Genomic DNA, 102,715 nt, shown 5'->3' on the forward strand with positions numbered 1-102,715 from the left:
ATAGTGGGGAATCCAAGGAGACGCCAAAATTAGTCAATGATCCTACGTGCTGTGACGTAACTGCCAAAACCTCTAAACAAGCTGCTGTGGGGAGAAAAGTAGAAGTCACGAAACCTACTGCCCAAAGCCGAAAGGTAGAGTCCATCTCTGCCCCGAAGCCGAACCCAACCCAGAAGGGCGTGAACAAGGCTAAGGAGTGTACTGCTAAAGCAAATGACTTCCGTAGAGGAGAACTCCTGTAGAAGGGATCTGCCTCTTAGACAGACTCAAACCCGAAAATTGAGGGTAAAGTGGAGGAAAACAAGTAAAAAAGTATCAGTCGGCTTGAATATACCCTCGGACCTAAATAAAAGAAGTAACACACAATATTTCTGACGTCTATATAATACGATGTATACCGTTTGGACCAAATCGGTTTCTCCGTTCGAGGGTTATCTTACGTACTACCCAGATTAGGCTTTTTTGGAGCTTTTGGGCCATTATATCAAGAAGTAAGGACTTTCCCATGAAAAAACATGTACCGTCGTAAAAAAATTTTGGACAGATTGGGCTGATCACTTCGAGAGTTAACGTGCGCTCCAGCCACTACACATGGTGCCATAGGGGTATTTTAAACCTTTCGGACTATTTTCTCCGGAAGTATGGACTTTCCCCTGAAAAAAACGTATACTGTCGTAATGGAGGCAGCGAATACAAGTTGTTACAACAAATATCAAAAGGATTGGAGAGGAGGTTTTAAAGTGCACTCTTAACGAATTTTGTGTGGGACGTACACGAAGAAGTGGACCTATATACTCCATATTCGAACCTGATATATGCCCCGTAGAGATATTACGATACGAAAAGTATGGACCAAATCGGTTACAACCTTCAAGAATTATCGTGTGCACAATTTTTGCGAACATTTTTGAACTTTTGTGGGGGAGGTCCCTGAAGTAGAGGACCGATATGGCTTATATTCGAACTGAAACTAAGTTTGGACGAAATATGATGAAGGCCAAATTTTGGATTAAATCGGGTTGTCATGTCAGTTCGAGAGTTATCGTGTCTCCATCAACTACATATGGTTTCATAGGGGTTTTTTACATCATTCGAACTTAAACTAAGTTTGGACAAAATATTACTAAAGCCCAATTTTGGACCAAATTGGTTCATCCGTTCGAGTGTTATCGTGCGCACCAGCCAGACAAACAGACGGACGGACATGGCTAAATCGAATCCAAATTGTCTGAAACACATTTCGTCCAAACATACTTGGGGTCTAAAACCATTATTTTGGTGAGGCATATTTTGTCCGTATGAAGGTGTATATATCCTTGTTAGCATAAATACTGAGGGTATAATCAGGTTTGGGAATCTCCACAAGCTGCAAAGAAGTGAAGAAACTAACCTCTTCTAAGAAGATGTACAAAGTTCCACAGCAAAAAACTGTGAAACGGGTTCGTTCGATGATGACGATGGTTTCTCAGGTAGTGAACTCATCGACCTGATATGCTGCAGCTCATGGGTGTGTGTAACGTTGTTCTGAGATGCGACCATTTTCAATGGGTAGTAAGACACCAACAGCAGAGTTGAGACAATATGTGATATTTTCTTACTTATTATTTACGAATATGTAACAAGGGTAGTGATCATAGATGGTCTGTCGGAAATTATTACGTCAGATTATTATGTCAGAATACATTTCAGACGTATATTACATACATACATCAGAAACGTCGTAAACCTAGCCAAAAAACAAGGTTTTTGACAGAATAAACAATCAAATTGCATTACCTTAAAATCGGTTTTTTTCATACTAATATAACTCTTTATATTAGTATGAGATGTTATTTTATTAAAAAAAACAAACATAAAAAGATTTCATTCCAAAAATATATGTACATGTTTTATATATTTTTATACATTATATGTTTGTTTTTTATTTCAGCCGATAATACCCCGTTATCAAATCTATGGATTTAAGTTGTAATTTCCATACAATATATGTATGTCAAATTAATCGAGATAATTCACTTAATCCTCGTATAAGTGTATAGTCTAAACCAAGTTTAATTCTTTGAAACATACGTAAGGTAGTGCTAGTGTTCGAAATGTATTGCAGATGGCGTGCTATGTGCTTAATCCTATATATTCATCAATTATATTGGTTATTTAAACAATTTAAATATTTTTTATAGTACTCATTGGTAGGCGTTATAAGAAAAAAATTGTAACCAAGGTATATTTATTATAAGGTATATGCATGAATTACAACAACTAACAAATTTACAAAACCAACATTGTTGTTATTGAAAATTAGTTGTCAAAGAACATATTGAATAATAGGGTCGTTCCAAATTTTTTTCAGGAAAAACATAAATGCATTTTGAAAATCCTCTAGAATAGAACAAATTTGAAGCAAAATGTAAATATAAAGCATTCATAACTCTCGTAGGTCATTTTTATTACACGTTTAGAATCAAAAGCAGTATTTTATGGTGGCAGATTTCGAAGTTTCAAATTTCATGAGTAGACCCTATTACATTTTGAAAACTAAATTTACAAAAAAGTAAGAATACAGCTGATTGTCACTTCTACCTTATATGAATATGCCTTGATTGTAACCATTTGATAAAAAAAATTCAAAAATCTGATTAATTTTTAATTGATTTTTTGCCGATAAAAGTAATGATAAAAAAAATTTTGTTTCATTAGAAATTATTTTGATAAAGCAATTCTCATATTAACTAAGAATTTTGTTGAATTTTATTTTTTTCAAGCGATAAAATGTTTTTCATATTAACAAACTGGTTTATCGATTTTTTAATTTTTCTTTGATAAAAAAATTGTCGCATATACAATAAGGTTTGTTAAATATCAAAGTAAATTTCGATAAAAATATGTTCATATTTACAATTATTTTGTTGATTTGTTTGTTAAATACAAACCCAAAAGCCACAAAAAGATAGATACATACACACATTTATAAATGGTGGTGGTTGCCTTTTTTATTGAAATGTATGGAATGCCAAATGCAAAACAACAACAGACGCTAGGTACATACACAATTATAAATTATACAAGAAATAAATGAAAGAAAAACGTAATGAAAAAAATTATAACAAAAGTAATAATTTAGCGTCACACTTGAATTTAAATGGAAGAAAACAAATAAAACACTTTTAAATATAAAATACAGGAATCTCGTTGAACGCTTCTCGTTAGTTGTGAAATAAAACAAATTCTCCTGTTAAATTAGAAACCATCAGCGGCAAATCGGCATCTGGAATAAAATGTAATAAATAGGTGCATCATATTTTAAATATTTAAAATAGTATTACCGTGCAATTGCTTCTTCGTCCAATAAAATATTTCGATTCTCCCTTTTCCGATTTTTGCATTACATTACAAAATTTGGTTCCTCATAAAATGTATAAGCACCATTATTTGCACATAAACACTGATTTATTTCCACACTTTTCGATCTGATCATGTGACAAACGTTGAAAACCAGGGGTGCCAACTTGGTGGTTTTCCCGCTACTTGTAGTGATTTTTGACGTACAAAAACCACTGTTCAAGCAGGAATGTCAACAGTTTTAAGGTAAAAATCGCTACAGACCTATGGTGCGTATGTGGCTGTAACGATTTTTACCTCGGGACAGTTGACATCCCTGTTGAAAACCATTATAACAACAAATATTGGTTAAAAAATGTATACAAATTTCAATGAATTATTTGTTTCAACTCGTTTATCGGTCGCTTTTTGGTAACATTTTCATGTTTGATAAATATTTTCCCAATATATTTGAAATATTTTATCGACATACAACAAAAAAATGGTGATGAAGCTTTTAATCAAAATTTTCGGGGTGTCTTTTTTTTCTGTGTACTACTTACGCTGAATAGCTAGTTATTCTACGACAACTAGAACTTGAAAAATCAACTAAAAACATATGTACATACATATGTATGCTCTATTTCATGAATATTTGAGGTAGAATTTGTTTTCAATTTCAACACACCTCATATTTTTATTTTATTTTGTTTCGCTCTCTGATGGATTTGACCATGCGAACTTCTGATTTGTAGCCGAACACACTAGGCCATGTACGAACATTAATGGTTGTTTAAACACTTACATGTGCACCACCAACTGTTCTTTGTTTTTAACAAAGAGGACCCGACCGACGGTTACCACCCAATCTACTCGCAATGCTATAGACTGGTGAATTTAATATGGTGATGTCATAGGAGGGGGTCTATTGTCACCCAATTCGATAGTCATGTGAAAGGCAATTGTCTCTTCATTGCATTACCATGGTAGAACAAATATAAGGTAAAGTAAATACTACAACAAATACAACTCAACAACAACCACATAGAAATTTGTATTTGTTTGTAACGCTAGTGTAAAAAATATATGTAAACAAAATAAGGAAATGTCTATAAATTATTTGAATTTAAAAAACTAATAATTTTTCACATTTGATTGAATAGTTTGGAAAACATGAATGAAAATTCTTTACATTTTCAATTTGGATGTTTCCATATCATTCCTCTAAATGCATAATTTCTCGCAGAAAGTAGAATTCTTGCAAAAATGTTTGAGGTCGCTGGATATTCATTGAAAAAGGAGAAGCTGATTCAATATTTTGTTTTTGAAATCGGAGAAGCACATGTTTATTAGGGCTTTATTTTTTTTCAAATTTAACAAAATACCTCACTTATTAACAGACGCTGTACCGCCTCTATAAGGGGTAGTTTACACTATATGTAAATGTCATATGACGTGAAATTTTCCATCATTATATAGTCGCTAATATGTGCAATATTGGGGATTTTCCTTACGCCATTTACCTTGCGTCCACACCAGCAAAAATGTAATAAAATTACTTCTCCACATTGCCTGCGTGGGTAGATATGGAATGTTTTTATTTCGTGTTATATGACATTTACATATAGTGTAAACTACCCCTAAGCGGTGTTTTATTGGGTATATGATGTTTTCGACGTTTTCAAATTTTTTTAACGGCGAACATAAGCTACAAGGCTGTAAACGAAAAACTGGTGGGCCAACATATCGAACAGGTGATCATCGAAGACCGTGATACCCCCAATACGGAAAGATATTGCAAGAGATCGGGGAAAGTGGAAATCTATCCCTAGCTCGGCTTATGGGACAAATCGTCTGTGCGCAAGCAGATCAACCTGATCCGATAAACGTGCACTAAAATGATTAATAAAAGCAATTATTATTTTTTATAAATTTATTCTTATTTATCAAATAAACGATTATTATTATTTTTTTATACAAAATACAAATACAATATTCAAATTGGGCTAAATTTGATTTCGATAACATTCCACAAATATTTTGTTCTTCTCAAAATACTGGGGTAATAATAGAAGGCTGATCATAATATGTTTTCTTTTTTTATTTTGGAATGGGAAGGGGGAAAGGGTCGGTCATAATCACTTGTTTCCAATCACACATACATTCAACATAAATACATAACTAAGATTATACGAATAAAGTTTGATTTGTTTTCTTAAATTAATAACATTATTTAGAGAGACAGAAAGGGAATATGGGGATTTTGGGGAGGAACGAACATGGGGACGTTGTGTGGGTGGTAAGAAGCTATTCATTACATAGTTTATATAATTTAGAATATATTTTTCACAATATTACACATCTCAATATGTTCGGATAATCGACGAATGAATGAATGATTAATCCATAGATAAACTTTACAAACAAAAAAATAAAATAAAACAACTGGCTACCATGCGCTCTTTTCATTGAGATGGGAAATCATTTTCTCAGGGGATCCAAACTTTCCAAAGTGAAATCATCTACCGAGATTTTGCTTAGTTTCTGGGGGAAAATACTTTGATGGTGGGTTCCGGTGTTGGATGTATCAAAGGGATCCGAACCAAATAGATCGGCAAGATTGTTGTTGTTCATGTTGCCATTGGTCAGTAAATTGTTAATGGCATTTGGTGATGTGCTGTTGTTGGTAACCGAGGTACTGCGACGGGAAGCCGAGACTTTGGGTGGTGGAGCCACTACAAAGAAATAATGAAAGAAGGGATTTAGAATAAAATCATAATTTTTAAAACTTTCTTATGTATTTAAATTGGTACTTACACAATGGTGGTGTAATGGTCAATTCACTGAACGTGTTATTGCTAATAATGCTGGTATTGTTGTTGTTGTTGAATTTATTATCATTATTGTTGTAGAACAATTGTTGACCAAACGAATTGGAGGGTTCAAAACCAAACAAATCATTGCTAATGTTTTTACCACTACCAGTGCTATTACCATCTGTTGACTCCTCAGCTCTTGGATCAAAATCACTATCCGAATCGGAATTCAATAAAAGCTCTTCCATTTTTTGCACATTATTATTCATCGACTTGGTATTGGCATTGTTGTTGTTACGTGGCGGTACAGCGGGTAAGAATAGCGATGATTTTAATGAATTCGATGAATTGGAGTTGGTATCGATCAGTAGAGTCTTATCATCATGCTGTGACAGACCATTTGAACCATTAGTCAAATTCTGATTGGATTGTGTCGAGGCATCACCATTTGTGGTCACCGTCTGTTGTGGTACTTCCAATATATCTTTGATATTTTGTTTAAACAAATAAGCATCCAATTCTGATTTTGGTAGCTTTTGCGATAAATCTCTCAGCCGATATTTCAGAATATTAACAGTTTTCTCTAAGTCAGCAATTTGTTGTTGTGCCTTGCCCAGTTCTGTTTTCTCCGTGGTGCTAACATATTTTCTGGAAGAGAGAGAAAGAAATAAATTAGTTCAGAATGGCTTCCTTTGGAAGAATTTTATCCCTATAGATGATTAAACAGAGTTCTTCTTATAAAAGACCAACAGTCTTCTTATAGAAGACCAGCCATCTTCCAATAGAAGATCTAAAGTCTTCCCATAAAATATTAAATTGCCTTTCAAAGGTCTTAGCAAAGAAGGTCCAAAGGTTCTTCATATAGAAGACTAAAAGGTATTTTAATAGAAGACCCAAAGGACTTCGCATTGAAGACCCAAAGGTCTTCGCATAGAAAACCCAAAGGTCTTTGTATAGAAGACCCAAAGGTCTTTGTATAGAAGACCCGAAGGTCTTCGTATAGAAAAGGTCTTCGTATAGAGGACCATAAGGTCTTTCTACAGAAGACCAATAGGTCTTCCATTAGAAGACAAAAAGGACTTCCCATAAAAGACTAAAAGGTCTTAGTATATAAGACCGAAAGGTGGGTTTATAGGGGTAAACAAGGACTTCGTCTAGAAGACAAAAAGGATTTCGTAAAGAAGACCCAAATGTCTCCCTATAGAAGATGCAAAGGTGTTTCCATAGAAGACCAAAACGTCTTCTTATAGAACTTCGTGTAGAACACCAAAAAGTCTTCGTAAAGAAGACCCAAAGGTCAAGTCCCAAAGGTCTTCGTATAGAAGACTAAAAGGTCTTCGAATAAAGGACCCAAAGGTGTTTGAAAGAAGACCCAAAGACCTTCGTATAGAAGGTCTTCCAATTGAAGGCCAAATAGTCTTCCTATAGAACACCAAAAGGTCTTCGTATAGAAGACCCAAAGGTCTTCGTTTAGAAGACCACAAGGTCTTCGTATAGAAGACCCAAAGGTCTTCGTTTAGAAGACCACAAGGTCTTCGTATAGAAGACCCAAAGGTCTTCGTATAGAAGACCCACAGGTCTTCGTATAGAAGACCCAAAGGTCTTCGTATAGAAGACCCACAGGTCTTCGTATAGTAAAGCATATGTTGATTCCTCAGCTCTTAGATCAAAATCACTTTCCGAATCGGAATTCAATAAAAGCTCTTCCATTTCTGGTCTTGGTAAAGAAGACACAAAGTCCTTGTAAAGATGACTCAAAGGGTATTCCAATAGATGACAAAATGATCTTCCTACAGAAGACCAAATGGTCTTCCATGAAAATCCAATAGGGACCAAAAGACATTCCAATAGAGGACCAAAAGGTCTTCCTATAGAATACCAAATTTCCCTTTTATAGAAGACCCGTTTCTTCTCAAGTCGAAGACCAAATTGTTCTGCTATTGATGACCATATGATCTTGCAATAGAAGATCAATAGGTCTTCCTATAAAATACCAAAAAGTCTTCCCATAGAAAACAAAATGGTCTTCCTATAGAAGACCAAATGGTCTTCCCATAGAATACCAAAAGGCCTTCCAATAGATTGCACTCCTTTAGAAGACCACATGGTCCTCTTAAAGATTGCACTCCTTTAGAAGACAAACTGGTCTTCCTATAGAAGACCATCTGGTCTTCCTATAGAAGACCATCTGGTCTTCCTATAGAAGACCAACTGGTCTTCCTATAGAAGACCAACTGGTCTTCCTATAGAAGACCAACTGGTCTTCCTTTAGAAGACCAACTGGTCTTCGTATAGAAGACCAACTGGTCTTCCTATAGAAGACCAACTGGTCTTCCTATAGAAGACCAACTGGTCTTCCTATAGAACACCAACTGGTCTTCCTATAGAAGACCAACTGGTCTTCCTATAGAAGACCAACTGGTCTTCCTATAGAAGACCAACTGGTCTTCCTATAGAAGACCATCTGGTCTTCCTATAGAAGACCAACTGGTCTTCCTATAGAAGATCAACTGGTCTTCCTATAGAAGACCAACTGGTCTTCCTATAGAAGACCAACTGGTCCTCCTATAGAAGACCAACTGGTCTTCCTATAGAATACCAACTGGTCTTCCTCAATAAGACCAACTGGTCTTCCTCAATAAGACCAACTGGTCTTCCTCAATAAGACCAACTGGTCTTCCTCAATAAGACCAACTCGTCTTCCCATAGAAGACCAACTGGCCTTCCTATAGCAGATCAATAGGTCTTTTTAAAGAAGACCAACTGGCCTTCCTATAGAAGACCAACTGGTCTTCCTATAGAAGACCAACTGGTCTTCCTATAGAAGACCAACTGGTCTTCCTATAGAAGACCAACTGGTCTTCCTATAGAAGACCAACTGGTCTTCCTATAGAAGACCAACTGGTCTTCCTATACAAGACCAACTGGTCTTCCTATAGAAGACCAACTGGTCTTCCCATAGAAGACCAACTGGTCTTCCTATAGAATACCAACTGGTCTTCCTATAGAAGACCAACTGGTCTTCCTAGAGAAGACCAACTGGTCTTCCTATAGAAGACCAACTGGTCTTCCTATAGAAGACCAACTGGTCTTCCTATAGAAGACCAACTGGTCTTCCTATAGAAGACCAACTGGTCTTCCTATAGAAGACCATCTGGTCTTCCTATAGAAGACCAACTGGTCTTCCTATAGAAGATCAACTGGTCTTCCTATAGAAGACCAACTGGTCTTCCTATAGAAGACCAACTGGTCCTCCTATAGAAGACCAACTGGTCTTCCTATAGAATACCAACTGGTCTTCCTATAGAAGACCAACTGGTCTTCCTATAGAAGACCAACTGGTCTTCCTCAATAAGACCAACTGGTCTTCCTCAATAAGACCAACTGGTCTTCCTCAATAAGACCAACTGGTCTTCCTCAATAAGACCAACTCGTCTTCCCATAGAAGACCAACTGGCCTTCCTATAGCAGATCAATAGGTCTTTTTAAAGAAGACCAACTGGCCTTCCTATAGAAGACCAATAGGTCTTTCTAAAGAAGACCAACTGGTCTTTCTAAAAAAGTCCATAATGTAGACCTAAATCTCCGTATAGAGGACCGAGAGGATGTCAACTTTTTTTCTATTGAAGGCTTAGAAAGACTTAAACCTCTTATTGGAAGTTTTCAAAAAGTCTTCCCATTGCATTTGAAATCAAAAAAAAAAATTGTATATCTCACCTAAACGCCAATTCGAATGCCTGGCCAATGGTCAATGTGATATCCGATGCCAATTTATTCGATATGAAAACAAAGCATTCATGTGTATCCTCCTGTGTGGTGGACGACGATTGTGTTGAACCATCTGGACTACTGCCACGACCATTTGAATTGTTATCACCTCCGGCAGTGGGTTTTACCGTTTTCGCAATAAAACTAAAGAATTTCTTAACACCCTTCTCATCGGCACAATACGAAATGTTGTGCAATGGGAATTGATGTAAAATCTTTTGGGTTCGTGGCTCCTGGACAGCAACACCATCGACGCTAATTGTGATTTCGACTTTTTTGAATTTCTCTTGAGTACCCGTTTCGGCTTTTTTCATTTGTTGGGCAAATTGTAGCTTGCGTATGGTATCCTTAACGACTTCAATACCCTTTGGTTGGTCAACCGGGACATTGCCAAAGAACTAATGGAGGGAGGAGAAAGAGGATAGAAGGTGATTACTGTGAATGTGGTATATTAAGATTCTTATGGAGCTTACTTTGACTAGATAGACTACATGACCATTGATAAGGGCCTCGGGGGTATGCAACCAGTTGCGTTTTCCTCCCTTTGCATCTTCTTTGTTAGCACCATTTTTAGTTTCTGTTACCTCAGCATCCTTATCTTTGTCTTTGCTTGTGTTGTTGTTCTGTTTATTCCAAAACTTTAGTTGAGATATTTTCGCCGTTTTCTCCATCCTGCAGTCTAAACGAGCTATGTTTTAAGAAATTGGAGGGGGGTTATATCTGAAAAAAAAAAATAAAAAATAAATCATTTTGAAATTATTAAAGAAGTGAAGAAGATAAATTAATAAAATAGTTTGTATTGTAGAAACAATTATTTTGGTTTCTAGGAAATTGTTAGGGAGGTACATACATATATAATAAACGAGGGTATAATAACAATGAAGCTGAATGTTGCCGCTGCTACAACAACTTTGTATATTCCGATTTGTGGGATGTTGAAGGTTTCAGCAACATTTCAAATAGATTTGAGTTTTCAAAAAATATGTTGTTATGAGGAAAGTTAAGTTGTTTAGTGATGTCGTGATCTGCTATATGTACCTCCTACTGTACAAGACATGTGGTAGTCATTTTAAAAATAGAGTTCCCCCTCAGCATTTCTGTGAAAGCTAAAAGCAATTTGTTGTATATTTTTTCTAAAATATTTTATTTATAAGCAAATGTTTTCTTTGATAAGATTTTATTTCCTCTTCGTTTGAAGTAAAAGTAAATATTTGTTAATAACTTTGAAAGTTGTAAATGATGTGTTGCTTTCATTCTCACTTGTCCACATACCCTCAGTGAATATTGTTCTATATTTAAAATGGATTTCAAAATACTCCTCATTGCAATTAAAAAAAACGTGAAAGCCTATGCTGGTCAGACAGTGGATCAGTCATACGGGCAGTTAAGGGGGAAATATTTATGGAATTTGAAATATTTTTCCACTTCGTGATGGTATGTCAAAACGCCTTTTGTGTGAAACGTCTGCTCACCAGCCAATGTAATAGAAATGAATACTGGTTGTACACCCCCTTCAAATCTCCCCCAAATTTTAAATAGCTTATCCACTTCATAGAATAGGTACATCTCGGCTAGTTTGGTGTGCATGTGCATATGAATTTCATTTGATTTTTTTTCTATTTTATTAACTATTAAAATAAGTAAACAAAGCAAAAAGCAAAAAACAATTTGTTCACGACACAATAAAATTAAGGTAATGGAATTTACAACACGAAATCATCATCATCAGGGCCAGTATAGTTACTCAACAGCATCAGCTGGTTTCGATATTAACTAATTAATTACATTATAAAAAAAATACCTTTCCACAGACACAAAAAGTTGTTTCTTTCTCTTTTTGTTCAGAATTTAAATATATTTACAGTCACTTAAAATTATTGTTATTATACCCTATACCACAATGTGGAAAAGGGTATAATAAGTTTGTTTTCCCAAAAATTCATGTAACGCCGCGAAATATTCGTCGTAGACCCCTCATGTGGTATACCAAACTTCATATCTCGACGAGATAAAGCGATTTAGCTATGTGTGTCCGTCCGTCCGTCCGTCCGTCCATTAAAAATTGTAATCAAGCTACAGGCCGCAATTATGGACCGATTGTCACGAAATTTAGTATGAAGGTCGGGGTTGTACCAGAATAGAACTGATTAGTTTTTGGCGATGATCGTGAAATATTAAAGGGATGAAATGGACCAAAAACAAAATTTTTGGTCGATTTTGTAGCCGCTCTGTAGGTCGCAATAATAGTTCGATCGCCGCGAAATTTTACACAAAAGTTAAGTTTATGATGGAGAAGGCGTGTGAAAAGCAACATGAATATCGGATAATATTTAGCGGGTTAAATGGACCAAAACTTTTGTGTGAAAATTGGTAAAATTTGTAATGTACAGGTTATATTTATCCATGGAGGAAAGATATTGCAAATCTATAGTGGTATAGGATATCACATGGTCGGCCCTGTCCGACTATAGCCTGCTCTTACTTGTTTTTCTTCTTCTTTTGTTTAAATTAATCACAATAAGCAGGGTGTGTTGTTGTTGCTGTTTTTGCTTAGAATCCCGCCAGTCACTTTGATGCGATTAGACAAATGAATATACATTTTTTTGAAAAGGAGGAAAAAATGTCGACTTTGTCTACAATTAATTAAAGATTCTAAAGAAGCCTCAGGTAGTTGTTATAAAAATAACAGCAAAATGCAATAAAAGCGAACTACCCCAGGGTAGTTAGTTGTCCACAACAACAACAAATGGATAATGGGCAATATTTTATGTAAATTTTTAATTGACATCGTAGGTTTCCAACATTTGTCATTAGAGAGTGAGGGAGATTGACAAGTGAGGATAAACATTGATAAAGAGATACAAGTAAAAAAGGCAAAAGTTTGCGTTTTATGAATTTCCCAAGATTTGTAGATATTATAGTCCACAAGTTATACTATCCGTCGATCGAACCTTAATTTTGTCGATGACATCATCTAATATAATTTGAATTATGCATATTGATGCCTTACCTTCTCACCCACAATCTCGTGTCTTAAATAATAAAAATTTTCAGGAGAAAAAAAAATAATTTTTTGATATATCGGTGGTTGCGTAAAAGTTTAAATTAAATTTTTAGAATATTGAGTACATCTAATCTCTTAACCCATTTCGTACTTGGTGTTCATTTTTCGAATAGTAAAATCAACTTTTTTTTTTCAAAAAAAATATTTATGGATGAAAAAGGTTAAATTTTAAACAAGTTTTGGAATATGTATTAAGTCTGATCTGCCAGCAAATACAAACAAATTCTTCTCTTGAAAACAGGTACTGTTGAGGTACTGTTCTACGGATGCTATATAAAACGTGGACCTGTACCGACAAATTTCTGGAGGCAAGTTTAGTAGCACCAAAGAGGACTAAATATGTATTAAATACAGTCATTTCTGTAGGATAATATATAATATAATTGTTCCACCAACAATGTGTGTGAAAATAAATTGGAATTTAAATTGGAAAATTTAATTTTAGCAAAGGCGCACACCAATAACAGGGTGATTATGAGATGACATTTTAAATTTAAATTGGACAAATTTAATCACAAATTCCAATATAAGGTGATATTTTAAATTGAAATTGGACAAATTTAATCACAAATTCCAATATAAGGTGGAATATTAAATTAAAATTGGACAAATTTAATTACAAATTTTAATACGCAAATTTGCTGATGTGCATACTGCTGGAACCACTGTTCAAAAACGGTGATGGGTGCGCGGAATAATTTTTTTTGTAATCAACATCGAAAATGCCTACAGGCCATGAATGTCGGATTTTTCTATATCTGTTCAGAGGCTGGTAAACAATTATTTGATATATCCCCAAGAGAAAATTTGATGAAGTTTATATATTGTTTGGCCCACTATTCAAAAACGGTGCCTCGTGCGTCGATGAAATAATTTTTGTCGGAGTCAGCATCGAAAATACCCCTAGGCCATGTATTTTGGGAAGATCAAAGCTTATTAAAATCTTGGAAAAAAAATAATTTGTATATACACCCAACTTGCAGACATGCATATTTTGTTAGGCCCACTATTCCGAAACGGTGGATCGTGCGTCCACGGGATAATTTTTATTGGAATCAGCATCGAAAATACCTCTAGGCCATGTATTTTGGGATGATCAAAGCTTATTAAAATCTTGGAAAAAAAATAATTTGTATATACACCCAACTTGCAGACATGCATATTTTGTTAGGCCTACTGTTCTGAAACGGTGACTCGTGCGTCCACGGGATAATTTATATTGGAATCAGCATCGAAAATACCTCTAGGCCATGTATTTTGGGAAGATCAAAGCTTATTAAAATCTTGGAAAAAAATTATTTGTATATACACCCAACTTGCAGACATGCATATACATGTATATACAATTTTTTTCCAAGATTTTAATAAGCTTTAATCTTTCCAAAATATATGGCCTATAGGTATTTTTGATGCTGATTCCAATAAAAATTATCCCGTGGACGCACGAGTCACCGTTTCAGAACAGTGGGCCCAACAGGAAATGCACTTCGGGAGGTTCATTGGGTGTACATACAAATAAATTTTTTCCAAGATTTTAATAAGCTTTGATCTTCCCAAAATATATGGCCTAGAGGTATTTTCGATGCTGATTCCAATAAAAATTATCCCGTGGACGCACGAGCCACCGTTTCAGAACAGTGGGCCTAACAAAATATGCATGTCTGCAAGTTGGGTGTATAAACAAATAATTTTTTTTCCAAGATTTTAATAAGCTTTGATCTTCCCAAAATACATGGCCTAGAGGTATTTTCGATGCTGATTCCAATAAAAATTATCCCGTGGACGCACGAGCCACCGTTTCAGAACAGTGGGCCTAACAAAATATGCATGTCTGCAAGTTGGGTGTATAAACAAATATTTTTTTTTCCAAGATTTTAATAAGCTTTGATCTTCCCAAAATACATGGCCTTGAGGTATTTTCGATGCTGATTCCAATAAAAATTATCCCGTGGACGCACGATCCACCGTTTCGGAATAGTGGGCCTAACAAAATATGCATGTCTGCAAGTTGGGTGTATATACAAATAATTTTTTTTCCAAGATTTTAATAAGCTTTGATCTTCCCAAAGTACATGGCCTAGAGGTATTTTCGATGCTGATTCCAATAAAAATTATCCCGTGGACGCACGAGTCACCGTTTCAGAACAGTAGGCCTAACAAAATATGCATGTCTGCAAGTTGGGTGTATATACAAATTATTTTTTTTCCAAGATTTTAATAAGCTTTGATCTTCCCAAAATACATGGCCTAGAGGTATTTTCGATGCTGATTCCAATAAAAATTATCCCGTGGACGCACGATCCACCGTTTCGGAATAGTGGGCCTAACAAAATATGCATGTCTGCAAGTTGGGTGTATATACAAATAATTTTTTTTCCAAGATTTTAATAAGCTTTGATCTTCCCAAAGTACATGGCCTAGAGGTATTTTCGATGCTGATTCCAATAAAAATTATCCCGTGGACGCACGAGCCACCGTTTCAGAACAGTAGGCCTAACAAAATATGCATGTCTGCAAGTTGGGTGTATATACAAATTATTTTTTTTCCAAGATTTTAATAAGCTTTGATCTTCCCAAAATACATGGCCTAGAGGTATTTTTGATGCTGATTCCAATAAAAATTATCCCGTGGACGCACGAGTCACCGTTTCAGAACAGTGGGCCTAACAAAATATGCATGTCTGCAAGTTGGGTGTATATACAAATTATTTTTTTCCAAGATTTTAATAAGCTTTGATCTTCCCAAAATACATGGCCTAGAGGTATTTTTGATGCTGATTCCAATAAAAATTATCCCGTGGACGCACGAGCCACCGTTTCAGAACAGTGGGCCTAACAAAATATGCATGTCTGCAAGTTGGGTGTATAAACAAATAATTTTTTTTCCAAGATTTTAATAAGCTTTGATCTTCCCAAAATACATGGCCTAGAGGTATTTTCGATGCTGATTCCAATAAAAATTATCCCGTGGACGCACGAGCCACCGTTTCAGAACAGTGGGCCTAACAAAATATGCATGTCTGCAAGTTGGGTGTATAAACAAATAATTTTTTTTCCAAGATTTTAATAAGCTTTGATCTTCCCAAAATACATGGCCTAGAGGTATTTTCGATGCTGATTCCAATAAAAATTATCCCGTGGACGCACGAGCCACCGTTTCAGAACAGTAGGCCTAACAAAATATGCATGTCTGCAAGTTGGGTGTATATACAAATTATTTTTTTTCCAAGATTTTAATAAGCTTTGATCATCCCAAAATACATGGCCTAGAGGTATTTTCGATGCTGATTCCAATAAAAATTATCCCGTGGACGCACGATCCACCGTTTCGGAATAGTGGGCCTAACAAAATATGCATGTCTGCAAGTTGGGTGTATATACAAATTATTTTTTTTCCAAGATTTTAATAAGCTTTGATCTTCCCAAAGTACATGGCCTAGAGGTATTTTCGATGCTGATTCCAATAAAAATTATCCCGTGGACGCACGAGTCACCGTTTCAGAACAGTGGGCCCAACAGGAAATGCATTTCGGGAGGTTCATTGGGTGTACATACAAATAAATTTTTTCCAAGATTTTAATAAGCTTTGATCTTCCCAAAATATATGGCCTAGAGGTATTTTCGATGCTGATTCCAATAAAAATTATCCCATGGACGCACGAGCCACCGTTTCGGAATAGTGGGCCTAACAAAATATGCATTTCTGCAAGTTGGGTGTATATACAAATAATTTTTTTTCCAAGATTTTAATAAGCTTTGATCTTCCCAAAATACATGGCCTAGAGGTATTTTCGATGCTGATTCCAATAAAAATTATCCCGCGGACGCACGAGCCACCGTTTCAGAACAGTGGGCCCAACAGGAAATGCACTTCGAGAGGTTCATTGGGTGTACATACAAATAAATTTTTTTCCAAGATTTTAATAAGCATTGATCTTCCCAAAATACATGGCCTAGGGGTATTTTCGATGCTGATTCCGACAAAAATTATTTCATCGACGCACGAGGCACCGTTTTTGAATAGTGGGCCAAACAATATATAAACTTCATCAAATTTTCTCTTGGGGATATATCAAATAATTGTTTACCAGCCTCTGCACAGATATAGAAAAATCCGACATTCATGGCCTGTAGGCATTTTCAATGTTGATTACAAAAAAAATTATTCCGCCGGCGCACCCATCACCGTTTTTGAACAGTGGTTTCAGCAGTATGCACATCAGCAAATTTGCGTATTAAAATTTGTAATTAAATTTGTCCAATTTTAATTTAATATTTCACCTTATATTGGAATTTGTGATTAAATTTGTCCAATTTCAATTTAAAATGTCACCTTATATTGGAATTTGTGATTAAATTTGTCCAATTTAAATTTAAAATTTCATCTCATAATCACCCTGTTATTGGTGTGCGCCTTTGCTAAAATTAAATTTTCCAATTTAAATTCCAATTTATTTTCACACACATCCACCAACATCCCAGGCGGGACAAGGGAGACTTCTCTCATATCAATGAGTCCACCCCGATTCATATTAGCTCAATGATATGGGACCTACAATTTGTCGCCGAGTCCGAACGGCATGTCTTAAGACTCCACTTGTAGAGAAGTTTTACATAGCTGAAATACTCAGGAAATGTCGCCAATATTACTGAGGGGTATTTTGCCACCGTTTAAAAGTGTTTTGATGTTGCCTGGCCGGGGAATCGAACCCACGACCTTATGTGTGCAAGGCGGGTGTAGAATAATGCATCTAAATCCCCGAAAAGTCGAGCGGTACCGTTCAATAGGGGGTAATCGAAAACGTGGACCAGTACTGACACATTTCGGTGAAAGGTTTTTTAGGCCCAAAGCAGACTCAATACCTTCAACCATTTTTTTTCTTACAAAAATGATAAAATAAATTAATAAAAATAAAAAATAAATCAATTTTTTTTACTTCTATACATATAGGATAAGCGCCAGTGTTCGCAATTTCGAATACCATTTTCCGGGAAAACGAAAAATCGGAATTTTTTGAGTAGATTTTTGACATTAGTGGGTCCTAATTAACCTAAAAAATTTGTTTTTTCTCAAAAAAAAAAAAAAAAAATAAATAAATAAATAAATAAAATAAATAAGTAAATAAATAAATAAAAAAATTGTCTCTGGACGATGTGGGTTAGTATTTGCATTTAATCTTTTACCCAAACCCCAATAAAATCGATTGTAGACGCCATTAATACTGCTGGGACTTATAGTAGGAGTTTATAAAATCCCACAGTTTCCTAACCTAAATTGTCCAAAAAAGGAGAACTCCCTCATCAAGCGTTAAAAATTTCTTTATACTTCTTCCATATTAGCACTCGCAGCCACACGGATTGGATGAAAACTTTACAGCTTTCGTTTTCAACGGTGGCAAAACCCGCCGTTGGACCCTTGTGATAAAAATGGGACCAACATCATTAGGATCCCCGCGATAAAAGGCGTCCATATCATTTGATTTTTAAAAAATTAAACCACTAGTTATGGGTATATAGGCGGTTATACTAAAACATGGACCAATAACAACAATATTTTGTGAGAACATTTCATTTCCACAGAGTACTCTAAAAGCTTACTTTCAAAGCCATAAAAACACGTAAACAGGTTTCAACCTGTCTTAAGCCCAAATGTTTGAACTTTTGTGGGATAGATGGCGGAGGAGTGGACAGGCGGAGACCATCCTCGAAGGAAAAAGAACTATTTCGATGCTCAAAGTTCGGACCAAATAGCTCTTCCCTTTTTACACCCTCAGCATGTTTGGACGAAATATGTTTCAGACAATTTGGAGTTGATTTAGCCATGTCCGTCCGTCTGTCTGTTTGTCTGGCTGGCTAGTGCGCACGATAAGCCTCGAACGGATCAACCGATTCGGTCCAAAATTTGGCTTTCGTAATATTTTGTCCAAACATAGTTTAAGTTCGAAGATAAGCCATATCGGTTCACTCCTTCCGGTACCTCCCCCACAAAAGTTCGAAAATGCTCGGAAAATTTGTGCGCACGATAACTCTTGAAGGGAGTAACCGATTTGGTCCATACTTTGCACATGGTGAAACTTCTACCAGGCTTAGATGAGGTTTCAATATGGACTCAATCGGTCCACTCCTTCAGTTACCTCCCACACAAAATTTCGTATAAGTTCACTTTCAGACCTGCTCTCGGATCACTTTGATTTTTGTTGAAGTAACTTGCATTCGCTGCCTCAATTACGACGGTAATAGTTTTTACAGGGGCAAGTCCATACTTCTTGATAAAACAGTCCGAAAGGTGTAAAAAATTCCTATGGCACCATATGTAGTGACTGGAGAGCACTATAACTCTCGAACTGATAAACCGATTTGGTCCAAAATTTGGCCTTCGTCATATTTTGTCCAAACATAGTTTCAGTTCGAATTGTCCCAACTTAGGATCATTTAATATTTTATCCAAATTTAGTTTAATTTCTAAAATCGCACATATCGGCCCTCTCCTCTCTCAACATTTGTGCCTAAGTGCAGTTTAGGATATGTTCGAAGATCCTTCGGAAATGTATTTCGATGCTGTTCGTTGTGGTCCTGTTTAAAGCGATATTATGTTTTTCGTGGACAAGTCCATGCTTCCTGGTATACTGGTCCAAAAGATATCCGAAGACCCACTGAAATGACTAGTGGGCGCGATATCTATCGAAATGATATGACTCCCAAATTAAGATTCACTTCCATAGTGGACTATGTTAGGCAATTTCAAATGTCACGCATGCTGAGGGTATATCTCTGTCGGCAAAGCCGACTGATACTTTTTTACTTGTTCAGATATAATTCGAATCATTTTAATTGTAATTCGAGAGTTTCATTTGTAATTTGAAACATTTCAATTGTAATTCGAGAATTCCAATTGTAATTCATTGCAATTCATTTGAAATTGAAAAATTTAAAATTCGAATTATGCCATTTTAAATTCTAAGCAAAAGAAAATTATGAAAAATATTGTATTGTTTTTATATTTGATTTTATAAATCCGATTCAGACAATTTGGAGTCGATTTGGCCATGTCCGTCTCGTTAGCTGGAGCGCACAATAACTCTCGAACGGATTAACCGATTAGCTCCAAAATTTGGCATTCGTAATATTTTTCCCAAAGTTAGTTTAAATTCGAAGATGGGTCATATCGGTCCATTTCCACAAATGTTCAAATTTTTCAGCAAAAATTATGAGCACGATTACTCTCGAAGGGACTAACCGATTTGGTCCATACTTTCCACATCGTAATATTTCTACCGGACATAGATCAAGTTCGAATATGGACTATTGCGGTACACTCCTTCGGGTACCTCCCACACAAAATTTCGGAAAAGTGCAGTTTAAGACCTTTTCTCGAATTGTGTTGATTTTTATTGTAACAACTAGTTTTCACTGCCCCCATTACGACAGTACAAGTTTTTTCAGGGGCGAGTCCATACTTCCTGAGAAAGTGGCCCGAAAGCTGTAAAAATCCGCTATTGCACCATGTGGAGTGGATGGATAACTCTCGAACATATAAACCGATTCGGTCCAGAATTTGGCAGTCTTAATATTTGGCGCAAACTTAAATCAAGTTCTAAGATGCGCCATATTGGTCCTCTACTTTGGATACCTCCCCCACAAAAATTTGATATCTCATAAACAGAGTAACTGAGTTGGTCCAAAATTTGGATCTCGACATATTTTGTCTAAACTTAATTTATGTTCAAAAGTGAACCCTATCGATCCACTCCACAAAAATGTTCAACATTTTTGTTTATGTGCGGTTAAGGGTCTGTTCGAGAATCCTTTGGAATTTTTACCAAAGGTACTCCTAATGGTCCTGTTTACAGCGATATTATGTTTGTCGTGGGCAAGTCCATGTTTGCTGATATAATGGTCCAAATGCTCTAAATTATACGGTGACGTCTGAAATGACTGGTGGGCGCGATATCTATCGACAGGAATTACTCCCCAAAATAAAAATCACTTCCGGAATGGACTATGTCGGTGCAATTCGTTAGGTATGTACCGCCACCGCAAAACTTTTGAGCTTCAAGTTCATACACCAAAAAATCTGAAAATTCCCTAAATACATAAACTTTTTGGGAATGATGTTATTATTCAAACAGACCGAGGGTATATCTCTGCCGTCAAAGCCGACTGATACTTTTTTACTTGTTAAGAATGTTTTTATTCTCAAACAACTCTGTAAAATATATTAAAAATTTTGCAAAACCTTCAAAATAATATAAACTGGGCCTACATAGATATTTTTTACAGAATCATTAATAACTCAATCAGAATTCAAATGCCTTAAAACCGTATTAATCTATGGAAATAATTATGGCTACACTGTAGTTTTCATTTTAATTACTCTTAAAAATACCGATATTTGGTACAGTATTTTTCAGTTAGCTGCAATAGTTTTAGCTGCGTTTTGGCGTTAGCTGCCCAATTTCATTTTTCTTGCGTAGAACAAATTTGCTATTTTTTTCAAATTTGTTTAAGACAACTGCATTTTTGGCTTACGTGCACAAAAAGTCTGCAATTTTTCAATGTGCAGGTAAGCGAAAACTACTATACCATTATATTATTATACCACCATTTTAATGCCTGTTCGAGAAACACTTTGGAATATAAACCGTGAGTAGTAATAATTGGGACTAGCGTTCAATTGTACGACGTAGTTCACTATTTAGTTCAATGGACTACGGTCGCTTGTATAAAAAGAACTGCTTATGAATTTTTGAACTATGGCTTTTCGAGGAACATTTGGAAATGTAACTGAAGATAATCCTTAATGTAGTTCTGTTTCACTGACAAATCCAAGGCTCTAAAAGAATCTACGGTAGATAACTTCTGAAAGGAATTACTTAGATCAATTTTCGGCGTGTTTTTTCAGGCACATTCACCACAAGAGTTCAATTATTTTGAGCTTAACTCATATTTAAGACTACTTCTAGGATCGATTTTAAATGTTAAGTGCGGACCACTTCTCGGATCGTATTGAAATTTGAATAGGTTCTTGAGATCGTGACAGCAACAGCTTAGTTTTTTTACGAGATGTGAGCCCTGAAATTTTCCCTTCATTCAACTCCCTCACAAATGTACAGTTAAGTCCATACATTTACTGCAGGGTATTTTTGGGTTCTATTACAACATTACAATTTTATTCTCCATATTTCCCTCGACAATGATCCGAAAGCGGTGTTCTTGCAAGTGATAAGCATTATTATTTTATTCGTGTAAACTGTGTTGTTGGAATCAGTCAGTGGGATAATTAGACCAACATTTTTATGATACCTACTACTACTCCTACAAATTAACAATGGAAACCCCTGAAAATGCAATATCTTTATTTATTAGGATTTTTAATGGAATTTTGTTCTATATTTTTTTGTAAAGTCATACACTGAAGGTATTTAGCTGTCGGCAAAACCGACTGATTTATTTTTGCTTGTTATATTTTTTTTTTAATTTAACACTTACCACGTAGTGGTGTAGGGTATAAAAGTTAAAATATAAATCATTCTAAATATTTTTTATATGCAAATTAACTTGTAATTCGTGATTGACATACTAACCGAAATTCGGCTTTAATAAAAATAATTCAATTAGCCAAGATATTAAGCCAATAAAAACGAATTAGGAGTTCAGTGTACCCAAAAGATTTATATTCACATTTTGTATGTAAAATTAAAATCAAAGTGAAATGTTTTAAATAAGTCCACATATATATTAGGCAATTTTCCTTGCTGCAATTGTCAGTTTGTTGAACACCCTCTTTCACCAACAGATTGACAATTGCCGCAAGGAATATTGCCTAATGTAGATATGGACTTATACCCCGTTTCCACTTATCCGGATTTAATAAACCCACTGGAAGGCTAAGGTTAACCCGGTAAAAAGTTCTAATCTAAATGCCGTTTTAGCTTATAAAAATACAGGGTGGTTCAGGAAAAACATAATTATAAAATCGACAACTATGTTAAGGTAGAAATACAATGAAATACGCAGCTTTTTTCACGCTCAGTTTCGTGTAAAGGATTAAAGGCCAAGTACTGCCTAATTCAAATGCTACCTAATTCATATGAATTAGGTAATACTTGGCCTTTAATCTTTTACATGAAACTGAGCGTGAAAAAGCGGCATATTTCGTTGTGTTTCTACCTTTAAAGCCGATCAGTTTAGACAAAATATGACACAGTAACCTTTCTCTTCAGTAGTTAAGGTAGAAACAGAATCAGCTCGTTGCTTGCTTTTCAAATTATATGGGGAACACAGGCGGAATTGCGAAAAGTCTCTGGCATTCCTTTATAATTTGACAGTTGGGAGGCAAGCCAAGCAAGCAACGAGCTGGTTCTGTTTCTACCTTAACTACAGAAGGGAAAGGTTACTGCTAACTATAACATAGTTATAGGTATTTTACACGATATGTTTTTTACATATGGGTTGTCACTTTTTATATACAAAATGTGTATGCAAAGTGACAGCACATACTATGTAAAATAGCATATCGTGTAAAGTGCCCATTAGTATCTTATGGCATGGCATAGCCAAAGCAATCGTTGTATCTCGATAAGTTTAACTATATTGATGTCGTAGATCTTTCAAAGAACTTTTAAATTTTTCTCAAACACGCCAAGTCTGACTTATCTGGGATAGCACGGGTAGTATCAGCGTTTTGTAACGTGTTATTTTTGTTGGACAAGAAGTAACTTTGTTTTTAAACTGCTTACTTAAGCCAAAATAGCATCTGTAGGCCAATACGATTCTTTTTATACCCTCCACCTTAGTATGGAGGGTATATTAAGTTTGTTTTTCCGTTTGTAATGCATTGAAATAATCATGTGCGACCCTATAAAGTATGTATATATATTTTTGATAAGGGTAAAATTCTGAGTCGACCTATGAAAGTCCGTCCGACTGTGGTAATCACTCTAGCATCCACAAAAATGGAGATAGGACTCTGAAATTTTGGTAAGATGCGTCTATTGTTCAGGTCAAGTTCGGTGATGGACTATATCGGTCGACATTTTGGTATAGCCCCCATATAACGGTATCCCACGATTACCGGTATTTTGACGTTTTTAGCTACATTTTCAAACCGAATTAGCTATAATTTGACATTTAGGGTTCCCAAGTGCCAGGAAACTTATATAACAAAACTTGTGGACATAGGTCCAGGTTTTGGAATAGACCCCATATAACGGTACCCTCCTATTTCAGGTATTTTGACGTTTTTAGTCACATTTTTAGACCAAATTGGCTATAATTTGAAATTTGGGGTTCCTAGTGACCACAAAACTTATATTCCAAAAATTATGGACATATGTATGTTTTGGTATACCCCCTCATATAACGGTACCTCCCGATTTTCGGTATTTTGAGGATTTTAGCTAAAATGTTTAACCTAACCAGCTGTAATTTGACATTTAAAGTTCTCAGTGATCACGAAAGTTCTCCACCAAAAATGGCAACATAGGTCTATGGTTTGGTATATACCCCATATAACAGAACCTCCCGATTTTCGATATTTTGAGGATTTTAGCTACAATTTTTAACCGAACTAGCTGTAACTTGACATTTGAGATTCTCAGTGGTCACGAAAGTTCTCCACCAAATCTCGTCAACATATGTCCATGGTAGGAATATCCCCATATAACGGTACATCCCGATTTTCCGTGAGGATTTTAGCTAAAATTTTAAACCGAAGTAGCAGTAATTTGACTTTTAAAGTTCTCAATGATCACGAAAGCTCTCCATCAAAAACCGTCAACATAGGACCATGTTATAGTATAGCCCCCATATAACGGTACTTACCGATTTTTGCTATTTTGACGATTTTAGCTAAAATTTTAAACCGAAGTAGCTGTAATTGACATTTGAGGGTCTCAGTGGTCACGAAACTTCCTCACTAAAAATCGCGAATATAGGGCCATGTTTTGGTATATCCCCCATGTAGCCGTACCTCCCGAGGGATTTTGAGGGTTTTAACAACACTGTTTGACGGAACTACCCGGTTCCCTACAGTTACAGAACTGTTTCATAAAAAATAGTCAAGATAGTTTCACACTGTGAAAAAATTTTGCGCCTTAAATTGCGGACAGGAAACTCATTATTCAATTTTAATTCAGAATATTTTATGGTTGAGGGTATAAAAAGTTCGTCCCTTAACGACTTTTTACTTGTTCTTATTTCTTTCACAACTGACGTTGTTAGTTGTGTTTATGGCGGTGCCGATGTAGACAAAGACTTTAACTACCTCAAAATTATAGGAACCAACTTCCACAGTTGTGGACTCACTGCGCGTCGACAGCAGATTCTCCTTCGACCTTCTTAAAGGTATCAGTAACTTTTTTTACTGATGGACCTATGATGTCTATATCGTCAGCATAAGCAAGTAACATGTGGCTATTTTAAAATCTGCATCTCGTATAACTTTTTCCATCAGGATGTTGAAGAGATTACACGAAAGGCTTTCTCCTTGTCTGCAATTTCTTTTGGTACTGAGCTGTTCGGAAAGGTTCTTTCCTATTTTTTATTGAGAACCGGGTATCGGTTAAAGTCATCTTACAAAGCCGAATGAACTTTGCGGGGATAACAAATTCAAACATGGCATAGAATACCTTTGAACATAAGGTGCTGTCGACAAAAAAAATGGTAAGTGTCGATCTGTAGTGCGATTGTCTAACTCATTTTTTGAGTTACCGACAAAAATCGGTAAAATTAAAATACTTGTAATTTCTGTAATTAACGATATTATTCGGTAAGTTAACGACCAATAAAAAGTAGTCGCAAAGTTCTACCGATAGCAACAGTGTTGTCAACTTTTATTTTAACTTTTCATTCATAATTTTGCGTTTTTATGTTACCGATTTTTGTCGGTAACTCAAAAAATGGGTTAGAGAATCGCACTACAGGTTTTGCCGCAGGGTAAATATCTGGGCAATGGTCTAAAGCCGCATTGGTATGACCGAATTATTTCGTTGACCATAGGCTTTTGTCGTTCGCACAATAACCCTGATACTATCCTGTAAGCAATGGTGAGAAAACGTATGTCCCTTTAGTTAGAGCATACAGTTTTATCTCCTTTCGTGTGGACGGGACACAGGATGCTCTGCTTCCAATTGGATGGTACTAACTAGCTGATGCGTACACCTTATCAGCCTCCGGTTTTGAACAGTTCGGCTGGTAAGCCATCGGCTCCAGTTGCCTTACTATTCTTCGGCCGGTTTGTTGCTGTCATTACCTCAACTTGGCCGGGCAGTATACATTCAATACCATTTTCTGGGATTGGATCATTGGTATCTTTGTCGTCTTCGCTTCTGTCGGATACCAACAGCTTGGTAAAATGCTCTTTCCATATCCCGAGCACACTATCTGTATCAGTTACCAAACTACCTTGCTGGTCTCTACAGGAGGATGTGTTTATACCAAAGCCATCAGTTTGATGTTTCATTCTTTGGTAGAATTTTCGAACCTCATTCTGGCTCCTGTATATTTCGATTTTTTCACAATACCGCTTTTCCATTTCTTTCGTTTTCTTGCGAATAAGACATTTTTCCTCTCTCATGGTCCTTAAAATCGTTGCGGTGGTCGTTAACTTTAGATGGGTTCAAGTGAATTTTTGGGATATACTTATCCGCACTTTATCTGATGGTGAAGTAATGTATCATCATTGCTGCCAATTTTTTTTTTTACTAAAAATTAGCAATAAATAGTCATAAAAACTGAAATCCAAATTCAGATTCTTATCCAACGATTACACATAACCACAGGTAGACTTGGTATTTGCTCATTTAATGTGGTTGGTTTTTTATTATTGACGTAATAATGTTAATAGGTGACCATGTATGTAATTATTTTAATGAAATCGAAAAAAAACGCGACTTTTTAATAAGCGACTCAATGCGGAGTGAAAAAACCTGCAATCAAATTAATACGGACCAAATACGAACAAGAGATTACAGGTAATGGCGAAGAAGAAGCGAGTGAAAAGCAAGGCAAAATAAAATGCAAACAAATGTTTAGTTTAAACAAAAACAAAAGACAACAACAACAATAAGCTTGGTAAATATTAGCATTTAATATTTTTTATTGCAAAATAAAGCGAAAGTAACGAAAAATAAGCCAAATAAAGACACAGGGACAGGCAGACAGACAGAAATAAAAACATAATCAAGGCAATGCGATCGTAGCCACGCAAAGGTACTAACGCCACCACCGCCACAAACGCTGGCGGCGGCTTAACTCTGAAAATAACAAACCAAAACAATGGCATAGCATTGTTGTAAACACGTTAATTTTTTCTTATAAAACAAAAACAACAACAACAGCAATTACTAACCTAAACAAATAAAAAACCCAAAACCTAAATTTGTTTGAAAATAACGAAACAAAAACCAAAGAAAACCAAATAACCACCCCAGCAAACCAATCGTACCGACATCGTAACGACATCGGAACAAAATTCGGACGATACGTCCGATATCTAATCCGAAATCGTAACGATATCTTAACGAAAGTTGTATGAAGTGGTTGACATAATTTCGGAACGAAATGTCGTAGCGACATCGGATCGATTTCGGTCCGATTTCGTAACGAAATTTGAAGAAAATCCTTGGGAAATTCGGAAAGAAAATTTCTTTCCGACATTCGTTCCGAAATCGGTATAAAATCTGAACTATTTCCTCTCCGAAAAATCGTTTAGAAATCGGAACTAAATTTGAACGACTTTGCTTCCGAAATTGTTCAGACGTGTTGGACATCACAAATTTGGTTTGCTGGGACGCCACGCAAAAAATACTCTCACACACAATCTTTGGGCAAGCTGGGGCAGCATTTGATAGTTTACGGCCCACCGCCCGCCACTGTTCCGTCATGAAATGTGCAATAATGAGTGCAAATATGGTACAACTATGTTATGATCACTCACTCACACACATACGCGAGCGTAAATTACACATGGCATAACATGACGAAACACCCTGTATATGGAGATGTGAAATAAACCCAACATCGCTGCTGTCTTTACGTAGCTTACAGGTCTCTAAGTCTGACTAAATGCAAAAGAAGCAAAAAATCTTCCACCACACACCGTTTTTGTCTCTATGATCAATCACACCGTTTTTTTTTTTAATTTTACATCTACGGAAGTTATTGTCGGTTGGTCAGTTTGTCATAGCCGGTTGTGCCCCGTCTGTCCATCGGTGTTTGTGCAGTCTGCATATCCACTTTATTTTAAATAACAGAAGAAAAAAACGCAGCGTAGTTTTTAAATTATTTTGTTTTGATTCAAATTAATCGCAATCGAGGTCGGTATGGTGGGAATAAGAAGTTGGGAGCTTATTTTAGAAGTTTTGAAGAAGTCAAGAAGGAACTCAAAATTTAGGGAAGATTTTTTGACAATAACCTAGGATCCCGCTGCAGATGTTTAATTTTCCAGATATTCCAAGGACGTTACAAAAAAATCGAGTCTAAAACCGGACAAAACAACGAATTGAACTTAAACCAAATTTACACTGACACCTAAAACACGAGATATTTGGAAAATACTTCATACATATATGTGACAGATATTTAGTAATGGAATTGAGAACTTCAATGGCGCTTTTTATGATTCTTCATTTCATAATTTACAAAGCAAATTCAAGGATACGATCGAGAACGCCAAGCTCAAGTGAAGTATCCACCGTCATCAAGCACCAACTACCAAACAATCCCAAGGTTGCATATTCTTTCGTACCGGATTCACCCGAAACCATGGTGTTTCGGCCAGCGGCTGCCAACCAAACGTCAAACCTATGCTTCTACGTGGGTTTCTATGCTGCTACAACAACCAACTATCAAATTGAATCAATTCAACGATGACCGGTTTTTGCACCGGATTAACTCGGAGGAATCTTCGACCATGGGCCGTCACCTCAACAATTATCTGCTTATTTTCGTATATATATTTCTATCATTGAAGCGGCAATATATCCCGTAATGCTTGCACCGAGCTCTTTCGGTCCACGCCGGGATGGAGAAGAACCCCAGGCCATTTCCATTTCCTTACTGGCTGTAGCCGCCTCCAAGACTACTGTTATAGGAGTTATGTTGCTGTTTCATAACATCTCCAACTTCGTCGTCGGATTACAAGACACCCCCGCAGTTTCACTATCACGCCTTTCAGCGCCCCGGAAATGCTTCGTTTCAGTATTTCAATACAACGGGCTCCGTAACAACGTCAGCGAATCAAGGAAACAAAGCTCACCGTCATCTATATACTTGCCACATTGGGATGGTAACAAGTTTTGCGGAGGGATCGTATAAGGAGCGAAGGAGAAGGACTTGCCTTCCATATGCACCAATCTTTCCAGTACAGACCTACATATCTTGCGTGACTACTGCAGCGTTGCTCATAATATTTCCATCAATACTAAACCATGTGTGTATGCATGGGTGAAAAAAACAACAACCACATGATGTTCATCGTTTGTTTATGTACACGTACACTGTACGTGAGAGAGAGAGAGAAGCAAATGAGAAAAACAACTGTGTGGGGACCCTCACTATACTGTCTTTGCAAAGAAGCGCGTCCCTGCTCTAGTGACATAGTATATCAAGTGTGGGACTGTCGGGGACTGTCGAGGTAGAGTTGCATAATGTCTACATTAGGGTGGTTTTAAAAATCGATGTCGGATTTTTTAGGCGGCAACCCCCCTAAAGTGTTTAGTTTTGTTAGATTTTAAGATTGCCAAAGTTTGAGCACATTCGGAATATGTTAACACATGCCACTGGGGCCTCAAAGTTTCCATGGCCCCAAATATATAGCTATTATTAAAATCCTATCCGATTTTCACAATTTTTATAGGATTAGTTTTCTAATCACATAGTTTTCTAGCCAACATATTTATCCCTCGGCTCGCAACCCCTTCCTAACAACATCTCAGTTAATAGAACACCTGAGTTCATAAACTCTGACCGCCGTACTTTCCTGATCCATTAAACAGCCGATTGAAAAGGGTTCAGAGAATCTACCAATAACCGCTTCAGAGGGTTGCCCATTCCCTAAGATAATTTTCTGAGATATCATTACTGTTGCAGCAGCTTGAAATTATGCCAAAGTTTTCCACCGAACCGACGGGAACCCTAAAGACCCCAGAGTTAGGGAACTTTTTCTTGAAGTCAACAAGCAGGTAGGCGATCATAAGCGGAAAAAGTGGCCAGACCTCCTAAAGCAATGCAACTTTGGTACAGGATTAAGTAAATTGTGGACAACGGTTAAATCACTTTCCAATTTAAAAAAGAAGAAGAATGGTGACATTGACATATGCGAAGATCATTTTATAGAGCATACCGAGAGTGATAGGGCGAAGAGGAGTCCCTCTTATCCGAGAAGGTACCATCACAATTAACAGTGGTAATGCTTGAGTAACTGGATGAACCCGGAGTTGAGTATTTGACAAGCGTCCTCAATTTGTAGTTGGCCACCATATGGTTGTGTACCAGAAGCCTTGAAAGTTGGGAGGATGGTCCCGCTACTAATGTCAGACAAGGAGGTCAACTGAGGCGAATAGTACAATCCTAGAAGCACTATTCCTTCCCATGGCTAGAAGCAGTTTCCCAAAATCTACACAGATTCCGAAAAATCGAGGACTGAAGCAGAATAGGCCATGCAAGCGAACAGTAATATTGCCTGTTGACCAATAGGAGGGCTGAGATGCCGTCAACCCGCTATTTGAGGACATAAAAAAGACTTCCCTCCAGGCGTGTTTGAAATTTTGGATAATCAACTATATATGTATGTGAATACCAGTCGTTTGTAGAATTCAGAAATAAGAAGTCGAAACGCGTTGAGTCAAATTGGGAGTTTCGGGGTAACATCTACAGTGCTGTTTAACCTCAACCTTTCTGAAATTTGGACCGCGCGACTGAGGATCCGCCTGAACATATTGGTGGATGGCGTCCTGATTCCGACCACTAATTGCACCAAGATATTGAGTGCAACGTAAGTGAAGCTTTTCTTACCACTGCTATTAGAGTACGTGAAGGCTGCACATTGCACACAGTCCTTGACACAGTATTGGAAAACCTAGATTCACCCACCCAAACTGGCGTTAATTGGAGAATGTTCGGCAAACTAGGTGATATGGAATATGCAGGCGACGCCGCTTTATTGACAACAACATATTTGTATATGCAGGATAAGTTAAATATACTATCGGAGGGGTCTCTAAAAATCGGGCTTAAGATAAACTGTGGAAAAACAAAGACAATGAGGTTCAATGCAAACAATAATACCAATATATGAGAATAATATATGACAAGTACATTCAAAATATAGACCGCTTCGAATAGTATTTTATCAATATCGAGAGGAACAGCTGAATACGTTGAAAGTCGCATACGAAAAGGGCAAGGTACTTTTGCGTCTCTTGTAAATATCTGGTCTTCGGAAACGATAGATCTAAAAGCAAAAGTAGACACATTTCAATGCCTGTGTAAAATCAACACTTATACGGCTCCAAAACTTGGCTCGTCACCAGCAGCAGCATCACCGACAAATTGCAGGCTTTCATAAACAGATTCCTCCGTAGAATTTTTAAAAAAATTAGTGACCGCAAACCATACACAGTGCGGTGCTCTTGAACCAACTTTAAATGAATAAAGCTGACAACTGGGAAGTTTTTGCGGATTTTGAAACTACAATGTTCATAGATGAAAAAATCATCAATCTTTCTCCAGAAATTTACAAAAATTACATATTTTCCAAAATTGGGAAAAAATTGTCGTCTTTACGAGCAAGCCACGCCCATACCTTCCGATATTTTGACAGAATTTTTTGGTTTCCTTACCGCAAGGTCGTTTCAATCTATTCATTACGGGAATGTTGTCTGAAAATTGCTCAGATATTACGTTAATAGTTATTTCCCTAAACAGGTGATCAAGAGATATTGGTACGAGTTCATTAGTTGTGGAAGTTACGACACTTTCTATTCTAACCAAAAATGTAGAAAACTCATCATAACTGTATTTCGTATTTTCTCGTGGGTTTAATGCTCTTGAGTAGGCCTATAACCACAATAATACCACGCCAGTATCATTTGCTGAATATTGTCCTGATGGCGAAAACGCGTGTATTAGTTCGATTCGGTGGAAAAGTTTCCGCGCCGACTGCGAATTACTAAAGCCCTCAGTCCCACGACGGCCGGTTCTATGTACCGGATTGACCCGAGGAACCATCTTCTCGGCCAGGGGCCGTCACCTCAGCAACTACTTGTTCGTGTTCGTCTTTATTTTTATTTTGGGAGCGGCATGTCCCGGAATGCCTGCTACGGATTCTTTTGGCCCGTGCCGGGATTAAGAGTAACCCCGGGCCATGGTTCTGCACCGTTTGTTAACGTCTCATCCACCATAGGTCGGTGTCAATGAGATGCAACGGGTGCCAAGGATGGGTGCATTTCAGAAACTGTTCAGGCCTCACCTACCTGAGGGAGTATTACGACAGGGTTTATGTTGCCTCGTGCTGCGCCAATATAAACGCCAGTGAGTCTTCATCATCAACATCAACGGATTATGAAACTCCCCCGCAATCTCCCAGACAGCAGTATCAGCAGCAGCCGTTAACACCGCGTATTGCTGGCCCAGTTCCTGAGGATGTAACATTCTTGCAGTTTAATGGTCTTCGAACCAAGATCAATGAGATCCGTCCGTCATTTCCCTTGAGTCGGACCATCTCCCAATCCTCATCTCCATAAACAGACCACCAGACTTCATAACCTCTGAACGCCGCACTTTCATTAATCATGGAAAAGCGGATTGGCAAGGTTTCAGAGAGTTCACTAATCAACGCTTCAGAGAACTGCCCAGTCCCTCTGATGTTCGGGTAGCAGAGAGGAAGTTCCGAGACATCATCACTGCTGCAGCCGCTCGCTTTATCCCTGCTGGTCGAATACCTGAAATAACACCAAATTTCCCAGCTGAGGCGACGGGATTAGCTAATGTGATGAGCTTCGCCGTACGAACCCTAACGACCCCAGAGTCAGGGAACTGACAATGGAAGTCAATAGATTAGTCAGTGAACACAAGCGGAAAAAGTGGCTTGAACATCTGAAGTGCTGCAACATTGGAGCCGGCTGTAATAAATTGTGGACAACGGTTAAGGCGCTATCGAACCCTGGTAGGTAGAAGTGTTTTGCGTCGTGTGCGATCTCTTCCAGCCGAAGAAGAACCGTCACAATTTACGATGGATGATGTTGCAGATGTTATCCGAGGCGCAAAGTCATCCAAAGCGCTTGGACCTGACGGAATTTCTATGGTGATGCTAAAACAGCTGGATGGCCCAGGAGTCGAGTATTTAAGTAAGGTCCTCAACTTATCGCTAGCCACCCTAATAGTTCCCGATGCCTGGAAGATGGGCAGGGTGGTCCCGCTGCTGAAACCTGGCAAAGATGCCAGTAAAGGTGAGTTGTATAGGCCGATTTCACTTCTATCACCAGTAGCAAAGATACTCGAGGCATTACTCCTCCCCAGCATCAGAACGTGTTATCCAGTTGCAGATCATCAACACGGGTTCCGGAAGCAGCACAGTACCACAACAGCACTCCACGCCATTTCCACATATATTGGATGAGGGCTCAACCAGGACAAACCATGTCACAGAACAGTGATGGTAGCATTGGATCTGACCAAAGCGTTTGATACGGTCAGCCACGCTAGGCTGTTCGAGGATATCGAGAATACTACCCTCCGGCCTTGTCTGAAACGCTGGGTCATCAACTATTTGTGTGGTCGCCAGTCATACGTGGAATTCAGAGACAGGAAGTCCAAACCCCGTAGAGTGAAGCAGGGAGTTCCCAGGGAGGGGTGATATCTCCGGAACTATTTAACCTCTACCTCTCTGCGATTCCACGCCCTCCCGACGGCATTGAGTTAATTACGTACGCGGATGATTGTACACTCATGGCGTCAGGTCCCAATATCGGAAACGTTTGTGAAAGGCTAAATGCCTATCTCATTGATCTTGTAGAGTTTTTCCACGCGAGGAATATGAAAATATCCACCACTAAGTCAACAGCCACACAGTTCACCACATGGACGGCGCAAATGAAGCTCCCACTGAATGTGCAGGTCGACGGTGCAACATTCCGACCACAAACTACCCCAAAGTCCTAGGGGTCACATTCGATAGCATGTATAAGTCGTCCCAGCATACTACAGTTATCTGCGATAAGCTGAGAAACAGGAACAAGGTCCTCAAGTCTCTAGCCGGCAGCACTTGGGGTGCGGATAAAGAAACCTTGTTAACCACATACAACGCGGTCTGTGGTAAGCTATGCGGCGCCAGCGTGGTTTGCTAACGTAAGTGATACGCAATGGGATAAACTACAAATCTGTCAGAATGCTGCCCTGAGAACAGCTACAGGGTGTCACCTCAAGTCTGCAGTGGACCATTTACATGAGGAGACAAAGATCCGTCCTGTGAGTCGTCACAACAGGACGTTGACGATGCAGTACTTGCTTGGATGCTATAGGCAAGACCACCCAAATCACCATCTGGTGGATATGCCTGAACCCCCCAGGCGAGTTAGGGAGGATTATAGAGATCTAGAGAGAGAGATGTCCAAAGATATAAAAGAGAACCTCTAGATCATAGCCGACCAAGAAGAGCGAGCGCTTAAATTGTTTATGTGTGGGTAAAATTACACTGACAGAACAGGGTGATGATTTTCATATTGAGTGTGAAATGAAAAATATATTGTTGGCGCGTTCGCTTTGTATGACTTAAATTAAAAATAATATAAATAACTTCATAATTTGAAAAGTATTTTTCTTCATATGTTAATTTTTTTGAGAGAAAAAACAAATTGTATATAAAAATGATTTTTTAAGACTTTCTAAGCATACATACATTTTTTATTGTTGCATTGCAGACGAGGCATTCTGCGTCATTAAAAATATTAATACAAAACAAAAATCATTTTCAAATTCTTCCCTCCACATATTTGCTGTACAACTGCAAAATCTTTTCTGTGTACCCAAAAATAAACAAATAAAGCGGCATCAACCTGCTTGCATGAAATTCAGTACAAGACTGAAGTAAAAAAATCAAAACATTTGCTCTCTTACTTTGCGTTCGGGTCGCGTGTGTGTGATTTGCCGAAAAACTTCGTAACCAAATCAAGTCCCACGAACGGCCATGCTCTAGATCAACGTGCATACCAGGCAGGTTTAAGAGACATTCATACTGATGCGGTTGCAGAGGCTCTGGCGGCCTACAGTGTGAATATAGCCCTCGAAGATCATCCACCACCCGTGGCAGCGGAAGAACAGCAGCTGCCAAGACAAACGAGAGTCGTGTTGGCGCAACTTAGATCTGGTTGGTGCAGCCGCCTTAATTCTTACTGGGCCAGGATTGATGGCACGCGGAATATCTGCCCAGCATGTGGCACCGGTCCGCATACTACGCAGCACCTGTTTAACTGCCAGCCAACCCGACTGACTTAACTCCACGCTCACTTTGGACTAATCTATTCAGGTGGCGTCCTTTCTGAGCTTGGAGCTGGAGGCAGAGCCGAATCAATGAAATAAAGATTTACATGTACTTGTAGAAGCTGCTACAACAACAGCAACAACAACTAAAGCCCTTTTGATATTTTTTCTATTTAAACATTTAAATTTGCTTTGTTTGAATAAATATTTGTAGAAAACAAATACGATTTTCAAAGGCAAAGTCAATAAAAACAGTCTGTAACTTTCGCGAATTTATTACAAATGACCACATATTCTCTCTTGTCCGATAGGTACAATAAATATAAACATAAAATTCGCGAGTTTATAAAGAGAAACAAAAAATTACAATATTGTCAAAGGTGCATTAAATGATTTGAAATATCGCGATTCGGTAACAAAGTGGTATAGAATGGTTTGATATTGATTTTAAATTAGATTAAAGTTATTAATAAGTTATTACGAAAAGCGTATAAGTCATTATAACAAATAAAATTAAATATTGCATTACTGAACTTCAATGCATTTGGTGCGGAAACTTTTTGTCGCGATAGAGAAAAAATCACACCATATTTCATAGTAGGTTTTCATGCTTTACACGGCTACGCGGTGGTAATTTTGATATTTGCAAAAATTGCAAAAATGTTATAACCCTACTCTTGAGTTGCATGAGGCGGTATAAAATGACATGTGAGGCCGTATTTAAACCATTGATAATCGAAAAAAGAAGCAAAATTAGACTTTTGTCAATTTTATGCTTGAGTATCAATTGTTGTCAAATTATTATACCCACCCTTTTTTGACATTTCTATATGCTTCTCCCCTCTTTTTTCATTTCCAATAGACGGAATATACAAATTACAATTATTGTTTAGTATTATACACATTTTCCCTATAATTTAATTTAATAATATTTAAAGTAGTTAATATTCACAAAGCGTAGCTGCAGCCACGACAATTGAATGAAAAAAAAAGGAGGAGGCGTTCATTTGTGGGCACAACTGCAGAGACTCGACACTTAACGCAATCAAAAAATGCACGTTTTTTATTCACGTTATTTCGTTATAGTGGCCATTTTTGTATGTTAAATATTTTCATTATAAAAATTCGTAGTTTTTTAATAAAGACTGATCAATTAGCAGGATGTTCTGGAAATTTATTAAATTCACTAATCACGATTATTAGAAACAGTAACGTGCAAAACTAGTAGTAAAATCGGCTATATTTTAGAAGTGAGAACAACGCGAACATGGAATCGTGATTATGATAAGTCTCTTATATCAATAACAAATTAAAAATCTGCAAGTCTTTTTATCCCTTGGATGTACGACTGCCATAGAGCATTCCCATTGTGATATCTCTTAAATCGTATAAAAAGGCATTGCGGTATTGTTTTGAAAATCATAAAATATTGCCACTATTTGAGTAAATGAGCGATATGATGAAAATATTATCCAACGATATAGCTAGGCAAGTACTTAATTTTACCCCAACAAGGCTACAGAAATCCTAGCATGGATTGAGAAGAACCTCTGGCCATGGATCTTTTCCGTTTGCCAGATCCACATCCACCATATGTAAACTTCGGTAAGTGTACGGAATGGGTGCACTTCCCAAGTCTTGCCTTCCTTATACACCCGTATATCCAATACAACCTCGTTTGAGCTTGACTCTAATGACCCAGCATGGAATGTATGCGGGTAGCTGTGAAGTATGGGACTGTCGAGGCAGATTTGCTAGATTTGCCTTCCGTTATATGCCCGACATAAGTTCGCTTTTGGAGGGCAATAACCATCTCGTACTAGCGGACTTCAGTGCTCACCATTCCGTCCTAAGCTTTGGCATTTCGTCCTAGGCTATAATCAGACTTGACGAATTACCGTAAACAGATCACCTTACTTCATAACCTCTAACCGCCGTAATGTTCTGAACCATGGAAAAGCTAATTGGTAGATAATTTAACAATCACCGCTTCAGAGAGCTGCCCGTTCCCTCAGCTGTAGCCGATCGCTACATACCAGCTCGAAGAATAGTCGAAATCAGACCAAATTTCCCATCAGAAGCGACGGACCTGGCAAATGAGGGTGATAAGCTTCGTCGTACGAACACTGAAGACCCAAAAGTAGGAGAACTTACTCTTGAATTCAACAGGCTAGTAGGCGAATAATAGCGTATTAAGTACAATACAAGACTAAGTAAATTGTAGGCAATGGTTAAATCACTCTGGAATCCTGGAAAGAAGGATGATAGAACGGCTGTTACTTTCAACGGCGTGACAGTGACAGTTCCGAAGGGGTGCGGGTGTTATTTTAACCGGCAGTTTATAGAGCACCCCGGGAGTGACAGGGCTAAGAGGAGGGTGCTACACCGTATAAGAACCCTCTCAGACGAGGAGAGACCACCACGATTTACGAAGAAGCATCAATAAATCAATTTACGACGATGACATCATCCGAAAAGCGTAATGATCAGAAGCGTTGGGCCCACACGGAATCTCAGTGGTAACGCTTAAGCAACCGCAGGAGCCCGGAGTTGAGTATTTGACAAGTGTCCTGAATCTATTGTTAGCCAGCCATATTTTACCAGAAGCTTGGAAAGTTGGGAGGATGATCCCGCTACTGAAGCCAGTCAAGGGTGCGGGCAGAGATGAATCGCACAGGCCGATCTCCCCTCCCTCTTGTTGCCAGTAGCAAAGATTCTCGAGGCACTAATCTTCGCTATGATGCGAAGCTGTTTCCCATTTGCCCAATATCAGCATGGGTTGTGGAAAATGTGCGGGACCACAACAGCATTACGCGCCATATTCACTCATATGTATAAGCCGAGGACTGAATCAGAGCAGGCCATGCGGCCGAACAGTTATGGTGCCTCTTGACCTATCGAAAGCTTTCGCTATCGTCAACCATGCCAAGCCAAGTTCGACGATATAGATAGAACTTCCCTCCAGCCGTGTTTGATATCTCCGAAACTGTTTAACCTCTAACTGTCTGAAATTCCACACCCTCCAGACGACATAAATATCGTAATGTATGCGGACGATCATGGTGTCCGGTCACATCGTCGATGACACATGTGATAGGTTAAATGCCAACATAGCTGAGTTAGTGCAGTTCTACCATCTGAGGAATATGAAAATATCCGCTGCTTATTCCACTGTCACAATGTTCACACCTGGACGGCTGAAGTGAGGCTCCCCCTAAACATAATGGTCGATGGTGCTCTGATTCCGACCACTAACTACCCCAAGATATTGGGAGTAACGTTCGACAGCATGTTTAAGTCGTCCGCGCAAGACCCAGCTATTTACGACAAGAACAATTTTATCAAGGAGCTGGTCGGTAGCACTTACTAGGCAGGCTTCTCCAAGCGGAGTATATGTGTAAAACTAATGGTGTTGGTTTTGTGTCTGCAGCTAATTGCGTAAGCAGCAGTCGGGGCTCTATATCAGGCAGGATTGAATAGCATTCATACTGATGCAGTTACGCAGGCAGTACAAACAAAGAGTACAGTGTGAATGCCGGCTGTATTCGGCTACTATCCCCCATTCATCGAAGCAGAAGAACGCCAGCTGGTAAGGTAAATACGAATGGTTCAGAGCCAGCCGATGCAGCCGCCTCAATTCATATTGGGCCCGAATTGATGGCACGATACCCAACTCATGACCTGCATGTGGATTGGCGTCGCACGACACCGCTGCATTTGTTTAGCAGTCCAGCTAACCACACTCACCTGTCGTCTGATTCTTTAGGGACGCAGTCAGTCCAGGTTGCAGAATTTTTTAATCTGGATACAGAGGGGTGCACTCATTGATATGAGAGAAGTCTCCCTTGTCCCTTATGGGATGTTTGTGGAACAATTATATTATACAGAGGGGCCAGGACCAGATAACTGATAATATACTATACTAACATAACGTGTAGTATACATCGAGTTGGAATGATCAAATTGATACTCAATTAATTTATAAATGATCCTTAAGGCCATGCACGCATAATCCTCCGGCCTTATCACTCGTGGTACTGGGGTGAGGTCTTGCCAAAAGTTCATTTAATGGTGTCACTACTGGTTAAGATTTCAAATGCGTGCTACTTGTTTTAAGAAACAGAAGTCAAAGGGGAAAAATATAGAAGGAAACCGAAAGAAGATATTACCCGCAGTCCGAAAAAAGAGGAAAAATAGAAAGGATCCATCATCTTAAAGGATTGGAGGAATCATGCACAGTTGTTGGCTGCATGAAATGCCCACCCAACCTGTTTACCATATCAAACCAAATTAAGAAGCTAAAATAAATCATGGTAAACCCACTCTCACTCTAAACTGTAGTATACATCGAGTTGGAATGATCAAATTGATACTCAATTAATTTATAAATGATCCTTAAGGCCATGCACGCATAATCCTCCGGCCTTATCACTCGTGGTACTGGGGTGAGGTCTTCCCAAAAGTTCATTTAATGGTGTCACTACTGGTTAAGTTTTCAAATGCGTGCTACTTGTTTAAAGAAACAGAAGTAAAAGGGGAAAAATATAGAAGGAAACCGAAAGAAGATATTACCCGCAGTCCGAAAAAGAGGAAAAATAGAAAGGATCCATTATCTTAAAGGATTGGAGGAATCATGCACAGTTGTTGGATGCATGAAATGCCCACCCAACCTGTTTACCATATCAAACCAAATTAAGAAGCTAAAATAAATCATGGTAAACCCACTCTCTCTCACTCACCCACCCACCAACCTTCCGAGCCCTCAGAAATCAAACATTCAAATCGTTCTTAAAACATGATTAATGAATTCATTGATTTATTAAAACAACTCATATTTGTAAATACAAAAATTTAGAATAGCTATAAATACTCAACTATCAGCATAACTGAATATGTTATGAATAATAACTAACACTAAGAAATAATAATAATGCATCAAATAATAGTAAATGTTTGCCCAAAGGATAGTTAAGACCAATGAATTTCAAAAGAAACTGACCTAAGCAAACGTGATAGTTGATTTACCAATATATTACAATAAAAGGAAATCCAAATAACCAAAGAATCTTCTACCAGATGTTGAAATAAAAAAAAAAACTAATAAGAATCAGATATTCGACTTAAATATTAAATCGTGCTCCAAAATTTTTGGTTTACAAAAAGAATGTCATAAATAGGAATAATAACAAAGAAACAAAAAAACTGATATTGTAACAGCTAATTATGCACTTGAAACGCCGAATTGTAACATGTATGCATGTGCGTGTGACGGTAATGTTTGTAAAATTACTTCTTTCTTTCCTTTCAATAACAGCTGATAGTTCGTTGAACTTTACATCAGTTTTTTTTTTCACATACACACACATACACACAAGTGGGAATCGTAGTTATCAAATCGAAAATTTCAACTTTTAATTGTTTTACGAATTTTGTTCAATAAGATTGCACATTATTTTTAGTTAAAACTCATATTCAATATAGATAATGTTAAATTAGCTAATTGCTCTGGATATGGTAACAAACATATATAAATTTCATTTAATTTTTCTTCCAAAATGAATAAAAAGCCAAAAATTATCAACATACAGAGCCAACAGGTGCTTTTAAAACTGTAGACTTTCTATGGGATGGGTTAACAGAAAATCAGAATCGTTAACAGCATGAAGTCTGTTAAGCCCAACCATAACGTTACCAACTCTGAGCAACTAGTACATCCACAGGAAATGAAAAGCCAACGAACGAACACGAAAGCAAAGGATATGGATCAAATTTAATTTATTAATTCAGGTATTTTAATATTTGATAACAACAAATATTTTTAATTGATCTTAAAATATCAAAAAGTTATATTTTGTTTCAATTCACGTTATCCCTATGAGAGGTATAACGGGTTGTCTGTCCGCTCTCTCAATTAATGATCTATCGTGTTCGTTCGATGCAAAAAATAAACAAAAACAAATTGGCACTTACTTGGTGAACGGTGTGGATCCCACGATGAAAGGCCTTTCAGAGAAGTGAGAACTGCCACAGCATCACAGATTTGATTCAGTTTATGATTGAATAGCCCTTTGTTTAAATATTTAACAATGTCTGTATTATTAAACATGAGTTTTTAGCAATCTTTTTCACAATTTCACTTTGATAATGTCCTTGTTTTAAGGTAAAAATTAGCATTCGCTGCCAATTAAACGATTTAACAACCGAAATCTTCTCTTTTCCTGATCGTGTTACAATACCAATTTGTTTCCTTATGAGCACACTATTTTATGGAATGACAAAAATTGTTTTTTCGATAGACTAAGGGCAATTTATGGGCAAACACATTAAATAATCTTTATGAAATTATGATTTTTTTAACAGCATTAGGGTGCTTTTTTCACTTTTTTCCGAGCCAAACAAAATCACTTAAGGATTATTTGATATGGTTGAATCGCACTTTCCGACGGATTTTCTGTCACTACTTCTTCCAATCACAGTACCGATCGTTCGTATGGCTGTAGGCAACTGAATTCACCAACTTTTGTGAGTAATTTTCTCCAATGCAACGGCTTATGTACTACGGAGATTAGACATTCGAAGAGGGGAAAAGGGAAGTCTACGAATAAAGAAACAACGAACCAAAGAAACCATCAGCTTTCAGATCACACAGCGATTTTGTTCTTTTTAATGATCTTACCATTAACAACAAGTCCCAGAGCAAAAGGAAAAAATATTGCCAGTAGGCAACCATATAGGTTCCAGGCCAGGAAATGAAATGCATCCAAGGGTCACCAGCAAGTATACAATATGGGATTGTTATTTTGGTGGAGGTCAACTCAGGAAGTCGGTATAAAAACACAAATGTATTTAATTGTTTGCACTTCTACTTTACACCAAACTCCACTTGGAGATAAACTTGGATAATTGTTTAACAATTAAGGCAAACTTTAGCTGACCAGAAAAAAAATAAAATTGCACAAGAATTCCTTTAATAATAGAAGTGAACTCTTTTATGACGAGAATGAAAATGTGAAAGATGGCTTCCTCGCCACACCCATTTGTAACCTTGGCCAAGATGAGGCATCAATAGCTGAATCACCTACACAATTGCACCCTTCCAAGTTGAAAGATGGCTACCTTCATCCTACCATTTTCACTCAAAACCGAATTGACTGAAATGCATAAAGAAAATGATAAATAAAAGTTGCTAACATACACATATACATGTAGAAAAAACAACGAGTATTCTATCCACAACTCAACAAGTGCAACGAGTTGCTTCATGGGGTTCACCTTGGAAAAGGAGACTTTACTGACGACGACAGTCATCAGCAATAATTGATCCGATTTTACATAATAATATGGGAATGAAGAGAAACATTGATATGAATAACTTTAATTATTGTAAAAATTCATAAAAGAATTAGAAAATATAAAAAAAAGAAAATAAATAATGAATCGCCAGTCATGGGATTTGAACCCGGGCCTCGTAACTCGGAATCCAGAACGTTTCCACTAGGCTACAGCCTAGGTAACAAACCAATCAACAATGTGACCAACTAAACTGCATCAGCTGGAACAGATCACCATAGGCAAGTTACACCGTTTAACAGGGGAAGAAAAGCAACAACAACTTAAATAGGTGAATTACATTCTTTAAATAAATCAACATAGCACAACTTTCGGTGGAATATTAAACTAACAAGAACTGTTAGTTAACATTAGTAGACATGTAAAAATAACCAGAGGTGTTCAAACATACAACTTGAGGGTACCGCAGATAAATAAACTTGTGAACAGACAATCATATCTACATGCGCCTCTACATATGCCCCCCGCCAAAATCAGACTTAGTGGTCAGAAGGAGCATTAAGTCTGATCCCGCATGTAGATGAGATCTACTGCCGCATATCCTTGGCATGGTAAGTGCCAACCAGTTTACCTTGGAGATCTTCCAACTCGTAATAACAATTTCCGCACTTTCGTCGGACTCTGCATTTTATAAATGTGGGCGCAAGTTTAGCGTTGTATCCTTTTTCAAAGCAACTTTGGCTGAAGTTTCTCCTATAGACTTCTTGACCAACATCGTATGACACTACGCGAGTTCTTAGGTTATATTGTTTTTCATTTCGCTCATGTTGCTTTCTCATAACCTGGGCAGCTTTAGACCGAATGACGTCAAAGGTATCTTCCCTATTGAAATTAATTGATCTATCATCCAACACTTTTAATTTTCTTAGAACTTCGTAAGTCAGACCACTCGTCACCATATGCTGGCCAAACGCCATAAAGTATGGTGAAGTCCCAATAGCGGTATGAACTGTCGAGCGTAGCGCACACGCTATGTGGCTTAATTTTTCATCCCAATCTTTTTGGTCTGATCGCACATAGGCTTTGATTGCGGAAATTACGGAGCGATTAACTCTCTCAGATGCATTTGCCTGTGGCGAATGCACTGCAGTGTAAATGTGGGAAATCCTGTACCTTTCTAAAAGTTCGTTAAATTTCTTTGCTCGGAACTGAGTTCCGTTATCGGAGATAATGCTTTCAGGAACTCCGAAGGTGTGGAATAAGCCCTCTTCCAAATATTTAATAACAGCGTCTGCTGTGAACTTCTTTACTGGATGTAGAAAACAGAACTTAGAAAAGTGATCTAGGACAATGAATATGCCGATGCTTCCTGTTCTGGATCTTGGATAAGGTCCCAGGAAGTCCACATATAGCCGTTGGAAGAACCTATGAGTTATGCCTGTGTCCCCTAAAGGTGGTCTCATGGTGATGTTCGGGTGCTTTGTACTCTTGCACACCTCGCAAGAGTTGATGTAATTCTTAACATCCGAAACAAGATTTGGCCAGAAATAATAGCGCCGAATACGCTCTAATGTTTTGCCAATGCCACAGTGGGACGACAACGGATCATCGTGGTGTTTTTGCAACACTTCGGGAACCATGCTTTTTGGAATCCATAGCTTCCATGCCATATCATCGATTGTCTGATCACCAACCGTATGATCCGTCCGCCTATACAAGTAACCATCTATTATTTTCAGATCAGGAGTAAAATTGATGTTGTTTTCAACCCTCTTCAACAGATCCTTATATTCAGATGAGGAGAAATGATCAGATTTCAGGTCCACAAAAACACCTTGACTACCTTCTAACTCCGCTAGCCACAGAATTTCAGACAAATCCTCAGTGTTGGTACGCGAAAGCGCATCAGGAACTATATTCTGCGACCCCTTTCTATGCTCTATTTTGAACCGAAAACCTTGAAGTTTTAGAGCCCATCTAGCCAGCCGTGTGCTTAAGTCGGTTTGGGACATGAGCCACTTAAGAGAAGCGTGATCAGTGATCACCGTGAACTCATGCCCCTCGACATAAGCTCGAAACTTTTTGATGCAAAGCATTGCTGCTAAGCACTCTTGTTCGGTGACACTGTAGTTGCGTTGGGCTTGATTTAGTTTCTTGGACATAAATGCCACCGGAAACTCATCACCCTCCGCATTCTTTTGCACCAATACTCCTCCTATTCCTGTCTTGCTTGCATCACAATGTATAAAAAATGGCTTTGTGAAGTCTGGGCTATGCAAGACAGGGGCTGTGCTTAGAATGGACTTTAATTCCTCAAAGGCTTTTTGGGCCTCATTGGTCCATATAAATCTTCGATTAGTTTTCAATAAGTCAGTCAACGGGCTCGAAATAGCAGCATAGTTCCTGATGAACTTACGGTACCAACCTGACATCCCTAGGAAACGCCGTACCTGTCTAACTGATCGTGGTATCGGGAAGTCGACTATAGCCGAAATCTTATCCGGGTCTGTTTTGATAGTTCCATCACCGACTACGTAACCCAAGTAGCGAACTTCCTTCATGCAAAACTTACTTTTTTCTACGTTTATTGTAAGCCCCGCAACTCGAAGGCACGCTGCCACCTCCTTTAACACCTGAATATGCCGTTCGAAGGTCGGAGATACCACTAGCAGATCGTCCAGGTAGACCAACACCTCAGTCCTGAGAGACGCCGGTATCACTTTATCCATGAGTCGGCACATGGTCTGCGGCGCATTGCATAAGCCGAACGGCATGACTTTAAAGTGATACAGAGGCCTCCCAGGAACTGTGAAGGCAGTCTTACCCTTCGACGAATCGTCTAGTGGTATCTGCCAGAAGGCATCTTTTAGATCAAGGCTGGAAATGTATTCTGCTTTAGGCAGGCGACTCAAAATTCCCTCTATGTGAGGGAGAGGGTATGCATCCCCTTCCGTCACAGCATTCAGTTTCCTAGAGTCGAGGCATAAACGATTTTTCCCTGGTTTCCGATGTAAAACAATCGGAGATGACCAGGGACTATTTGACTCCTCTATGACACCCATTCCTAACATGCGATCAAGTTCGTCATAGATAAGTTTCTCGATCGCCGGAGAGACTGGGAAATGTCTTTGCTTAATAGGCGCTGCCTGACCTGTATTTATCGTGTGGCAAATGAGACTAGTTTTCCCAAGGCCCTCTTTCGCGAACGAAGGAAACAAATCTATGGCGCACTGAAGACGATACTTTTGATCAGCAGTCAGGTGTTTCTGATCCAAGGGTCCATTGCTATTCAAGGACAGTGCTAGACTGGAAATGCCATTAAGAACAGACGGTGGAAGCAGTTCGAACGTTTTCCAAAAATCAACTCCCAATATTAAATTTTGCGACAAACTCGGAACTATGTAAATAGTAATCGGTTTACTACACCCTCTAAACAAAATCTCGGTGGTAAAAACACCAGCGATCTTCTGCGGTTTCCCATCAGCTGTGTTTACAGTGGTATTCATTTTCCTATACGGAAGATTGGAGGATAAAAAGTCAATAGCCGCTTGTGCACCAAGGCAGGTTACAGAAGCCCCTGTATCCAACAAGCCGACCATACTCTTATCCAGCAAGTGTACCTCTGCATATGGGCGAATGTCTCCCGGTCTTTCAAGAATGGAAACAGCAAAGATTTTCTTTATCGACCTAACATTCTTCCAGAACGTCCTTATCCTTTGACTAGATCGAGAAACCTTAGGGGATTCGTTAAAAATTCGGTCTCTAACTTTACTATATCGTTCTAACCTTATGTGAAACGGAATTATTGGGTAAGGTACTTTAGGCTGCGAACCAGTATTTCGGCCTAAAACCGAGTTATTTTTGTGGTATTTATCTGGAGTTTCTGAATTGTCACGAAGGCAATCAGAAATTAGGGTAAAAGTTTGATTGTTATTGGTTTTATGGATAGAAGTGGGACGGGTTATAATCCTTAATTGGTCTGTGAGGACTGCTGGCATGTCCTCGGTCTGTGTGCACCTTTCAGTGCGGAACCCTGCAAGTTTTTTGAACCGTCGCTGCACTTTTTACAATTCGGTTTGTAGACTTGCGGGAAACCACAGCCGTAGCAGAACACTGTGCGCTCAGACAAGCATTCTTGGTACCTGTGACCTGGTTTTCTGCAATTCCAGCAGACACTGGATACTTCCGAAACCTCTTCAAATTCAAGTACTTCCGGATCGTTGTCTGTACAAAACTCAACCTCAGCAGCCCGCCTGGCAAGGGTGCCCTGACGTTTGGCAGAGAAACCATGCCTGCGACTAACATCCTGAATAAAAAACTCCCTGCGCCTGCATATCTCTCTCAACTGACCGACGGAATTTATTGTCATATTAAGTATTTCGTGCTGAATATCTGGTTGAAGATTCCTTCGCAGGATTTCAACCAGAGTCCTGTCGTCCAAAGGGGTATCCAGCCTATCGACCAAATCAATTATGGCATCATAAAAAGCATCAAAAGGCTCACCGGGTTTTTGCTTCCGATCCCGAATCATTTCCTTAAAGTCCATATCCGTTCGGGAGTCCCGGTATTGTTGTCGTAGCGCCCTACAGAGGTCGACCCACGTAACCTCGCGTACTGTTCGGTGAAACCGCCAAAACCAGTCGCTGGCTTTACCCTCAAACAGGGCACTGGCACTGCGACACAAAATCTCAAAGTCCCTGTTCAGGGTCTGTTTAGTCAAGGCTTCCACGCGATAGATAAAATTATCCACACGCATGCCCGTGGAACTGCCGTTAAATTTGGTCTTCCAATTGGCAATGATTTGGCTGACCTTATCGGGGCGAGATATCAAGTCTGAACAAGAACTTGGATTGCTAGAGCTTGATTTATTGGCAGAAGTTCCATCACTGTTAACTTGGCCGAAACCGTTGCTAACTTGATTGCCATTTCTGTGTGGTATACCCAGCAATTCCTCTAAAGTTTGCTGCTCAACGACGCGCACATCCTGTATACCTGAACTATTCTTGTTTAGAACAGGAGATGAGGAATTCCCAGCACAAGGCGGATTATTAATATTTAGTCTAGCAAGGCTCGCTTCTACACTTCTTTCTATTTTTTTCTCTACCTGGGACAAAATCTGAGTGGAAATCGCATTCATCAGTTGATCTTGCTGATTGGCCATCAGGGAGGCCACCACCTCTCTGACCCCGTCCATTGTCAGGCTTGGCTGAGGGTTGGACGTACTAAAAGAAGGAATTGAGTTGGCACCCGAACCCTGACGAGCCGAATCATCAGACCTGTTTTCATCAAATTGTTTGGCTTTAGCAGAAGATCTCGTCTGCGCTCCTGAAGAATTGGGTTTCTTGGAATCTTTTACAATTTTAGTACCACATGTAGGACAAGTTGTATGGGTTTTCAGATAATTGGTTATGCAAATACGATGAAACGAATGTCTGCAAATTGCCTCACATAATTCAGAAGGTGTTTGGATTTCGTTTGAACAAATAGTACACATAACAGTGTTATCACCACCTCCTGCTGCAGCAGCAGAAATATCGTCAGTGCTTCTTTCGAGGGGCATTCTAACTTGCGAAAGAAAAACAACCCCAATCGGCAAAAAAATATAAACCTAACTAAAAATAAAAGGAACAAAATCCCAAAGTAATAAGAAAACTGTTAATAACCAAAAGTTTAGTCTGATTTCATTAGGTAATCGGAGGCGGTGTGGGGTAATAGTGAAATAAAAACCAATCAGACTGTAAGAAAATGGATTAAAGAAATATATATGACAGGTGAAAGACAGACAATAGAGTGGACTATAGGTGTAAAATTACGATGGTATAAAACATCCTCAATAATATTTTAAAATTCCGAATCGTAAAACATAAGAAAAGGGAAAGAATCAGCTTAGTTGTCGTAATTGAAGTCAGGAATAGAACTCAGTCCACACACTGAAATCGTTCAAATACACTACCAAAAGAATCTTTCAATTAAGATAGATGATGTATAGAATGACACAATTCGTGGTCATATGAATTAGCCTCACAGCATTTAATTCGTACAAACTCCAAACAAATGAAGTCATTCTAATCGAAACCATAGAAAAAAGTAAGAAAAAGGTTAAGAAAGGACCTGAGCGGAAAATTCTACGACGTTATAAACATCAAGACGTTGTTTCACAAAATAATTTTAATTCCACTCGGGCCCCACGTTGGGCGCCAAAAACTGTAGTATACATCGAGTTGGAATGATCAAATTGATACTCAATTAATTTATAAATGATCCTTAAGGCCATGCACGCATAATCCTCCGGCCTTATCACTCGTGGTACTGGGGTGAGGTCTTGCCAAAAGTTCATTTAATGGTGTCACTACTGGTTAAGATTTCAAATGCGTGCTACTTGTTTTAAGAAACAGAAGTCAAAGGGGAAAAATATAGAAGGAAACCGAAAGAAGATATTACCCGCAGTCCGAAAAAAGAGGAAAAATAGAAAGGATCCATCATCTTAAAGGATTGGAGGAATCATGCACAGTTGTTGGCTGCATGAAATGCCCACCCAACCTGTTTACCATATCAAACCAAATTAAGAAGCTAAAATAAATCATGGTAAACCCACTCTCTCTCACTCACCCACCCACCAACCTTCCGAGCCCTCAGAAATCAAACATTCAAATCGTTCTTAAAACATGATTAATGAATTCATTGATTTATTAAAACAACTCATATTTGTAAATACAAAAATTTAGAATAGCTATAAATACTCAACTATCAGCATAACTGAATATGTTATGAATAATAACTAACACTAAGAAATAATAATAATGCATCAAATAATAGTAAATGTTTGCCCAAAGGATAGTTAAGACCAATGAATTTCAAAAGAAACTGACCTAAGCAAACGTGATAGTTGATTTACCAATATTTTACAATAAAAGGAAATCCAAATAACCAAAGAATCTTCTACCAGATGTTGAAATAAAAAAAAAAACTAATAAGAATCAGATATTCGACTTAAATATTAAATCGTGCTCCAAAATTTTTGGTTTACAAAAAGAATGTCATAAATAGGAATAATAACAAAGAAACAAAAAAACTGATATTGTAACAGCTAATTATGCACTTGAAACGCCGAATTGTAACATGTATGCATGTGCGTGTGACGGTAATGTTTGTAAAATTACTTCTTTCTTTCCTTTCAATAACAGCTGATAGTTCGTTGAACTTTACATCAGTTTTTTTTTTCACATACACACACATACACACAAGTGGGAATCGTAGTTATCAAATCGAAAATTTCAACTTTTAATTGTTTTACGAATTTTGTTCAATAAGATTGCACATTATTTTTAGTTAAAACTCATATTCAATATAGATAATGTTAAATTAGCTAATTGCTCTGGATATGGTAACAAACATATATAAATTTCATTTAATTTTTCTTCCAAAATGAATAAAAAGCCAAAAATTATCAACATACAGAGCCAACAGGTGCTTTTAAAACTGTAGACTTTCTATGGGATGGGTTAACAGAAAATCAGAATCGTTAACAGCATGAAGTCTGTTAAGCCCAACCATAACGTTACCAACTCTGAGCAACTAGTACATCCACAGGAAATGAAAAGCCAACGAACGAACACGAAAGCAAAGGATATGGATCAAATTTAATTTATTAATTCAGGTATTTTAATATTTGATAACAACAAATATTTTTAATTGATCTTAAAATATCAAAAAGTTATATTTTGTTTCAATTCACGTTATCCCTATGAGAGGTATAACGGGTTGTCTGTCCGCTCTCTCAATTAATGATCTATCGTGTTCGTTCGATGCAAAAAATAAACAAAAACAAATTGGCACTTACTTGGTGAACGGTGTGGATCCCACGATGAAAGGCCTTTCAGAGAAGTGAGAACTGCCACAGCATCACAGATTTGATTCAGTTTATGATTGAATAGCCCTTTGTTTAAATATTTAACAATGTCTGTATTATTAAACATGAGTTTTTAGCAATCTTTTTCACAATTTCACTTTGATAATGTCCTTGTTTTAAGGTAAAAATTAGCATTCGCTGCCAATTAAACGATTTAACAACCGAAATCTTCTCTTTTCCTGATCGTGTTACAATACCAATTTGTTTCCTTATGAGCACACTATTTTATGGAATGACAAAAATTGTTTTTTCGATAGACTAAGGGCAATTTATGGGCAAACACATTAAATAATCTTTATGAAATTATGATTTTTTTAACAGCATTAGGGTGCTTTTTTCACTTTTTTCCGAGCCAAACAAAATCACTTAAGGATTATTTGATATGGTTGAATCGCACTTTCCGACGGATTTTCTGTCACTACTTCTTCCAATCACAGTACCGATCGTTCGTATGGCTGTAGGCAACTGAATTCACCAACTTTTGTGAGTAATTTTCTCCAATGCAACGGCTTATGTACTACGGAGATTAGACATTCGAAGAGGGGAAAAGGGAAGTCTACGAATAAAGAAACAACGAACCAAAGAAACCATCAGCTTTCAGATCACACAGCGATTTTGTTCTTTTTAATGATCTTACCATTAACAACAAGTCCCAGAGCAAAAGGAAAAAATATTGCCAGTAGGCAACCATATAGGTTCCAGGCCAGGAAATGAAATGCATCCAAGGGTCACCAGCAAGTATACAATATGGGATTGTTATTTTGGTGGAGGTCAACTCAGGAAGTCGGTATAAAAACACAAATGTATTTAATTGTTTGCACTTCTACTTTACACCAAACTCCACTTGGAGATAAACTTGGATAATTGTTTAACAATTAAGGCAAACTTTAGCTGACCAGAAAAAAAATAAAATTGCACAAGAATTCCTTTAATAATAGAAGTGAACTCTTTTATGACGAGAATGAAAATGTGAAAGATGGCTTCCTCGCCACACCCATTTGTAACCTTGGCCAAGATGAGGCATCAATAGCTGAATCACCTACACAATTGCACCCTTCCAAGTTGAAAGATGGCTACCTTCATCCTACCATTTTCACTCAAAACCGAATTGACTGAAATGCATAAAGAAAATGATAAATAAAAGTTGCTAACATACACATATACATGTAGAAAAAACAACGAGTATTCTATCCACAACTCAGCAAGTGCAACGAGTTGCTTCATGGGGTTCACCTTGGAAAAGGAGACTTTACTGACGACGACAGTCATCAGCAATAATTGATCCGATTTTACATAATAATATGGGAATGAAGAGAAACATTGATATGAATAACTTTAATTATTGTAAAAATTCATAAAAGAATTAGAAAATATAAAAAAAAGAAAATAAATAATGAATCGCCAGTCATGGGATTTGAACCCGGGCCTCGTAACTCGGAATCCAGAACGTTTCCACTAGGCTACAGCCTAGGTAACAAACCAATCAACAATGTGACCAACTAAACTGCATCAGCTGGAACAGATCACCATAGGCAAGTTACACCGTTTAACAGGGGAAGAAAAGCAACAACAACTTAAATAGGTGAATTACATTCTTTAAATAAATCAACATAGCACAACTTTCGGTGGAATATTAAACTAACAAGAACTGTTAGTTAACATTAGTAGACATGTAAAAATAACCAGAGGTGTTCAAACATACAACTTGAGGGTACCGCAGATAAATAAACTTGTGAACAGACAATCATATCTACATGCGCCTCTACAAACGATATAATTTTTTTAGAGGAAAGACCATACTTGCTGTTATAATTGACTGAAAGCTCTAATAATCCTAGGGTGACCATATTTATCGTAACTCCCAAATTTCGATCACATTCCAAGATGGACTATGCCGGAAAAGGTTAAAAACTTTTGGGCTTAAATCCAGTTTAAGGCCACTTCTGGGAAATTGTTGAAATTTAAGTATCGGCTGAGCAATAATGAATTCGATTTGAAAACTTTGAATGTAAATACTCCTAAAATACATACGATTTTAGGTAAACGTCAATTTAAAAGTAACTACTAACATTAATTTTAATAGTTAAACAAAAACATTGGTCTTGTAAACCAATGATTGTTACTATAAGTTAGGTCCATAATGGATTATCGATTGCAGAGCAGGTTCCTCTGAACAGACTAAAATACCGCAACATTTTTTTACATTTAAGAATATACCTAACTACTACTACCTGACGAGGCAATAATCATCGATTTTGAAATAGTGTAAATTTCAACCATATTCATAAGTATCTTTTAAACATATTCATAGGTAAATATGTATGCATGTAGGAAGCTAAACAAATCACTCAAATTGTTGCTATTAACAATTAAGCAGATCATAAACGACAGCAAGTCTTTATTTTGCTTTTTACAAAATTGAATCATTAACAATATTAATAGATTGGCTTGGTATGGCTGCTGGTGGAGAAATCAATATCATTAACCTTTTTGAAATGAACACTTGAGCCTCCTCCCCTCCGGCCAATGGCAGCCCGCATACTACAGTTCAAGTGATTGTTGATCTCATTTCCTTCCTTTTGGATTGTTTTTATTTTAAATTCGATTCACTTAACCAAGAAACGGAAGTTTTTTTCAAAGATATGCAAAAAAAACGGGCACACACAAACAATTTGTTGTATCAGCATAACGCCACCAACAAACATACTATAGTTGATTGAACTTGGACCATAGGCGAGGGATGAATGGATGAATCATGCCGTTTGTAGGCATTTTATTTCATTTAAAATTCATTGTTTTTATTTTTATAATTAAACAAATAAAAGATTCACTGATCTGTTTTTGTTTACTTTTTTCTTCTTCTTCAGAATTGATTTCTTCTTCGAATTTTTAATATTCCAGGAAAATCTTGCAGCCGAATTTGAATTTATTTTTATTTTTGCTTTTTAGGCAACTTTAAGCAGTAAATTTATTTTTTAAAAGCACTTTGGGAAACTACCCAAATTATATATCGAACATTTAATTAAAAAAGAACATAGTCATGATTATACAAGAGAACTGCCATTAAAAAAAAGAAGTTATTGATGATCTGAAATTACGAAACAATTGAAAACCAGTTTTCTGACAACATACATCAATAAGTGCAGAAAACAATTTGAAAGCACCTAATATATTATTTTTCTTTAGTAGTACCCATGGTACTCGATTCAGACTTGTTCTATTTTTAAGTCAATGATGAGTGACCATTGTTATCGCCCATCCCGAACGAAGTTCGTACACAGAACATACGCACAGTGAAAAAAAGTACAGATCTAGCGTGCGGAAAATAAAAGTCAATGTTTTATTGTACGAGTATGTTTATCAATATTTTGGATAATAATAGCTTTATATTGACAATTTTACTTTATTTATTGATATATTAGGTAATTTTTTTATTTTTTATATATATTTTTTGGAAAGCTACCATATAACGGTACCTTCCGATTTTCCATATTTAGATCATTTCTGCCCCATTACCTATCTGAAAGGGCTAAGATTTGATACTTAGCCTCAGTTGGGGGTATAAAATATTCCGACAGAGAATTGTCGGAACAGGTCCACGTTTTGATATAGCCCCCATAGAGCTGTACCGCCCGATTTTAGTAATTTTGAAGTTTTTAGCCACATTATCCAACTGAAGTAGTTGCAATTTGGCATTTAGACTTCACTTGGATTATAAAATATTCCGACAGATAATTATCGGTACAGGTCCACGTTTTGATATAGCCCCCATATAACTGTACCGCCCGATATTCGGTATTTTTAAAATTTCATCCAACTGAAATGGATGAAATCTGATTTGAATTTACATAATTTATGGTGGAGTGTATAATAAGAGTTCAAAATCAGTCCATCCTTCCCTTTTTTAGTAATAAAAATTGCTTTTATCAGTTTTTTTTTTGGGGACGTTTTACTACTTCCATTTACGTACTTCCCCCTTGTCCCAGGAACCTTAGAACGGGCGTTTTTAATTTTTATTTTCTTATCAGCTATGCTGTCATCAATTCCAAGTGATATCTGATATGTTAGATCAAAATTTTTCCCGGAATTGTAATTTCATTTGGACCAAACTTTAAAAAGCATCCTGCGCTAAATTGGCATTTTTCCATAAAAATGGCAAAAAGTCGCAGGAAATAATTTCAGAAGTTATTCTAGACAAGATAACAAAAATGGAAGTTAAACTCGACTAATTTCCATACTTTTTCTATTGCAGAAATGGAATAAAATGGAAGTTACATATCATTAACCCGTAACATCTAAATTAGCATAACTTATGGTTAATAAAACTATTTAATTAAAATACCTTTACGATAAGTCAAAAATAGAAAAAATTCGACAGTAATGTATTCACAGATTGTCCACGTATATCACAATTTTACAACCAAAGCAGTAAGGAAAGCATCAAAGTCGGGCGGAGCCGACTATATGATACCCTACACCACTGTGAATATGTAAAATATATGTATATGGGAGCTATATCGAAGACTTAACCTATTTCGATATAATTTTGTACATTTATTTCCAGACCGGATTCAGTCGCACAATCCCAATATCATCGAAATCGGACATTTATAGCGTGTTTGGTGCAGCAAATACGTCAAATCGACCATAAATATATATGGGAGCTATATCCAAAACTGAACCGATTTCGATGTTATTTGGTACATTTATTTTTAGACCGAATTCAGTCTCACATTCAAAATTTCATCAAAATTGGACAGATATTTGTTTAGCTGTCCAGCTAACCCCACTCACCTGTCTCCTGATTCTTTATGGACGCAGTCGGTCCAGGTTGCAGAAGTTTTGAATCTGGATACAGAGGGATCAGGACCTGATAACCGATAATATACTATATTAATGTTTTCACCATAGTTCATCTCTGTGGTCTTGATTATAACGATATAATTTTTTAGTGGGAAGTCCATACTTGCTGTTATACTTGACTTGAAGCTCTAATAACACTGTGCAACAAAATGGTGCTTAAGGTGAATTCAGTCTCACATTCCAAATTTCATCAAAATTGGACAGATATAGTGTGCTTCGTGCAGCAAATAAGTGAAATCGGCCGAAAATATATATGGAAGCTATATCCAAATCTGAACCAATTTCGATATAGTGTAGCACATATATTTTTAGACCGAATTCAGTTACACATTCAAAATTTCATCAAAATCGGACGTATATAGCGTGTTTGGTGCAGCAAATACATCAAATCGGCCGAAAATATATGTATATGGGAGCTATATCCAAATCTAAACCGATTTCGGGCATGTCGCACTGAATAACTAGTTATTATATGACCACTAGAATAACTGGTTATTCTATGGTCACTAGAAGTTGAAAAAAAGCAAAAAAATCTATTTTTAGAACAGTTGAGGTGGAATTTGTTTTCAATTTCAACACACTTCATATTTTTATTTAATTTTGCTCTCTGCTTAATTTGATCTCGAACACACTACACACTGTGCCAAGCTTACGAACATTAAGGCATGTTTAAACGCATACATGTGCACCACTAACTGTTTTTTATGTTGTTAACAAAAAACTCGCGTGTCGACGGTGAGCGTTGAACTCACAACCCTCGGATTTGTAGTAATCATAACATAGTAAGGGGTAATATAAGTAGTTATTTATGTTTACATTACTTTGTAATGGATTACGTAATGACTGACGGATCCGAATTTTTGCTGCGTGGTATATATACTTAGATAAAATAATGTTTGTTTTGCTATTTTAAACACAAAATCTACGTGTCTGCAGACGTCGAACAAATCCCCTTTTCTTGGCGCCCCACAGTGGTCGAAATCACTGATCTAGCGGTGCGAAATAAATAACCAGCAAACGAATAAAGATATGTTTCTGAAATAACGGTACCTCCGGATATTCGGTACTTTGAGGATTTAAATTAGTTGCAATTTAGTTCTATAGGCCCCTTTTTAGGCCCCTTTTTAGGTACCTCCAGATGTTCAGTATTTTTGGAGATTTAAGCCACATTTTCCTCCCAAATTACATGTGATTTGGTATTTGGAGTTTCCAGTGGACACAAACATTCTCCACCAAAAATTGTGGACATAAGTCTACGTTTTGATATTGCCCCCATATAACTTTACCTCCCAATATTTGGTATTTTGAGGATTTTGTCCACATTCTCAGACCAAATAAGTTGAATTTTGTCATTGTAGGTTCCCGTTGGTTATACATCTTCTCCACAAATAATTGTGAACATAGGTCAAAGTTTTGATATAGCCCCCATATAACTGTACAGCGCGATTTTTTGGAATTTTGAGGATTTAAGCTACATTTTCCATGCATTTATCAGCAAGAGTTGTGGCTAGTTACTGCCACAATTTGATTATTCGGAATCTAGGAAGTCCAATTTAATTTATGAAAAAAAGAATTGGACTGGACATTACAGACAGAACATTTGTAGTTATGCTCCATTTAACAAATGGTCTGTTCCAGAACTGCAAGAATCTACTAATTTTTACTGTTTTTCCTGATAACACAAAGGAAAAAATGGTATCGTAGTAAAAAATAGTAGAATCTTGCAGGTTCTGGAACAGAGCAAAAATAATATTACACTAAAACACAAGCAAAATAATAATTTTTTGAAAATTTATTGCTATATAACTATGTATCTCCAGGTACCAAACCATTTTTTCATTTAATTTACACCCTCCCCTATTAATTAAAAATAAACTTTGTTTAGTTTTATTAAGAATTTATTTAACAATTAAACAAATATGAAGATAGATATTTTTCAACAATTTTCTTAAAATCAGTGATTTCGACCCGTGTGCGCCCGTAAGAACAATGGATTCGCTTAAAATATACACTTAATTCCTCTAAATTGTAGGTGTTCATTTTTCTTGAGAGACTTTGTAAATGCTTCCACTGAATGCTATGAGGACATCGTTCACATAGACCAATAGCAGAGCCCACTGAGTGGGTCCGGAGATATCATTATCGTAGATATTGTATATCAAGGGCCCTAGGATAGAGCTTTGAGGCACACCCGACAATACCCGTTTCTCACTAGATTGTTTATCACCCATCTTTACTGTGAAGTTACACAACTCAAGAAAGCCTGACACCAGTCTACAGATGTGCCCGCTAAGGTCGAAAGAATGCAGTTTGTACAAAATTCCCCGGTGCCACACACTATCGAAGGCCTGAGCAAAGTCTAAGCTGACATCCTATGTTCCATTTTTATACCCTCCACCATAAATATGGAGGGTATAATTAAATTTGTCATTCCGTTTGTAACACATCGAAATATTCATAAGAGACCCTATAAAGTATATATATTCTTGATCAGGACCCTGTAAAGTATATATATTCTTGATCAGATATATATATTCTTGATCTAAGCCGATATAACAATGTCCGTCCGTCTGTCCCTCCGTCCGCCTGTTGAAATCAAGATACAGCTCCCAATTTCTAAGATAGAGCTTTGTATTTTGGTATAGAAGTTTATTTTACTCCTAGGATATTTGATATTGCAAATGGGCTATATCGGTCCACGTTTTGATATAGCCCCCATAGAACTCTACCATCCGATTTTCGGTATTTTTAGGGTTTTAGCCTCATTATCACTCCGAAATGGCTGAAATTTGGTACTGAGTCTTCGTTGGGGGTATAAAACTTTCCCCCAGAAATTTGTCGATATAGATGCACGCCTTCTTATAGCCCCCATAGAACGGGGCCTCCGGATTTTCGGTATTTTGAAGGTTGTGGCCACAATAATCCACCGAAATGGCTGAAATTTGGTATTTAGTCTTCGTTGAGGGTATACAATTTTCCTCCAGAAATTTGTTGGTACAGATTCATGCCTTAATATAGCCCCCATAGAACGGTACCTCCCGATTTTCGCTATTTTGCAGGTTTTAGCATCATTACCACACCGAAATGGATGAAATTTGGTACTGAGTCTATAAAACTTTCCCCCAGAAATTTTTCGATATAGGTCCACGCCTTCTTATAGCCCCCATAGAACGGTGCCTCCGGATTTTCGGTATTTTGAAGGTTGTAGCCACAATAATCCACCGAAATGGCTGAAATTTGGTATTTAGTCTTCGTTGGGGGTATACAACTTTCCTCCAGAAATTTGTCGGTACAGGTCCATGCCTTAATATAGCCCCCATAGAACGGTACCTCCCAATTTTCGGTATTTTGAAGGTTTTAGCATCATTATTACACCGAAATGGCCGAAATTTGCTATTTAGTCTTCGTTGGGGGTATACAACTTTCCATATGAAATTTGTCGGTATAGGTTCACGCCTACATATAGCCCCATAGAAAGGTACCTCCCGATTTTCGGTATTTTGTAGGTTGGAGCCACAAAATTCCTTCGAAATGTCTGAAATCCGGTATTTAGTCTTCTTTGGGGCTACAGACCTTTCCATATGCAATTTGTCGGTATATTTCCACGCCTTAATATAGCCCCCATAGAACGGTACCTCCCGGTTTCCGGTATTTTGAAGGTTGTGACCTCAATATTCCCCCGAAATAGCTGAAATTTTGTACTTAGTCTTCGTTGGTGATATAAAACTTCCCCCATACATTTATACAGGTCCACGCCTGTATATAGCCCACATAGAACGGTACCTTCCGATTTTCGGTATTTTGAAGATTGTGGCCACAATAGTCCACCGAAATGGCAGAAATTTGGTATTTAGTCTTAGTTGGTGGTATAAAATTTTTCCCAATTTTTCCCCCAGAAATTTGTCGGTACATGCCCAAGCCTGCATTTCGCCCCATAGAATGGTACCTCCCGATTTTCGGTATTTTGAAGGTTAGCCACATTGTTTTACCGAAATTGCTGAAATTTGGTACATATTTAGTCTAAGGAAACTAATTGTTCCATTTTACTTCCATACAACTCGTTGCGGAGAGTATACCAAGTTCGGCTCGTCCGAATTTAACGCCGTTTTTACTTGTTCTTATTAAGTCATTCCGATACATAGTCTGTGAAGCATGCATGTACATGGCTTGTAGAGTGTCCTGGTTTAAACCCAAATTGACAATCTCTTCGGATATGTCTATCTTCAAGGTTGTCCACGTAATGTAATTTCAAGAATACTTCAAACTGCACCCATTTTTCTCCAGGTGTATTTTGTTAAATTTGTAAATTTCTTTCAAGAAGCTCGTCCTCTTCGAGGCAGATAGACGTACTATTCACTTCATTGGCTTTGATTGCATGTTGCTCGCCTCTAAAACAACAACAGGCCGGTCGGTCGTCGATCATTTGTACCGTCTGTTGTATGCCAGTTAACAGCAGCAGTACTTTCTAGTGTTTCAGGTGTAGTATTTTTCTGTGCTTTGTTTTAAATGTCGATTTTTTTTTAAGAAATAGAAAAAAATGTAAAAAATTGAATGCACGACTGGAGATGAGAAACACACAGAATTCGAGAACAAATTATAGAGATTTTTTTACAAAACAAATATTGTTTGTTTTATACATAATAACGAAGGTGATGATCTAAACCACTTTGTTTTAAGGTGTGTTTCTTCGAAAGATTATAACTAAAATGCGATGAGATAAGAAGCAATCCTTTTTAGGGTAAGGTAGCTAGGTAGTAACAAATATATGTAATTGCTATTCTTCACTTACTTTCGAAGGTAGAATTTTCGTTTCTATTTGTTCTGAAACAATTTTTTGTTGTTTAAGTTGTTCTGGTATTTTCGCCAAAATTGGAGATTTCGTTTTGTTGTTTGTTTGCTCGCAAACCTGCCGTATTGATCTTGGCCGAAAAAACAAAAATCATATGATTTTGACAAAACACAATTAACTATTTTCTGTATTTTTGTTAATTAATTATTAATGAAATAAACGTTTCTGCTTCTTTTGTTTTTAAGTGTATTTTGTTTCTGAAAGATCTTCACACACACACACACTTATAACACCACGAACAATGGATAATAAACAGGCGAAAACAAAAAGGTAACTACCAGAGTTATAGCAATCGATCGTTTTACTTCGACATACCGTTTGATTGACTGACAGAATACTTGAGGCAACACCCGACAAACCACGGCTCAATGATAACTGAGAAGTCAAGAGAAACTTAACAATGCAGCTTGTATTTTTCAAATAGTAAATCACAATTGTTCCTTTTTTACTTAACGGCGACAATTCAAAACTTCGCGGCGGCTAAACTTCAAACTAAACTAGTTGTAGTCCACTCAACGAGAAGTTACAACAAAAAAACAAAACAAACACCGCTCAATGCTGTATTACTAATGATGACGAACGAACAGCTGCTAACTGGAGACTAAACAAAAGCCAAGCTTTGAAATTCACAAGAAACCCGAGAAAAAACAACAACAACAAACACCAACAGCAGCTTGCATTTAACAACCTCAGTCCGCTCATTCATTGCATGCACACGCATACATTCACACCCACAAATTGAAACAGACGCTTACACCCAAAGAGAAACTTAGAAAAAATCCGTAAAAGAGAGGAATAGAGGCCTGGAGAGCTCTATAATGGGGAGAATAACACAATAAAAACTTGATTGGCAAGCTTTGTTTGACAAGCCAAACGTAATTCATACATATGTACATACCTACTGTGGTTCGTCGTAATGGCTGTGATGTAGTTGACTGGCACCGATCTCGCCAAATATACAATAACAACAACAATAGCAAATATTACAAATTTCAACGACGATATTAGCGCGGCATCAGTAGTTAAGATCGCCTGAAACATAATACAGAGCAGCAAAAACATATGAGAATTTAAAATTTATCAAGTGCTGAAATAATGATTAGTGTTTTAAAGGGCTCTAGTAAGGTACGAAAGTACCTTACAGAATTATTATTAGTGACTAGCAGACCTCGGTCCGCGTTGCTGGCCCGTCGTAATGAGTTTTAATGTCAAATTTTTATGGACTTTATTCTTGACAAATCAAAAATTGGTATTTTCTAACTCACTTCTTCGGTCCATTGTCAAACCTAAGCGGATTTTAAATGTATCTACAGATTTTGGCTGTAACCTTTCTATTCTCATATGGACTTTGTCGAATTTGTTCGCCAATTGATGCTGTCTTAATCCTAAAGCGATCGAATTATAAAAGATAAAAAAAATGGTTAAGTCGAATTCTGCCGCTTATTGAGACTTACATACATACCTATATGGTTTGTCTTGTTCGGAGGCGCAACCACCCTTGTACAGTGGATGCGCTCAACCACAAAAATCAAAAAATGCATGTCATCATTTTGAGAATTTACAGATGCCAATCGATTCTAAACATTCCAAGTTTTTTCGAAACTCAACTTTGTTTTTCTATTTTTTTGTGGTTCATAAGGAGCCTTACAAACATGGCCAATTTTGGCGAAAAAACTGTATTTAACAAGTAAAAAGTGTCAGTCGGCTTTGCCGACAGAGGTATACCCTCAGCCAATGTTAATTGAAACTTTCATCTACGGACAGGTAGAATGTATTTAGCGTCTCTTCATAATTTTGTGGCCCTTTTTCAACATTTGAACCTGCCGACAAAAATGTGGATTAGGAATTAACACAAATGTTAAACTTTTGTGGGGAGGTACCCTTAGGGAGGACCGATATGGGCTATTTTAGAAGTTAAACTAAATTTTGACAAAATATTAGGAGATCCAAAGTTTGGACCAAATTGGTTGCACCATTCAAGTGATATCGTCCTAACATTTTAGTGACATTTTTTAAATATTGGGGAGAAGTACCGGAAGTTTGGGACCGGTATTGCCCCATGAAACTAAGTTTGGATAAAATATGACGAAGACCAAATGTTGCACCAAATCGGTAGAACAGTTCGAGAGCCACATATGGTGACATAGGCCTTTTTACACCTTTCGGGATATTTTCCCAAGAAATATGGACCTGCTCCTGAAAAAACTTTTACCGTCGTAATGGAGGTAACGAATGCAAATCGCTTCAACAAAAATCAAAACGATTCGAGAGCAGGTCTTAAAGTGAACTTATCCGAAATTTTGTGTGGGACGTACCCAAAGGAGTGCACAAATATAGTCCATATTCGAACCTGATCTATATTTGGTAGATATATTCGGATGTGCAGAGTATGGATTACATCAGTCACCCCCTTCAAGAGTTGTCGTGCGCATATTTTTTCCGAAGATTTTTGAATTTTTGAGAGAGAGGTATCTGAAGGAGTGGACCTACATGGTTTATGTTCAAACTTAAACTATGTTTGGACAAAATATTACGAAAATTTTGGACCGAATTGGCAGATCCGTTCGAGATTTTTCTTGCGCTCCAACCACTACACACGGTGTCATAGGGTTTTTTTTGCTCCTTTCAGGCTATTTTCTCAGGAAGTATGGACTTGCCCCTTATGAAACATGCACCGTCGTGTGAGCGACAACGAATACAAGTTGCTACAACAAAAATCAAAGCGATTCGAGAGCGGGTCCTAAACTGAACTTTTCCGAAATTTTGCATGGGAGGTACCCGAAGGAGTGGACCGATTGAGTCCATATTTAAACTTTATCAAAGTCTGGTAGAACTTTCACGATGTACAAAGTGTGGGCCAAATCGGTTACTCCCTTCAAGAGTTATCGTGTGCACAAATTTTCCGAACATTTTCGAACTTTTGTGGGGGAAGAAGTGGACCGATATAACCCATCTTCGAACTTAAACTAAGTTTGGGCAAAATATTACGAAAGCCAAATTTTGAACCGAATTGGTTGCTCCGTTCGAGTGTTATCGTGCGCTCCAGCCAGCCAGCCAGACAGACAGACAGACAGACGGACATTGCTCAATCGACTCCAAATTGTCTGAAACACATTTCGTCCAAACATACTTGGGGTCTAAAACCATTATTTCGATGAGGCACATTTTGCCCGTATGAAAGTGTATATGGTAATATTCAAAAATGTTTTACAATCGTTGAAGTTGAGGTTCACCATTTAATAAGTCGCGAACTGTCAATATATTTTATACAATATGAATATATTTATATTAATTGAAGTGTTTTAGCCGGGGTCGCATAAAATGAACCATAACAAATAATTTATGTGGAAGCTGTGTTGGTGGTAATATTAAAAAAAGGGTAAAAATGTGTTGAAGTTTACAAGTTTTTTTGTGTTCTTTCTTGATTTCTGGTCAAACCACGGAAAATTCAGACCTGAGCTCAAAGAAAGAATTGAAGAATACCCCTTGGGCAACATGGTTCTAATGTATGACTTTTCGATATATACACTGCATCCCCCTAAAATCGATGCTGACATTTTGAAGTTTTGAAATCTGGGTTTTTTGAATTTTTCTTATAATTGGAGGGCGCAACCAGATAATTACCCAAACTATTTATTGGATTGTAGAACTCGTGATTTCACGTCGTTTGATGTATATCTCATGAGTGTGCTTTATACAGCTCCCTAGTAATAGGAGTCCAAAGTCGAAATTTCGGTGCGTAAATTTTCTTCAAAAACCTATTTTTTGGCTTCAAAATTTACAACTGTGACTCAGGTACCCTTGAACCCCGCGTGATTTTAGTTTTTTTACGCGCCGGATCTAATGAACCCTTCCGCTTTCAAATCCATCCACTAAAACGGCGGTTATAGATACCTTGAATGTAGGAAACTCTGCAAAATTATATTTTGATGATTCCGCGCATTGATCCGCGATTTTCTTTGGTTATTTTTACATAAATGGAATCCTTTATACGCGATTATATTATTTTCAAAAACCGTGTGGCATAAATTACCGAGATTCTGGAGTAATATTCGTATTTCGTATAAAATAGAATTTGGTAGCACATCCGCGGTTCTTGACGAATTTGTTTAAAATTTGTTATAATTAAGTATTTTTTATATGCGGTCACTGAAATCGGATGCGCCTTATAATCGTATGTACATCGCGCAATTTTTACCCACATAACGGTTTTTTGAACAGTAAGATGCAGCTGACGGCACACTTTGGCCGCTGAATGAAAAGTGGAAAAATCGCTACATATTGATAGAGATGCACTCGCTGTATCTGAAAAGCGCATGCGCCTTAACTGATTTTAACGAATTCGCGAATTATACGTTTTTTAACTTTTATGTTTTTTCTTTGGTTGTAATTCCAATATTACTTTCTATTTCATAATCCTATTGCTTATCAAAGTAAGCAAATACACTTTCGGGTTTGTCATCGCATTTTCCCTGAAGAAGTTTCAGCGAAGTCCGTCAGTCCTTGCATCGAAATTTAGCGAAATAGTAGAATAACTCCCAAAAATGTTTTTTCTATTTTTCGTATTAAACAAAAAAATATATTTTTGAAATAATTTCCAACAATAAGTTTTCGTCTTTTGTTGTTGCTGTAATATGGCAGTTATAAATCCTATCGTTAAAATTTTGGTCTCATATTTTTCTAAGCGTTGTCTAGAATCTGTACGTATTTCTAATTTATTTTTTCGAGTTTTATTTGGACTCTAAATTAGAATAAATTAAATTTACTCCAAGATTTTTTCATTATTTCTTGATTTTCCGCGAAAATAGAAATACATTTAATAAATATTTAGGCATCTACGGATAGATATTAAATGCTGTTAACGCTTTATATATACATTTTCTTATTACAGCAAAAATTGAATTTTTAAATATTTGTTCTTTATAAGGGAATAAAACCCCCCATAACTTTGGAGCGCAGCATCCAATTTTGTGAACGCGAACAGATTTAAAACCACGACTTTTTTCTTAATCTATGTTCCAAAAATTGCGGATGTGCTCGCAAAAAATTGTTTAACATTTCTTCCAATGGAATTGCAAAAGAAATTTGAAATTTACCATATACCCTCGTTAGCATAAATGCTGAGGGTATAAAAATGAGAAAAATGGTTATATTAAAAGCGAGTTTCTGAAAAAATACTAATTCTCACGCCTTAACTTAAGTTGAATCTTTTAGTAGATTTCCTAAGCTTCGTTCTTCTACTTACAGTTAGGGACAAAAGTTTAAATACACCCCATAAATCTCTCTAATTGCGCTCATGCTCCCACTGAAAAAAAGGACGAAGAGACCAAGATATATTTTACGAGCGCTTAGAAGAAGCATATGACCGTTGCCCTGCCCATGACATTAAAATCATTCTAGGAGATTTTAATGCCAAAATTGGGAAGGAGAATATCTTTGGCCCAACAGTCGGGAAATTCAGTCTCCACAGTGAAACATCTGACAATCGTATGAGGCTGATAGACTTTGCAGCTGCAAAAAACATGGTAGTTAGCAGTACCAGATTTAATCATCTCGATATTCATAAGGGCACCTAGCTGTCTCCGGATCAGAAAACAAGAAACCAAATTGATCATGTTGTGATAGATGGAAGACATTCATCGAGCGTATTGGATGTACGATCGTTCCGAGGCGCAAACATTGATTCGGACCACTACCTTGTTGCAGCAAAGGTACGCACCTGTTTAAACGTAGCAAACAAAGTACGAACAGACACAACACGAAAGTTAGACATCGGTAAGCTGCAATCACAACAGATAGCCACAGCATATTCCACTCAACTAGCTCAAAGCACACCTCATCACTCCTCATCTGGATAACATATCAGCGCAATGGCAAAGCATTGTCCACTCCATGGAATCCATGGTATGATCAGGAGTGTCGTGCTGCCACCGAAGAGAATATAGGGCTACTTTACAATCCGTAGCAACGCGTAGCGCACGAGAGAGATACAGGGAGAAAAGGAGAGAGGACAAAGTCTTTTCCGCAGGAAAAAGAGAGAGATGAAAAAGCGGGAGTGTGAAAAAATCGAGATGTACAGGAGCCAGAATGAAGTCCGAAAATTCTACCAAAGAGTCAAGCATTAAACTTATGGCTTTGGTACAGGCACATCTTCCTGTAGAGACCAGCAAGGTAATTTGGTAACTGATACAGATAGTGTACTCAGGATATGGAAATAACATTTTTCAAAACTGTTGGTATCCAATAGCAGCGAAGACGACGAAGATACCACAGTCCCAATTACAGAAGATGGTATTGAATGTATACCGCCCAGCCAAGATGAGGCAAAGACAGCAATAAATCGGCTGAGGTGTATGTATGCATCAGCTAGTTAGCACCATCTGGCAGGAAGAACGCGTACCCGACGATTGGAACCTGTCCCCTCCGATCAAAGGTATTCCAAGCCATGTCTGAATTTGGTATCCCCGCAAAGCTCATCCGGCTTTGTAAAATGACTTTAACTGACACGAGGTCCTCAGTTAAAATAGGAAATAACCTCTCCGAAGAGTTTGGTACCAAAAGAGCTTTCAGACAAGTAGTCACATGTTACTTGCTTATGCTGATGATATAGACATCATGGGCCGATCAGTAAAATAAGTAACTGATACCTTTATAAAGGTCGAAGGAGAATCTGCTAAAGTGGGTCTGGCGTTAAACGGTGATAAGACCAAGTTGATGGTGTCGACGCGCAATGCGTCCATTGAGCTCGGACCGACTGTGGAAGTTGGTAGCTATAATATTGAGGTAGTAAAAGACTTCGTCTACTTCGGCACCTCCGTAAACACAACAAACGACATCAGTTGTGAAATAAAAAGAAGAATTGTATTGGCCAACAGATGCTACTTTGGTTTGAGTAAGCAGTTTAAAAACAAAGCCACATCTCGTTAAACAAAAATAACGCTCTACAAAACACTGATACTACCCGTGCTGATGTATGGCTCCGAAGCCTGGGTACTTGCGCAAGCAGACATGGCAGTACTTGGTGTGTTTGAGAGAAAAATTCTTCGAAAGATCTACGGACCAATCTGCGTTGACGGTGAATATCGACGTCGCATGAACCACGAGCTGTATCTGCTATACAACGACATCAATATTGTTAAACGTATCGAGATGCAGCGATTGCGTTGGCTAGGCCATATAATAAGAATGAGCGATGATGAACCCGCTAAAAAGGCGTATAAATACGCACCATTTGGCGGTGCACGCAGAATTGGCAGGCCAAGGAATAGATGGCGCAAACAAGTGGATGATGAGATGAAAAGGCGCGGTATTCCAGAGTGCGAAGCAACAAATACAGAGGAATGGAGATCTCTTCTTAGTTCGGCCTATAGAACAAACGTTCTGTAATGGACCAGCTAAGTAAGTAAGTAAGATATAACCATGTCAGTCTGCCTTTTGAAATCAAGATACAGCTCATAATATTTAAAATATAGCTATATAGTTTGGTATACGAGGCGAATTAGAAAAGTTTCTGACCTAATAATGAATCAGAATGGTTTTATTGTTTTTCAAACTATTCTCGAACATGATTTATACACTTTTTTATGCGCTCAAATCAATTGTTGAAGCACTTTTTCCATTCTGATTGAGACACCTTCATCGACATCGAAAGATTTAATTTGATCGATGCACTCTTATCAACGTCGAAATTGTGAAAAAGGTCGGACGAAAATGTAAATTCCATTTTTTTGCAAAGTGATTTTTCAAGTCACTGCAAACAACACAACTCATATGTCAAACTGTACCGAGTATGTTTAGGCTAAAAACTGTCAAACTTTCCAAAAAATGTCAAATGGCGTCTGGCAAAACTATGTGTCTCCTAGGCCAGAAAATGTTCGAGTTTATATATAACCGGATTTAACAAACCAACTGGGTTTTAAATGTCAATTCCATTAAGGAAGGTTAACCCTGCAAAAGTCTATAATATATACAATTTCTTCACACAAATCATTGGAACAGACGGCCGGTAGCGCCTGCTTTGAAGTATTTAGAAGTTTTTATAGGCGTTTTCGTCAAAAAACTTTTCCGCCAAATTTCAGAGAGGGTTTAAAGAAGGACCCCTTTTTCAGAGAGGGTCTATAGAATCACCGAGAGCATAAAAATAGTTTGTCCATAATAAGTTGTTCTCCAGTGATCGCATCAAAAAGTTCGATTCTAATCGATTATACCGCCTTCAACACAAACACATTTGGTATTGATGATCAGGTTCCCTGCAAGCAAAAACTATCGCGGAAGTGACTTAGGCGTGTCGCCCAGGGCGATGAAAACAGTCGCGGTGATAGTCGCGGAAGTCACCCTGAAGTGACCTCCGTTGTGAAGAAATGAACCAAGCCGGCGTGTCGTCTTGGAAGTCACCCCAGGGACACTTCTAGAAGATCATTTCCGAGATAGTTCTTGGAATTAAAAAAAAGATATTTTTTTATTTTTTTTTCTATTTATTTTATTTATTTTTTTTTTAATTTTTTATTTTTTAATTTTTTTATTTATATTTCTCTTCTTTTTTAGAGAAATTATTCTTTGCAACTTCCTCTTATATTAATTTTGTCATTTTAAAAATGTGATGTTTTGTTGCCTGGCTTGGGAAGCGAACCCGGACCTTCAGAGTGCAAAGCGAGTATGCTTACCACTGCACCACCGTTTCATATAATCATCACATAGAAAAATGTTCTATATTTGTTCAAATGTGTTGAATCAATAAATAAATGTAAACCATCTCCTTGGAAGTCACTCCAAAGTGTCGCCATACGCGATAAAAGGTAATCACAATAAGGCTATAGAAATTGTTAGTGTAATTCACCAACGATCTTCCTTGGCGTGTCTCCGGAGTGACTTCCTAAGCGAGGGAGTGAGAAACTCACTTCCAAATGCTGGCCAGAAAATTGAAAACCAAATATTTTTGACACTCACTGTAATATAAAATTGCATTTTTGGAATTTTTAAATGATTTGCATTGTCAACAAACTCAATTTGTTGAACAACACACTCGGTGAGAGGACTCCTTCTCCTAGATATAACGGTACCACCCGATTGCGATTCTCCGAGTTCTCAGGAATTACCGCTCATTTTCACAAAATGTTCATGCCTCAAACATTTTGATATTTATGATAAACTAGCGGACCCGGCGAACTTCGTCTCGCTATTAAGGAATAAAATTTCATACAAAAACTCAATTTTCGATTTTTCCAATTTTCCGACTTTTCCAGAGAGATTTTCCAAAATTTTCTTCCGTAAAGACCTTCTCCTCGAAAATACGAATAACTGACAAAAAATTTTACAGAAATCGGCCTAGCCGTTCTCATTTTATGAATTACTATACATTTTTTACACCATTTTTATATATATAGAAATGCGACATCTTAATTAATTTTAAATAACTTTTTTCACTACAAAGAACTTTAATAGAGTTTGTGTTGTTGGAAAAGAGAGGCTTTCTTTAACATGGATAACACTCGTATCGGTTGTATCGTCTATGATACTCTATCTCAGTGTGTCACACTCACTCATTTTCTTCAATTAACACAAAGAAAATATATTCTCTAATATTTTATTACTCTCACTTACTTTTTTCGATTTGGATTTTAATGACGACTGGTGTAATTTGTATTGGGTTGATTGTTGTTGCCTCGCCTCGGTTGTATCAACTTAACCACTGATTTGCTTGATAGATAGATGAGGCCTTTGTCTGACGTTGTTTTCTTGTTGTTGATTTGGTAGTGTGGGGAGATGAAAATTATGATAATTTTGTGTTTTTTAATAATTTAATTAATGTATTTTTTTCTTTTAAATTTTTTTAAGCAATTATATTTAAATCTTATTATTTAATATTTTTTCTTGGTTTCCTTATCACTAGTTTCTTTTTTCTAAAATTTTCTTTTCTGGGTATTTTTTTTCTTTCGTAGAAGAAAAACCAGTTATCTTTTGTATTTCTTTTTTTCTTTTTGAACCTTTTTTTGTTGTAATTGTTTTCAAATCCATCCACTAAAACGGCGGTTATAGATACCTTGAATGTAGGAAACTCTGCAAAATTATATTTTGATGATTCCGCGCATTGATCCGCGATTTTCTTTGGTTATTTTTACATAAATGGAATCCTTTATACGCGATTATATTATTTTCAAAAACCGTGTGGCATAAATTACCGAGATTCTGGAGTAATATTCGTATTTCGTATAAAATAGAATTTGGTAGCACATCCGCGGTTCTTGACGAATTTGTTTAAAATTTGTTATAATTAAGTATTTTTTATATGCGGTCACTGAAATCGGATGCGCCTTATAATCGTATGTACATCGCGCAATTTTTACCCACATAACGGTTTTTTGAACAGTAAGATGCAGCTGACGGCACACTTTGGCCGCTGAATGAAAAGTGGAAAAATCGCTACATATTGATAGAGATGCACTCGCTGTATCTGAAAAGCGCATGCGCCTTAACTGATTTTAACGAATTCGCGAATTATACGTTTTTTAACTTTTATGTTTTTTCTTTGGTTGTAATTCCAATATTACTTTCTATTTCATAATCCTATTGCTTATCAAAGTAAGCAAATACACTTTCGGGTTTGTCATCGCATTTTCCCTGAAGAAGTTTCAGCGAAGTCCGTCAGTCCTTGCATCGAAATTTAGCGAAATAGTAGAATAACTCCCAAAAATGTTTTTTCTATTTTTCGTATTAAACAAAAAAATATATTTTTGAAATAATTTCCAACAATAAGTTTTCGTCTTTTGTTGTTGCTGTAATATGGCAGTTATAAATCCTATCGTTAAAATTTTGGTCTCATATTTTTCTAAGCGTTGTCTAGAATCTGTACGTATTTCTAATTTATTTTTTCGAGTTTTATTTGGACTCTAAATTAGAATAAATTAAATTTACTCCAAGATTTTTTCATTATTTCTTGATTTTCCGCGAAAATAGAAATACATTTAATAAATATTTAGGCATCTACGGATAGATATTAAATGCTGTTAACGCTTTATATATACATTTTCTTATTACAGCAAAAATTGAATTTTTAAATATTTGTTCTTTATAAGGGAATAAAACCCCCCATAACTTTGGAGCGCAGCATCCAATTTTGTGAACGCGAACAGATTTAAAACCACGACTTTTTTCTTAATCTATGTTCCAAAAATTGCGGATGTGCTCGCAAAAAATTGTTTAACATTTCTTCCAATGGAATTGCAAAAGAAATTTGAAATTTACCATATACCCTCGTTAGCATAAATGCTGAGGGTATAAAAATGAGAAAAATGGTTATATTAAAAGCGAGTTTCTGAAAAAATACTAATTCTCACGCCTTAACTTAAGTTGAATCTTTTAGTAGATTTCCTAAGCTTCGTTCTTCTACTTACAGTTAGGGACAAAAGTTTAAATACACCCCATAAATCTCTCTAATTGCGCTCATGCTCCCACTGAAAAAAAGGACGAAGAGACCAAGATATATTTTACGAGCGCTTAGAAGAAGCATATGACCGTTGCCCTGCCCATGACATTAAAATCATTCTAGGAGATTTTAATGCCAAAATTGGGAAGGAGAATATCTTTGGCCCAACAGTCGGGAAATTCAGTCTCCACAGTGAAACATCTGACAATCGTATGAGGCTGATAGACTTTGCAGCTGCAAAAAACATGGTAGTTAGCAGTACCAGATTTAATCATCTCGATATTCATAAGGGCACCTAGCTGTCTCCGGATCAGAAAACAAGAAACCAAATTGATCATGTTGTGATAGATGGAAGACATTCATCGAGCGTATTGGATGTACGATCGTTCCGAGGCGCAAACATTGATTCGGACCACTACCTTGTTGCAGCAAAGGTACGCACCTGTTTAAACGTAGCAAACAAAGTACGAACAGACACAACACGAAAGTTAGACATCGGTAAGCTGCAATCACAACAGATAGCCACAGCATATTCCACTCAACTAGCTCAAAGCACACCTCATCACTCCTCATCTGGATAACATATCAGCGCAATGGCAAAGCATTGTCCACTCCATGGAATCCATGGTATGATCAGGAGTGTCGTGCTGCCACCGAAGAGAATATAGGGCTACTTTACAATCCGTAGCAACGCGTAGCGCACGAGAGAGATACAGGGAGAAAAGGAGAGAGGACAAAGTCTTTTCCGCAGGAAAAAGAGAGAGATGAAAAAGCGGGAGTGTGAAAAAATCGAGATGTACAGGAGCCAGAATGAAGTCCGAAAATTCTACCAAAGAGTCAAGCATCAAACTTATGGCTTTGGTACAGGCACATCTTCCTGTAGAGACCAGCAAGGTAATTTGGTAACTGATACAGATAGTGTACTCAGGATATGGAAATAACATTTTTCAAAACTGTTGGTATCCAATAGCAGCGAAGACGACGAAGATACCACAGTCCCAATTACAGAAGATGGTATTGAATGTATACCGCCCAGCCAAGATGAGGCAAAGACAGCAATAAATCGGCTGAGGTGTATGTATGCATCAGCTAGTTAGCACCATCTGGCAGGAAGAACGCGTACCCGACGATTGGAACCTGTCCCCTCCGATCAAAGGTATTCCAAGCCATGTCTGAATTTGGTATCCCCGCAAAGCTCATCCGGCTTTGTAAAATGACTTTAACTGACACGAGGTCCTCAGTTAAAATAGGAAATAACCTCTCCGAAGAGTTTGGTACCAAAAGAGCTTTCAGACAAGTAGTCACATGTTACTTGCTTATGCTGATGATATAGACATCATGGGCCGATCAGTAAAATAAGTAACTGATACCTTTATAAAGGTCGAAGGAGAATCTGCTAAAGTGGGTCTGGCGTTAAACGGTGATAAGACCAAGTTGATGGTGTCGACGCGCAATGCGTCCATTGAGCTCGGACCGACTGTGGAAGTTGGTAGCTATAATATTGAGGTAGTAAAAGACTTCGTCTACTTCGGCACCTCCGTAAACACAACAAACGACATCAGTTGTGAAATAAAAAGAAGAATTGTATTGGCCAACAGATGCTACTTTGGTTTGAGTAAGCAGTTTAAAAACAAAGCCACATCTCGTTAAACAAAAATAACGCTCTACAAAACACTGATACTACCCGTGCTGATGTATGGCTCCGAAGCCTGGGTACTTGCGCAAGCAGACATGGCAGTACTTGGTGTGTTTGAGAGAAAAATTCTTCGAAAGATCTACGGACCAATCTGCGTTGACGGTGAATATCGACGTCGCATGAACCACGAGCTGTATCTGCTATACAACGACATCAATATTGTTAAACGTATCGAGATGCAGCGATTGCGTTGGCTAGGCCATATAATAAGAATGAGCGATGATGAACCCGCTAAAAAGGCGTATAAATACGCACCATTTGGCGGTGCACGCAGAATTGGCAGGCCAAGGAATAGATGGCGCAAACAAGTGGATGATGAGATGAAAAGGCGCGGTATTCCAGAGTGCGAAGCAACAAATACAGAGGAATGGAGATCTCTTCTTAGTTCGGCCTATAGAACAAACGTTCTGTAATGGACCAGCTAAGTAAGTAAGTAAGATATAACCATGTCAGTCTGCCTTTTGAAATCAAGATACAGCTCATAATATTTAAAATATAGCTATATAGTTTGGTATACGAGGCGAATTAGAAAAGTTTCTGACCTAATAATGAATCAGAATGGTTTTATTGTTTTTCAAACTATTCTCGAACATGATTTATACACTTTTTTATGCGCTCAAATCAATTGTTGAAGCACTTTTTCCATTCTGATTGAGACACCTTCATCGACATCGAAAGATTTAATTTGATCGATGCACTCTTATCAACGTCGAAATTGTGAAAAAGGTCGGACGAAAATGTAAATTCCATTTTTTTGCAAAGTGATTTTTCAAGTCACTGCAAACAACACAACTCATATGTCAAACTGTACCGAGTATGTTTAGGCTAAAAACTGTCAAACTTTCCAAAAAATGTCAAATGGCGTCTGGCAAAACTATGTGTCTCCTAGGCCAGAAAATGTTCGAGTTTATATATAACCGGATTTAACAAACCAACTGGGTTTTAAATGTCAATTCCATTAAGGAAGGTTAACCCTGCAAAAGTCTATAATATATACAATTTCTTCACACAAATCATTGGAACAGACGGCCGGTAGCGCCTGCTTTGAAGTATTTAGAAGTTTTTATAGGCGTTTTCGTCAAAAAACTTTTCCGCCAAATTTCAGAGAGGGTTTAAAGAAGGACCCCTTTTTCAGAGAGGGTCTATAGAATCACCGAGAGCATAAAAATAGTTTGTCCATAATAAGTTGTTCTCCAGTGATCGCATCAAAAAGTTCGATTCTAATCGATTATACCGCCTTCAACACAAACACATTTGGTATTGATGATCAGGTTCCCTGCAAGCAAAAACTATCGCGGAAGTGACTTAGGCGTGTCGCCCAGGGCGATGAAAACAGTCGCGGTGATAGTCGCGGAAGTCACCCTGAAGTGACCTCCGTTGTGAAGAAATGAACCAAGCCGGCGTGTCGTCTTGGAAGTCACCCCAGGGACACTTCTAGAAGATCATTTCCGAGATAGTTCTTGGAATTAAAAAAAAGATATTTTTTTATTTTTTTTTCTATTTATTTTATTTATTTTTTTTTTAATTTTTTATTTTTTAATTTTTTTATTTATATTTCTCTTCTTTTTTAGAGAAATTATTCTTTGCAACTTCCTCTTATATTAATTTTGTCATTTTAAAAATGTGATGTTTTGTTGCCTGGCTTGGGAAGCGAACCCGGACCTTCAGAGTGCAAAGCGAGTATGCTTACCACTGCACCACCGTTTCATATAATCATCACATAGAAAAATGTTCTATATTTGTTCAAATGTGTTGAATCAATAAATAAATGTAAACCATCTCCTTGGAAGTCACTCCAAAGTGTCGCCATACGCGATAAAAGGTAATCACAATAAGGCTATAGAAATTGTTAGTGTAATTCACCAACGATCTTCCTTGGCGTGTCTCCGGAGTGACTTCCTAAGCGAGGGAGTGAGAAACTCACTTCCAAATGCTGGCCAGAAAATTGAAAACCAAATATTTTTGACACTCACTGTAATATAAAATTGCATTTTTGGAATTTTTAAATGATTTGCATTGTCAACAAACTCAATTTGTTGAACAACACACTCGGTGAGAGGACTCCTTCTCCTAGATATAACGGTACCACCCGATTGCGATTCTCCGAGTTCTCAGGAATTACCGCTCATTTTCACAAAATGTTCATGCCTCAAACATTTTGATATTTATGATAAACTAGCGGACCCGGCGAACTTCGTCTCGCTATTAAGGAATAAAATTTCATACAAAAACTCAATTTTCGATTTTTCCAATTTTCCGACTTTTCCAGAGAGATTTTCCAAAATTTTCTTCCGTAAAGACCTTCTCCTCGAAAATACGAATAACTGACAAAAAATTTTACAGAAATCGGCCTAGCCGTTCTCATTTTATGAATTACTATACATTTTTTACACCATTTTTATATATATAGAAATGCGACATCTTAATTAATTTTAAATAACTTTTTTCACTACAAAGAACTTTAATAGAGTTTGTGTTGTTGGAAAAGAGAGGCTTTCTTTAACATGGATAACACTCGTATCGGTTGTATCGTCTATGATACTCTATCTCAGTGTGTCACACTCACTCATTTTCTTCAATTAACACAAAGAAAATATATTCTCTAATATTTTATTACTCTCACTTACTTTTTTCGATTTGGATTTTAATGACGACTGGTGTAATTTGTATTGGGTTGATTGTTGTTGCCTCGCCTCGGTTGTATCAACTTAACCACTGATTTGCTTGATAGATAGATGAGGCCTTTGTCTGACGTTGTTTTCTTGTTGTTGATTTGGTAGTGTGGGGAGATGAAAATTATGATAATTTTGTGTTTTTTAATAATTTAATTAATGTATTTTTTTCTTTTAAATTTTTTTAAGCAATTATATTTAAATCTTATTATTTAATATTTTTTCTTGGTTTCCTTATCACTAGTTTCTTTTTTCTAAAATTTTCTTTTCTGGGTATTTTTTTTCTTTCGTAGAAGAAAAACCAGTTATCTTTTGTATTTCTTTTTTTCTTTTTGAACCTTTTTTTGTTGTAATTGTGATGGTCTTTGCACTTTTTCAATTCGATTTTATGTTTTATGAATCACTGAGGAAAAACAACAACGCACAACGAGAAATATCACGATAGGTAAACTAACAACAACAGCAACACCCAGCCAGGAGGAGACAACCAAAAAAAGACAGACCTTTACTGGTATTATTTTAGATTTGGGGGCTCTTTTTTTCCTATGCGCGAACCAGACTCAAAGCAAAGCTGAATGAATGATCACCGCTAACCGTCCAAAACGAGACTGAATTACTGAATTGTGTTGGGTCTTTGGAGTTTTCAGTTTCTGTGGCCTTTTTGTGTTGTTCATGAAAACTGATGATGATGCTGCCGCAGTCGCGGTTGGCGTTGCTGATGCTCTCTGCTCTGTGTCAGCTTTGTCCAGTAACGTCGCCTAGACATTTGGGTTTTACATGTGTTGTTTTGGGAGCAAAACGCTGGGGGAGGGTCATTTTGTATTGGGGGAGCATGTCTAGTTAACCAATAAAGCGAAGAATGAGAGTCACTTAAAAGTGTACGATAGGGGAGGTAAAATAGTAAAACTGCAAAGAAAAAGATTAAGTTGCATGCAATCTTCAATTTATTTTTGTTGTATTTTATAGGAAATTCTTTGGTTGCTAGAAGATTTAGTTTTCATCAAAGGTTATCTAGGTTACAGCTAGGCTATTTCCGTTTTATAATAACGACAACTTTTACAAGTTTGTTTATTGAAATATTTATTCTAGAAAAGTGTATCAGTTTTCTTTTAAACGTCATTTACTAGCTGCACATTTTCAATGGCTGGAAAACTGATTCAAGTTTCTGTGTTTCTCTCTTCCTCAATTGAGACTTTAACTATTAAATGGTTGCCAACTAAAAGATTTATTGACATCTGTCAGGGGAATTCGTCAATATTCCTAAGAACTGAAAAGTCTGGACAAGGCTATCCAGATTAAAGCCATGATGTCATTGGTTCGTATGTTAGGTACAAATGGCTGGGTCATCTATATCTATGTTTGCCAAAATCAACTTCGTTATATCGAATCACAGGAGGCACTACCTCCTCATTTGAGGTGGGCGGGTATGTTAGTTTCTTACGGTACAGGCGAGAAGGACCAGGTAGAAGCACTGGTATGTCATAACATTGGATGTGAACAGTTCCCGCTTGATATGGGAGCTATCGAGGGTACTTGTGTTAGGATCTATAGAGTCGACGAATCACCATTATACCCAACTTCGTATTGATCGGAATGTTACTCGCTTTGAAATCAATGCATACTCGTACATTGAGGCTTCGTGTGGGGTGTCCGTTATTCCTAGAACAAATTGAGCACCTTACGCTGAAGATATTCAACTCTGATAGTGGAAATTCGCACTGTCGATAGATTTATCCAACACGAAGTCGAAGAGAAGAATTTCTAATGAAAAAGTTACCTGTTGAAAAATTTACTGTCCAGTTTAAAGTCCACCAATACCATGATCAGAGAGTAAAGGTGAAGAAAATAGAACGGTTACCAAAATAAAGCAAATATGGAAAGAATTTGGACATTTCCCAGAAGAAAGACGCACTGAGAACCCTCCATTTTTTTTACAATATACCGATCTAATAATAATCTAATTTATAATATACCCGTAATGTCTACTTCGGATTCTTTTGGTCCTTGCCAGGACGGGCGAAATCCATGACCAACTTGGATGTGGTCGGTTTTTCTCATTCACGGGTAAATGGCGGGAGTAGGTACATCTCTGGGGTTGCTCTGGACTCTTCTATGTGAGGGTATAATTTAAGGACTATGCTGCGAGAACGCAACCCACAGTGTGTGAGTCATTAGAATACGAGACTATCACACAGTCCAACAGCAACTGGAACTGTTCATGCAGCACTTAACACAAGTCCTTGCTGTTTCAATATCTAGAAATGCATCATATTTGCAATTTCATTGCAGTGGACTCCGAGGAAAGAGGAACTAGAAGACTCTATGAGTCGGAAGAATATCGTTGTCGCGGCGTCACAGGAATCCAAGCTCAACAACAACTACACCCAACAGCGTTGTGATGGTGACAACTTACTGAAGAAGAATGCCACTAGAAGTTTAGTTGGAGTCTGTTCAATACAGATCTACTTCCCTTGAACCTGCCTCTAATGACTCATACATGGAATGCAACAGTTCGGTGTGGAACTTCCGAGGTAGATTTGCTTATCGTTACATACCGCCGATCAATAGTTGTACTCAAAGTTAACAGCCCTACATTGGCCCGACTGGTCTTAGAGGATTTTAATGTCCATAGTTAGTTGTGGAATTCGGTCCTAGGTAATTACCGGAATGGTATAGCGCTGTCTGAGCAGATTGGTGGGTCTACGTTTTGCACGCGTGATGAGCTTCGTTGAGCCAATCCTAGTGAGTTATGGAGCTGACACTGGAAGTTAATAGGTTGGTCGGTGAGCCCAGGCGAAACAAGTTATTAAATCATCTGAAGAGTTGCAACGGTTAAGTCACTCTCGAACCCTGTGTAGAAGGAAGATAGGACCTTAGTCACGTTGAGCGACGTTAGCAATGAGATGCGCAAGTTATTTTAATCTACAGTTTGTCGAGCAATCCGGAATGACAGGTCGAAGAAAGAGTACTATGTCGCATTATACCTCTTTTTGCCGGGAAGGAACCAACGCAACTTACAATGGATGATGTTGCGAATGTCATCAGGAACGCTAAATAATCCGTTGGGCCCTGATAGAATCTCCATGGTAATTCTGAAACAGTTGGATGTACCGGAAGTCGAGTATCTCACTAAAGTTCTCAACCTGTAGCTAACTACCCACATCGTTCCCAAAGTCTGGGAAATGTTAGTCCCACTACTAAATCCAGGCAAGGATGCCAGCAAAGGCAAATCGTAAAGACCTTTAGTCCTACCCTGCCTCAGAAATAGCTATCCACACATATTCGTTGAGGGCTCAACCTGAGGCTCAACTTATCGTGAGCCTTTGATACTGTAAAGCACCCTCCGGCCAAGTCGATCGTGGAATTCAGGAACAAGTGTCGAAGCTAGGGATATGCAAAGGAAACCAATAATCGATTTTTCGACTTTTCAATTCTGGTCTAAAATTAAAAATGCGATTTTTCGGTATGGTGATTATTTCAGTTGTCTTAAAACTCGAGTTTCGACTTCTTCATAACCGCAGACTATTCGTCGATTTTCGAGTTTTCTTTTGAAACTGTAAAACCTCCAAAACTGTAAAACCGCCAAGTCAACAATCTATGGGCAAACTCAAAAATCGATAACAAGGTCATCGATTATACGATTTTCCCTCCGGCCAAAAGTCGACTACGATTTTTAGGCTTTTGACTGCATAAGATCGATTAATCGAAAGTCGACTTACCTATCCCTAGTCGAAGCTCCGTAGAGTGAAACAGGGAGTTTCACATGTTGGGAGTAGATCTGTGGAACTGGTTAAAATTTAGCTTAGGTACCTTCCCTGATGTCATTTGTGAAAGGCGGAACTCCTATTTGGTCGATCATACAACCTTTTTCCTCGCTAGGAATATGAAAATATCCGCCAATAAATCTACGGCCACTCAATTCACCACATGGACGGCGCAAATGAGAATAGAGTTGAATGTTGTGGTCGATGATAGCAGATTTCCGACCACAAATTACCAACATTCGACAGCACGTTCTCGTAGTCACCGCATGCGGCAGCTATCTGCGACAAGCTGAAATTTAGCCGGCAGCATTTGGGGCGCAAATAAAGAAACCTTGTAGGCCACATATAACGCGATAGGTCGGTCTATGGTAAGCTATGAGGCGCCAGTTTGGTACGTGAATCTAAGTGACACGAGATGGAAAAATATTCATTGTCAGAATGCCGCCTCTTGACTCCAGTGGGCCATCTACATGAGGAGGCAAAGATTCTTCCAGTACAGCAACACAATGTCATGCTTTCGTTGTAGTACTTGCTATAGTGGATAGGACCCCACCAAGACCGGTCAAGAGGGTTCTTCGTGATCTAGAAGGTGAGGTCGAGCGTTACAAAAGGGAATCCCTAGATCAACAGGCATATCAAGCGGGTTTAAATAACATTCATACGATGTAGTCGCAGATGCCATAAACAACTATCGTATGAAGGCGGTCCTAGGGGGATATCCCCCATCTATCACAGCTGAAGAGCGTCAGCTGCAACGATAAACCAGAGTATTTTGGCTCAACTACGCTCGGGATGGTGCAGCCGTCTAAATTCCTATAGGGGAAGGATCGATGACACCGTGCAAAACATCTGTCCAGCATGTGGCACAGTCCCGTGCGACAAACTGCACCTTTTCAACTGTCCTGCCAAGCCTCCTCATCTAACTCCAGTAGATCTGTGGTTGCACTTGGGGTGCAGATAAGGAAACCATTTTGACCACATATAACACGAAAGATCGGTCTGTGGTAAGCTATGCGGCGCCAGTGTGATCCGTGAACAACGAAGATTCTTCCAGTTCGGCAACACTATTGTAAGCTTCAGTTGCCGTACTAAGTCGGGTGTTATCGTGAGATTCATCCTATTCCCCGTATGGTGGATAGGACTCTCCCGCCAAGGCATGTCAGGAGGGTTCTTAATGTCTAGAGGGAGAGAGAAAGGTGCAATAACAAGGTGACCCTATACGCCCAGCTGATGTTGTTCTTGTGGCAACTCATATATGTTCGTTCGTGTATTATTTCACTTATTAGGTTCTGGTTCCTCTGTATCCAAACTCAAGAATTCTACAACCGGGACTGGTTGCGTCCATAAAGAATCAGGAGATAGGTGAGTGGGGTTAGCTAGGCAGCTAAAACAATGCAGAGTAGCGTGTGGTTCCAATCCACATGCTGGGCATGTGTTGGGTATCGTGGCATCAATTCAGGCCCAATACGAATTGAGGCGGCTGCATCGTCCGGATATTAACTGGCCTAAAACCACTAGTGTTTGCATGAAAGGTGGCGTTCTTCTGCTGCGATGGAAGGAGGGTGGTCTCCACGGCATTCAAGCTGTATCTCTGTACTGCCTGCGCATTCATGTCAGTGTGAATGCTATCCAAGTCTGCCTGATAGGCTCGTTCTCTTTTATACCTTTGAACCTCTCTCTCTAGATCATGAAGATCTCTCCTAACGTGTCCAGGTGGGAGAAGCCTGTCCATTAAATCGTGACAGGGATGCTCACTCGACAACATATTGTTGTGCTGACGCACGGGTAAAACCTTAGCCTCTTCTGGCAGGTTTGAATCTTTTTCCACTGCGTAGTGCTGGCGCCGCATAGCTTAGCTTAGACCGGCCTATTGCGTTGTAAGAGGTCAACAAGGTTTCCTTGTCAGCAGCCCAAGTGCCGCCTGCCAGCAAGGTTCCTACTTCTGAGCAAGGTTCCTACTTCTGGTCTTATCACAAATAGCTGTGGCTTCCGCGGACGAATATTTTGGGGTAGTTGGTGGTCGAAATCAGTACACCATCGACCAATATGTTCAGTGGGAGCCTCATTTCAGCCGTACAAGTGGTGAACAGTGTGTCAGTGGATTTAGCGGCGGATATTTTCATATTCCTCAGATGAAAGAATTGCACTAGGCCAGCTATGTAGATATTTACACATACATATATCATCGACGATAGGACCCGACGACAAGATCGTGCAATCATCCGCATACATTACGATCTTTATGCCGTCTGGAGGGTGTGGAATTTCAAAGAGGTAGAGGCTAAATAGTTCCGAAGATATCACCCCTCCTTGGGGAACTCACTTTTTAACTCTACGGGGTTTGGATTTCTTGTCTCTGAATTCCACAAACGACTGTCGTCCGCACTTACAGATTGGCATGGTTGACAGTATCGAATGCCTTCGATAGGTCAAGAGCCACCATGACTGTTCGGTCGCACGGACTGTTCTGGTTCAGTCCCCTACTGATATGTGTGGATATGGCGTCAAATGCTGTTGTAGTACTGGAAAACAACAAAACAACTTCTCATGGCGGGGAGGAGTAGTGCCTCTAGGATCATTGCTGCTGGAGAAAGGAGTGAAATCGGCCAGACTTCGGTAGCGGGACCACCCTGCCAACTTTCCAGACTTCTGGTACAATATGAGTGGCTATCGATAGGTTCAGGACACTTGAGAAATACTCAACCCCGGGTTCATCCAGTTGCTTAAGCATTACCATCGATATTCGGTGTGGGCCCAACGCTTTTGATGATTTCGCGTTTTGGATGGCATCTGCAACATCGCGCATTGTAAATTGTGGTGGTACCTCCTCGGCTGGGTGGGCTTTTCTTATACGGGGTAGCACACTCCCGATCGCCTTATCATTCTCGGGATGCTCTATGAACTGCCGGTTAAAATAACACGCGCACCTCTTTGGGTCAGTTACTGTCACGCCGTTGAAAGTAACAGCCGTTCTGTCATCCTTCTTACACGGATTCGTGAGTGATTTAACCGCTGCCCGCAATTTACTCTGTACCAATTTTGAATTGCCTCAGGTGAACTAGCCACTTCTTCCGCTTATGTTCGCCTACTAACCTGTTAACTTCAAGAGTAAGCTGTCTAACTCTCGGGTCTTCAGGGTTCGTACGACGAAGCCCTCACGCTGCTGCTGCAGTGACGATGTCCCGGAAAGTTCTCTCAGCTACCGAGGATCTGAGGGGTTGGACAGCTCTCTGAAGCGGTGATTGGTAAAATCTCTGAACCCTTGCCAATCAACTTTCCCATGGTTCAGGAAAGTACGGCGTTCAGGGGTTATGAAATCAAGTGGTCTATTTACGGAGACGATGATAAGGAGGTGGTCCGAGCCAATGAAAATGACGGTTTGGCAGGATACGTTATATATCAGATCTGTTGCCACAATGGTGATATCTGGCGAGCTATGGCAATCTCCTATAATCCTCGTAGAAGCGCCTTCATTTACCGTGCAAAAGGTGGAGCTATCGATTTGCTCGGCCAGCGCTGTACCCCTCTAGTCATTACCTAGGACGGAATGCCAAAGCTCATGATGATCATTAAAGTCCCTAATATCGGGAATATAACGCCGGGCACAGCTATTCATCGACGGTATGTGCACATTAAGCAGCTCTATCTCGGCAGTACCACACTTAACTGCTACCCCTATACTTTCCACATATGGGTCACTAGAGTCAAGCTCAAGCGGGATAGGTCTGTACTGGACAGACTGGTGTAATAAGAAAGCTAGTCCTGACAAAATACCTTTTTGGTTTAAAAAAAATAGTAAAAAAAACTTCAGTTCTCTCTTCTTTATGTTTCGGCAATCCAAAATAGAATGAATATTTTATATTTATAATACCTATCACGGTGCTCTTGAATCAAATATAAATGGAAGGTGTTTACACCTGGGAAGTTTTTACGGATTCTGAAACTGCAATGTTCATAGATGAGAAAAATCAAAAAACAAAAAAAAAATCGCCGGAGCGCTTTTTAAATAAATCGCGATTCAAGTTGCTTAGAAACCGCAAGTCCTATCAAAATGAGACTGAAGAAAATATTGTAGCTATGAAAATTCTCTAGAAGATTGACCTTTACGGTACTTTCGTTGGTTTTACCATTTTTGAGATATTGAAGTTCAAATTGGGACAATGCATTGACTGTATCGCCCCCTTATAAAACAATGTTATGAAGGGTGCGCCTTAACTAACTTTAAATGAAAACCGCTTACACAGGGGAAGTTTTTGTGAATTGTGAAACAGCAATGTTCATAGATGAGAAAAAATCCAAAAACAGGAAAAAATCGCTGTAGGGATTTCTAAATAAATAGCGGTCAAAATTCACATTTTTAGGTGTTTTTTAGGTTTTCACGATTTTGCTTGGAAACCGCAAGTCCAAGCGAAATGGAGCTAAAGAAAATGTTGTAGCTATGAAAATTCTCTACAGGAGTGACGTTTATGATTTGTTCTCAGGCTGTACCATTTTTGAGATAAAGAAGCTCAGTTTACATTTTTAGGTTTTTTTGTTAGGGTTTCGCGATTTTACTTGAATACGGCAAGTTTTATCGGCTTGGGACCTGAGCAAATCTTATAGCTGTGAAAATTCTCTACAAGACTGGCTTATGTAATTTTTCCTAGGTTGTACCATTTTTTTAGATACATATGTAAGTTTAAGTTGGGAAATTGCAGTCATGACATTGTTTTATAAGGAGACGATACAGAATTGAATTTGAATTGTCCCAATGTCAACTTCTATATTTCAAATGTTGTAAAACCTACAAAAATATCATTAAGGTCAATCTTGTAGATAATTTTGATAGCTACAACATTTTCCTTACTCTCATTTTGATAGAGCTTGCGGTTTCCAAGCTAAATCGCAAAAACCTAAACAACCCCTAAAAATGTCAACTTAAATCGCGATTTATTTAAAAAGCGCTCCGGCGATTTTTTTTTGTTTTTTTATTTTTTTCATCTATGAACTTTGCAGTTTCAGAATCCGCAAAAACTTCCCAGGTGTAAGCACCTTCCATTTAAATTTGACTCAAGAGCACCGTGCTATTCAATATCATTTTTTATATTTTTCGTAAACATAAATACAGTGCTTACACCATAATCAACTAGCGAGTGAATGTGGTACTCAAAGCTGAAGAACATTAGTTGCCCCGAAAAACCGAACAATGGTATATTTTTCCATGGTCTAGAAAAGGTGTACCTTAAAAAACATCTATGGTTACAATAGCTTTTTATTTTCCAATGTGTGGCAACCCATGTGCTTTTTTATTCAAGTGTGATAACTAAATTACGCTCTTTTTGTCTCACACTATAATTTGAGCATGAGCAACGAAATACGGTATCATTATTTTCTTGATTCGATTTCGAGGTAAAAAAAGTGAAATTCAAAGAGGAAACTAAAAAAAAAAATAATTCATGTACCATACCGTACCACCGTACGTACAGTAGCTAAATAATTGCCTTGTTCAATTACAATGAGCGAATAACAGCAACAACAACAATTTAAATAGCTGAAGAATGGGGGGTTTATTAGAAGAAGAGAGGCTCAGCCAAAAAATAACTACAATAAAAGTTAAGATCAGCTTTTTTTGGGGACAAGAGAGTATAGACATGCATTTTTCTGGGTGGTTAGTAGGTGAGAATCTTGTGTGGTTTTTTGCGGAATACATACTTACATACATAGATACTATGTACAAATGTACCACCTATGTACGGTGGTATATCTTTCATGAAACCACATCCACCTGTTGTTATGTGTCTATTTTCAATTTGTTGTAGTTTATTTGGGCCTCCTCTCTGGTATTGCACTTTTGACAAGAGAGCGAGAGAGTTGCATTGTAAAACATGCGGCAATTCATCGGCGCTGGGGACCAAATAGTGGATACAGGCAGGTAGGTATCTAGTTGTGTTATTAATTTTTCTTTTCAAGTTTCAGACTCTCAAGTTGTGGTGAAAAAAACAAAAACAAAATTAATCGTTGTACTCAATATGCGTAACATTTCCTCTTGTTGATGGTAACAATTTTTCCTATCATTCTTCAATCTTGTTTTTGACTCGTTTACTGTTAGACAAATGCATCACGTTTTATGCATTACAAATTTATAAAATGTTGTTTTTTTTTTGTTTTATCATGCTTCCATATTTCTCTAGCACATGAGGTATGGGGAATGTGATGTTATGACATTTGAATAGATTTGTTGGGAAGGAAATTCGGAAGACATTTAAAAGAAACATAAGAGAAAGACCTCTTTGCCGCATCCACGGGTGGGGATAACTCGAACCCACAGTAGATATACTAATAGCTGCTAATTAAATAAACAGCCGTAGATAAAGATGTTTTGCACTGTGTCATCAATCCTTAGAAGGATGCACAATCCTGAAACGTATTTGGGCCAAAACGACTCTGGTTTGTAGTGGCAGCGGACGCTCCACAGCTGCAATAGATAGGGGATCAGAGGACCGCATTCACACAATAGTTGTTTATGGCATCTGCCATCTAGTCGCAGATGCCATAAACATGTTTGAATGCTATTCATATCTTCTTGATAGGATTGCTGATCTAGGGGTTCTCTCTTGTAACGTTCGATCTCTCTTTCTATATCATGAGGATCCCTCCTGGCATTCCTGGGTTGGGAGATTCTATTCACCATATGGAGATTAGGATGGCTCTCACGTTAACACTTGAACAAGTACAGCAACGAGAGCATGTCATTGTGTTGCTGTACAGGCAGAATCTTTCTTTCCTCATGTAGGTGGCCCACTGAAGACATGAGGATACACCCTGTTGCAGTTCTCAGGGCGGCATTCTGACAAGTTTGAATATTTCTCCATCGCGTTGCACTTATGTATATTCGCGTACCGCACTGGGCGACGCATAGTTTACCACTGACCACCGTTTCGAGTTATATGCGGTCAACAAGGTTGCTTTATCTACACCCCAAGTGTTGCCGGCTAGGGATTTGAGGGCCTTGTTCCTACATCTCATCTTGTCACAGATAGTTATGGCTTGAGCGGACGTCGAGAACATGCTGTCGATTGTGACTTCTAGAATATTGGGGTAGTTGGTGGTCGGAATTCTGCTGCCATCGACAATAACATTCAACTCAGTACAGCCCATGTAGTGAACAAAGCCTTTCACAAATGACATCAGGGAAGGTACATGCCCTAGGATCGCTCAACCATCCGCATAAGTTACGATTTCAATGCCGTCTGGAGGTGTGCAATACATGAAAAGGTAGAGGTTAAACAGTTCCGGAGATATTACCCCACATTTGTCAACTCCCTGTTTCACTCTACGGGGTTTGGACTTCTTCTTCCTGAATACAGCGTTTCAAACTTGGCCGAAGGGTGGTCTGCTCAATGTCCTCAAACTCGCATGCTGTTTGAGGACATTGACATTATCAAAGTCTTTTCATGCATCACCATTACTGTTCCGTCACACAGCTTGCTCTGGTTGAGCCATCGACCAATATGTGTGGAGATGGCGTGCACACTTCGGTAACGATGTGGGTGGATAGCGACAGGTTGAGAACGTTGGTGAGTTACTCGACACCCGATTCATCCAGCTGTTTCAGCATTACCATGGGGATTCCATTAGAACCCAAAGCTTTGGATAATTTAGCGTTACTGACGACATTCTCAACACCATCCATTGTGCTTGTTCCCCCACGGCAGGAAGAGAGTTCTAATTCGACGTAGTACTCTTTTCTTCGCTGATGCTTCTCAGCTGGGATAGATCCGTGTGGTGAACAGAATGGTCGTCGATTTAGTGGCGGATATCTGCATATTCCTCGCGTGGAAAAAGGTGGTAAGATCGTCTGGAGTGGGCGGAATACAGGAAAGGTAGAGGTTAAACAGTTCCGGAGATATCACCCCTCCTCGTGGAACCTCCTGTCTCACTCTACGGGGCTTGGATTTCTTGTTCCTGAATTCCACATACGACTGGCGACCACACATATAGTTGATTATCCTACGTTTCAGACTTGGCCGGAGGGTTGTCTGCTCGATGTCCTCGAACAGCGTGGAGTGCTTGACAGTATCAAAGGCTTTTGATAAGTCAAGAGCCACCATCACTGTTCTATCACACGGCCGTTCCTGGTTGGGTCCTCGACAAATATGTGTGAAGATGGCGTGCAGCGCTATTGTCGTGCTGTGCTGCTTACGGAATCCATGCTGATGATCGGCAACTTGATAGCTATTTCTAATGCTGGGGAGGACTAAGGCCTCAAGAGTCTTCGCTACAGGTGACAAACGCGAAATCGGCCTGTGCGATTCATCTTTGCTAGCAACCTTGTCTGGTTTTAGTACCCTGACCACCCTGTCCATTTTCCAAACTTCGGGAACGATGTAGGTGGCTAGCGACAGGTTGAGAACTTTGGTTAGATTCTCTACTCCCGGCTCATCCAGTTGTTCCAGCATAACCATGGAGATTCCATCAGGGCCCAACGCTTTGGATAATTTAGAGTTCCTGATGGCATTCGCAACATCATCCATTGTAAACTGTGGTGGTTCATCCTCGGCAGGAAGGGATCTAATGCGACGTAACACTCTTCTCTTCGCCCTGTCACTCTCGGGGTGCTCGACAAACTGTCGATTGAAGTAACTGGCACACCTCTTCGGGTCAGTCAACGCAACGTTGCCAAACTCAGTCACGTCCTGTCATCCCTCCTTGGTGAACTCTCTGAAACTCGGCCAATCAGCTTTTCCATGATTGACGAATGTGCGGCGTTCAGAGGTGATGAAATCGGGAGGTCTGCTGATGGAGACAATTATGGGGAGATGGTCTGATCCAAGGGAAATGACGGGTTGCCAGGTGACGTCATTTGTCAGACCAGATGACACGCTCCTCTAATTCTGGTAGGGGCGTCTTCATTGACCGAGCAAAACGTAGAGCTATCAATCTGCTCAGCCAGCGCTATACCTCTCTGGTCGTTTCCGAGGGCCGAATGCCACATCTCATGATGCGCATTAAAGTCCCCCAGGACCAGACGATTATGACCTTCCAAAAGCGGGCTAATGTCAGGCTTATAATCTGAGATACAGCTATTTCTCAGCGGGATGTATACGTTCTGCAACTCTATCTCGGCAGCTCCACACCTGACTGCTATCCCCATACATTCCATGTACGGGTCATTAGAGGCAGGCTCAAGCGAGATAGGTCTGTATTGAACAGACTGGTGCAAAAGGAAAGCTAATCCCCCACCTCCACATCTGAGCTGTGGTCGTTCAGCATGGTTTCCTGCACCGCCGCGACCTTGATCTTCTTCCGATTCATAAAGTCCACTATTTCATCGATCTTACCTCGGAGCCCATTGCAATTTAATTGCAAAAAGGATGCATTTTCTGGGATTGGAACAACAACGGCTGGTGTTAAATGCTGTGCGTGCGGCTGCTGTCCGGCACGGACCAGCACAGAAAAACGAAACAAATACAAACACATGTACACTGAGGTGACAGCCGCTGGCCGGAACGCTGATGTTGTGGTACAGAGAACCCGCTGCCGTGGGATTGTGGTAGGTCGGTCTGTGGTAAGCTATGCGGCGCCAGTTTGGTCCCCGAATTTATGTGACACGCAGTGAGAGCCATCCCAATCACCATCTGCTGGCCACCGATACACCCAGGCATATCAAGAAGGATATTCATGCTCTAGAGACGACGGTCCAACAATATAGGAGATAACCTCTAGATCAACAGGCATATCAGGCAGGTTTGAACAGCATTCACACGGACACAGTTGCTAAGAGCATAAGCAATTATTTTGTGAATGCAGTCATCGGAGCACATCCCCCATCTATCGCAGCTGAAGAGCGTCAGCTGCCACGACAAACCAGAGTAGTTTTGGATCAATTACGCTCAGGATATTGCAGTCGCCTAAATTCCTATTGGGCGGGAATCGATCGCACCGTGCAAGACATCTGCCCAGTATGCGGCACGGGTCCGCACGATCATTCAGATCTGTGGCCACCACCACAGTCCATGTGGTGAACAGAGTGGTCGTAGATTTATTGACGGACATTTGCATATTCTTCGCGTGGAAAAAGGTGGTATGATCAGTCACAAAAAAGTGTTCAGTCTTTTTCTTAAATGACATTAGGGAGGGTATATGAAGTTGAGATCTTACAATCAGCCGTCTACGTTACAATCTAAATGTCGTTTGGTGGCGGTTGAGTACAGGGGAAGTAGAGCTTAAACAGTTCCGGAGATATCACCCCACCTTAGGGAACTCCCTGTTTCACTTTACGGGACTTGGACGTCCAATTCGGGAATTCCACGTACGTTTGGCATCCACACATATAATTGATTATCGAACATTTCGAACTTGGCCGGAGGATTGTCTGCTTAATGTCCTCAAACAGGGTGGAGAGGCTGACAGTAGTAAAAGTTTTGTCCAAGCGCTCGGCTTGTTCTGGCGTGTAGCGCCTGACCCTGCGAAGGAATAAATTCTCCAGGGTTTCATAAGGACGACAAAAGCAAAATCGCTCTGTCCATTCACCTTTGCTGACATCCTTACCTGGCTTCAGTGGTGGACCACCCTGTCATTTTCCCAGATTTCAGGCACGATGTGGGTGGCTAGCGACTAGAGTTGTGCCAATTGAACTATATTGAACGACCTAGTTCACTATTTAGTTCAATGAACACCGGTCGTTTGTATCACACGTTACGTTTTTGAACTAGGACAGTGAACTCAGTTGCCCAACTCTGCTAGCAAAAGGTTAAGAACTTTGGTGAGATACTTAACTTCCGGCCCATCCAGCTGTTTCAGCATTATCATGGAGATCTCATCAGGGCCTAAGGGTTTGAAAGATTTAACGTTACTGATGACATTCGCAGCATCATCCATTGTAAATTATGGTGGTTCATCCTCGGCAGGAAGAGATCTAATGCTACGTCGTACTCTTCTTTTCGCTCTGTCATTCCCGAGGTTTTCGACAAACTATTGAAATAACATGCGCACCTATTTGGAATAGTTAGCGTTACGTTGCCAAACGCGACTGTGGTCCTATCTTCCTTCTTTACAGGGTTCGAGAGTGTCTTAACCGTTGCCCACTATCCACATAGAAGCCGGAATCTATGTTGCAACTCTTGAGATGATTTGGCTACTTCTTCCGCTTATGCTCAGCGAACAAACTGTTGACTTCTAGTGTCAGTTCGCAGACTCTGGGGTGGGCTTGACAAAGCTCATCACGCTCATTTCATTTTCATCCCGCTGCCTATGCTGGGAAATTTTTTGTCAATTCGGTTATTCGAAGCAGAGTTGATGTCTCGGAACGTGCTCTCTGCTACCCGAACATCAGAAGGGTTGAGAAGATCTCTGATTAGATTAGTGAACCTTCTGAAACGAAGTGACGTCATTTGTCAGAACATGTGTCTCGATTGTGATATCTGGCGAATTGCGGCACTCTTTGCTAATTTTGGTAGTGGCGTCCTCATTGACAGTGCAAAACGTAGAAATATCAATCTGCTCAATCAGAGCAACGTCTTCCTGATCATTGTCGAGAACCGAATGCGACAACTCATGATAAGTATTAAGGTCTCCTAAGGCCAGTCTGTTATGGCCTTCCAAAAGCGAGCTAATGTTGGGTCTATAACCTAACCTACAACTATTTATCGTCAGGGTGTATACGTCAAGCAACTCTACCTCGGCAGTCCCACGCCTGACTGCTACGGGTCATTCAATGTGCGGATCATTAGAGCCAGGCTCAAGCCAGATAGGTCTATATTGAACAAACTGGTGAAATAGGAAAGGTAATCCCCCATCTCCACATTTTTTGCGATCCTTTCTCAGTTGTAACCATCACAAAGCTGTAAGCTGCAGTTGTTGTTGAACTTCGTTTTCAGCACCTCCAAGACCACGATGTTCTTCCGACTCATAAAATTCATTATTTCCTCGATCTTACCTCGGAGTCCATTGCAATTAAATTGCAAAAAGGATGCAGGGATTGCAACGGCTGGTGTTAAGTGCTGCGTGTGCGGCTGTTCCGGGAAAGGCTCGTATTCTGATGACGACGACTAACTGAGACTGTGTTGCTCACATGGACTAGTCCAGATCAACCCCTGAGTTGCACCCAGCACCCCCGGCGGATGTGACAAACTGGGCACATACAATTTTCTCCTGATATTTGCTTCCTCTCGGCACGTCCCAACACAGAAAAACGATACAAATATAAACATATGTACACTGAGGTGACAGCCGCTGGTCGGAACACGAGTGTTGTTTGGTTCCGGGTCAATTCGGTATCGAAGAACCCGACGTCATGGGATTGTAAGTTTGGTAGATATTCCTTTGATTTTAGTTGGCCACCATGAAAGAAATGATTTCGGACTTCAGGACTATCTTCGGTGGAAATACTCCAACAGCCCTTAAACTGTACTTAAGTTTACTGAAGTTTAAATTTTATTTAAATTGTCGATGTTTTTGATATAGTCTCCATAGAACGGTACTTCGCGATTTTCGGTATTTTCAAGGGTTTGGCCTCATTATCAAACCGAAACGGCTGAAATTCGGTATTTAGTCGTCATTGGGAGCATTAAACATTTCTCGAGAAATTTGTTGCGATATGTCCACGTTTTGATATACTCTCCCAATGGAATGAAACCTACCGAATTTCGGTATTTAAAAAAAAAAATTAAGCACATTGCCACAACGAAACGGCTGACATTTGGTATTTAGCCTTCGTTGGTAGCATTACGTTTTAATATAGTCCCCATAGAATGGAAATCTCCTAACAGCAGGAAAAACAAATGATCGTTACGAGGTTCCCGTGGCAACCCCTGCGACCCCAGAGTCAACGAGCTGACACCGAAAGCTTTTATAGGCCCTTCATGAAAGAAAGGTTCCTTCTATAGACTCCTTCTGAAAGAAAATGTGTTTCCTTCTTTCAGAACGGTAGCTTCTGTAAATTCTTTCTGAATGAAAGGGTGCCTCTATCTGAAAAAAGGGTGCTTCTTTCTGAAAGAAAGCGTGCTTCTTTCTAAGGGAAAGGTTGCTTCTATAGACCCCTTCTGAAAGAAAGGGTGCTTCTATAGACCGCCGATATTTGATTTTCTATAAGTAGACACCTTTTCTATAAAAAAGACCGATTGGCTTCTATAATACATCTTTTACATTGCGAACTATAGAAGACACATTGAAATTCCCTTTATTGTATCTTCTCAAGAAGACAGTATTGTGTCTTCCACCCTCTAAAATGATAATTTCACATTCTTAGCGGTAGAATAAATTGGTTCCCTGGGTGTGTACATCATCATAAAAAGTGACTTTTTGACGATGCCATTGATATTTGTTATAGGACGACGATGGACGACAATCAACATTTCTTGCGAATAACTGATTGTTTTCGTTTACAAAAAACACAGCGATAACACGTTTTGCATACAAAATTTGAGGCGAAATAAGAAAAAAAACTTTCCTGCCAACCGACAATTAACAATGACATAACTCTTTCAAATGTGGAGCGTGTTTTTGTTATTAAACAACGACGACGACGCTAAGGAGAGTTCATAGACCTTTGATAATGGCTTCGTCTCAAGCTAGACTTGAAATATACCAACCGAACTATACTCAAAAGATGTTTGATTGAAACTTTCGAGAATTGTTACATTTTCCATGGATTTTCCATGTTAAACCAGCTATGATCACTCTCATACGTTATCATTACCAACAAAAACCACACGTACTCGAATTCGGAGTACGTTTAGATTTGTTTACAATTTCTGTTGGAAATTCAAACCAAGCCAAGATACAATTTGAGAATACGGTTAGATTAACATGTTTAAATGTTAAATTCTGCAGCATCTACATATTTACAGTGCCGCGTAAAACTGAGCAAGTGATTTGAAAAATCTCCAAGGGATTAATATATCTAAAAACCAGTAAGGAAGGAATTAAAGTCGGGCGGAGTTGACTATATGATATCCTACACCACCACGAATTTCATAAAAATATCTATCTAACTTCGGTTTTTGGTATGTCAAGTACATGAAATTGGCCGAAAATAAATATGGCAGCATATTCATATCACTAGTGCGATTCTCTAACTATTTTTTTTGTTTTTTTTTTTTTTTTGAAAACAGCGTGGTGTGCTTGACAATATCAAAGGCTTGTTATAAGTCAAGCGCCACATTACTGTTCTGTCGCAAGGCTCTGGTTGAGTCCTCGACTAATATGTGTGGAGATAGCGTGCAGCGCTGTTGTCGTCCTGTGCTTTCGCTGGGTAGAAGTAAAGCCTCAAGAGTCTTTCCCACGGGCGACAAAAGCGAAATCGGTCTGTACGATTCCTCTTTGCTGGCATCCTTACCTGACTTCAGTAGCTTCATCCGGCTGTTTCAGCGTTACCATGGAGATTTCATCAGGGTACAACGCTTTAGATAATTTAGCGTTCCTGACATTCGCAACATCATCCATTGTAAATCTTCGACAGGAAGAGATCTAATGCGACGTTGTACTCTTCTCTTCGCTCTGTTACTCCCAGGTTGCTCGACAAATTGTAGACTATTATCGGTTATCGGGTTGCCACCGTGGTGCAATGGTATGCACACCCGCCTTGCACGCTGAAGGTCGTGGGTTCGATTTCCCGTCCAGTCAACATCAAACACTTTTCAACGGTGGCAAAATACCCCTCAGTAATATTGGCGAAATTTTATGAGTATTTCAGCCTTGTACAACTTCTCTACAAGTGGTGTCTTAGACACGCCGTTCGGACTCGGCTATAAACAGTAGGTCCCATATCATTGAGCTAATATGAATCGGGGTGCACTCATTGATATGAGAGAAGTCTACCCTGTCCCGCCTGGGATGTTTGTAGAACAATTATATTATCGGTTATCGAAACACCTCTTCGGACCAGTCAGCGTAACGTTGTGATCTTACTTTTTCCAGATATTGAGGGTGAGTTAACCGTTGCCCACGATTCATTTATTCCGATTCCAATGTTGCAACCCTCAGAAGGGTTGGGCAGATCTCTGAAGCGGTGATTAGTATACTCTCTGAAACTCGGCCAATTAGCGTTCCCATGATTGACAAAAGTGCGGCATTCAGAAGTGATGACATAGGACATGACATTGACCACGCACAAGGTAGTGGTATCAATATGCTCAGCCAACACTATACCCCTCTGGTCGTTTCCGAGGACCGAATGCCCCAATTCATGATTAGCATTAAATTTCCCCAAGACCAGATAGTTATGACCTTCCAAAAGCGGACTAAAGTTGGGCCTATAACCGGGAATATAGCCATTTATCGGCAGTATGTATCACCGACGTAGTCAGGGGGGGGGCACGGGCACCCCGGGGGCCCGAAATGATTTTAGTTCCCATAGGATATTAGCTTATGTTACAAATTTTTTTGATTTTTGAGTAAAATTTTAAACGGTTTTAAATTGTTCAAGAAATATGTAAAGTAGTTGGAAGTATTACAGAGAATTATTGAACTACATTGGTATACTTATTGTCCAACATCTTTGAAAATATAAAAATAATGAACAAGTTAGGCTTTTTGAGCAATTTTATGCGTAGTTCTTGTTAAGTTTTAAGGTGTTGTTTAAGCGTTTAATAGAAATTTTAAGCTAACTGTAAGTGTTACTGAGTTCAGAAAAAAACGTTTATTTGTATTTATTGAACGTTTGTAACATATTACGTCCATGACTTTGGCTTATAAACAACATCCAGAAAAAACATTTTGGCGATATTTTGGTTTTGAAATTTTTTATAAGAGCAATTCAACAATCTATACTAATAAAAGAGTAAAGTGATTGACTCACTGACTGACTTTATGATTTATCAACGCCCAGACGAAACGGCTGAAGCTAGAATCTTGAAATTTTGTGTGAGGGTAAGTCTTGGTCCAAAGGTGTCAGATAAGGCTGGGTTTTTGGAAATACGTACGGCAACGGTACGAAAAGTACTAAAAGGTACTAAATATGGTACCGTTTGTATTTGGCGAACCGGTAGAGGTAGAACTTTGAAATGGGGGCCACTGATTGAGTGTATGACAGATGTACCAAAGAGCTTTTAGAAATTTGAACTGAAAGTGTGCGAAAAGTACTAAAATGTACTAAATTTGGTTTCATTTTGTATTATGTGAACGGATAGAGCTAAAAACTTGAAATTTGGAATGAAAATAAAGGTTGAGATGTAGGCTTGACGTAAGGTGTTGATTTTGGAAATGTATACACATGTGTACGAAAAGTACTAAATGGTACTAAATTTGGTGCGACTTGAAAATGGAAGAACGGATAAAGCTAGAATCTTGAAATTTTGAATTAAGATGGATTGTAGGATTGAGATATTGAGGTAGTTGGAAATTCATACCGAACGAAAAGTACAACATAGTACTAAATTTTGTCAAATTTGGATTTGGGAGAACGGATAGAGCTGCAATACTGAGCTTTGCTGTTGGAATTTAGGATTAATGTAGTTTTGGAAATTCGTGCTTATGGGTACAAAAAGTACTAAGAAGTACTAAATTTGGTACAATTTGTATTTTGGTGAACGGATAGAGCTTCAATCCTGAAATTTGGAATTAAAATTACTATTGGATTGTAGGTTTGGAAAGTTTTGGAAATTCGTATTTATGGAAACGAAAAGTATAACGTTTTACTAAATTTGGCTGGAATCCTGAGATTTGGAATTAAGATTACTGTTGAAGTGTAAGTTTGAGATATGGAGGTATTTTCGGAAACTCGCATATATGGATACGAAGAGCACAAAATGGTACTACATTTGAGACAACTTGGATGAATGGATGGAGCTAAAATCCTGAAATTAGGAATTTAGGTTACTGTTGGAGTAAGGGGTTGGGACTTGGAGTTAGTTTTGGAAGTTCTTATTTATGTGTACTAAATGGTACTAAATTTTGTAAAATGTGAATAGAACTAGAATCCTGAAATTTGGAATTAAGATTATTGTTGAAGTTTGGGGTTGAAATATGGATGTAATTTTGGAAATTAGTACTTATGTGTGCGGAAAGTACTAAAGGGTTCTAAATTTAGTATTGGTGGTAAGGAACTACATTTTGCGTAGCGTAGAGAAATGGAGTTGGTTTTGGAAATACGTACAGAAAATACATGAAAGTACTATGTGACCCTAATTTTCGTAATTCTGATATTTGGAATGAAGATCGCTTGCTTATGGTTGATATGTGGAGATGGTTCATTTTGGGAGTAGATCTTATTTTGGGAGTCATTCCTTTTAAAAGATATTGCGCCCACCAGTCATTTCATTTCGCCACAGTATAATTTTCATCTTTTGACCCTTATGTCAGGAAATATGGACTTGCCCACGAAAAATATAACACCGCTCTAAACACAAGGAATACCTTCAGTAAAAATGTCTAAAGATCCTCAAATAGACCTTAAAGTGCACTTAAACAACTATTTTGAAGGTTTGTGAGAAAGGTACCCCAGTATGGCCCATTTTCGAGCAAAAACTAAGTTTGGAAAAAATATTACTAAATCCAAAGTTTGGACCACTTTAGCTAAAATTCTTAAAATTTGGGGGGGGAAATACCAGAAGAAGTAGACCGAAAAGCACCATTTTCGAATTTTGTATATCTAAGGTTCGCTAAATGATTGCGATAAATAAAGTTTGGACCAACGCAGTATCCGGTTCGTGCGCACTAGCCACTACACATGATTACCTTAGGTGTTCTTTACAGCCTTCGGGCCATTTTCTCTGGAAGTATAGACATGCCTCTGAAAAACTTGTTCCGTAGTAATAGGGGCGAGAACACTTGTTGCAAAAAAGCAAAGCGTTTCCAGAGAGTTCTTTTTATTTATTTCACATTTTTACTTATAACTAAATTATAAGCATTAAGGAAGTGAAGCCATGACCATTGAGGTCTTAAGCTTACACAGCTTATCCAGGGAGGTCTTAAACTGCACTTCGCTGAAAATTTTTGAAATACTCTGTGGAAGTTTGCCGAAAGTGTAGATCGACATGGCCCATTTTCGAAGTTGATCAAAATATCACGAAGGCCAAATTTTGGACAGAATCGGTTGATCTGTTTGAGAATTATCGTGCAGATACCCAGACGAACGGACATAGCTAAGTCGACTCCAATTTTTCTGAAACAGATTTGTTCCAAACACACTTTGGCCCTAAAGCCATTAATTCGATTATGCACATTTTGGCTAAAGGCGGAGAGTATAAAAAATTTAGATTGGGAAAAATTGTGTTTATGGATTTTTGCTAAAAGAATGTATACAGGTATAGACCTTGGATTGGGCGATATAATTTCATTTTAAAAGAATTTAAGACTGGATTTAAGAGTTTCCCTTGTTCCTGATCAATTTATGAGAAGATCCAGGATAGGAAACCAGAATTTCTATAAGTGAAGCCCGACGATTGGACGCCAAAACTAGTCTATTGACAGATGCATGTTTTGGCGACAGAATTTATCATTTACATAACCGCGATTATGTGCTTGATGGATAGACTAACTATTGCTCAGCGTCTGTTCTCGGCCTTCAGAAATTCTTTGGGATAAGTGCACATCGGATTTTTGCATATATTTGAAAATTATAATGTTAAGAGATTTGAAAATTAAATGTTATGATATTTCTAAGCTTTTCCGATTGTATTCGCTTTCTTTTGGTCTTCGGTCTTCAGTGATATCACTGAATTTTATAACATTCACTGTAGTTGTGAATTATTTGATAAATTGTACGCCCAAAAATATATGGGATTATTAATATATTCATTGTGTTGACCATATATGTATTAATTGTCAAAAAAGTTCTGAAAACAAGATAAAATTGGCCAAGAAGTCTTACGCCATTTGAATTAAAAAATAGTAATGAAAATTATTTCATCAGTGAAATAAGTTTAAAATAAGGTTTACATCTTTGCTAAATAAGACATTTTCGAACTTTCAAAATTTTGGTCAGGTGGCCCCCCCCCCCGAAATGAAATCCTGGCTACGTCCCTGGTATGTATAAGTTCAGCAACTCTACCACGGTAGTTCCACACCTGACTGTTACCCCCATACGTTCCATGTACGGGTCATTAAAGCCAAGCTTAAGCGAGATAGGTCTGTATTGAACAGACTGGTTCAGTAGGAAAGCTAATCCCCTACCTCCACTTCTGGTGCGATCCTTCCTCAGTACGTTGCAAAATGGGAAAAAGGATGCATTTTCAGATATTGGAACAACAACGGCTGGTGTTAAGTGCTGCGTGTGCGGTTGCTGTTGGGGGTCGCGAGTTCAGTTTACGACGACTCGCTGGGGGCTCTGTTCACGCAGCAATATAGTCCCTGTCCCTGTTCATTTGAGATACATAGTGAAATGCAATAATCGGGTTTTTTATCATTCGATTGTCGTAAGAAACAAAAACTTAAAACTCGATTTTCGGTTAGTCGATTAAAAGTCGACTTTCGATTATTCGTTAACCTCCGAAAACCGATTATAATCGACAATTTTCTCACTCTCAATAGCCAACTAGTACTAATAGTCGACCGCGATTAATAGCCGACCACGAATAACAATAGACTACGACTAATGTAGTCGATTATAATAGTTGACTCCGAATAATAGTTGACTCCGCCTTTCGAAAATCGATTAAGAATAATCGATTATCAGGTTTTCGCACAGTGCATAATCGACTAGGATTTTTAGAAATTTTACGGCTAATAATCGATTAATTGATTAACCGAAATCGATTTTACGTATCCCTATTGTTAATTCTCTGGCTTGTTAATTCTGGCTTGTTGTAGGCAGGACACCATCAAAGTCCGCTCAACCGCGAAAATGAACCCTGATAGTAGATCGCGAGACTCCAGTCTAAAGTTAGTTCATTAGTCGTCGCTTTATATTACCTATGGATTTGGGATCCTTAGATCTTAGTATCTGGTGAAATCTAGCCGCTTCATTGACTGCCTCTATTGACTCTCTAAAACTAAAGCAAGAGCTCCGCTTAGCTTTCTTGCTTTCACTCTTGTACTTATTGAAGTAAACCTTGTAGGCATTCCAATCCGCACTGTGTTTCGTCGTACTGCCTTTATTGTGTGATGGTCTTGCTACTTTACGAAGATTGTCTAATTGTTTATTCCACCATACCGGTTGGGATTTCTTCCCATGATGGTTGATTCGGAGTATAGAGATTTGGAAAAGTATCATCCCGTGATCCGAGAAGTAAAACTTTTCAGATACTCTCTACATCAGAATCGGCATTATATTTGTATGCCCTCCACCATAATATGGAGGTTACAATTAAATTTATCATTTCGTTTGTAACACATCGAAATACACTATGCAACACTGAAAATGCAAACAACTTCTAGTATGCATTTTTTGAAAGTACATATTTAGACTACAAAAACCCTAGTAGGGGTTTGTCCTGTCAGATCCAGTTCGGATTTTATGGCCTCATCTAAACTGGGCTAAATCTACACCTTTTTGCATTTATCAGGCCTTTATCTCAGAAACGAATAGGAATTTTGTCTTGCTGTCTTTAGCAATATTGTAGGCCTAAACACAAGAAGAACTCCATCTAGGGCATCAAAGTCTATAAAATATAGAAAATTTTACATAATTGCTGAAATTCTGGTCAGTATCGGCTAAACTATTGGGAGTTGAACCAAGTAACCTTTGGCAAAAATCTTCCAATTAAAGTTCTCAACAATTCTTTAGAACATTCTGAAACTCTAAAATGCTTACTTTATATTGTTTCAGCGGTATATTGCAACATATAAGCTGTGTTCCTTTACTTACCTGAGGTTACCATTTTTAACCTGCAAAGCTTTCCTTAACCCCAAAAAGTGGTAAAATTGGCAGCAATTTTTAAGAGAGTGAGAGAGAAGAGAGAGCACATTTGCCTTTCTCTTCTACCACAGGCTACCAGACAAATTTCTGCAGGAAAAAAATGGTAGAAGTGATTTTTCGACATTAGTTTGACGATTATTTCACAATGAAGAAAGAAATGAACGAAAAACAGAAGAAAAGGGCGAACGCTGACAAAACAAAATTAAAAACTGTGAAATAAAAGAAGAAAATTGATTTTTTATGTTTCTCTTTGACATTGCTACCAGATCTACAATTTTTTCGTTCCTTTACTTTTCTGATAAAACTGGTCATGAGAGAGCAATTCTGACAGTTTTCTCTTTTACCACTTTTACCATTAAAAAAGTAAAGGAACAAAGCTATATTTAACAACACGTATTTCAAACACAGTTCACACCAACAGTTTATTCTCGCATTTCGGATTTCACTACACTGTTGACATTTTTATTAAATCGTCGTTGAAAAATGTACTGAAAACAACGGCATCTAGGCATTTTACAACAATGACATGTTCTGAAGAGTTGTGTATTACATTCCAGGGAATATTTTTCCAAAAGAAAATGTTCAGAATAAATTAACGGTTTTGGAGATACGGTGCGAAATGTATAAAAATTGTGGAATTTTTGCATATATTTTGAAATTTGAGGCAATAAATGTAGTTTTTCGAGTTCATTATTTCTCCAAATATTTTATTCTTGTCCTTATCTACAAATTTGCTTCAGAGGTCAGAAGAAGATTCGCATTGGTTTCAGAGATATAGCCCCGAATTTCTTAAAAAATGCAATATTTAACCATGTTTAGATGGGGCCATAAAATCCGAGCTGGATCTGACACTACCAAACCCAACTAGGGTTTCTTGTCGTTTAGGTCTGTACTTTCAAAAAATCCTCAGTTCGAATTGTTTGCGCAAGATCACCTTAAAAATGTTGCACAGTGATATTCATCGGAGAGTAAAATTCTAAGTCGATATAATCCGTCTGTTGAAATCAAGATACAGCTCTCAATTTTTAAGATAGAGCTTTGTAGTTTGGTATAGAAGTTTCTATTACTCCTAGAATGTTTGGTATTGAAAATGGGTTATAACTGTCGACGTTTCGATATAGCCACCCGGTACCACCCGATTCTCGGTATTTTGAAGGTTTTAATCATTATCACACCGAAATTGTTGAAACTTGGTACTTGGTCTTCGTTGGGGGTATACAACTTTCCCCCAGAAACTTGTTGGTACAGGTCCACGCCTTAGTATAGTCCCCATAGAACGGTACCTCCCTATTTCCGGTATTTTGAAGGTTGTGGTCACAATAATCCACCGAAATGGCTGAAATTTGGTATTAGGTCTTCATTTGGGGTATTAAACGTTACATATGAAATTTGTCGGTATAAGTCCACGCCTTCGTATAGCCCCCATAGAACGGTACCTCCCTATTTCCGGTATTTTGAAGGTTGTGGCCCCAATATTTCACCGAAATGGCTGAAATTTGGTATTAGGCCTTCATTTGGGGTATTAAACGTTTCATATGAAATTTGTAGGTATAGGTCCACGCCTTCATATAGGCCCCATAGAACGGTACCTCCCGATTTTCGGTAATTTATAGATTTTAGCCTCATTATCACACCGAAACGACTGAAATTTGGTACTCAGTCTTCGTTGAGGGTATACAACTTTCTCCCAGAAATTTGTCGGTATAGGTTCCAGCCTTCCTATAGTCCCCGTAGAACGGTTTGGTATTTTGAAAGTTGTGACCACAGCAACCCACCGAAATGGTTCAAATTGTGTATTTAGTCTTTGTTGGAGGTAAAAGCTTTTCTGATTGAAATTCGTCGGTATAGGTCCACGTTTTGATATAGCACCCATGGAACGAGACCTGCCGAAATTGCTGAAAATTGGTATTTAGTCTTCTTCATAAACGAAAGGAAGCTAATTGTTCCATTTTACTTCAATACAACTCGTGGTGGAGGGTATAACAAGTTCGGCCTGGCCGAACTTAACGCTGTTCTTACTTGTTTTGAA

The 102,715-nt window shown here is 38.3% G+C and overlaps 1 protein-coding gene across 6 annotated transcripts; it reads right to left on the reverse strand.

Annotated features, from left to right (window-relative positions):
* Window positions 1-5,329: 5,329 nt before the first annotated feature.
* Window positions 5,330-76,799, reverse strand: ced-6 (PTB domain-containing adapter protein ced-6). Of its 6 annotated transcripts, XM_073990685.1 has the most exons (6): window positions 60,672-60,958; window positions 60,297-60,426; window positions 10,376-10,622; window positions 9,852-10,300; window positions 6,136-6,782; window positions 5,330-6,053 (listed from the first exon to the last, which is right to left on the reverse strand). In XM_073990685.1, the coding sequence occupies exons 3-6, from the start codon at window positions 10,571-10,573 to the stop codon at window positions 5,800-5,802; spliced, it is 1,548 nt and encodes a 515-aa protein (XP_073846786.1). In that variant the 5' UTR covers window positions 10,574-10,622; window positions 60,297-60,426; window positions 60,672-60,958; the 3' UTR covers window positions 5,330-5,799. The 6 variants fall into 6 exon arrangements, with proteins under 6 accessions (XP_073846786.1, XP_073846784.1, XP_073846785.1 ...); XM_073990683.1 differs by lacking the exons at window positions 60,297-60,426; window positions 60,672-60,958 and adding an exon at window positions 76,102-76,799; XM_073990684.1 differs by lacking the exons at window positions 60,297-60,426; window positions 60,672-60,958 and adding an exon at window positions 69,957-75,001.
* Between the last annotated feature and the right edge of the window lie 25,916 nt (window positions 76,800-102,715).

The sequence above is a fragment of the Musca autumnalis genome, unplaced genomic scaffold (genome assembly GCF_047663935.1).
Source record: "Musca autumnalis isolate F117 unplaced genomic scaffold, ASM4766393v1 scaffold_5, whole genome shotgun sequence".
NCBI classification, from domain to species: domain Eukaryota; kingdom Metazoa; phylum Arthropoda; class Insecta; order Diptera; family Muscidae; genus Musca; species Musca autumnalis.

Bases quoted from the DNA above. Each gene is read 5' to 3' on its own strand.
- ced-6 (XM_073990683.1), bottom strand. From the start codon at position 10,573: ATGGAGAAAACGGCGAAAATATCTCAACTAAAGTTTTGGAATAAACAG. The intron at 10,301-10,375 runs GTAAGCTCCATA...TCCCTCCATTAG, and splicing joins ATGTAGTCTATCTAGTCAAA to TTCTTTGGCAATGTCCCGGT. The intron at 6,783-9,851 runs GTGAGATATACA...TCTCTCTTCCAG, and splicing joins GCATTCGAATTGGCGTTTAG to AAAATATGTTAGCACCACGG.